The 144,179-nt window shown below is 33.7% G+C and overlaps 9 protein-coding genes and 2 long non-coding RNA genes across 16 annotated transcripts in view; 5 read left to right on the top strand and 6 right to left on the bottom strand.

The window, feature by feature from the left end:
• The window catches only part of LOC105325704 (protein Wnt-16), a 17,602-nt gene extending 14,280 nt beyond the window's left edge, over positions 1–3,322 (top strand). The window contains exon 4 of the mRNA XM_011425375.4: positions 1,753–3,322. Within this exon, the coding sequence (XP_011423677.1) occupies positions 1,753–2,217 (465 nt within the window). The 3' untranslated portion in view covers positions 2,218–3,322. The remainder of the gene's footprint in view (positions 1–1,752) is intronic.
• A 1,284-nt stretch (positions 3,323–4,606) lies between these two features.
• Positions 4,607–8,728, bottom strand: LOC105325705 (uncharacterized). Its single transcript, XM_034449107.2, has 3 exons — positions 8,362–8,728; positions 6,707–6,916; positions 4,607–5,519 (listed from the first exon to the last, which is right to left on the bottom strand). The coding sequence occupies exons 1-3, from the start codon at positions 8,708–8,710 to the stop codon at positions 4,876–4,878; spliced, it is 1,203 nt and encodes a 400-aa protein (XP_034304998.2). The 5' UTR covers positions 8,711–8,728; the 3' UTR covers positions 4,607–4,875.
• Positions 8,729–21,464: 12,736 nt separating this feature from the next.
• LOC136274566 (tripartite motif-containing protein 2-like) lies at positions 21,465–24,101 on the bottom strand. The gene is made up of 2 exons (XM_066081672.1): positions 24,015–24,101; positions 21,465–23,804 (listed from the first exon to the last, which is right to left on the bottom strand). The coding sequence occupies exon 2, from the start codon at positions 23,788–23,790 to the stop codon at positions 22,129–22,131; it is 1,662 nt and encodes a 553-aa protein (XP_065937744.1). The 5' UTR covers positions 23,791–23,804; positions 24,015–24,101; the 3' UTR covers positions 21,465–22,128.
• Positions 24,102–31,098: 6,997 nt separating this feature from the next.
• On the top strand, positions 31,099–38,336 carry LOC105339156 (uncharacterized). Its single transcript, XR_010712987.1, has 8 exons — positions 31,099–31,645; positions 32,019–32,115; positions 33,491–33,671; positions 34,269–34,354; positions 34,530–35,323; positions 35,552–35,691; positions 35,880–36,055; positions 36,532–38,336. It is a non-coding gene; the product is annotated as an uncharacterized lncRNA (long non-coding RNA).
• A 7,803-nt stretch (positions 38,337–46,139) lies between these two features.
• Positions 46,140–48,962, bottom strand: LOC109619818 (E3 ubiquitin-protein ligase TRIM71-like). Its single transcript, XM_066081667.1, has 2 exons — positions 48,533–48,962; positions 46,140–48,241 (listed from the first exon to the last, which is right to left on the bottom strand). The coding sequence occupies exon 2, from the start codon at positions 48,185–48,187 to the stop codon at positions 46,520–46,522; it is 1,668 nt and encodes a 555-aa protein (XP_065937739.1). The 5' UTR covers positions 48,188–48,241; positions 48,533–48,962; the 3' UTR covers positions 46,140–46,519.
• A 14,184-nt stretch (positions 48,963–63,146) lies between these two features.
• LOC105325707 (nuclear receptor ROR-beta) lies at positions 63,147–72,255 on the top strand. Its single transcript, XM_066081671.1, has 7 exons — positions 63,147–63,245; positions 65,522–65,720; positions 67,089–67,233; positions 67,907–68,532; positions 69,394–69,622; positions 69,731–69,955; positions 70,381–72,255. The coding sequence occupies exons 2-7, from the start codon at positions 65,535–65,537 to the stop codon at positions 70,626–70,628; spliced, it is 1,659 nt and encodes a 552-aa protein (XP_065937743.1). The 5' UTR covers positions 63,147–63,245; positions 65,522–65,534; the 3' UTR covers positions 70,629–72,255.
• Positions 72,256–76,539: 4,284 nt separating this feature from the next.
• Positions 76,540–107,826, top strand: LOC105325708 (bifunctional arginine demethylase and lysyl-hydroxylase JMJD6). 6 transcript variants are annotated; one of them, XM_066081668.1, is made up of 12 exons: positions 76,540–76,865; positions 78,526–78,656; positions 79,223–79,439; positions 88,462–89,103; positions 90,050–90,128; positions 90,329–90,470; positions 91,013–91,125; positions 91,585–91,687; positions 92,012–92,107; positions 92,457–92,602; positions 92,871–93,011; positions 107,764–107,826. In XM_066081668.1, the coding sequence occupies exons 3-12, from the start codon at positions 79,285–79,287 to the stop codon at positions 107,809–107,811; spliced, it is 1,665 nt and encodes a 554-aa protein (XP_065937740.1). In that variant the 5' UTR covers positions 76,540–76,865; positions 78,526–78,656; positions 79,223–79,284; the 3' UTR covers positions 107,812–107,826. The 6 variants fall into 6 exon arrangements, with proteins under 6 accessions (XP_065937740.1, XP_011423683.3, XP_011423684.3 ...); XM_011425381.4 differs by lacking the exon at positions 107,764–107,826 and adding an exon at positions 93,175–93,866 and having other exon boundaries at positions 76,547–76,865; XM_011425382.4 differs by lacking the exons at positions 76,540–76,865; positions 78,526–78,656; positions 79,223–79,439; positions 107,764–107,826 and adding exons at positions 84,283–84,720; positions 93,175–93,866.
• On the bottom strand, positions 96,034–98,273 carry LOC136274565 (uncharacterized). Its single transcript, XM_066081666.1, has 2 exons — positions 98,198–98,273; positions 96,034–97,964 (listed from the first exon to the last, which is right to left on the bottom strand). The coding sequence occupies exon 2, from the start codon at positions 97,955–97,957 to the stop codon at positions 96,917–96,919; it is 1,041 nt and encodes a 346-aa protein (XP_065937738.1). The 5' UTR covers positions 97,958–97,964; positions 98,198–98,273; the 3' UTR covers positions 96,034–96,916.
• Positions 103,383–106,080, bottom strand: LOC117682590 (tripartite motif-containing protein 2). Its single transcript, XM_066081665.1, has 2 exons — positions 106,002–106,080; positions 103,383–105,752 (listed from the first exon to the last, which is right to left on the bottom strand). Exon 2 carries the CDS (start codon positions 105,743–105,745, stop codon positions 104,081–104,083), a length of 1,665 nt encoding a protein of 554 aa, XP_065937737.1. The 5' UTR covers positions 105,746–105,752; positions 106,002–106,080; the 3' UTR covers positions 103,383–104,080.
• A 6,926-nt stretch (positions 107,827–114,752) lies between the features above and the next one.
• On the bottom strand, positions 114,753–117,220 carry LOC109617698 (tripartite motif-containing protein 2-like). Its single transcript, XM_066081664.1, has 2 exons — positions 117,198–117,220; positions 114,753–116,755 (listed from the first exon to the last, which is right to left on the bottom strand). The coding sequence occupies exon 2, from the start codon at positions 116,746–116,748 to the stop codon at positions 115,096–115,098; it is 1,653 nt and encodes a 550-aa protein (XP_065937736.1). The 5' UTR covers positions 116,749–116,755; positions 117,198–117,220; the 3' UTR covers positions 114,753–115,095.
• Positions 117,221–118,128: 908 nt separating this feature from the next.
• On the top strand, positions 118,129–119,211 carry LOC136275142 (uncharacterized). Its single transcript, XR_010713668.1, has 3 exons — positions 118,129–118,248; positions 118,655–118,797; positions 119,076–119,211. It is a non-coding gene; the product is annotated as an uncharacterized lncRNA (long non-coding RNA).
• The last annotated feature ends 24,968 nt before the right edge of the window (positions 119,212–144,179 follow it).

Genomic DNA, 144,179 nt, shown 5'->3' with positions numbered 1-144,179 from the left:
AATCTCTGACCATCAATGTAACCAATAGACTTTCGGACCAAAGGTTAGACTGATAATGGCGTTATTTATTGCGTCTTGAATAGCGTCCTTTTTTCACATTTAAAATGTTTTATGCTGATTAACATATTGTTAGGTCTTGTTTACCACGTGGTAATTCCCCGATTTTGTCACACACTAGAAAAATATTACAACTATGTCATTCAATAAATAGTAAATTTTTATATGTTCGTGATAAAAAAATCTTGCAGACTATATATTTTTTTAACTGTCAAACGAAATTAAAATGCTATCGATCTTATATTTCTGTTTGAGCAACTAGTTCTGTAATATCTTTTTGAATAAATTTTGTCGATATTAAGGTAATCATATTCAAAATGATGTTGCCCTTAAACATTAGCTGTGTCATGCTGTGTATCTCTCAACTCTACTTTTCTTGAATAAAGGACATTTAGATATCTATATAATGATTGAATAAATAAATTAAAATGTTATCAGTTAAGTACAATATCAGCCACAATAACACAGTCATGCTGGGCACATTTTTATACGGCTCCGCTGGAATACCGTTTGTTACTATTGAAAACATGAAAGGAAAAATATTTGTATCCAAAAGAATCATAAACAGTTATAAAATGTCTATGTATTCACCGTGATGATTTTTAAATATGTTAAATCTTATAAAGCCATAGAAATTGGGGACTTCGGGGGGAAAATATTTAAGTTCGAATATACACTTTTTTCTTATTCAAGAGTTCTGTATAAGATAATCATACACATGCAAGAACATATTTAAACCTAACAAAAATTTGGTTTTTTTTCTTTCGAAAATGATACACATGTAGTGTGTGGTAAAAAAAAAATCATGATTAATAATCATTTATAAAATATAAAGTCGATCTTCTTGGTAATTTGTCGAGAGTCCAGCTTCCATAATGAATGAGTCCAACAAAGATTAAATGTGTTTGATCCTTTATTCAGCATACTCCTATCTCAGATATTACAACCATTAAAGTGTAAAGTACCCTTATTGAGTCTGCCCAGTGCTCGACTTTCTTCATGACCAATTGACATATTGGCGCTACATTCAAATAACTTTCACTCTATCATAATAGAAATTTCTAGACGGGACAACCATTCCTTTCAAGTCGCTTTAATAAGTTATAAAAATATATTGGTGCCGAAAAGGAATAAAGATTTGGACATTGTTTGTACGTTCCAGTTTATGGTCTGCAATACGGCGGGGCAAGCACGTGATCAAATGAAAATATCTCCATAAAAAAAACGTTTTTAATTATTGAACAAAACGAGATTGTTGTAAGCTAGCGTCTGTTGTGTGTACTCCAAAGGGTTGCCGGCCGGAGGAAACTTTGTTGTCTGGCTCGACACAAGATATTGTAGAATTTTATGATCCATGGGGAGTATGCAACACGCACATATTGCAGACAACGCACAATTATTGTTGTTTGCTGATCCAGACAAATAGGAAATTTTCCTTTGCAACTGGTGTCGATATGTCGGGCCAATATTGCGGAACCTCAACTATACTCCTTTGAAAAGAATACATAAAAAAAAAATCATAGATAATCGTCATATGAGCAAATAATAATAAAAAAGTTATTTGCGTGCATGCTCACTCGTCCATTTTATGTTTACTTATTCAATTCAATATTATATGATTTGTTGTGCATTGGCATGTATTGTTCATGCATTTCAGTCCATTGTATTAAGTACAATTCTTTTTCTTTTTTATAGATTGTTGCAGAGCTTATGAAATTCAGATGTCGTTGTCATGGTGTTTCTGGATCATGCGCAGTACAGACTTGTTGGAAATCACTTTCCGACTTTCGGACTATCGGAGAGACGCTGAAGCAAAAATATGAAGCCCCTATCCGAATAGCCAGGAGGTCGCTACGAACATTGAAAAGAGCCGAGAAAACAAAGCGACGCGTGCCTATTTCTTATACGGAACTGGTTTACGTTCATAGATCCCCAAATTACTGTAGAGCAAATAGAAAGAGGGGAATTCTGGGAACAAAGGGACGCGAATGTAACAAGACGTCATCCGGGTCAGACAGCTGTGACCTTTTGTGCTGTGGGCGTGGCTATAATACTCAAGTAGTGCGATTAGTGGAACGATGTGAATGCAAATTCATTTGGTGTTGTTATGTAAAATGTAAAACATGTGAAACGCTTTTGGATAAGCACACATGCAAATGAACTCAAGATGATTTCATTTCTTTAATATTTTGTGATCAAAGCAATATTCCACTAGAAATGACTTGTTTTCATTTTTCCGGATTACTTCCGAATTTACTCAATGCTGTTTAGTTTGTCAATTTGTCCTATCATAGTGGATTCGGGCAATTTTCATGAATCAAGGAGTTCCACAAGAACGAAAATGTTAACTCTCAAAGCTAACATGAAGTGTTGACATTTGAAAGAGTAATAAGGAATCATATGATGTTTTTCATATTTTCATATTATTCGGTCGACCTTGAAAGACTTATGTATACGTACGTAACTATACTACATGTACTGTGAAACCAAACAATATGAGCGACAGTTTCAAACAATTTTATACTAGGAAGCCTCAGGATGGAATTGCCATGTCGAAGAATAGATGATTATGATGTCCATGCATGTATTTATTATTTTTTGACCCAATTCGTTTTTTTTTAAACTGTGACATCCATGTAAAGTATGTAATTAAAAATCAGTGCTATATATAATATAATTATTGTACATATTCCTGTCCAAAACTTCACTTGTATCATAACTTTCATTGTACATCATCAGAAATTTTCTGTATTTTGTATTTTTACATTACCGGTACATGCTCTTTTCTTGTTACTATTTTTTACATGTAACGAAATGAGTAAAGTACATAAAATCTGCTTGTATTTAATTAACAAACATAGTTGTTACAATGGTATTTTATTTGTACTTCAGTAAAGGGTACTAATGATAACGCAACGAAACAAGGTACATTGCGTAACAAAAACTACAGTCATCGATCTTGCAACAAATAAAAAAGTTATGGGTTCGAATCTAAAAGAACGAAATCAAGATATATGGACGACATAGCAATATGCGAACCCTTTAAAGGAGCACTATGCTGCACATAATTATCAATAGTATAAGATTTAGATAATAAGTCAAACTGACAAGTGAAGAAGTCGGTGAAGAGATGAACTTCTGGCACATTTGCAATGTATGCACATCTGCATTTGCTGCCTCCAACGAAAACGACCTTGAAAACTGATTTCAGTTTGTCGGTATTTCACGTCGTATATATATACGATATAATAAGTGGTACGAACTAGTTCAACTACAAAAAAAGCAGTTGGCATTAATGCACTTCCGTTTAATTAACATATTAACAACCAATTTCAAGACCCCTTTTTCAATGTAGAGTTAAGAGTAAGCAAGAATGTGACTGAATAAATCAAGACTTTCATATAACTAATCAAATGCAAGTCTAGTTAAATCCACATTATCAGTGTTATTCTGAACTTTGAAAGACATCGATGCATCGTATACTTGTGGATGTGTACTGGTCTTCTATACATATTATTTATAAAAGTATGCAATACCGTGGTTTAAAACCGTATTGACCTCTCCCTTCTCAAAAAAATATAGGGGAGCAAAATTTAATATGTTTTTAATATTTTATATCAAAATAGGAATTGCACAGTGTAATCACGGGTTCTTGAGAACAGGACCTACAAATTATCCTTTTATGATATATTTCTAATATAATATAAATTAGAATAATCTAATTCATACCCCGAGTCCGAAACATTTTACGCATTGTACGTTGTATTAATATATAATTACACAACCTGTCAAAACTTTGGGTTTGGGGTGGGGTCAGTCCTGTCCTCAAGAGTTTGTGGGTGTGGTTTCTTATTTTGTAAAAAGTAATACTTCTACATATCCAAGTGTGTGCGTCTGGCATATCTAAAATGTCTTATAATTGAAGGAGTCAGATCCTCACATAGTGCGGTGAATCTCCCTTTATCTCCAAGATATTATACTTACAAATAAACAAGTAAATTGTTGAAAGATCTATAGCTTTTTTTTTTTTTTTAATTCCAATAAGTTGCTTGTACATTTAATGTACATGTGTATAATGTAATTGTGGCCTGGAAAAAGAGTGACAACCTACGCAGCGCTGCTGAGAAGTAACCAATCAATGGGTGAACTAAGCGCGATAACTTCTCCCTACACAAACCAGTCAGCAAATATCTATGTCTGGGTTATATCGACAAATTCATCGACATGATTAAATTGGCATATCGAGAAATTTTTCTCAAGTGCTCGATACATTTCAGTAAACTCCCTTTAGACTAAAGGCTTTAGTGTCTATGTAATAATTAAGATACAAAAGTTTAGAAATATAAAGATGTTCGTTTTCTGTTTGATTGGGGGAAAAATCTACAAAACGTTTTACACAAAAATGGATATAGTTTTTTTACGGAGTGCCTCGTTTTCCTATAAAAACAATTTACACTGAACTACATCAGGTGGGTTGAAAATCTCCACATAATACATTGTAGCTTATTTGCTTCCTAAAAATCCCTGAAGTTTAAGAAATATAATTTAATAGTAAAAACAACACTATTTTTGTTTCTGTAATCTTTTATACCAGATTTGTTGTCACGCAAGTAAAATTTTTATCTACATATATTACATGTAACAAGTACAACATTTTATTCGTCAGAAAATCTGCTGATATTGGGTGCTCAGTAGATTTTAATTCAGGCTTGGGATGCTGCAGCAACAACTGCAAAGGAGGCAGGTTCAATATCTATTCATTGGTCCATGAATTCCAATACCCCCCCCCCCAAAAAAAAAAAATCTGGATTTTTTTCCCTAATTAGCTAATCCACAGTATCTTTTATCTGAACAATCAGACTGAGACACTCTTGCCAAACATAAGTAAAGGCCACTTGTAGCATCACATAGATCCTTACTACGAACCACATTAGATGGACGCTGAAGTAGTTTCTGTTCATTAAGTCCAGAATAGCCAACATTTCCTAATGATAGTTTTTCCTCATAAATTTGGATTTTTTCTTTGGCATGGACTAAAAAATTGCTCTTGTGCTGTTGGTATTCCTCACATAAACCGCTACAAAAGTACTTGTAGTTCACTGTTAGCCAACACACAAGAATAGCTTGCAAAGAAAATTCCAATGAAGAGTCATTTTTGAACAGAGGAACACTTGAGCTCTCCAGCAAAACATCATGCTCAGCATCATACAACATAACTATCAGTTCCATACCTCTAATACCGATGCACGGTGTTAGAAAATTGTTCCTTTCTGGATGTCTTTTCTTTTGTAGAAAAGAGAACACTATTGATTGTGCAATGGTTTGGTGGTTCCTTTGGAGACAATTTTCAACAGCAGAATTTCCATCAGAACCATTCTCTGAATCTTCATCAAGAGATTCCACAACTGGTAAATCACTGTTGACGATAACGTCTAAGTTCCCATGCCACACCTCCACATTTCCTTGAAAAATAAAGAAATTCAACAGTTTTTTGCATGTGCTTACATGATTTATTCCAAACTACATTTCTTACAACTACTGTTACAATACTGATATGGTCCATGGGCCTTAACAGTCACTGAAAGTACATGTAATGGTAAAATGAATGTCATATTAAATTTTAGAGAAAACTTAATTGCTTTTCAATAGGAATGACTTGAATTATACAGCGAACAGTACGCGCATCATTTACGCGCATGTAGCATTTCGTTATGTTACCCATTGCCAAGTATGTTGCTAATGCTGAGGGTAATAGAATGGATTATCAACTGCGTCTAAACCAATCAGATTTCGGTATTTAACATGAAAGTATAATACTGAATGGTATATAGACAAAAGTTTACCGCTTCCATCTTTTAATACCTATGAATGAAAATTAATCAATATGGATTTGACATAGTATCACATACAGGACAGTTCAGAGTCAGGCATGACCCTCGGGACAATCCTAATCTATTTTGTTAAATTCTCATGATACAAAGAACAAGAAAAACATATGGTTTGTAGGGTAGGGCTACATGTAAGAGAGCTGACTGGCCATGGCCATTCTTAGAATTTCTCTTCTTTAAAAGACAAGTTCTGTACAAAGATATAAGAAAATACTCCACAAACTTTAAGAGCTAAAATTTGTGGAATTTTTCATTACTAAATAGCAACTTAGAGCTAAGCAAATCAGATCAAAAGTTTTATCACAAATCCAGCATGAAAGTATACACTACGACCATTGCATTGAGTGATGACACTTTATAATTGGTGTGTACTTTTGCAGTCCAGATACAGAGTTAAATGACACAGCTAGCAGTTTGTGCATGAATTATGAATAACACATAAGCATGTAAGAGTTGGCTGGTACTTAAACAGCCAATGAAAATGCTTGCTTCATAAACTGCAACTCGTGATCCCTAGTCTTCACTCAACGCATCAGTCCATCAGTCGCAGCGTGTACACACATGCTAGATTTGCGTTCAGGTGTAGATCTGATGGATAATTTGATGACCACCCAGTTTCCAAGATTGTTTTTGTTAGGTTATAAATATTAAAACCTGGCACAGGATCCCCGAACTTTATTCAGTATGTTCAGAGGACTTTCCAGTATTAAGTGTGTCTGAACATATATTTTTTAAAAAACCCTGCCAAATATTTTCCTTACCTATACTTGTGTCTCCATATTCTCCAGTCATCTTGCATGGCTGTTCACCACAAAAACAGTTCTCTTGTTTTCTTCCACCAAAATTCTTGTCAATCACGAAGCAAGAAGAAGTTCCAAGTTTGCCAAGTAAATGATTGGCCACGATCACTGTTCGTTCAGTTTCTGACAAGGACTCAAAGCCCTGTGTATCAGGGAGGTTGATACTCCTATCTGCAATTGTATATCAAAGGACTACTTTTAAAGATCTTTTCAGTTTTCATTTAACATCAACAGCAATACAAAAAAATTTTAAAGCACATACTACATTCAGCATGGTGTCAGAAAAAGTTTTAAAACAAACTTTTCCTCCCCCCCCCCCACCCCCAATTAAAATATTATCTAGAACACTGTAGATTTCTAATTTTAAAAACATGAGGAATTAATATCCACGTAAAATCGCAAAATGCATATCTCACGGATTTTAAAATCTACCTTAAAGTTTTATTTTTTGGAACGATTTTACTTTTAAAATGAAACTATATGATACAAATCTGGCGTTCATCATGTTCATGATTTTACATTCTCGGGATTTTGATGTTGAATGGTTAAATCGTTGGATTAAGTACTCATGTTAAACAAGGAATCTACAGTATATATATGAAATGAAAGTATATATATGAGAGAGCATTTACCAGACCCCCCCCCCCCCATGAAAAGTTTTTTTTAAAGATTTGCGCATGATATTTGAGTTTGGTGCACAGAGACCATGTGATAGGACGTGCCATTGTCATATCAGTACATTTTTCTAAAATCCCTATCCCTGCTTGAGAGGCCTACAATGTAGGGTGAAAGGGGGAGGGGTGTTCAATACACATGTATCAATTAAACATCTATATAATAGCATCCATAGGGTTTTGCTACAAGCTGTGCATGCTATCCCCTATTTTACTGTATATACGAATTTTTTTGGCACATACTGCTCAGGTGGCAGGGGATAGTATCGTACTAAAGACCCGGTCAAATTTCTTAAAAATTAGTGATAGGTGCTGTTTGATGAGATATTTTATGAATAAAAATGAATGAAGTAATTATCAGATACTTTTCCTGTATAGCAGAGTGCTTGCTGAGAAAAATGATGTGCAATATGTAGGTGTCACTATGATGCTTAGGATAGACATAGATGCAAATGCGAAACTAATACATGCTGTGAGATGCTAAGGAAATTCCACTGGTAAGCAGTAGGGTTTAGGAGAAGGTCTGTATCTCAGAACGAAGGTGAAATCCCAGATCAATTGGTGAAATTTCATCAGGGCATACAATTATCTACCAAATGCTTTGTAATTTATCTCCCTCGCTCGGGACTGGGAGGGGCTGTAGGGGTGCGGATGAGGCCCAAATTTTGAAAAATCAAGCAAAAATCTTGCAGGGCCCCCAGTGTGTTTTTAGTGCATCTGCACTGCAATATGTAGATTACATGCTCTGGGTGGGTCTATTATTTAAGCTAGGGGTATATGAAGTGTAATTAACCAGCCCTCATGAAACTGTCCCCCCTTATTTATTTACATTGACCTCAAGTATATGTCTACCCCCTCGGTACATGTTAGGCACTCAAAAAAACTGTCCCCTGCCACCTCAGATTGTATCAAAATCCTGTTATAGCATTTACGCATACTTACTACCATTTAGGAAATCTAGTAGCTTCTGAAATACAAACAACCATTGCCTGTCATTCGGTAACGACTTGTTTTCAATGTAATTTCTTAAGACTTCGACACCGTCCAGGAATATGTCCCCGAACATATAACACTCATCGTACGGCTCCGTGTCACAAAATGCCTTTGAGAACGTCGTGCCCTTCGATGTAGCGGCATTACAGACATTAATTTTCAGAGGAGCAAGTAGAACGGGTGATTTTGTGTCCATGTCATAGCACAATGTCAAAATTGCATGCACCAGCTTTCCCTCGTCATATTTTCTTTCGTCTAAAAACTTATCGGTCCTTCTTTTCTTTTCGTTCGACGCCATGTTGTTTGTTTACAATATACAGAGTGTTTCCGGTAAAATTGCATTTTTCCGGAAAGAAGCGAGGAAGTTATGGGGGTGGGGGTATTCAACGATCTTTCATCCTGTGAAATTCAGAAAGAAAAGAATACCAAGAAAAAAAAAACCAAACGCTGCTGCAGTGTTGTATTGTACATAAAATTTCACTGCTTGTCACGATATCAGCTGTACTATGATTCAGTTCCGAATATGTTTTAATTTTTTTATGGGGGAAATTGTTTTTTTTTGGCATTGGCATTTTTTTTAAATTGAAAACGCATAACGTTCAGCAGTCTTGTTTTGATTCCAGAATATAAGTTTTTATTTTGAAAAAAAAATCGATATGTAAAAATTCACTTGCCACCCTACTTTGCTCTCTCTCTCTCTCTCTCTCTCTCTCTCTCTCTCTCTCTCTCTCTCTCTCCAAATTCAACGAATTTTATTCGCCAGTTCACGAAACGAAATTATGATATTTTCTAACAAATAACATGTCACTTGGTTTTCACAATAAGTACATGTAGCTAAGAATAACCTCTACACGTTTGAAATCTCAACCTCTCTAATAAATATCAATCGTCCAAACCAATATTTTACTTCTGATTTGGCCCTTTCTCATCACACGTTTCAATACAAATTATTTCTTAAGATATCTTTATCGGCGCACTGTTCGGGTAGAGAAAACTTAATTTGAGAAAAAATATTGAAGAATTCCTAAGATAATGATTTTTTTTTTAAATTGTAAAAAGTATCCTGTTTTAAATATAACTATATAGATTCAACATTAGCTATAATGTAAAACAACACCTCGCATTTCAAAATGATTTTAGTTTATAATTATACATGTATATGCATATGTTCATACATGACAGGATAGCTAAAAAGACAATTCTTACATTGTACTTGTCATATGAATATAACGAATCAAAATCAACAAATGTAAATTGCATGAAATCTTAAAAATACTGTTACATTAAGTATCATCCTGAGATGAGCATCACTTTGACATTCATATTACAATAAATTAACTTTAATGGCGTCAGCAATAGTTTAATATCACAATGAAAGTTTCCAAGATGGTAAGGAAGAGATATAATGACCGATTTGTCCGTTTTTGTTGTTGTTGTTTTTTTTTTGGTGGTGGTGGTGCTAACTTGCCACGTGCAATGGTGTAGCCCCGAAACAGCAACAAAAACAAACAACGCAGAAAACTATCATGGTCATAAACACACCGGTCCCAATGCCAGCAATCATGCCGCCGCTCCTGTAATTAACGAAGAACATTATATAGATCACATTTTGTTGATTAAGACACATTTTGAATTTAAAAAGATATATATACATGTATTACGCGTAAAGTTGGCCATGCAAAAGAAGGCTTTATGGAAAGCAAAGATTAAAAGAATAGTCAAGCTTACAATGTAGATACAAGTGTTTTTCTCATGAAAATGATTATATTGGCACATTTAACATTATCGCTAGGCAATATTAGGGTTTTCGATCCACCTTGCTGACCGAATATTAGTTGATTACACTATCCAAGTTGGATTAATTAATTTACTACAGAACTTACAGCGTTGAATCCGGGGCTGGTGTTGTAGTGGTATATAATTTTTCCTGTAGGTTTAAGAGTGCTGGTACATGCATGATAATTGTTAACAAAATATGATTTAAAAAACATTAATAATGAGAATTAGTTATGCTTTTAGAAAATATAACAAATCATAATGTTCAAGATTTATACACTGGAGACAAGACATTCAACAGTTTAAAACTTTACAGGTTCATCCATATTCAAATATGCGTTTGTGTGACGATAAAACAGTTTTATATATGAAGGGGCAAATATGAGTTTTAAAATATCCAACAGTGTACCCATTTATTTAACAATTCATTAAGTTCAATAGAAAATGAATAAAGAATATAGAAAAAAAATAAATGAAATAAATTCTCGGACAGGAAGTAAAAGTGAAACTCTTTTTCGAAGAATCATTCCATACATCACACCAATATGGCATCGTATAATTTACACCCCATTTTGTTTCAGGTATGTGATTTTAAGTTCATTGGCAGTAAAAAAAAAATCTGCCAACCAACGGCTTTTAACAGAGCTTACAACCAAACTCATTCAAAAGAAATTTTCAACTTCTAATAAATAAATATACCTACACACTTAAAAACCCATGCTGGGTGGGGTTTTTTTCTCCAGAATTTGGACATTGCTTGATACAATTGGTCAATTTATGAATATACATGATTTTAGGCTTTACTATGACTAATAACCATTCATCTGGTACATTTCTCTGGTTTTATCAGGAAAGTATTTATATGTCCCTGGTTTTATCGATTTTCGTTGAATACCAAATTTCGAGGACCTTGTTGTCGAGTTGTTCAACAAATCAAATGTTCATTGAAATTCAAGTTAAAGAAAACCACATTGTATTTAACGAATCATTGGGTACTGATTTCAGAAGACTGAGCGGTCAACAAATTAACCATTAGATCTGCTTTTAAATTTTATATTGTATATCCGAAATCTGAGTATATAGATATAACTACTTATCTTAAGAGGGTAGATATATCCTTCTTAAGTACCATTCGAACTGTAATTTTTCCTGAATCAGCGACAATTGATGCCAACATTAACTAAAAGTTAACATGAAGCAAAAATTAAATTATGCTTATGCTTATACATAATTTATGTGTTCGTTAATTACTTTATTACATAATCGTATTTAAGTTAAACTTCATAATTTGAAATTTTTTAAAACTGATTCTTATATAAAAGAAGACATTTGATTTTTAATTTACTGATATGGAAAGCATGAGTTCGACCTATTGAATCGTTTCCAATTGTTACCTCTTTCCGAATTCTCGTTATGCCATTGGGTAGTTACTAATCATACACATTGAATTTTTTTTTTAAAAAGAGGGATCGGGTGTTAGATTTGAATAAGGTGTGTTTCCTCGATATTGACGTATAAACTTAAGATGATTTGCACTTATTTAGTGGTTACATTGTATCAGTACACACTGCAAGACATCCATGGTGGACGTACATGAGAGTACTCTGTTTATAATTTTAAAATATATGCATTTGAGTGCCAATTTGCGAGATGTAGGGGATCGATTGTTTGCTTCAATGAAACTTGCTTATTAGATTTTTATTCATATGACCATTCCTGATTATTTTATATACAAAGATGAACAGAAAGTAATATGCCAGATGTGCCTAACGGTGGAGGTATTATTTAAAACGTTTCTTCGAAAAAGATTCGATCTACTTCCTGATTGTATATTGCCTTTAATATTTGCATTTCAAATTTCATTTCAATCCAATCCTACTTAATGGTTATGGTTCATCAATTCTCATCAAAGGCATTTCTGTAGGTTTTTACATAGTACCTAACTGCAAACGTGTTGATGCATGCACTTAGGCATTTAAATATCCTTTTAAAGTATAGCATCTTTTATAGCAATTCCTTCTTCGAAATAAAAAAAATTTACTTGTATTCAACGAACTTTAATTTGTAAACCCAATTGAACTTTATTTGTATCTTCTTTTTGAAAAATTTGATTGATTCAAATATTAAATTTGTTCAAATTTATCTAAAATGATATATTTTTGTAAAGATTTTTATTTATTAATTTTTTGATGTTGGTCATTCAGATTACACTGTATTTAAACTAATTTTAAAATGTTTTCCCCGTCACTGTAATACTAATTAAAAGCTATGAAAACGTCGGAAAATCATAGTTTTGTGTATCATAAATCATTCATAAAAGAAGATGAGAGGCAAAATCAGCTATCTCAGATTTCGAAAGAACGAAAGATGATGACCAATCTTTCCATTACAAACATCCTAAATATATATATTTTTGTTTATGTCAATATCTCTGGGTATATAGAAAGAACACGTCAAAGAAAAATATTAGTTATCAATTCTAAATGCATTTCGATGAAAACTATGTGTATTTATCAAGAAAATCAACAAAAAATATTGGGACCGGTAACTAAGGACATACTAAAGGATACAAATTCAGCCACCGGAAAATGCACCCACGGACTTTCACTGCATCACTGCTTATTTCCGACAATTCTCTATAAGTTCTCGGAAATTCTTCTTCCTCCTTTGTGATGATTTTCAGGTATACGAAAACAATTTAACAGGTTTCTTATTTGACGTAACAAAAAGACAGTGATTGCTTTACTCAAAATGGATTTTAAAGTTTAAAACATTTATATTTTTCTATTTAGGTATATTAGTATGTAGATTTTAATATTACTTTTTGTTTCATTTTTATACGCCACATACGCACAAATACATATTAAAAAATGCAAAAGGCGACTTTTTAAAAATTGTTTTGAAATTGGATAAAGACTTAATAACATTTTCTTTCCAAATGATGAGTAAAGATGTAAGTTTTAAATTAAGGTGCTAACGCTCTTGGTCCGTGGGAAACGGACAACATCAAAATAATTAAATAAACACTGAACACGAAGTTGCATTTTTATATTTTATTCATATCTTATATATGTCAAACTATATGTTAAAGTAAATTATTATTTCAAAAATCGTCTAAATAGTACAGCTTTATGGATTATGTTATTACTGTTTCTATATACTAGTACTTATGTTATGTTGACAAAACCATGAACTGAACGTTGTTAAACTTTATGTATAAACAAAAATTTGGAGCTCTGTATCTTGCTTATAAATAGACGACATACACTCAAATACGAGTTAAATATTCGAGATGCCTAACTGGAGCATTTAAAACGTAGAAAACGAAAAAAAAATTTAATTTGGTTAAAAATCGTGACCATGCTCCATTATTTAGGTTAAACAACAACACTTAAGTGTTCCAGCTACAAGTCTTGCGATTTTGTGCATGGTGAAAGTCATATATCTTTGATAATCATTTTGATCTAATTTCTTAAAATTGGAATGTGCAGAATAGAATTTTTTCGCGTTACGAAGTATAGCGAAAAATAATTGTCCTGACGACATGTAAACAATTACGAAAGTGTGGGGTTACTAAGTTTACCTTGTTATGGAGTATTTAGCCAATGAAATTTCAGTATTGAGTGTACGTGTTCGAATTGATTCATGGGTTGTCAGTAAGGTTCACTTTCTAGCGCACGCCGTCCCGAGCAAGTCGTGTTTTTTGTTTTGTTTTTTTTAACTATATATATATATATATATATATATATATATATATATATATATATACATAGGTGTATTTTATATTTCCTATTTCTATAAATTATTCAAAGAGTGAGGTTCCGCCACTCGCATGTTTGCTGACTCCGCATTTGGCCGCGGATACACAGGTTTCCATAGTATTTTCAAAACATCTGGTTGTTTTTTATCTATGGTTTTTCCTGGGCGGCGGAGGAGGCTTAAATCATGTTATACCAAAGTGTTATGGATGCGCATATTGTAATTTTTTGTTACTCAATATTAATGCCTTGTCCAATGGCTTCTTTATGTGTTTGAAAAATAAACCTGGCGTCAGCCTGCTCGGTGCGCTGCAATGCAATTAAAGGGTGTTTTTTATTATGTGTAGATATGAAATGAAGTGTGGACATACTAGTTTTACTCCAGTTCCAGAAAAAAAGATGTAAGTTTAATATCAAGTCATGATGATAAATGATAAAACTAAACGTTTTGACTATGAATAGATTCTTTAAAAATGTAACATGTTTTGTTTCATCATAATTTTATATACTTACATACATTACCTTCAATTATCGAACGAAGTTCCATTGAATATAAGAGAGAGGGGAAACTAGTCTAAAGATATTATTCTTGTCTAATTAATATTCTACATTGAAATCTAAAAAAAAGACTAAGATAGTCTTTTAAATTTTTATAGATATTTGTAGAGTGTAGACGAAATTTTTATTTATTAATATGTATAACTGATGTGGGTTTTAAAACTGTAAATAATTTTATAAGATTTCCAATGATTGTTCATGACTGTAACAATATGACAAAATTAATGTGGTTTGTACGTTTGAAAGCAATAATAAATGTTTAAAGTACCACTTTTTTAGCTCACCTGAGCCAAAGGCTCAAGTGAGCTTTTCTGATCACAATTTTTCCGTTGTCTGTCGTTGTCGTCGTCGTCGTTGTAAACTTTTCACATTTTCATCTTCTTCTCAAGAACCATTGGGTAGATTTCAACCTTTGGCACAAAGCACCACTAGGTGAAGGGGATTCAAGTTTGTTCAAATGAAGGACCATGCCCTCTTTAAAGGGGATATAATTGAGAATTATTGAAAATTTGTTGGTATTTTTCAAAAATCTTTTTCTCAAAAACTGTTCGGCCTGAAAAGCTAAAACATGTGTGATGGCATCCTCAGGTAGTGTAGATTTAAGTTTGTTCAAATCATGGTCCCCGGGGGTAGGGTGGGACCACAAGAGGGTTTTCAAGTTTTACATAGGAATATATAGAGAAAATCTTTACACATCTTCTTCTCAAAAACTATCGGACCAGAAAAGCTCAAATTAAAATGGAAGCATCCTCAGATAGTGTAGATTCATGTTTGTTCAAATCATGGTCCCCGGGGGTAGAGTGGGGCCACAATAGGGGGATCAAGTTTTACATAAGAATATTAGGCCAGAAAAGCTCAAATTAAAATGGAAGCATCCTCAGGTAGTGTAGATTCAAGTTTGTTCAAATAATGGTCCACGGGGGTAGGGTGGGCCACAATAGGGGGATCCAGTTTTACATAGGAATATACAGATGAAATCTTTAAAAATCTTCTTCCCAAAAACTATTTTGCCAGGAAAGCTCAAATATAAGTGGAAGCACCCTCAGATAGTGTAGATTCAAGTTTGTTCAAATCATGGTCCCTTGGGGTAGGGTGGGGCCACAATTGGGGGATCAAGTTTTATACAGGAATATATCGAGAAAATCTTTAAAAATTTTCTTTTAAAAGACTATTAGGCCAGAAAAACTTCAACTTGTGTACAGGCATCCTCGGGTAGTGTAAATTCAAGTTTGCAAAATCACAGTCCCTAGTGGTTGGGTGGGGCCGTGATGGCGGTTTGAATTTTTACATAGGAATATATAGAGAAAATCTTTAAAAATATTCTGGGAAAGTTTTTAGTTCAAAACTCAGTACTTAGTGTGCTTTCACAGGTTATGCAGATTTAAGTTTAATGAAACCATGATTCCCTAGAGAAAAGTGGGGACATGAAATAAGGGGAGGGGGGTATATAGGAATAGAGAAATATCTTCTTACAGGTACAACAACAAAAAGGGCTTGGTATTTACCAAAAAAAAAAAGAAAAAAGAGGTGGATAAAAATTGGCAGGTTTTCAATTTTTTAGCAAGATCTACTGTACTTAGTTGTCAAGATATTTTGATACTCTAATGCTAATTTGATTAGAATTAAGGCAATTGTTGCTCAGGTGAGCGATGTGGCCCCTGGGCCTCTTGTGAATCATATTTAATATCCGGGGCTTTTCAATTTAATTTTAGTTACAGAAGCGGAGAAGGTTTCGAAGGTATTGCTGGTGGTATAGTAAGCTTTATATTAAAATTTTCACGAAATGGAGCAGCAACTTTTACTTACTTGTCTTGCTTTGGGAATGTTGTGTGATGTTATGGTTATAAATGTGATCCTTTTGTTATACCTGACTTAAGCATAATTTTGCAAATGACAAATGTATATGTCCATTTGTGTCAGTCAGTACTGTTAACCAACATTTTTTCCCGATGACATTTTATCGCGATTTACTAAACACAAACTGGTTCGCGACGACTAATTTTCGCGAGTAAACCTTATAAAGATATGTGTTGTTAATAACAACCATACGTCAAGGGCTGGTTCGCGGCGGGAAATATTCGCGACGACGATGCTCTCGCGAACATTGCAAACAATTATCGCTTGCGAATAAATGTTGGTTTACAGTAGTTGAAAAAAAAATAGGTACAACCTACTTTTGTTTTAAAATTTCTGTAATACATTTTATAATACTACATGTAATGTGATTTTGATCTAAATTCTAACATTTTGTCACATGCAATGGTGTTTGCAAACATGCAAAATATTTTTGAAATGATTAAACAAGTTCAAATTTACTGCAGACATATATATAAAAGCAAGTATGTTTAAATTAATTTATACACATCAATGGTTTTCTATTTGTTGTTTAATGTTTAATTAAAATTGATATACCATAAAAACTTAAAAGCTGGATTTTTCTTCTTCAAAATTATGGTATATTACAGTAAAAATTGAAATTATGCTAAGAATCTTATTCTACATTGATTTTAGAATATGTTTTGTTTACTACACATTTCAATCAAAATCGTACGTATCAATAAATGTCCGATAGGCATGACTTTATTCTGTCCACATATCTTTTAGCATTGTTTACTATCAGCGATATTAATTACTTTCATAAATATAACAAGAATAAAAAAAGATTTTAGTATTTTTTATTGATTTTTTGTTTGTTTTTGACGTGTAACACCTGGTATAAGATTTTATCAACATATCGAGTATGATCATATTGAGAAATAACATTTAATAAAATTCTTATTACCAATCTATACAAAGTCCGTGATTCTTTAACATTATTATCATTAATTATTCTTCATTAGATAAACTACAATTTGAAAATGTCCTCCATGATGATTGTATCACAGAGGATCCAGCGACAAAGACTAAAATGCTCTAGATGGTAAAAAAAAACAACACTTTATTTAAACTTTAGGTCGGTAGAGTGAATTCTGGAAATCCGAAAACTGCTCACAAATAATCGATGCAGGAATTCTTGGATGACAACAATGCTAAACAAAATGATATAAGTAAGAATTGTGGACAATAGTAATGTTCACTAAAAACATGAGTGACATATGACATGTGGTAAAACTTCAATTTGACTGAGTCAATTTTACAAAGTAAGAATTTATCTACAACAATTAAGCAATTTCGCCTATAGTAAATAATGTTTTTGAATTTTTTTTAATACAATGTGTTATGGATATAGCAATTTGATAACAAATAAAGGATTGCAAGTTTAAAGTTTCACACAAAACGTCTTCAATAATAGTTCATTGAAATTTGATAGTTGTCTTAATTTTTAGATAAGCAAACTCAATTGTCAACGGAAGGGAAACATGAACACTGCAAATTCGTCATAGATTTTAAAATTCTGAAAAAACCCCTGACAAACTAAGGATAAAGTTAGCTAAATCTATAAGTCCAAATGCTAATACAGAGTTCATCGGTATATCTATTTGGAATATTTTATTTTCTTTATGCTCCCTCTTTTCAACTCACATACAAACAGATTGTCCTCGTTATCAACACATACACCCCATGGATCTGCCAGATCACAGTTATCTATGTAACATAGGAATTGGCCATCTTCATTTAGAATGTGGATACAATGATTGTCACCGCCTGCAGTTAGTATTCGACTCTGGCTGTCTGTTGTGATACCGTAGGGTTCAAATGGGTTATTTTTGGTGAATGAAATATAACCCGTATATCGAAACCGGAGTTTTCCCTCCTGATTAACTACCACAACTGCACCAGCAAGGCAATCAGCAACACATATGTCGTAGTTTCTGTTTTCAGTTATGTATTTAATTTCATTATTACCTGCGTACAGAGGTTTACCTTTATCATAAAATTGAATTGATTGTTTCTCCGTATATCCTGAGTAACGGACACCTTTAGATTGAGAATGGTTTGCACTGAACATGGTCACAAGAAGATCACCAGTAGATGTGACACACAACGCATTTGGGGTCCAACTATTTAATCTGATCAACTCTTCTGTTTGCCTATTCTTTATTCGATTCACTGTTCGTGTTTCCCCATCAGTGTATAAAAGATTTCTTTTACTGTCTACAGCTATATCATTTGGATTTTCCTGATTTTGTTCTAATTCTTTCAAGTAAAACGTTTGTTGTTATATCGAAGCATTTGATATCCCCTCCCTCACCACTTGTCCAAAGTGTTTCGTCATCTTCATTGGAAACACAGTAGAGTAAATCATACCAAGTCTGCATTTGGGTAACAATTACTGGCTCATCCAAAAGTTCATTGACTGAGTACATGTAGTTCGATTTAATCGTAAACCGAAAATGCTCTGTCTTAGAAGTAGTTAATGGTGTAAACCTCCCAAAAACCTTGAACAGTTTTTCAGGTTCAATTGCTTGAAGAATGAATGTTGGCAGCAATACCTGAACATTGTGTGGAATCTTTCTGAAATCATTAATCTTAGAATCATATTCAGTGGTCAAATATATCAATATCCTTTAATGACTGCATGTTCGTCTGTATCAGGGACTGTATCTATTTGATTTCATGATCTTTTAAGATCTCACGGTGTTTCACTTTATTATCAATGATTATAGTTTTCATTCCAGTGATAACCATATCGATTGTTATGTGCCATTTCTCTCCTTGTGTGGAAATATCTGTTATGAGTTTCTCATATCCTCCATCCAAGTCAATCTGATTTTCCAGGCGAGAACTATTTCTTCATATGTCGGAGAAAGTATATTTTCATATTCCTCCATATCCTTATCGATATTTATTTTTTGTTTCTTATAAACGTCAACAAGTTCTGAAATGTCAGGTTCTTTTTGTTGTTTGGATCTAACACAGCTAGGAGGAACAAACAAAGATATTGCAATCTTTGCACTTGAAATCACAGGTTTTCTGTTGATGTATTGCACATTTCGGAAAAATCAAGGTTGATTTTCGTTTTTGAAAGGGAACTATTGCATATTTCTGATATCCATCTGAGATGTGTTCACCAATACATAGCTTACAGAGGTTGACATGACAAAAGTCACATTAGCTATGTACTATGGCGGTCTCACAAAGGTAACATCGATGCACATCCTGGGCAGTGTTGCGGGCATCCATTTAAGTAAAGTTTATGCTATAAAAAAGGAAAGGTACTGTACCTTTTTTATTTCACACACATTAACTTTGCACATTTAAATGCGCAAACAATTTTTTATTGTGTTTTAAAGTAATACTCGTCCTTCAATTAACATTGGAATGGATGTTTAAACTTTTCAAATCCAAATATTTCACATTTATTATAGGATTTCGCCCCTGAAAATGAAAGTACTTTAGTTTATAATTTATACATTTTCATTTGTAGAATGTACATGTTAAGGTTATTTGAACGGGATATGAACACACTAACTTTTATAAGTGAGGAGTAAATTTTTGTTCATTGCTTGTGAATTAACATCTAACATGGCGGATGTCACGGTAGCCAAGTAAACATTTGTCAGGAGTTAGCTCTCTTAACAGAATATTAAATGTTCTTTCAAAAGAGAAACCTCCTACAAAACAAGTTGAGGAATAATTCACGTCTGATTTTAATTGAGTCTCCGATCGATATTACCATTACCAATAAACACAATTATTATACGTTATAATGATAGAAAACAAATCACAGTGCGTGGATATATAACATTTTTTTTAAAAATGATTAAGGGAAAATCGCATACATTGCAATTGGTTCCCGACAATGTACATTTAGCATGTTCTGGTTTTATTCATTTTAAAAGACTTGGTATTTGGTGTATGAATGTTTCACTGTTTGGTTTCAATAATACAGACAACCGGTTTGGTTACCGAAAACATGTTTGTTACTTGCTACCTCCCCCTTTTCAACCACAGAGTCTGACGTGTTTATAATGGCAAGATTGTTTGTGTCACGCCATGACTCATAACACACACAAACCTTTTATTTAAAAAAGACAAAATGGCGAATGGTTGTGAAAAACACTGTCGTACATTCGTACAATCATGCACATTGAAGTGTTTATTATCCTTTTTTCATTGAAAGGGAATAAATTGAGTTTCGTCCTGATTGTAAATGATAACACCTCTATCTATATGATATTCATTGCACTGCTGTAATTATGGCCCGACCTCAATGGTATATCTTATGATCATAATTCCAAGAACTAATTATATCATTTCGGCAAATATATAAAGAAATAGTTATTTTTAAAAGTTACATATTCACACTCAATCTTTTTACATTTGTACAACCATAATATGATTGTACAAATCTAACAAGATTGAGTGTAAATTGGCTATTGCCAATGAAATCTCTAGACACTTTCTGTCAAAAGAAAAAGGAATTGATTTGCTGAAAAATATTAAAAGAAGTCAAAGCATCAATTGTGTGGCGCGTGCTGGTGCATAAAGTGATGTATTCTTTTAAAAACATTGCTATATTATTCCCACGCCACATAGCACTGGTTAGGACAAAGCTATAACAAGCGTATAGCACAAGATGACAAACACACTAAAGTGCAATTGCATGTTTCCCAGAACTCCTACTCATGATTCTAAGCATGTGTACTTCTTGCAACTAAAACCAACGTACAGTAAAACAACCCAACTTAAAAGTAGAGCAGACATCAACCTAACTCTGGGTTTACTTTCGGGGTTTTGGTGGGGTTTATTTTGGGTCTGGTTTTTTAATTTGCGTCCACCCGGGGATTACTTTGGGTTCATTTGGGTCATCTGTACCCACTGAAGGTAAAACAGACTCGTATTTAATATATCTTACCATCTTACTGCCTCAAGTTATCCCAGAGTTTAACAAAGAGCTTGGGGTTTAACTTAATGTTAGGTTGGGTCTACTCAGTACCATACTGCTATAATCACATTTAAAGAATTGCAAGATCAATAAAGAAAGAGACAAGTTTTAGATTTTATTTTCATGTCAATTGATGCCATCTTGCGATATTGTAACACACAAACACAGTGATACGCTCACAAACCATTTTCATCGACCTACTAAATTAAAGGTTACGATCTATTGCTTGACTGAAATTGATTTACATTCATTATATAGTGTTTTGTTTTCAGACATTTTTACAATTTTTTCAACAAACAGTTATGCAAATCACTTTAAATAATAACAAAAAACCAGTTCTCGCATTAAGCATCTGTAAGATATCGGTTTGTACAGTGTGAAAAATCAGTGTAAGATGTTTTGCCTTACACTATGTCTTACAACGCCGCTGTTCAACGTAAACAAACATCGTTTTCTGTAAGGATATCATATATATTGGAATAAGCCCATCGATAAAGTTTTAAACTTGCTTAACTGGTACATGTGACAATATAGCATACTAAGTCTTTTAATGTAAAAGTTGTAGTTTACTCTCTTCTTGACTTGCACTATACATAGCACGCAAAAGGATAATCCAAGCGTAAATCATATATCACAACAGTAAGTAGTCAGACTCGTCGTTCTCTAATGTAAATAATGCGATAAAAAATCAATAATTAAATACTCATGTGGGATATTGAACACCCAGTTCTGTAAAGCTTCGACCTAGACCGCACATTTAAACCTCTTGTTGGAAAATGATATTGATATTGATATCTATTTTAAATATTTGATTTTCTTCACATTTCCTCGCACACTCTCGCACACAAACAGATTGTCATCATTGTCCACACGTAAACCCCATGGAAAGTTAAGATCACAGTTATCTATGTAGCAAAGAAACTGTCCATTCTGATCTAAGACGATGATACAATGGTTGTCACCATCTGCTGCCAGGACACGACTCTGACTGTCTGTCGTGATGCCCCATGGAATAAAAGATTCGTACTTAGTAGTGGAGGGGTGACCAGTGTGTCTCCATCTTAGTTCCCCGTCCTGATTTACCACCACTACAGCACCGCCTCCACAATCAGCAACACAAATGTCATGGTTTCTGTTCTCAGTAATGTATTTCATATAAACATTTCCTGAGTACAAAGGTTTACCCTCATCATCAAATTGAATTGTTTGTTTTTCGGTAGATCCCGAGTATCGGACAACTTTGGACTGAGTATAATCGTCACTATACATCGTAACCAGGAGATCACCGGTAAACGTTACACACAGCTGACAGGGCATCCATCCCTGTAATCTGATCAACTCTTCGGTCTGTTCGTTTTTTACTTCATATATTGTCTTTGTTGACCAATCACAGTACAGTATATTCCCTTCAATGTCTGCCGTTATATCATTAGGCCAATTTCCTGATTTTGTCTTGAGTGTATGGAGGAGTAACCCTGTAGTATTGAAACATCTTATGTCATCTGTCTCTCCACTTGTCCATATATTTTCTTGATTCACAAAAGTTACATTAAATAGTTCATTAAACTTGGTGTGGATTGTTGTAACAATCTCCGACTTATCCAGTAGTTTTTTGACTGAAGTGTTGGATTGCTTTTGTGACAAGACATTTTCTTCAGTAGCAGTAGATAATGGGGTGATCTGTCCAAGGAAACTATACAGCCTCTCACGGTCTATTGGATTTGGAGTGAATGAAGGCAGTGATATCTCAACCTTGGGAGGAAGTTTGTTAAAATCTCTGATCTTAGAACTGTATTCAATGATCATTGACACCTCATTTGATTCCTCTACTTCTTTTAAAGATTGCATGGTCTGATGAATAAGGGATTGTGCCTGTTTGATTTCATCTAAATGCTGTTGTAAAATGTCTCCATGTTTAACTTTTATATCGTCTATTTCAGTTTTCATCTTGGTGATAACGATGTTAATTTCTTTATGCCATTCTTCTTCCAGCTTTGATATTTCATTTGTAATTGTTTGGTATCCTTTATCCAAATTTGCAATCTGATTTTCTAAATCTTTAGCCATTTCTTCATATGTCGGAGAAATTAAGTTGTCCAACTCCTCTGCGTCCATTTTAATATTTTCTTTCTTTTCTTTGTAAATATCATCAAGTTCCCAAATATCATGTCCTTTGTGTACTTTAGATCCTACACAGGACGTGCAAATAAAAATGTTGCAATTATTGCACTGCAAATCGCAATTTTTGGATGGATGTGTTCCACATTTTGGATAAATCAAGGTTGATTTTCGATCTTGAAAGGGGACTATTTTATGTTTTTCATATCCATTAGATATATGTTCACCTATGCACTGCTTGCAGAGGTTGACATGACAAAAATCGCAGTAGCTATGTACTTTGGCGGTCTCACAAAGGTCACAGCGGTGTACATCCTGGGCACTGCTACGAAGATCCATTGTGAAATTCTTTCCTGAAAAAAAAAAAAAAACATTTTTCAAACATTTTTGCTGATAGGAGATATATGACCGGCGATTACGCATGAGAATAGGATTTTAAAAAAGTTTTATTTATGGGGCATTTCAAATATGAAAGGAGATAAAATTTTACATTTTTAAAAGTAAAAATGTTTAATGACTAACACTTAGATACACAATTGAAATAAATTATGCAACAGACAAACCTTATTTTGGGAAGAATGACATGTTCCACTTCTTGCCTCTACGTGTTAAATGTAGAGATCAAAATGGCGGATATTAATCGAATCAATGGTATGTGCAAGAGTAATGTTTCTTTACATCATGTATTGCCATTATGTTGTAGAAATACTGACAATGGTCTTTTCAAAACTGAAACCAATTAAATGAGGTATAGTATGATTCAAATATACTACATCTTTTGTTTTTACATACACGTTTATTCAAGAGTAAAGTAAGTAAATCCGTAAGTAAAAATAAGTGATGTAACTTGTTAGATATTAAACTTTGAAAGAAAGTGAAATGACTTTACTAATAAAGGTTACATGCATTTTGCAATGCTAAACTATAATATTTCAAAAAAAAAAATAATTCCAGGTTGTAAATGAAAATGATTTGGGTTATGCATTGACCCTTAAGGCCTCTTTGGATTGTGCATACACTAATCATTTAAAGTTGGTGAAAAGAAAAGTTGGTAAAGAAGACTGTGATACAGGTACTGTGTTTTGGTCATCAAAAGAAGGCTCTTTTTGCAGAAAGACAACATTCTCTATTTAGATATGAACAATAACTTAATTTATCGAAGATTATTTTAGTAGTAATACAGTAAGATTATTCAAAATGCAATGCAATTACTTGAGATAAAAAATGAACAATGACAAGTTACGCTCATAAAAAATAATGAACAATGACAAGTTACGCTCTTTGAAATTTTGCAACTGTGCTTCAGATTTAGGAACAAGTCAATGCAAATATGAGAGAGCTTTACGTAACGTTGTTGATTTTTAACTATTTTGTGAACAATGTACCGAGTCTTTTGAAATCCTTTCTAATTTTTAAAACAAAAATTACCAAAAAGAAAAAAACAATGACACATAATGTCCATTATGATCAAAGAAAATAATCAGCATTCTTTCATTTCTAGAAGAAAAGATTATATTGTAAATCTAAATGAAAACGCGCGTTTAGAAGCGATCAACTGCGTTAGGTTGATTTAAAAACAATGTCAACAATTGAGAGTTTGATAGTCTTTAACGATCACTCGGTTATAGATCCATACATTTATAGAGAGATAATTGCTTTACCTTTTTCTAAATTTTATTGGCTTAAATACTGAGTATTTTTATTTGACTCGTAGGACTACTTGTATTATAAATTAAAAGTTTTTTCCAATTGCAATATTGACTATTTCTTTAAGATGCGCGAGATTCAACTGTGTCTATGGCGTTGTGATTGTCAACACGTAAACCTAACTTCTAGATAGAATCGGTATATATCATTTTTCTCTCCCAAGAAGTATTTTATTCACCTCCAATTTTTTCTATGCATATACTCCAAAAAATATTTCATTGATTGAAAGCACATAGTAACTAATAGTAACACCTGGTATTTCTCTTTTTATACATCTTTTAATTATGGTTCATTATTTTTTTTTTTTCAAATTAATGCAAACGGTTGTACCAAAATTTATGCTCAGTGAGCAATATATCAATTTTGAAACAATATCAAGCATTGTAAAATTTGAGCAAACTTTGCTGAAATAGAAATTCAGAAAATTGTTTAATTATAACCGTAACCGTACTTTGGATTTAAAAAAATATGATTTTGATAATCGGATACATTATTTAGGTAGAAAATGGCAGTTCAAAGTAGATGCTGTTAATCTGAGCTAATGATTTAAATAATGTTATTTTATCAGTGGACATTAAATGGGTAGCATAAATAATAGAAGAGAATGTGTTTTTAGTCATAATATTGTATCCTTGTACAAAATACAAAGATAAGTTCATTTGTATTAGTAACAGGGTACAGGATTTAATGTTGGAGGGGCATCAGTTGTAGGCGGGGGGGGGGGGGGGGGGGGGGGGCTTGGGGTCGTCTGGAGTCTTACAGTGGGTCCCTGGTGGGGGATTTAGGATTCCTGGATTTATAAGATGTTGTAAGGTAAAGTCTTTACTGTTAACTTTACTTTTGTGATATCTCGTATCGTGATTATACGTAAAAGTGATAAAATTAAAATTTGTTAAAGGTGTATGGATTTAAGACCTCATCAAAAGCATCTGCTTTACAGGCATATAAAACATTATCTGTTTTCTCGTGAATGTCTTTAAATTAATTAATTAAAAAATCAAGTTTAATGATACTATGTAAATAAAGCTTAGAAAATAATAACTATGACAGCTTGTATTATAGTTAACCTGAAAGTGTCGTTAAAACACTAGATAGTATATATATAACCACTCACTGAAAAGTGGTTGATTGGTCGTACTTGAGCCATCATAGAGCATGACGAAAACAAGATATGTATAGTTACACGTTGAAAACATTTCACCATAAACTACACCGCTGAAAAGCAGTCTAATGTAGAGGAATCCAATAAGTTTCAAAAAGGTTGATGATAAAGATTTTCAAATACTGTTTAATTGACAGATTGAGTATGATTTAATTTTTTGACAATTAAGGGTGCGCCCCTCCCCCGCTTTAATCCGGCATTAGTAAACAATGATTTCAATACAAAGACAGCAAAGTAAAGATATGAAGTATTAAAAATGGCTAACGTCACGATTAATATAAATGGTCAAATTTTCGGGACAATCTGTTCTAAGGACACAAAAAGAATGCTTGAAGTGGGTAAAAACTAAAGAAGACCCTATAGAATAAAGCATTTGCAAATTCATAAACAGTTTTGTATTAAAACACTAATCCAGTTGTCGATTTTTTTTACTTAATTTATTATATAGACCTCCAACATTTTAACTGACTGTTGGTTATTAAATGTTGCAGATAAATTTGTTTTTGTGCGCCATAAATTGGAACTAATTAATATATAAGAAACTGCAGTTCCCAGTTCGTCCATCCATTTTTTTCAGACCGGGATCTACAGACCTGCAGCTGCCACTGAAAGAAAGGGATATCTTTTATTTTAACATGTTGAAATTCCTTTTTCACTATGGATACTCTGTGCCAGGTTTTGTCATTTTACGGGTGCTTCCAGAGAAGTCAACAATATGAAAAGTTGATTACGAACGGACAGACAGACAGACAAAAATTGCATTTATACAGTAACATTTCTTTTGCAATTAGTTAAAAATTGAACAATAATTTGGCTGGAGTATTATATTTATTTTAGCCGGATGCAGTGATGAAACTTTTAGTTGATCAGTAACTCCAATCTTCATTACTGGTTATTTAAGATATCGTATTTGCATGGGATATTACAATCTTGGTTAAAATTGTTAACAATCATTGAACCATTTGAATATCACCACCCAAGCATGCACGGTGCCTACTTTATGTAATAAATACTGAAAGATTTGCATTTGATGACTGTTTTTTGGTTTTTGTTTTTTCTGTTTTTGCAAAAAAGCTGCTTATACTTTTTAGTGTTTAATTCCTATTTTAGCCTGAATCTTAGTCTTCTTTTTCATCTTTCGCAATGACCTGTATTTCAGGACGCAGTTCGCAAGTCCTGGACCTTAATTTGTTATAAATAATTTGGGGCCTAAAATTGTTATAGCTATCTACTTGTGGTACACCACTGACAGTGTAAATATATTTATCCATAATTTATAATTTTCAAAATAGACCATTACTTCATATAGCATTATTCCACGCATATTCATGAAATAATTAACCTCTGTCTGCTCGAAATTGAACCACCTGAGCCCTTCATCTTTGTACAGTAAAACATCACATAACAAATAGGTATGTTACACTCTGCCACTTTTGTGACTTTATTGTTTAACCAAATTTGGTTTGAAATAATCAGGAAAATAACAATAGATGATTATATAATAATTAATAAGTTTATAGAATTTATCATAAAACTATGAATATTTCATTCTTTATGCCATAAAATTTTACAACTAAAATAATCCATAACTCCCATTACTGATGTAATCAATGATGTGATTGATTGAATAATTTATGCAAAACATAATCCTTGTGGTCTAAAAGCGCCATGCTTAATAAAGAAAAAGAAAAGAAAATACACAACGATTTTTTCTTTTTCTTATATACATGTTCATGAAAAAGGAAGGTGGAGGGATGGAAGTGGTTTACAGATCGCTTTGAAAACTTTCAATGCTTAGCTATCGGCGTTCTGAAAGAAAGTGAGAACCCAAGCTATTAAAATGACGCTCCCAAGATTTTACCGCGGATTAAATTCATTGGTTACATCCAGCGACGTTGATTTTGTGTCCATATATGAAGATGATGTATAACTTTGACAATACCGCAGGAAAGATAATTCTCGCCAACTTAACAGAAATTATTAATATGCATAAAATATTTTAAGAAATCTTAAAAACTATATGATGAAGATTTTCTACTTTTAAACTCAAAGCTTTATTACAAGTTGTTTTTTTTTTTCAAAAGATTTGTTAAACTTACAATAAATTTTTCTATGTTTAATTTTTTATTTTCGCGAGGACCTGAATTGAGATGCTTTTTACGTTGCTTGGTAAATTATGCTTCAATTTTGCACTCATGCTGTTTGATGTATCGAGGGTTCAATCGTTCAGCTGAATCACAGTGCAGTTTATCGTTGCAAATCAGGGCAAGTGCAAAATCGTACAATGCGTTCAGGGTCAGGGCCAAATGAGACAATAGGTCAGCAGATCCGCACCTGGTTCCATTATTTCTTCCGTTTGTAACTTAATTATAAATGCCTCACAAAACGTTAGTCAATGAAATAGTTGTATCTACATTTATTTAATAATTATCTTGTATTTACCATATTTTTGCATCGACATAGCATTGTCTTTTTGACATACTGTAGATTCTTAATTAAACGCAAGGAATTATTTTCCGCGTAAAATCGCAAGAAGCAATCCCTGCGAATTTTAAAGCATCGCTTTTATTTTTCAGACAGTTTTGAAATATACAGTTTTATAACAAAAGTAGGTGATCGCGATTTTATATTCTCATGATTTGATGCAAAACAGCGGAATCTCGGATTTAAGCACTCGCGTTAAATAAGGAATTTAGAGTATTTGATTTTTTTTACAAACCCAGCTGCATACTCACAGAAAAACAAATTGTCTATATTGTCAACACATAAACCCCAAGGCAAGTTCAGATCACAGTTATAAATGTGGCGAAGAAACTGTCCATTCTTATCCAGAATGTGGATAAAATTGCTATAGCTATCTGCTGTCAGGATACGACTTTGACTGTCTGTTGTGATACCATGTGGTTCAAATGAATCGCCCATGATAGAAGAAGTACAACCTGTATATCGAAATCTCACTTTCCCGTATTGATCTACTACAACTATTGCAGCAGCCTCGCAGTCAGCCACACAGATATCATTGTTTTTATTCTTAGTGATATATTTAATGTTATCATTTCCTGAGAACAGAGGTTACCCTTCATTATCAAACTGAAATGTTTGTTTCTCAGTAGATCCCGAGTAACGTACAACTTTTGATTGAGAGTCATCATCACTGAACATGGTAACCAGGAGATCACTAGTAGAGGTGATACACAACTGACCAGGCGTCCATTCCTTTAATCTGATCAGCACTTTACTCTGTCCATTCTTCACCTTATTCACTGTTCTTGCTTTACTGGTAGAGAAGATTAAATTTCCATAACTGTTTACAACTATATCATCAGGCCATTCCCCAGATTTTGTCCTTATTGTTTGGATAAGGAGGCCTCTGTCATTCAAGCATTTGATTTCATCTGTCTCTCCGCTTGTCCATATTTTCTCATCAGTAACATAGGCAACATTACTCAAGTAATAAAGGGAAGTCTGTATTTTGAGAACAAGCTCGGGTTCATCCAGGAGCTTCCTTACCAAAGTGTTTGATTGTTTGTTTGAAGTCAAGACATTTTGTTTGAATGCGGTAGATATGGAGCTAATCTGTCCAAACAAACTATACAGCTTTTGTTGGTCTACTGGTTCTGGAATGAATGTTGGCAGTGACACCATAACCTTGAGTGGAAGCTTGCTGAACTCATTGTTTTTAGATTTGTATTCAATGGTCATGGATACTTCATTTGATTCCTCGATTTCTTTTAAAGTTTGAGCTGTTTGATCAATGAGGGATTGTATCTGTTTGATTTCATCCAAATGCTTCTGTAAAATGTCTTTGTGTTTTATTTTTATTTCGTATAATTCGGTTTTCATATTCGTCATAATGACGTTAATTTCTTTGTGCCATTCCTCTCCATGTTTGAACATTTCTGCTGTTAGTTTTTCATATCCCTTATCCAAATTGGCAATCTGTATTTCTAAATCATGAACCATTTCTTCATATGTCGGAGAAATTAAGTTAACTCATTCCCGTCCTTTAGAATATTTTCTTTCTTTTCTTTGTAGATATCATCAAGTTCCCAAATATCATGTCCTTTGTGTTGTTTAGATCCCACACAGGAAGTGCAAATATAAATGTTGCAATCCTTACAATGCAAATCGCAACTTTTTTGTGAATGTGTTGGACATTTCGGATAAATCAAGGTTGATCTTCGTTCTTCAAACGGGACTATTGCATGGTTTAGATATCCATCTGAGACGTGTTCTCCTATGCAGAGCTTGCACAGGTTGACATGAAAGAAATCGCAGTAACTGTGTAAAATAGCATTCTCACAAATATCACACCGATGTATATCCTGGGCAGTGCTTCGATGATCCATTGTAAAATTAAATTTCTATAAAACAACAGCCCATACATGTAATACAGTATTATGACAGATAGGTTTAAAAAATATTTCAACCTTAGATAATATCATGAACAACAAGAGACCCGTAGGCCACATCGCTCACCTGGGCAAGAATAGCCAGAATAAAGTCACCTTTATGGAGTCTAGTACAAATGTATGGGCATTGTAGAAGAATAGACCCTGTATTAAAAAAGTCCTCATCTGTACCTGCATGTAAAATTATACCCCCTCCCCTACAGGGGATACCTTTTACACAGTTTACAGCATTCCTGGTCCTTGGTTTTCGAGAAAACGGGTTTAAGGGTGTATTCTTTTGAATATTCGCGCGCGTAAATGGGGTTAATCAACGGGAGGTAACTCTTGAGAGTGTCGTAAATTATACAATTAGCAAATGTTTCGTATGTCAATAAGAATGTAAAAACATCATCATCTTGATAAAAGATAAACAATTAACAACTAACCAAGGCTTTGTTTTATCTTATCAACTTCAATCAAGAGACTCTGGAATTTTGCGACATATCAATGTAAACAGCAGACGTCATTCGGCAGATATGTCACTTCATCCTCTTCTGATTTCATGGGTAAAAAATTGAATAGGGGATTTAAAACAAAAGAACAGACATCAAGATTGGTTAAAATTTCGGCAAGTTTGGCAGCCCGGCAGAATTGCATCAAGGAAGACAAAGAAAGGGAGGGGGGATTGAGTTTTGCCGTTGTAGCAAATGATCACACATACAATAGATCAACAAACAGCGAACGTGATACAGACGTCCCGATTGAAGAGGCTACACAACGATTTAGTGATACACACAATTGGAGAGAAGGGCGAAGAATAGTAGAGCTAGATATATTAGCTCAGGGCTTATCGGGTTGTAAAAAATGTGGAGTCCCACTTCAACTTTCCCATGCAATTGACATCAAGACATGTGGCCTTTCTGCACTTCTGAAAGTAAGTATGTTTACGATTGTTTATAATGTGAGGTCTTAATGAAGCAACAATTTGAAAAATACAGTTGTGCCACAATTCACAAACTTTGAACAAATTCCAAGTGGACGGAATTGATTGGCATTTATAATCAGAGACATACATGTAAATAACATGTTATTTATGTCTCTAGCATAATGTAGAATTTCCTCATGAAAAGTATAATGAAATTTTCTTTAAAAACATAATGTAGAGATTTATCGCAAGTTTATCAGTGTTTATCACAAAACTAATTCATAAGATCTACATGTACTTTATATTTGCATATCAATTATAGTTCTGATTAGTAGAAATTATAGTTGAGTTGCTTATATACCAATTAAACCCTTTTCTTTAGGTTCCCTGTTACAATACAAATTGTAATTACATCAATTGTGTACCCACTGGGAAGAGGCATAATGGCATATGGGATGCAAATTCAAAGCTTGCAACAGGTAAACAGTGATAATAATATAGACATAACAGTTACACATTTGATTTTGATTTTAAAACACATGCATGCATCTGTATTGAAATATCAGAAAGCGGTATAGCTCACTTATAGTCTGTCCCAAGTTATTGCTTCCAGCGTTTTTTGATGATTTTTAATGAAAATACACATATCTGTGAAATCAATAAAAGGGAAAATATCCAAAATATCTTCATTGACGCATTATCTTTTTTCAATCATAAAAGTTCACAGGAACGAAATTAAATTTCTTACGGAGATTTATATTGGGAAATGTTTACATCTTTTCACCATTTGGAACTCACTTGGAATACCTCGCACAATTTTTCAACGTTACCATCTGGGCTTAATCATGAGTATTGTAATGTAAAACCCATGTCGACTTTTGTATTTTGGGTTGTGTTTTGAAACCTGAAGCGTTAGAGAGGGCATTTCAAAATAGATAATCTGGACATTTTCCATATTAGTGGATGAACGTAGTTTGAGCTCAAAGGTATTAATGATTATCGAAATATCAAGCGAAAAGTAAAAGTGTTGGAAGCAAAAACTCGGAACAGAGTATACAACACAATTTTGTGTACAATACATATAGATTAAATACATGGCATATTTTATATTGCGTCCTATATTAGCCCGAGAACCATCATAGTGTAGGCGAAAAAATGAGAAAAATGCTCTATACTTATTTGAGAATTACATAATATTTTATGTGAGCAACTGTGACTGATCAATCAATCTGTTTATTTTATATGAACACAACATGGAGGAATTCTTCTCAGGAATTTCACATATATTTATAAAATACATGGTTACTGTCTGGAAATATAAGCTATATTTGGGCGAGGGTAAGAAAACGTGAGGGCGAGGGTTGTGGAGTCCTAAGCCTTGTCCTCTTTGACCTGAGCCCAAATATCGCTTATATTTCAAGATATTTATCATGTATTTTGTTTACCATGCAACATAATATCACATTTTGCACCCTAAATGAGCTTTATTTGACAAAATTTGTTACATATCTGCAGTTGAAACCATGATGCCATGGTGTAGAGGCAAGAAATATGATTTCATAATTAGTGCATTTGAACGTCGGTTGAATGCACGAGGCTATATTGAGGCATTGACTGAATATAGCTTTAGTTTATTAGGTTACTTTTATTAGGTCAATGCAAGGGGTTGTTGCAAGATAAATTGAATTCAGTTGTTACTAATTAAGTGTATTAACTCTCAATAATCTGAAAATGGAAGAAAGTTTCAAATGTATCTTGCATGAAATACATAAGAATAAGAAAGCTGCTGTCTTTGTAATTTAAAGTATTTGTTGTTTGAAAATGAAACCTTCTATTTTATAATTTCTAATTAAGCAATGGTTCACAGTGGAATTGGTGGAAGGCAAGTTAATAGCTTCTTGTCTGCCCTTAATATCCCACCAGTCAGCAATACCCTCCTTTCCAAAAGAGAGAAGGAGATGGGAAGTGCAATGGAATGTGTTGCCCAAGCCAGTGTTATGGAAAATTTATCAGAAGAAGTGAAATTGTCTAAAATGTAATTTTGCATTTCTGCTACATGTGCATTTATTTATAATACCATTTAAATTTAAAACATTTATATCTGAAAATACTTTTCAGCATAACCTCATAAAAATATGCTTGTTTTAACTACCGGTATTTTAAAAAGTTAAATATGTCTCTAATAACTCATTAGGCCACACCAATATAACTTCTTTTTCGTCTGACATCCGGTGAAAGGTACAAGCGGGCGAGCGATTAAATAATAAATGAAATTATTATTTCTTGTAGCCAAAATTTTTAGGCGGTACATGAATAAATTTGTGCTGATGGTTATATTTTTTCTACTTGTTTCTAATTTATAAATTAAAACTATTTAAAATGTGAAAAATAGAGCAGAAATAGAAAAGAAAACAACACAGAGTTTCCTTGATGTGATTTATTAATAAAAAATTATTTAGATAGTTTTATTTAAATACGAGCATGCAGGGACAAACAAGAAATTATATTAGTGTGGCCTTAATGAGTGAAAAATTATGAAATCTACAAGTTTTATTTGGTACATAGATGTTACTTTCATACCCTTATATAAAATTTTCAATTGAAAAAATTATATTTTTGTAATATTTTTTAGAGATGAAAATACTGATGGGCTAACTGTAAGTGTTGATGGTGCATGGCAGAAGAGGGGAAGTGGCAGATCATTTGACAGTCTTTCAGGTGCTTATAACTGAATTTAAAACTATATACATATAAACTTGATTCAAAGTTCAAACTCAAACAATGCCAATTAAACTTTGCTAGTATATAACTGACGTAAATTAAAATCATGTCCTCTGACTACTATTTTATACATTTTACCCAGTAGATTTCATTTAAAAATTTGACTTTGTAGGTCACTGCTCAATGATTGGGGCCAAAACAGGAAAAGTTGTTGGATATAATGTGCGCAGCAAGTTCTGCAAGACCTGTGATAATTCGGCAAAGAAAGGAAAAACACCAAATAAGCATGACTGTCGGATGAACTGGAGTGGAAGTGCTAAGGCCATGGAGCAGGATATGGTGGTTGAGATGATGAAAACATGTAAAGAAAAAGGAGCCGTGGTAGAGACAATCATTGCAGATGATGATACAACAACAATTGCCAGAATAAAACAAAATGTTAATCCATCCATAAAGAAAAAGTCTGATAAAAACCACGTAAAGAAAAATATTGGCAATGCCTTGTACTCCTTGCGAAACAAGCACAAGAAGTTGCAAAATCCAAAGGTTTTCAAGTATTTGCAGAAGTGTTTGGACTACATGCTGGCTCAGAACCAAGGAAATTCAGATGGTATAGAGAATGGGTTAGAAGCAATCAGTAGACATCCTTTTGGGGACCACTCATTTTGCCAGTCTTCATGGTGCCATCATATAGATAACCCCAGCAGAAAATACTCTTCATTTCCTTATGGAAAACCTCTTCGAGATATTCCCCTCCAGACAGCTCTTGGAGATCTGATGCATAGCTACAAATCCCAGAGTCAAAAGCTTTCTTCAATGGGTAGCACTCAAGCCAATGAGAGCTTCAACAAAACAGTTGCATCAAAAGCTCCTAAAACACAGTTTTACAGTGGATCAGCCAGCTTGAACAGGAGGATTGCATCTGCTGTTGCACAAAAGAATGATGGACAAAGTTACCTACTGAAGGTAGAGGGATTTTTGATTTTACATAAGAAATATATTTTAATATGAACCAACAATTTAAAACAAGATGCCTGGCTATCTTTCTATATCAGTATGTTCTTTGTATTTGAATAAATTACATTTCATATTGAATGCTATCATAATTACCAGTATTTGCAGTTATTGAAGATTGAAGAAAAAAAACATAAGCCACTAGCTAGGACCATAATTAAGGTTATTTTGGCATTTTAGGTGTACAGAGAACTTGGACTCTCTCCTGGGTGCCATACACGAAGACTTGCCTTACTGCGTGACATGCAGGCCAGGAAGAGAAAGGCGATATGTTCAACATGGAAATATAAACTGAGGAGAATTCAGCTCAAGAACAGGAGGTAAATATTGATCACTTCTATACCAAAGAACTACTGAACAAAATGAGAACATTTTCAGATTGGTTGGTGTTTGTAGATATTTTATAAACATAATTAATTATTTTTGTAAATCTGTAATAGAAATACACTTTCCTACTTAAAAGGAAATCAAAACTGGAAAGTTCTTCAGTTTTATCATTTATATTTAGAGTCAAGTCAAATGCAGTGAAAGAACTGAGAGAGGGAGACAGCTATGGCAGTTCTGTTGAGCTCATGATTCATCAGGACATAAACGAGATTCCTTCCCCGAGAGTTCCACCAAAGGATGTTGGGATAAAGTCAGCTTCAATACCTGTATACTTTGATTTAGAAACCACTGGATTAGGTAAATGATATAAAAATGTTGACTTAAGGTTGAGGGCAACATTGATAATGTTAGTCACCAATGAACGAAGTATCACAGACTAGTGTTTATTTATGTCACAGTCAATGAATCTACAAATCAGAAGTGATTTATTGTTACTGTGAGAATATCCTCTCATTATTATTCTAGCTGGTCTCTCGCATATTTTAAGAAAATCATTAACTGATCAATATTTTTTTGACAAGCTAACATTTAAATTATTGATATTTGTGTAACATGTAGAGCTATATGTATCATGAAAACATATTTGAATGTTACAGCACTAATGCATGTATAGGGCACAATAAATCTTATTATTATGTATAATTATTTCAGTGTTAATGATTAATCTGTTACACAATGACAGGAACATTCAACCATTTAAAAATGTATGTTCTACATTTCTAGCCCTTAGTGGAAATCTATGGGTAATAACTTTTCTTACTTATGTTTATCAGGTCGTAATTCCCACATTACCCAGATGGCTGCTGTATGCGGAGAAAATCAGTGGCAGTGTTTTGTCAAGCCAAAAGTTCCCATTTCTACCTCAGCATCTGATGTGACAGGCATAACGATGAGAGGCAGTCAGATGTTCCACAGAGGCAAACCTGTCCATTCCAGCAATCTGTCCTCTGCTTTAGAGTCCTTTGTTGAATTTATTTCTAGACAAGGAAAATGTGCCATCCTTTCTGGACATAACATCAAGTCTTATGACTGCCATGTTTTGTTTAACGCCTTAGAAGCAGTTGGGAAGATGGATACTTTTAAAGATCATGTTGCTGGATTTGTCGATACCAAGCTTTTGTTTAGGTCACAATTCCCAGGGTTGCCATCTTATTCCCAACAGGCTCTAGTTTCATCGTTCCTTCACTGTGACTACGCCGCTCATGACGCATTACAAGACGTCGTGTTCCTTCAAAGACTTGTACGGTTAGTTAATTTTGATGAACATAATAGACTGAAGGCGTCTTTCTCTCTGCCATGTGCAACTTTTTCACATGAGAGCTTAAGAGTAACAGCCCACAACCTACCATCTCTTCAAGGACTTGTCAATGAAAAAATAATTACTAAGTGCATGGGTAGAAAAATTGCCGCCAGTGACTTGAACTATGCAGCTCTAAAGCTTGCATTTAGTAGGGGAAAGGAAGAGGGCATACGACAGGTTTTATCAGAAGAATGTGGAAGCAGACCAAGAGTGACTAAGTCATCAAAAGTCATACACTCCATAGCTGAACAGTTTAGAAGTACATTTCTAAGTGAAAGTTAATTAAGCTCATATTATGACAGAAGTGTATATACTGCCTTTGATTTTCATTTTCCCTGAACTAGATATTAGCTCTAGTATGTACTGTATGATGTAACTCTCCCCAGCTCTCCAAAAAATCATGTAGATATATCAATATCAACTTTTATCACCATTGTTTCTCTCTATGTTCTCTCTACAAGGATGGAATAGTTTCATCATTCAGAGAATTTTTATACGACAAATGTTAATTTTTCAACTGATCAGATTTAGTAAATTGTTGCACATGTAACCTATTTATTTCAACAGATAAGGCAGCATTGTAATACCACCATGCATTGATGCAAGTTCATTTACCATAATACCATATAACTCACAATTTAGTAAAATATATTATGAATGTATGTACCGGGTATATAAACTATCAGTATTTGCTTTCACGTAGATCTTTCAAACTACCAAAAAAGTTGAATTTAGAAAGTATGTGCTATGTATACTGGTATATTGTGTGCCATTGTTGCATTTATTGTGTGCTTCTGAGAGTTTTTTTTTTATATATTTCTTTTCTTCCAATCATTTGAAATGCATATACTGGTCAAAACTTATCGATCAGACATCAGTTCTGAAGATGCATGTTTTGTCGACATATCATTGTTTGTATTCCTTGATAATCACTGTCAAATTATAATTAATGCATCCAAATTCTTTGTTTTTAAACAAATATCAAATGCATTTTTAATTTTATATTGAATGATTACATTATTATAAAATACTTTAATAAACTAGAACATTTCATGAACTAGAAAAACCCTATGCCATTCCATGTTATTCAAGGTCGCATCCAGAAGATTGTCTATAAGTACTAAATACACCTCTTTGTCTTATTTTTTTAAATTTAATTGGTTGTATGTCTACTGTTTGTTCATTAAAACCTTTTCTTTACATAATTACAATTGCTGTTAAAGATAATTACACCAATTTAAAATTTTTGGTGAATAAAACTTCATGTTTTTCTCCAAATATGGCTTATTTTGTTTCCATAAAATGCTTCAACTGAAATAGGGGGTGGGGATATAACCAACAATATTTTTTTCTTATATGCACACTAACCCCTACTTTTTATGCCTTCATTTGGATCAATAATATGTAGAGAAAGTGTACTAATATTTTCATAAAAAGTTAAATTGTAGAAATCCGTCTATCTTTGGTTTATTTATCATATTTGCAACGAAAATGATGCTCCAATTTTACTTGAGCAACATACATTTTTGGGCATAACTCATCAAAAAAATTATTTCATAGTCTAAATTGTGCATAAAAATGAACTCTTGAGATGTTTTTAAGTAAACAAAACTTAAAGAGGTTGAAATCTCCCTTTATTTTCTTAATTTTAAGGAATTTCTGGTCAAATTGCACTTTCTATGAGAATTTCCATGCACCATTTTTGGCCCATGTTCTGGGGGTCGGATCTCTCTTAAATGAAAACGAACATACACTTTTCTTGTTTTCAATTTATTCCTTAGGAATAGTACTTTTAAAAAATCACAAGCATCTAAAAAGTTTGATGTAGGTTTTTTTTCGTGAATGAGCAGAATACACCCTTAAAAGATATTTTTCTATATATTTTGCCTATGTAATATTTCGACGCCCACTGTGACCAAACCCTACCCCCTGGGATCATGATTTAAACAAACTTGAATCTACACTTCCTTCGGATGTTTCCACATACGTTTCAGCTTTTCTAGCTCAATAATGACGAACACGATTGGAGAAACTTGAATCTAAATTACCTGGGGATGATTCCACGCATGTTACAGCTTTTCTAGCCAAATGTTTTTGAAAAGAAGTTTTTAACTTTTTTTTCTATTAATATTTAATACCTAATATATTATATCTTATTATATGTAAAAATTCGACCCCCCCCCCCCCGACTGTGACCCTTACCCCATGAATCCACAATACCTGAGGATATTTTCACATAAATGTTAACATTCCTGGCCTATTGGTTTAAAAGACAAAGATTTTTACTTATCTACCTATGTAAAAAATCAATCCCCGGTGTGACCAATATCTACCCCTAGCGATCATATTTTGAACAAACTTGAATCAAAAGAATCTGGGAATGCTTCTACACATGATTCAGCTTTTCTAGCCTAATGGTTTTTAGCAGAAGACTTTTAAAGATCTTTCTCTATTTACTAATAGGAAAAAATTCGACCCTAACTGTGGCCCCACCATACCCCCGGGATCAGAATTTGAACAATGATAAATCTTCACTACCTGATTATACTTTCACTCAAGTTACAACATTCCTGGTCTATTTGGTTTTGAAAAAGATTGTTCATTATCTATTCCTATATAAAAAAAGTCTTCCCCCGACTGTGGCTTCACCCTACCCCCCCCCCCCCCCCCTACGCGAACATGATTTCAACAAACTTGAATCTACACTACCTGGGGATGTTTCCAAATAAGTTTCAACTTTTCTAGCTTAGTGATTTTTAGAAAAAGATTTTTGTAAGATACCAACAAATTTTTAATAATTCCTGATTGGAGGGTGTAGCCCCTTCTTTTTACAAACTTGAATGTCCCTTACCTGATGGTGTTTTGTACGATGTTTGATTGAAATGTCCCAGTGGTTTACAGACAAAGGGACGGGCGGACAGACAGACGAACACCGGACAAAAAGTGATCAATTCAGGTGAACTAATCAATATAAACAACTGTTATCAAAAACATTCCCCTTGTTATTGGGTTTTCCTACACAAAAAATGAAAGTAATAAATGACTGATAACCGATTTCATATATAATGTATCGTCATGAGTTGAAACTTGTATATATTACAGTAATTACGAATAAATATACAATGTACAAACTAGCTCTCATAAAAGAAGAATTAAATGTGCAACTATTTGTAAACCTTTTAGATCTTCACTCTAAAATGGCGGACCTCGTCAGATAAGGAGGCACATGTATGTAATAAAGTTGATTCAGTTTTGTATATACTGTTGTTTATAATTGTGTTCCTCTTTAATTTTGTTATGAATGGGTTACCGTATGTGAGTGACGAGTGTCGGGTGAGTGTGCTATTTTAGATCGAGTATTTAAAATGGCCGGTTTGGGTGTAGTGGTTAGTAGAGGGTCCGGTAACGACATCAGCCGGGTGCCACGTTTTGCAGCTCCTGATTTAAGATATGGCGAATATCTCCAGTTAGTATTATACTGAGGAGAAACGGGTAGCCATTGAACTCTGGATTCTGTTAGGCGGGCACATGTTTCTTAGCCGTGCGTAAGGGTGTTTGGTACAATTTCCTGAAATACAGACTGGTGTACTAGACGGGAATTCTCCTATGGAAGGTCATGTGGACAACTGACGAATGTCGGGGACGCATTCTGTGCTGAGTGGGGTGTGGTTTTCTGTCCGGGCAGACTGGAAGAGAGAGACCTGCGAGTCCGGGGCTTTCAGTTAGGATAGCGAATAGAGGGACAGGAAATTTGACGAGGGCAGGAACGTCTTGGGTGCATGGTGACCTTGAAGTGACTGAGTTCATTTTCAGAAAGAAGTTTTAAGTGTTTAAAAGCGACTGTTAGTACAGGCTAATTTTCATATACATGATTTTGAGCTGGTATTGAAGTAATTGTAATATCACGGTATTTTGAATTATTGAACTTTAACATTTCTTGAGTAAATTTTTCAACAAGAGTTTTATTGGTTGAAATAGCTTCTAAACAACATTTTGTAGTTTACTTCCATTTTATATCTGATACAGTGTGATTTATTTTGAATTCAGTTGATAGTATCAGATATTTGTTCATCTGTTTAATTGAATTATTATTCTTTTTTTTTTGTTATGTTCGAATGAGAGTGGCGTGAAAGGGGGGGGGGGTGAGAATAATGATTTGTTTTGTTTATTATTTTTTTTTTTAAATTAAACTTGTTTATTTTCTTTACAAAATCTTATTTTTCATTCAGCCGACAAAATCCAAATAAACTCATTACACACATGTAAGAGTTATTTACCTTTATATTGTGGATCAATAAGTGTTACATACTTATGCAATGGTATCGCAAAAAATAAGCGAACAGAAAAGGCTTACAATGTGCTTAATAAAACTTTTATAAATCTCTGATCCTTTGGCTTTTTGATATTCTTGACTACACGTTACTACTTATACAGAAAAACCGTTTAGTACGAACACGGGTATAGCGAAATTTCGGATAAAGCTAAGCCTTTTTAGCCCCCGGTAAAATTCTTTTAATGGGGCTAGGAGTGGCTGCCATTTTAGACAATATTGATCTCCTTTACAAGAATAGCCCCATATAAAAATAATAGAAAATGATCAAATTTCATATTAAAATATATGACATTTTTCTTTATCAAATTGTAGTTGATAGCTTCAGAAATCGCATATAAAATTTTCAAATAAATCTGATGGTTTTATATTATTAATATTATATTTTGACCCCCAGTCTCCTTAAGGGGATGTGCAGCCATATTGTACATTTGAGAATAAAAATGTATACTTTTTTTTACACTGGCTTGTTTATGTCCATAATCGACCAACACTGTTGGCAAAAGATAAAAAAGCGATAAATATGAGGTATTACGTGTTATTTTGTATGCAAATTACGCATACAAGTGCAGAACATTGACTTTTTTTAATCACTATGAACTGCGCATGAAGCTACAGACTTAAACTCAAGATCTAAAATCTTAAAAAAAATATCAAAGGAGCTCGTTTGTAACCATTCTACAACCTTCTGTTCAGGAAAAGGTCTTATCTTGCTTATTCAAGTTGTACATTTGCCTCAAAAGAGGGTACCCTATTCTTAAAATGGGTCTCAAAAACCATCAACTCGCTCTAGATATTTTTGCCTTGTGTCATTGGGAGTAAATTTTATATTTTCATTGAAAATTTTACACATAGTTTATATTTAAGATATGTTTTGGACCCCAATCCTACTTCTAAAAAGAATTTAATTTAGTTTATACATATAGAACTAAAAAAAACACCATTTGAACTGTTAAAGATACGTCGATCACATTCAAGACAGATTGTTTTGAATTCATATTTTATTTCTATAAAAAATATAACGTTGTAGGGAGGACACAAATGAATGCTTTTCTTATTTTTTAGATTTAATTTTGAAACCTTCAAAATAAGTCTGCAGTGCACAGTTCTACAGCTGCTCTAAGTGATTATAACGTGGGAATGTTAATCCTTCCCACAGCAATGTTTAGAAAGCCACTTGTCTGCACTTCTTAAATATGACGTCGTAATAAACTTTGACGTCACGATCTGCATTCCATTCTATAGTTCTCAGGAAATGTATCGTAACGTTTAAAGTGAATTATATTGATTGTTTCCTTTACATAGATGTTGCCGTTATTGCTAGACTATAAAATTCATTCATACATGTATATATAATAACCAGTATCAAATACTCGACAGATTCATAGCTTTGCTTGAAGTAAAAGACTATTTATTAAGGTACCCATTCCTCAATGTTCTTGTAACAAGAATTTCTTGAGAAGTTTATTATTAAAATCTCTAGACAAAACATACTTTAAAAAAAAACCCAAGATATGAGGGGTCAGTGTTCATCCCTCTGAGTAATGACCAATTAAATGCGACCTTTTTGCACCTAAAATGCAATTTCAGCCTGATTAGGATTTGTTGTCAGTATTTTTGATTCAGCAAATTTATTTCTTCAAATATTGATTTTGATTATGCACAATGGTCACACTGAATATAGGAATTAGGAAAAATATTCGTACGAAGCTGCATGAATTTTTGTGACCTTTTTGCACTTAAAAGTTTCGATTTGATTTGAAATAAAAGCATTTTGAATATCAAGGATTTTATAAATTAAGCCAGTTTGCCTAGATATGTATTCAGTATCATTTTAACATAATAAAACATGTCAGTGATGTCAAATTTTCGCAAATTTATATGGCTTCAAAGGTAAAATTCTCGCAAAATTTCGCTTAAAAATTCAGACATTTACTATATATGTGCATGATTTTATGCTTAATATTAATCACTCTCTCAAGATTTTATTTTGTACATGTCACACAGAACCTATAGAATATGTTACAAACCTATCAAATGTTGAAAATGTGAATAATGAATAAAGTATAATAAATAGAAAAGTTTATTGAAAATTTATAAAATTGCGTTAAAGTATACTAAGTATGACATAACAAAGGATTTTTCTTTAAAATATTTATGAGTTCATGTCAGTTATCACCTGCGCCGATACGATCTAATTAGATAATTAGTAACGTTAGGCTTGGCACGTCACATGACAATGAAGTACACATGACGTCACAAAAAGCATCAAATCTAATGTTTAACATTGTTGTCAATATATGTTATAAAGATTTTCAGAAATACTCCCAGTCGATTTCGTTGATTCAAACAATATCGTTTTAGCCGTTGAACTTCTTAACATCTTAACTTAAGCACTACGAAAAGCATTGTTCTGTTCTTTTATGCCTAATTTGCATACAAAACAACATGTAGAACCCCATATCACCTTTTTTTTTATATCATTACACAGAAGTTTTTGGCTAGTTTTGGGTAGAATCAAAGCTGTTCAAGAAATGCTCTCATCTCTTTAATTTACAATCCGATTAGTTATTCAACCATGTTTATTCATTTTAAGCTGTTATTAGCAAGAAAACATGCATATAGCGATTTCGATATACGGATCTTACAAATTACGGATATAACAAAGTAAATTCATTGGTCCCGGGGACTTCGCGGAATGCTATAACCGAGTTTTACCAAACTGAGTATTCATACAATTGCATAAGATATTAAGTTCAAATAAATTAGTTGAGCCACACCTTCATCGACATATAAACTATCTAATCACATACTGGTATAACCCTTTATTATCAATCATAAAAGGTTCCGAGGCTTTGTAATCAGACAACATTATTTCAATGTGAATTATAAATAAGCAATGCAAATAATTTGCCAACATTTTCAGCGCTGCTTTCTCTATCTGTTAACTTTGAATTAATCAACATATATGGGATTCCTTTTTCAAAGTAATTAAAGCTGACATGAACTCATAAAAGCGTTTGGTCGCCCGAGAAAGTTACGGTCGGTTGCTTTCCGATCGAGGCATTCAGGTTACACGGACTTCTAAATGCATGAACTACATATTGTAGTAAAATCTTTGTAGTAAAGAATAAAGGAAACAGCAATCAATAAAATACAAAATATATTTATTCTTTGAAAGAATTTCCAAGGTATCCGTACTATTTTGCACAGATAGTGATGCCTTACTTCACATGCACATCGAACACGTGTGTCGTTCATACAGAGTGCATAACGTCTGCATGTTTTTGAAGTCACCGGCGGCACTACATACAACACAGTAGATAAATGATAGCAAATCCAAGAAAGTAACAACGTGACATCGTTTCCATCGATTTCTACAAAAAAAATCCATGCGATCATTGACAATGCTCGATCTGCTACAGTGTGTGATTGCGCATGTGCAATGTTATAACATACACAGGAAAACGGTCTACAATTATCGTGGATTTTTGAAGCATCTGTGTCTTGATTTCAGTTTGTCTTGTTTCGTCGTTCATTGGATATTTCTTGCCAGTGCAGTGGTTGTTATATTATTTTTTGTTCAAAACGCGTTTCTACACGTCTTTTCGTCCAGGGTAACGTGCTCGGGTGAATGAAATACCTGAATGCAGTGAAGCATGAATAGTGCTTTCGGTCTTATATAGGGGGTGTGTAGCGATGAGCAGAACAATAGAAATCGACAACTAATATGGCGGTAGTCGGAGATAAAAGGGAAATAATGCGTATTTATGAATTCATGTCAGCTTTAAGCACCAATTCTAGCATTCCGATGATGAATTATATATGAGATACATTATGATGAAAATACAGAAGAACAACTATGGTGTATTTTTATTTCGTCTGATAAACTTGCGAAAAAAAAGCCCCTAATTGAAGTTAGACGACACCGTTGAATATTCAACGATGTTAAATAATAATTATTCCTAATGTTCTGTTTTCAGTCATATGATATTTAATTCGCAACCTTTTTACAGTAGTAACGACAAGAAGCAATTTCCATTTGAGGTGATAAACTTTTATTTTTAATATATCGTCACAGGAACAATGTTTACAGAATACAAAAATTAAAAATTAATTTTACTGCATAGCCTTTATTTCTTTTTTTTAATTAGGATCGGATACATACTATTTGCGTCACACGAGTGAATAGTCAAACAAAACAACTACACAACCTTCGTTTCACATTGTTTACAGAATATTTGCAAACGAAGTCTTATAAAAAGCTAACGAATTAAAACAAATGTTCTGTTGGGCAACGCTATTTGTTGGCTGTTTTTCGTCAAATTAAATAGAATACGTTATATGTAATTCAGTATTATTTTCAGCATATGCATGAAAACACGATGTTTACCAAAAATTATAATACCCCACTACCAAACACAAAAGCAACTTTATGTCAACTGACGAGCCCTACCGAGCGTATAAAGATAGAACATTTGTGCTTTTTTACTTTTTAGCCTGCATTATTTATCTATTTTTGATATATCAATTTTCTAAGCAGTATAATTTTATAGATACAACTAGAATAAGCAAACACTTTTTTAGCTTAGATCTGAGCGCAACCTACTAAAACGTAGGGTCATCAATCTAAGTTAACTTATAGATTCATTCAATATCATAATAAGCTGCTTCAAGAACATTATATCAATGCGGTTTTTTTTTCAAATCAAAGGCGTTGACTTCTTGCAAGTAAACGCATTTTTAAAAAATTTCAAATTGCGTAATGTTTAGAGTTTGTTAACAAGTGTCAGATCACACAGCTAAATAATGGTGCAGTTCATCAATGCAAACAGAGGCTATTGTAAATATGTTGTTCATAGATAATGAAGTCACAGCGCATGGCCTATAGGCCTAGAACTCAATCAGATTTAAACTCGACGCCAATATGTCATTCAGCTTAACCATTCGGTGTGTGTTCAAACTGTACAGTGTAAGAGAGAACTTTGCGGGCTCCAGTCTGTGGTTGAGACTATGGGTACAGGTGATCCAAATTTATATGTTTCTATTGTTTCTAATATTCATTCTTATTGCGTTAATCAACCTTTTTATTATATGCTATATCTACCCTATGCTTGCAATTTCACAACTTTTATTTGAGATATTTGATTTTCTTTAGATTTCCACTTTCGTATTCACACACGAACAGATTGTCACTGTTGTCCACTGACAAACCCCAAGGATCGTTAAGATCACAGTTATCAATGTAACGGAGAAACTCTCCATCCTGATCTAGAATGTGGATACAGTGGTTTTCACCATCTGCAGTCAAGATTCGACTTTGACTGTCTGTTGTGATGCCACAAGGGTAAAAGTTTTTGTTCTTGCTAGTTGGGGAATGACCAGTGTATGTCCATCTGAGTTCCCCGTCCTGATTAACCACCACTACTGCACCAGCCCCATAGTCAGCTACACAGATGTCATGGTTTCTGTTCTCACTTATGTATTTGTTGATGCTATTACCTGAGTACAGAGGTTTACCTTCCTCATCAAATTGAATGGTTTGTTTCTCTGTAGACCCCGAGTAACGGACAACCTTGGATTGAGATATATCATCTCTATACATGGTAACTAGGACATCACCAGTAGAGGTGACACACAGCTGACAAGGCGTCCATCCCTGTAATCTGATCAACTCTTCTGTTTGCCAATTCTTCGATGCATAAACTGACTTTGTTCTCCAATCAGAAAATAAAAGGTCCCCATTACCGCCTACAGCTATGTCAGTTGGAAATTCGCCTGATTTTGTCCAGACTGTATAGAGAAGTAACCCTTTAATGTTAAAGCATTTTATTTCTCCTGTTTCTCCACTTATCCATATTTTTTCATCATCCACATAGGAAACATTGCTCAACATAGACTGCAAAATCTGTATTTTGACGTCCAACTTCGGTTCATCCAGTAGCTTTGTAACGGATGTGTTTGGTGGCATTTTTGGCAGCAAAACATTTTGTTCTATTGCAGTAGATAGTAATGGTGTGATCTTCCCAAATAAACTATACAGCTTCTCTCTGTCTATTGGTTTTGGAATGAATGTTGGCAGCGATACCTTAACCTCAGTTGGAGACTTGCTAAAATCTCTGTTTTCAGAGTTGTATTCCATTACAATTGACACTTCATTTGATTCCTCAATTTCTTGCGTAGCCTTTAAATCCTGTAGTATTAGAGACTGTATCTGTTTGATTTCATTCAAGTGTTTGTGTAAAACGTCTTTGTGTTTCATTTTTATCTCTCTGATTTTTGTTTTCATTGTGGTGATAACGACGTCAATTTCTTTATGCCATTCCTTTCCTTGTTTGGAAATTTCTACTGTAAGTTTCTCATATCCTTCATCCAGATTGACAATTTGATTTTCCAAATCATGAGCCATTTCTTCATATGTCGGAGAAATTATGTTTTGTAACTCCTCCGCGTCCTTTTTAATATTGTCTTTTTTTGTTTTGTAAATATCTTCAAGTTCCCAAAAATAATGTCCTTTATGCTGTTTAGATCCCACACAGGATGTGCAAACAAAAATGCTACAATCATTGCACTGTAATTCGCAACTCTTGTGTGGATGCAATTCACATTTAGGATAGATTAAGGTTGTTTTCCGTAGCTGGAAAGAGACTATCTTATGTTTTTCATAATCATCTGAGATGTGCTCAGCAATACAGGAATTGCAGAGGTTGACATGACAAACGTCACAGTAGCTGTGTACTATGGCGGTCTCACAAAGGTCGCATCGGTTCACATTATGGGGACTATCATGGGGGTCCATGATGATATGGGTTTCAAATGACAGAAATTTTCCTCATTAAGCACTGTATTATGCCTGTAAAATTCAAATACAAATTTATAGACTGATTTATTGATATATTTAAAAAAAAAATTAACCTTCGATAAATTATTTATTATTTATTAAAATCGTACTAGAACACAGTTGTTATCAGAATATCTCTCTACTTCCTGGTATATTTTCTCACAAAAAGGAATGTAAATCAAGGTTGATAATCAATTATTCAACAAGTAATTATAATGAATAAAGTGAAAAAAGTATATTATGTGTTAACTACAGTGCTGCAACAAGCATTAAGGTAAAAAATCGAATACAAAATAGACAAACCTTGTTAAAGAGGAGGTGTCTTTTCACTTTTGTAAATGGCGGATATCAGACGGCCTATCATCTTATCAGCTTATCTACTCTGGCATGTCTGGATAAACCAGGTATTCAAAGCATATGCATTATGTCATTGTTGCAAGATCCACAACTCTTGTTAACTGTCATCGTTACAAGATCCATAACTCTTGTTTAATACATCTATATGACTAGGCATGCACAGTTGCTACTTCCTTTTCCTTTTACAGAGTAATGTCTTTACATGCTAAAATGTATGCTTGCAAATGACTTAATTTTGACAAAGATAAATATATTACATGTCGATATTGCAATTCATCAAATAAGCTATATATCCCATGGTTTTTCTTCTAAATATCCAATTAATTTGATTAATATTTATTTATAATTTATCGTTAAAGTAATAGTATAATTGAATATAAGAATTAATAATTAATCTTACAGCATAGCCCTCATTTATATTTTGTCTAATAATGAACGGAAAAAGAATATTTCAACAAAACAGCTACTCAACTTTTGGTTCACATTGTCTACAAAACGTTTTAAGGTTATAAGCTTAGGTATTAAAACATATTTTCTGGTGGGAAATGCTACTCCATTACCTTTATATCATATTGAATAAAACAATTTATTTTGCATACAAAATGTTTATAAAAAATTAACTGATCCCCATCTCTTAACCACCTTGAAGTCAATTAATGAGCCCTGCAAGCTTGTAAAAATGGCAAAGTTGTGTTGGTTTATTTTTTCCCCACACACTATTCACAGGGGCATCGTATCCGCTCTACACTCTATGACATATATATAATAATACACAAGGGAAGAATCGAAAGTAGGACACGATTTGTAAACAATGTCAAAAAACAACTTACTTCACAAAAGTTACGCAAATCCTCGCACACAATGTTGCAAATGTTGTCATAAAACACGTTCACACTCAAATATTCCTAATAAACTCGGTAAAAAGCGTTTTTATCCCTAAAACCGCTGTCTGCTGCAGAAACCCAATCTCGTCGCCCAAGAAAAGATAACTCTGTACTTTCTCTCTCTATATGTTCAGTAATGATAGTAGAAATTTCGGCAGTAAACTGTAAAATGTCTGGGGAAATTTTCGTCATATATGTTACTACCGTAAGCATAATAAGTCAACATTCGTTCCGATATATTTGGCATGTACTTTAATTAGCGTAATTTAATATGCAATTGTTTAAAAACAAATTAATATATTTCCTATCATTTAATCTTTTGTAGAAACGTAAATATACTAGGCTAGTAATTTGATATTGACAATTAAAAGAATGCTGAAATTCTTAGGCAACAACAATTAATTTTGAAGGTTTAATGGGAATAATTGCAAAGACAAAAACTAATTATGAGTATTTTAATTATTGAATATACTTGGAACCTAGATTTTGTGAAAGACCAAACACTTTTAAATTTTGTGAATTATTGTCTACTTTAAAACTTAAAAAACTTAAAAAACTGTGTTTATTTATAAATGAAATTTTTGAATCAGTCTGTCCTCCTTGAACATTTGTAATTGTTTCTCATATTTTTTTTTCTCTAATTTGTACTGTACATGTACCTCTGACTCTATACCTACACTTGTAAATATTTATATATATATATGTACCTCATGTACCGTCATGTTGACGGTTTGAGTGAAATAAATTGAATTAGATTAAAAATATAATATAATTTTTTTTTCATGTGAACACCAACGTAGTTTTCCATTAACATTTTAGAGAAGAAAAAAATATTTAAATATTCCCCAGACATTTGCATATTAAATTACACTAATTAAAGTACATGCAAAATATATCGGAACGAATGTTAACTTATTATGTTTACGGTAGTAACATATACGACGAAAATTTCCCCAGACATGTTACAGTTTACCGCCGAAATTTCTATTATCATTACTGAACATATAGAGAAAGTACAGAGTTATCTTTTCTTGGGCGAAGAGATTGGGTTTCTGCAGCAGACAGCGGTTTTAATGGGATAAAAACGCTTTTTACCGAGTTTATTAGGAATATTTGAGTGTGAACGTGTTTTATGACAACATTTGCAACATTGTGTGCGAGGATTTGCGTAACTTTTGTGAAGTAAGTTGTTTTTTGACATTGTTTACAAATCGTGTCCTACTTTCGATTCTTCCCTTGTGTATTATTATATATATGTCATAGAGTGTAGAGCGGATACGATGCCACTGTGTATCAATGTTATATGAAAAAAAAAATATCAAAAGCAGTGACTTTTTGCAAATATAACATACCTTATTTTTTCAAAAGGATTAATATTTCAAAGTTCTTTAAAAAGTGTCCGATCATTTAATTAAACTAGATGATAACCTGCGCAAGCGCAGAAATTAACACTTAACAAATGAAAGGCATAATGTTGAATCTTTTTTTCTGTGTATATCATGTCCGAATTGCTCCTTTGTTTTCTTAACCTATTCTTAAAAGTTGATATAAAACAACTGCACAGCCGGATATTTAGAAAAGGGATGAAAAATTCAAACTGAATTGGATGATATATACATGAACAATAATTCTTTTTTGTTGCAACCGAGTGAAAAATGATTACAACAAGTTGCTGTCCTTTAAAAAAGGACTGCAATACGTGGACCGTTTGCATGTGTTTCCAACGAAAACATGACAGCCTTAAAATTATCACAGATTCCACCGACTCTAGCCCCCTGCTATTAACCACTAAATTTGTACGTTGTATTATGTACACTATATATGTATAGTTGACATTTAATCTCAGAATTTAAAGGGTTCATACTTCTAAAATAATTATGATCTATATTAATGAAGATTGCATGTATAGTATCAGGCATTCGGCGAATTATACTATTTGCGCACACATAACGATTCGCACTACTTTGTTAACTATGCAGTGACAGCTTTGTGTAAATCATTTTCATATTTTGATTCATTTTTCTTGAGATTTAAACTTTTATACAGTGACATAATTATTCAATCATCTATTATATACAGTCACATGATTATTCAATCATACTTAAATGCTTGAATAATTTTCATCGGGAAGTACTCTAGCCACGCCTTCTATAAAAGTAAAGTTCAGCCACATGTGTATTCGGAAAACTACAAAACATTTCAAATTATGCTATTTGATGCATGTTGTAGTTTCGGCATAACATTACCTTATTTCATAATACTGACAGTTTATATCACATGCCGATCATTTCTTTTGAAGGAATACTTTGTTTCTGTAATGTTCACAGACAGCTTTACAATTACAGCGCCTTTGAACTTATGGTATAGAATCCCGATCCCGATTCAGATAAACCTGTGCTAGCCTGGTTCCCTGAGCTACCCATTACGCACAGGAACCAGGCTAGCTCATGCGCAGACTGAATTTTCCCCATAGCATCCGGTTTAACCTCGCTTATATATTTTCTGCGTGGACCTCAGGGTCCACGCAATGATTTTTTTTTTTAAAAACCAGTGAGTGGGTATTAAGGACGTCCTTTGTCTAAATTTTGTTCTATACGTCAAATGTTACTAACATTTTTATCCCTGGTCCAAATGTGAAGGTCGGATAAAAGACTGCTTTTAAATAAAAAAAATTGGGGAGGATGGTCCCCCCTTCCCCAATTTAACTTATCCGTTTGATAACACAATCTGTTCCTTGTTTACAAATTAATGTAAAAAGTTACCACCATTCTGTCGTGGAATTAAAATGTATGAAATTTGAAAAAAAAAATTTCGCTAGTGTATGCATATTACTTTGCATTTTTACACCAAAGTTGTCATATCCAAAAATCCCACCATTGTGTAAATTAGTCAAACCGAGTTCATGGGCACCCCGTTCTGGAAAATAATTTTTTCGATCAAAATTATAATCTCATCAAATTTTTCCTTTTTATTTATTAACTTTTTTGTAAAAACCAAAGATGTCCAATCCAAGGTATGAATATCTGCCCGCGATGCATGATGAACCGTCCTACTCTTTCGCCATGACGTTAATTAGTCAAACCGCGTTCTTGGTTACCCCGTTCTGAAAAGTTCTATTTCATTCTTACGCTAGATGTCGCGCTTCGCAAGCTTCTATCTATCAAAAATAAAATTGCTCACTCAAGAAACGAATTGCCTTACTTCATTTATTCAACATTTGTCAAAACTTCTATGTGTCATCCAGGTAAGTTCTTAATAAAGACATTCGCTGTTTACGTAATTATTCAACAATATTTCATTGCAAACTACTCCTGACTTGGATCCGCCTATGCGTGTCCACCACCTTACTCACATTTTTACTATTTCGAACTAGTTTATCGAAAATGAAAGTAGGTTTTTGATTAATTGAACATTAGTTACTAGTACCTTAGAAGTGAAATTCAACTATAGCTTACGAACATCATTTAACAAGTGTTAAAATGTCAAAGATGTAAGTAAATACGCTGGTGCGGGCATTTTTTAGCTTATTGGCAAAAAGTCTTAATTCATAAGTATAGATAATGGGGTGGTTTATCATATTAAACACCAAGACCACTGCAAATATGTTGTAACACATCGCATGACCTCTAAAATCTGATCGATCAGATTTCCAGGTGATGTCATTAATATGACATTTAGCTTACTGTGGAATCATTAGATTTCGTGGTGGCTCAATTTTCGTGGAATTCGTGGGTGCCTCTTATCAACGAATTTACATCCTCCATGAATTAATAAATTGAAGTAATAAAGTCATGAAAAACTTCCTTTTGTAGATATAAGAGAATACACGAAATTACGTCCCCACGAGCCTATAAAATTCTAGCAATCCACGAAAATTGACCCCCACGAAAATTAATGATTCCACAGTAACCGTACGTTACGAGTTCAAACAGCAGCGTGTATGAAAAAGTTTTGGAAACTCTAGCTTTAACTTGAGACAATATGTACAATTGATTCTCATTTCTATATATTTCTGTCATTTCTTGTATTTATTCTTACATGCAGCATTAATTTTTTATCATGCAAACCATATATATGCGTGCATTTTCACGATATCTAGAGCTATTTTAAATAAATGATTTTCTTTAGATTTCCACTTGAATATTCACACACAAACAAATTGTCATGATTATCAACACATAAACCCCACGGATCTTTCAGATCACAGTTATCAATGTAACGGAGAAACTGTCCATTCTTATCCAGAATGTGGATACAATGGTTTTCCCCATCTGCAGTCAGGATACGACCCTGACTGTCTGCTGTAATGCCACAAGGTGCAAATTGTTTGTATTTAGTAGGTGAAGGATGACCAGTGTATGTCCATCTGAGTTTCCCGTCCTGATTAACCACCACTACTGCACCAGTCCCACAGTCAGCTACACAGATGTCATGGTTTCTGTTCTCTGTAATGTATTTAATTATGCTATTCCCTGAGTACAGAGGTTTACCTTCATCATCAAACTGAATGGTTTGTTTCTCTGTCGATCCCGAGTAACGGGTAACCTTGGATGTAGCTTCATCATCACTGTACATGGTGACCAGGAGATCACCAGAATAGCTGACACACAGATTAAGAGGATTCCATCCCTGTAATTTGATCAACTCTTTTGTTTGCCAATACTTCAATATATAGATAGACTTTGTACTCCAATCAGAAAATAAAAGGTCCCCGTTACCGTCTACAGCTATATCATTTGGAAATTTACCCGATTTTGTCCAGACTGTATAGAGAAGTAAACCGTTAATGTTGAAGCATTTGATTTCCCCTGTTTCTCCGCTTGTCCATACTTTTTTCTCATCTAAATATGCTACATTGCTCAACATAGAATGCAATGTCTGTATTTTGACATCCAGCTTTGGTTGGTCGAGTAGCTTTTTTGCTAAAATGTTTGGTGGTTTCTTTAGCAGCAAAACATTTTGTTTTATTGCAGTAGATGGTGTGATCTTCCCAAATAAATGATACAGTCTCTCTCTATATATTGGTTTTGGAATGAATGTTGGCATCGATACCTTAACCTCAGTTGGAGGTTTGCCCAACTCTCTATTTTCAGAGTTATATTCAATTGCAATTGATACTTCATTTGATTCCTCAATTTCTTTTGTAGCATGTAAAGCCTGTATTATTAGAGATTGTTTCTTTTTTATCTCATTCAAGTGTTTATGCAAAATGTCTTTGTTTTTCACTTTTATCTCGCTGATTTCTGTTTTCGTCTTGCTGATAACAAGGTCGATTTCTTTATGCCATTCCTCTCCTTGCTTGGAAATTTCAGTTGCAAGATGTTCGTAGTCTTTATCCAAATTGGCGATCTGCGTTTCTATATCATTTGACATTTCCTGATATGTAAAAGAAAATAAGTTTTGTAACATCTCCGCATCCTTCTTAATACCTTCTTTCTTTGTTTTATAAACATCGTCAAGTACCCAAATTGTATGTCCCTTGTGTTGCTTAGAACCAATACATAAAGTGCAAACAAAAATGTTACAATCTTTGCACTGCAAATCACAACTCTTGTGCGGATGCACTTCACATTTAGGATAGATTAAGGTTGTTTTCCGTTGCAGGAAATGTACTATTTTATGTTTGTCATATTCATCCGAGATATGCTCACCAATACAGGGCTTGCAGAGGTTGACATGACAAAATTCACAGTAGCTGTGTACTATGGTTGTCTCACAAAGGTCACATCGGTGCATATCATGGGGATCCATTTTGATGTGAATTTCCAATGCCAAAATTTCCTTTTTAAGCACTTGTGAAAATGCTTGTTAAATGCATTAAATGGTTAAATTTTAACCATAGAAAATGTCATCCGAAATCAATCATTGGAATCGCATGTTTACACAGTTGTTATCAGAATATTTCCCTCTTTGGTAGGATATTTTCTCGCCATAGTCATAAATGTCTCTGAAAAAGAATGTAAATTAAGACTGAAAATCGATTTGACAGGTAATTGTAATGAATAGAGTGATAAAAGTTTATTTTACATTAGCTTCAGTTCTTCAGCAAACATTTTGGTAAAAAACGAATACAAACCAGATAAACATTGTTGAAGAAGAAGAATTACACGATATCAAATTTCTTTTTACGTGTTAAAATGGCGGATATCAGTCGGCTTGTTGAAAGTTTTCCCTAGATACCATTGATTGATAAGTAAATAGAAGAATTTTTTCTGTAGACCGTTGATCCATGAGATAAGGGTATCATTATGCTTTACAGCTTAATGCAATGGTGTGCAGAGAGAGAGAGAGAGAGAGAGAGAGAGAGAGAGAGAGAGAGAGAGAGAGAGAGAGAGAGAGAGAGCTGATTTAAAAGTGACTGAAACGGTAACCTGCGACTGACTACTAGTATATGTTTACAGCGTTCGTAATTAAAAATATTTATTTTTTCTAGGGTCCTTCTGATGAAAGAACAAATATAATTGTTCAATAATTCCATCATTGAGAAATCGCCTGAAATTGCCGTGTTCAACAACATCACGTTATTGCTTTGCTCTGTGTCGTATCATACTAGCTTACATGAAAAGTCGATACACACATAAATTATGTTAAATGATGTTGGGGCACGGTAGGGGTTTGCATGATGAAAAATATGTATACTTATTTTGTACATATCTACAAATTTGGGAAAAAAATAAATCATTTTTTTTTAATATAGTTAAGTTATAAGGAATAATTTTTAGCTCGTCGATACAAAGTCGGGGGGGGGGGGGGGGGGGGGGCTTATGCCATACCCTCGGCGTGGACGTCCAGACCTGGTTGAAGTTTTTGTTGAAGATCCTGTGTCTAAGTTTTTACATGTCCCATCTCCACCAAGCTTGCATGGATTATGCATCTGGACCTACTTAATATGGACCTGAAAGATTTGGATGCTGAATCTAGGCCATGTGAGTCACGTGAACAACCTCATGTGTAAATTTATCAGCGATACGTCATATGCACAACAAGTGATGACGTATCGCTGATGACGTTCTCTGCTTGTTCATTTCTCGAGCAAGGACGCCATTTTCAATGGGAGAGGAAAATCTCACATTTGCAGACCTTTCGGAAGTTATTTCGAAAGAATTTAAAGTGTTGGAAGACAAAATCGATTGCAAATTAGAGAGTTATCGCAAAGAATTATACGAGCTCACTCGGGAGCCGACTACATGTGATCTAGTTTGGATGATCGTGATCCGCCACGTGGCAGTGCCCCGATCACTGTCTGCCCACTCCCACTTTTGTATGTGCCGCTGGGATAGGCCCGGATACCCAGGGTGAGTTTCAGACATTAAAAGATACTTTGAATAGAGTAAAGCTTCCATCTGAACTTAAGCTATATGAATCACGTCAAGGGATCCAAAGCGCGGATCAAGTAGTGTAACACGTTTTGACAAAATGTGCTAGATATGCAGAAACTTCCTTAAAACTACTTTCTACAATAGAGCCAGGAACAAACATTTCCTCGGAAACACTCGAACAATTCTTTTTGATAAACCAAGCTCAGATTCAGTATCTACAGGATGAATACGCATCCATCTAAGTTAACAGCCAGTTCGACTCGACGATATCAAAACTCTTTCGAGCACTGCAAAAGAACACTTCCGGACTTAACGCCAGTTCTTTGGAGACGTTACGGTCGGCGGCTTCCTTATCAGCGGCGGCATAACCACCACCAACCAGACAGTATAGTGGATTTAGCAATCGTGGATACTATAGGGGTGGATCTCGTGGAGGTTATAGGACCGGACCGGACACGTTCGATCGTTTCTCGCGCCAACAGTTCCCTACCAAAAGAAGACCGGACGACGGTTCGTCGGACAGGGACGTTCTTGACATCCACTCTACTTTTTAATGTGAAGGGCGACCTTAAGAAAGAGTATCTCACACTGGAATAAGATTGGTACATCGGATGTTGTTAAACAGTGGATATTGGAGGGTGTGAGATTGCCTTTTCACGAAGTGCCGGATAACTTTGAACTACAAAATCATACATTGTCCAATGCATAACAATTGTTTATAAGATCTGAAATTCACAGACTCATTGAATGTGATTACATAGAGGTACATGTATGTGAGAGGAAATCTAAGTGTGTGAGTCCTTTGGGATGTGTGCTAAAACGAAATGGTAAATATAGGTTGATTACTGACTTGAGAAATTTAAACTCATTTTGCTCACCTCCTAGATATAAGAATGAGGATGTGCGAGATCTTTCATTGATCTTAAAACCTCATGACAAATTCATTTCTTTAGATATTAAAGATGGGTTTTACCATATCCCTGTCCATCATTTAGATAGAGAGTATTTAGGATTCTGTTGGTCAGGTGTTTATTACAGGTGGAAAGTACTACCTTTTGGCTTGAATTCTTCGCCTTATTTTTTTTCAAAAACAGTCAGACCAGTGTTAGAGTATCTTAGAATAATTGGTCTAAGAGTTACAGTTTACGTCGTTGTCTTGTGCATCATCAAACTACCGCGAAATGATGGCAATTTTATTGGCGATCATATCATTTTGGGCGATACTGAAAAACAAGAGCGTTCAAATACTATCGGACGACATTACGTCGATCGCATACATAAACCACAAGGGTGGGCCGTGTCCAAAACTTTCACAAATAGCCACGTCAATCTGGACAGAAGCGTTCGACAATGGAATGTCCATTCAATGCGCGCATATTGCAGGTCGCAAAAATTTTGCAGCCGACTACTGATCGCGAACACCAGACAAGCACAACTGAATGCTTCACCCCAAACTCTTTTCATACATAAACCGGATGTGGGGCCTACACACAATAGACAGATTTGCAAACTGTCTCAACACACAACTCCCGCGGTTCAACAGTCGTTACTACGAACCACTCTCGGAGGGTATTGATGCGCTCAGCCAAGACAACTGGCAGCAAGAGAACAATTACGTAAATGCCCCATTTTGTCTCATACCACGGGTGCTAGGTGTAGTAGAATCCCAGAGGGCGGTGGCCACAGTTATAGCCCCAAAGTGGCCAGCCCAACCATGGTATCAGAGATTAGTAAAACTGTCGATTGCATGACCCCTGAAATTACCCCAAAAGACAAAAATATATCGGTCCATGGGCGTAGTTCCGGAACCTTGTCGAAATACGAAATGGCAAATCTATGCCTGGAGGATATTTGGCGTTAGCGCTTAACGCGGTTGGGCTGGTTACCTAGAGCAATAGACAGGTTCGAGCCGTCTTGGGCTTGCGCTCGTACAACAACGTTCTTTTACAGTTGTATGATTATTGCCATGAAAATGATATTAATTTCCCACCAATGAAATCGGCTGGTCTTGCTAATTTTTGTTGTGTCATATCAAGTAAGTCTCACCGTCCCCAGTCAATATTGCGCACTGTATCCGCCGCCATTGGCCACCTTTACAAGGCTAAAGGCTTAGAGAACATTGTACAAGATGAGCCATTACAGCGACTTATAACAGCTCTCATCAAAAGTGGTACAGAATGTCCAATGAAAAGGTAAAAAGTTATGCCGGTGGAAAAGGACTATGTGCGGTTTTATGCATTTTTGCCCCCAAAATCAAAGTTTTTGAAAGAGCTGTAAAAATAAGGTGAAAGATAGTTAAAATCATATTGAAAATAAAGGTGTAAAATGTTATCACCACAGTGACGTCATAATGTAGAAATGACGTCACGAAGATTGCATTATTTTGATAAATTGATGTTTTGTAGCAAAATATTGGTGTTTTCCGATGGTTTTTCGACTGGGAAACATCGAGCGCAGTATAATGTGTATAACTATATATTTGCATATGCATTGTTCTTTCCCACTGTAAGTCCATACGGAGGAACTGCAATTATCTAAGAAATAAACAACGTTATTTAGTGAACATGGCGTTATGAATAGCAACTGCTCTGTTGGCATATTCTATGATGCGCGCTAGCGCATCATGGAAAATATGCCAGCAGAGCAGTTGCTATTCATAACGCCATGTTCACTAAATAATCGTTGTTTATTACTTATATTTGCATTTTACCACTCGCAAATACCCTGAATTAGCCTAGACCTTGACATTTAGCTATTACATCAAAAGTAAACATTCAGACTGTAATATATCTTTTTAATTCACATAGATTTGTTAACAGAAGCAATGATATGTTATAACAGTAATTCCTTTAAAATGTTATCAAAAACATGTTTTAATATTACATGTAAATACGTCAATTTTAATTGAGTTGGAGAAAAACACATGATGTATCGTATAGTGGTTTAAAAATCTATAACGTCATGGAAAAGTTATACAACGTTACACCTTTATGACGTCATAGTATACTGACAGAGCAATTGCGATTATTTAAGGAATGAATTCAATATTTTTTTGTTTTATACGATATAAAATGGTTTGGGACAGTTTACGCTTTATAAACCGCGAAGCGGTTTATAAAAAAGCGTAAACTGTTTCAAACCATTTTATATCGTATAAAACTAATAAATACTGAATTCATTGCTTATAATTTAATTTTTTTTACTCTTCATTGTAGATAAAAACGGTCATTTGACCTTTAAAATGACGTAAAACTGTACAAAATTCAAACATAACGTCAGGCGTATTGATACGTTTTTGACGTTATTCTTACTATGACGTAGGCAACATTCTTTATACGATATAAAATAATTTTTTAGCCAATCAGAAAGCGCGTTACAACTAGAATTAAATTATAGAGAAATAATTGCAGCTCCTCCGTATGGGCTTACAGTGGGAAAGAACAATGGAAATGCAAATATTTAAGAAATAAACAACGATTATTTAGTGAACATGGCGTTATGAATAGCAACTGCTCTGGTGACATATTTTCCATGATGCGCGCTAGCGCATCATGGAAAATATGTCAGCAGAGCAGTTGCTATGCATAACGCCATGTTCACAAAATAATCGTTGTTTATTACTTATATTTGCATTTTACCACTCGCAAATGCCCTGTATTATAGCCTAGACCTTGACAGTTAGCTATAGTCCGAAATATCTGACGTTTTTCTGGCTTTTTTAACGATTTTGATATTTACTTGCCAGGAAAACGTCAGAACCGGCGCCATTACGAAAACTGGAAATTTCGCCGCCTCCATCTGGAGGCGGCATTCTCGGCCCGATTTTAAATACATGCGAATCGTATCAAATATTTAACTCACAACTTAACAATAAGAAATTGACTTTACTACTCACTTATATCGCTCAAAATTAAATATGACTCCGTATTTTGATAATAGAAGCAAACAAATACAGTCAACCGTATTTTCGCTGTCTTTTGAGATAACGAGTCACGTGACTCAAATCGCAATCAAAACAAAGCTCGACAGTTCGATAAAAATGTGTTGAACAGACGGTTTGTAGAGTAAACAAACCCATTAAAGCGATATGAGTGAGTAGTTAAGTCTTTTTCTTATTGTTAAGTTGTGAGTTAAATATTTGATACGATTCGCAAGTATTTAAAATCGGGCTGAGAATGCCGCCTCCAGTTGGAGGCGGCGAAATTTCCAGTTTTCGTAATGGCGCCGGTTCTGACGTTTTCCTGGCAAGTAAATATCAAAATCGTTAAAAAAGCCAGAAAAACGTCAGATATTTCGGACTATACTCTGTCCCAAGATATTTTGGATTCACGTTTGCCTTAATTGTTTGATATTTATAAATACCTCAGGATTCAAATGATGTTCATTCAAAAGTATGAAAAATTTCCAAGCTTTCTCAGTCAAAACGCCCCTGTTAGCTTATCAGGTTTCAATACAATGCTAAAAAATGTGATGTCTACGGAGATTTTGCATTGCAGCAAGCCCGGATGATAACGTTGAAATATTGCGCGATGTATTCCGAGTGTATTCCGAATGGAGAAAAGATGTAAACATTCCCCATTATAAATCTCCGTAAGGAATCCATTTTCCCTCCTGTGAATTTTTCCGAGTGAAAGATGATAATGTGTAAATGAAATTATCTTGGAAAATATCCCTTTCAACTATTTCAAATGCACTTCTTTCACAGGTAAGTTTATTTTTATTAAAAATCGTCGAAATGTGCAGCATAAATATCTTGGGACAGACTATAGTTAGCTATTGCATCAAAAATAAACATTCAGAATGTAATGTATTTTAATTCACATAGATTTGTTAACAGAATCAATGACATGTTATAACAGTAAATCTTTTAAAATGTTATTATAAGACAGGTTTTAATACTAAATACATCAATTTTATGGAGTTGGAGAAAAACACATGATGTATCGTATAGTGGTTTAAATCTATAACGTCATGGAAAAGTATATGACGTCAGACCTTTATGACATCATAGTATACAGATGGAGCAATTGCGATTATAGAAAATTGTTTGCAAATTTGCGGGAAATAGGTCATTTGCGTGACGTCATAGATAAACAGCGAATGAGCAATGATGACTAAAATCAAGATTAAAGTTATAGGCATCCACTATACAATGATTTGTGAAGATTTGATTTTTATACGATTCTATTTAAAAATTGGTTGAAATCGGGGGCAGATATTTGACCATACCGCACAGAGTCCTTTTAATGAACTTTTTACTACGTGGCCGGAAAACGATACGCTTAGTGTGAAAGACCTTCGGATATAATGCCACAAACAATATACTTTTCGACGATATCTCGGGTCATACCCTCAAACAAAATTTTACCATGAAAAACATTGTATTTGAAAAAGATTGTATGAAAGTGACAAAAGCAAGTCTGTTAAAAATTAATTGACCCTGTGCAAACGCTGTATGATAACATAGAAAGGACACGGGGACACGGGTCAGGAAGGCCCTGTGTTCATTTCGTTAAAATCCCCTTACAATGCAATTGAATCCTCAACGGTATCTATAAAGTGTAGGATACTTGAATAGGTTATAGTCATGGCAGGGCTATCTACTAAAGAGTTCACGGCAAATTCTTTCCGGGCAACAACTGCTATTGCACAAAATATGAATCCTGAGAGGTTGGTAGATGGAAGAACCAAGAGGTGTTTTTGAACACTACGTGCACAGTCAAACACCTATAGTGAATATACTGAATCTGTTCTTTGTGCGAAATAGATTTGCTTTCAAATTTTCATTCATTTTTTCCCCTCAGTAATTAGGCAACAATTGTAATTATGTTTTATTTTTTCAAATAAACTTGTATCGTAATGAAACGATCCTCTATATAGACAATGGCATCCCGGTGTGCACAGACGACTGGCGAGAAAGGTACAAAATTAGAGAATAAGCCTATGAATTTAGGCCCTAATATGTTAGGTATTATCTTTTGTTGTTTACATATGCATATCAAACTTTAGGTCCTCGACAAAATAAAACACTTATTCGGTTTGTAACTGACTGTTTACAGAAATTTGCAGTAACAAACCTTATAAGTAATAATGTGGTTGTTCGATGTTCACTGTGACGTACGTTGACTTTCCATAAATAAATTTTACATGCTAGAGCAAGATTTCTGATGATCACTTTTTTTTTTATCATGCATTAAGATGCGCTCAGAAGAAAATTCGATAGAATAGTTCTACATGTATTATACAATTCTAAGGAATGTTTTGTAATCATATGTAAAATGACAATAATTGACCTTTTAAAACCTACCCGGGAATTTAATCTCGACGGGTATTAGTTTTATTTTTCGTTTTATCTAGGCCTAATGTATTTCCTGTTTTTTGATACACTAAATCGAAACTCGTAAACTTAAAGACTAGCTGCGATTTACCAATTGTCGGAGACAACGATTGTAACTGGTAAGCTCGTGTCATATATTTCATCACTATCACATAAAGAGCATTGGTTTACTTGCATGCTTGCCCAATGTATGTCATACTCTTTTTTTCATTTTCCCTATCTTCAGTATTGAACATTGCTTTGCTGCTGTTTGTCGGTCGGTCTGTCCACCAACAGTTTCTGTTCATTTTCTTCGCAGAGGATGCACATATTGAAATGAAATTTGGTATACATGCATATCAGAATAATGCCTAGGTCAAGTTCTATTATTTTGGGTGCGATCGAGCCATTTTCGACAGAGTAATGCACCTTGGGCATAGAAAAATTCCAATTATTTGCAGTTGCTATTCATTTTCTTTGCAGAGGTTTAACTTTTGCAGTTTAGGTTCATCTTCTTCGCAGATGTGTCCAAGGGAGGGGGGGGGGGGGCATTAGTGTTTTACAAACATCTCTTAATTGTTTGACATACATCAGTATACTGTACCCCACAGGAAGCTATTTGATCTGTACATTGAAACATTTTTTTGACAACTCATTTGTAAAATTTAATACTTCTAACATAACACAAAGATATTTTTCAAGAGCTTTACTACATGTGTAAATCTATTGCAATATGCAAGCCGAAAAATCATCGAACTGGGGGTTTTTAAATATGATGCAAAAAAGCTAGAACAATTCTAAAATCAGTCTAAGTCTCTTAACAATTGCACCATATTGCTTAATTTTTAACGAAAAAATCTTTGAAAAATTGCTTTTCAATGAAATATGTAGTGAAACGAAAAATATTGACATTATTACTTTTGGCACCGGAATCAGTCCGAATGTAACATGTTTTACATTGTGACAATTGGGGCAAGCGCAGCAGAAACCGTTTCTACCTCCACAGGAGTAGACAATTTTATCAATGCAAACACCTTACCAGTGAGATTTTTTTTACCTGGATCATGTTGACCAGTTGACTGTTAACGCTTGACTTCACTTTTCCTCTTAATTAATGTCCATTATTTAAGCAGGGCCCTTTGACATGTGTTTGAGATGGTTACCGTCTAAACTTTGTCTAGTTTAGATCATGCACAGGGGCATCTTATCAGCTCTGCTCTCTATGACACACACACACATATATATATACTACTATGTCATAGATAGCAGAGTGGATAAGATGCCCCATGGATCATGCTATTTGCACTCTATTATGGCTGATTTTCCAATGCACAAACTCTTTTATGTATTCATACCTTGATAGAAAATAAATCATTCAAGTAAAGCCCTTGAAACCATTCAAATTATATCTTCTAAATATTAATTTCATTATTGGATTGTGTTGAAAATGTAAATATTTTATACTGTCATTTAGTACACATGACCCTGAAATACCCCAAGAACTGTTTCCTTTACAACATGTAGGTTTGGAACGCAGCTCTAGTAGCTAAAACTTACATCAATTAATATATGCAGGGTTTTGCATCACAATACTTATAATAATGATTTTATTCAATCATTATAAGGGCCCCAGAGATATATGAAAAAGTTTTCATCATAGAAAAAGATAAAGATAATGATATAATTACATGTAATCATTAAATGCATCAATAAATTAAAATCAAATCATGCATGCATACAATTTGAAAAAAAGGTAATTATGCTTACAGTATGATTTCAAGCAATAAGAGGGGAATATAGTTCTAATTTGACATAAAATATCAGCATTTTATATACAAATATACATGTAAAATATTTTTGATACAAATCCAAACAATATTTTTATGCCTATCTTAAGTATATTATTTTTTTTTTCAATAGATATCTAATTTTTCTGTAGTGATGAGTTTATATGTATAGTACCTCAATTTTGTTCTCAAGTTGACAAGTTCAGGCTTCTTTTTAAAACTTATTATTAAATACATGTACATGTAAATGCTTATTATTTTGTGTTGCATATGTACAATTATGGAAAGTCGGCATTGAAATCCTGCCCATACTAAACTTAGTAAAAAAATTAGGTATCAGGTCTTTCTAAATATTTCAAAATCTGTAAATGACAAATAAGAAACCTGCACACCCAACAATTTAATTTAAACCCAAGGAAAACTGGATAAAATATCAGATTCACAAAGAAGGACAACAAAGTATATGAGCTTTACTATGTCCACATGTTTATAAATAGATAAAATCTACGTAGGTGCTTGTATTTTCCCAGTGAGATAACCTGATGTTGATAAGACTGGTGTGAGTTTTCTATGTCAGCTAGCCTGACACGCAATATTGTATTTACAATTCTTCACGTCAATTGCTTCAGGACTACTTTCAACATGTCCAAGGACCCTCGACCTGTGGTCCACAAGAACCAGGTCAAACGCAAGGTCAGCAAGAGGCTGGGTCAGAAGCGGGACAAGTACCTGCCGGAGAGTCTCCCCCTCCTCCTGCCCCCCTGCAAGATCTGTGGGAAGAAGGCCTCGGGGATACATTATGGGGTCAACACTTGTGAGGCCTGCAAGGTGAGAATTTAGAGATAGTCAGTTTTGTATGTCAGATTAGGACATTACTGTTTTACATGTACTTGTACATTTTTTTTTATAAGACTACCTGGGTCTTTAAACTGAACAAGTCTTTCTGAGTTCTATTTGCATCTGCTCACAGTCTAAATGTTGTGCAGTGGATTCACACGTACATTATCTTTGGTATTATTACGTTGTTCACATCTTTCACAGTTTGATTAAGATTTAGAGGGATATTATTTTCATATATAATTATCATAATGATGTACGTGTATGTAAACAAGATAGTCATATTTTATTTACCCCACCCAGGTATATGTAACATTTTAAATGGAGGACCGAGGATAAATGCTCCTTTTTTCATATGCATGTAATCTGTTCAACAAGTTAATATGACTGAATTTGTTTCAAGCATGAACTATTATAGCAGTTAGAACTGTAGTACTGTAATGGATTTGTTGTGACTGCTTGTATTTACAAAAATGAACTTCAAGGTGAAGTCTACAAAACACATTTGCGCTCCAATTTTTAAAGATTCACCAGAATGCCATTCTTGATTATCTAGGCAATTGATTAAATATTAGGGTTCTCTGATCTTAAATATCCCAGTCTGATAGCAATTTTATCCAGTACTGTGGAATCATTAATTTTCGTGGGGGCCAATTTTCGTGGATTGCTAAAATTTTACAGGTTCATGGGGACGTAATTTCGTGTATTCTCTTAAACCTACAGAGGAAATATGACTTTATTACCCTAATTTATTAATTCGTGGATGAAAGGTACCCACGAATTCCACGAAAGTTTAGCCACCATGAAATCTAATGATTCCACAATATAATACCAGTTTTTAAATGCAGAAAAGTTCATGTGTGTTTGTACATGTGTATTTATTTTGCTAGGTGTCTTTTAGACAACTGTGCACAGAGACACATTCTAATAGAATTTGATTAATTAACATATAAAAAAAATGAATGTGTATGATAATTAACATGTACAATTTGCAATCTCTAGATTCAAAATATAAAAGTATAGCATGACAGTCCATTAAAACATGTAAAACATTTTCAAAGCAATCTCCAAAATGTTATATAATTATATACATGTATATAATATATCATCTCCCTGTGTGGATTCTAGATTGGGGCGTGAAATAATGCATCTAATTCATACAGAAATGATGGATGTTTTATACAAGCTTAAGTGCATACTGGTATTTTAATTACAAATGTCATTACATGTAGTTGTTGTTATGTGCAGTTGTGAATAGCCTTACACTCAACAAGTATGAGACCTACAACATTTTATCATCTTAAATATATAATTAATTCAGGTACTTGCATTAACTATTAACTAAAAAAAAACCCCTAGGGCTTCTTCAGAAGATATCTGAAGAGGAAGGAGCCATATGTTTGTGACAAGGGCTGGAACTGTGACCTTGACATCAGATCTAAGGGTCCACACTGCTCCGCATGTCGCATGAAAAAATGCCTCACCCTGGGGATGTCTAAAGAAGGTTAGTCTTTAGCAGACTTCCAGATATCTGTTAGACTTTAGCATGTTTAGAATATCATTCAGGGTTGTCTCCAAAAATTGAAGTAGAAGGAAGAAATAAACAATTAGAAGGGGCTCTGGGGGTCTAGCTTATACATGTTGCTAGATTGTGGTTGAAATGCAATAATAGCCGGGTAAGTAAGGCATTATAGGCAGAGGAATTCCTCGCCCCCCGGATCTTAGAGACAACCCTGATCATTGCATGGCAATTTAAAAATTTCCAGATATATATGATTTGTCAGGCTTGAGGATGAAGATTGAAGATTTAGATTGATTAAGACATTATGATACTAGATATGTTGGATATCACGTAGTAAGTTGCTAGATGTCAAGTACAGATCAGACCAGTAGTAGAATATTTTATATGTACACATGATGTATGATAACATTTGTTTTTATAGTTATATATATTTTTAAATTTATCATTTGTATATAACTGGATGACTATGTTTCATAATTATGAATTACTATACATACAGACAAGTCTTTTTCTACCTTTGGAGAAAATATGTTCACTAATGTATACAATATTAAATGTTAAAAACTGGTTTAAGTATGCATACATGATCACTCTGATTATAAATTTTTTTTGATATAATAATGCATTATACATGTGTATGTTTGAATTGTTATAGGAGTTCGACAAGGCCGCTACACATTGACAGAGAGAACAAACCGGATCTTGGAATTCAAACGGCTCGAAAAATCCAGAACTAATGAATGGACTTGTCAGGATAAAAAATCCAATCCAGATGAATCATTCCAAACTGACAGTAGACATTATGATAACTCTGAGAAATTCTCAACAGAGCTGGAAGATTCAGAATGCAATCCAGATAAATCCATTAAAACTGAGGGAAGAACTGGATATGATCCATATGAATCCATACATGATAGTGAACACAATTTGAATGACTATAGTGAAGATACATGTTCATCTAGCAGAATGGACATGCTTTATAGTGAGCGCCTCCAGAATTCCTTGGACCACAGTTGTTCTGGTAAGCAGGCCATGCTGCTTGAACTATCCAGTTTAGCAGCCCACTCGGGGGACTATCCAACTGAATACACTTCCAGCAGTGCCGAGGGTTCGCCTCAGGGGAAACAGACACCCAGAAATACCGGCACCCCCATGGACTCCGAGTTGCCTGCAGATGTTCAGGAAGTTGTCGAGGCATTGATGAAGGCTTACAAACATCTTCAGCATATAACACAGAGTCTCAGTGATGAGGAGATAAGGAACAGACTAGATATAGGGTTTGTGAGTAATTACTGAAAATTTGGATATAGAGTGCAACCCAATCTAACAGAGAGTAAATCCCAACTAAACCCTGGGTTTCCTTTCGGGGTTTGCTATGGGTTTACAAGAGTCGACCTAAAGTAAATCCAGAGTGGACACAGAGAGTAAACGGATCAAAAGTATACCCCTAAGAGCAAATGCTTCATGTGTATTTGGAATATACTAGGGGCAGGAATTACTGCGGCATTAAGATGATAAGATATAAGATGGGTTACTTCAGTGCGTAAAGTGGACCCTATAAGCAAACCCCGTGTAAACTCAAAGTAAAAGTTGAGTGGACCCAAATTTTAAAAAAGCAGACTCGGAGTAAACCATGATGGTAAACTTTGGGTTTAGATGGGGTCTGCTCTGGTATTAGGTTGAGTCTGATCGGTACTGTAGACGTCTGTATTTAATTTAGCAATCATTTGATTTAATGTTTTCTGGTAAAAATGATCAATAGGAAATTTAGGATTAGATTTAGATCCTGAAATTTCTTAATGTATGTGTACATATAATCTTTGTAACTTATACCTGTTCATGAAAGCATGAGTTTGTAGGGATTATATGTCATGTCAAAACATTAATCTTAATACTAATCTATATGGTCTTCTGTTTATGAAAGGAATATTGATTGTTAATATTGAATGATAAAGATAATAAATGAGATATATATAAACTGCATTTCTAATACTATAGCCAACTACGGAACTCAATCTTGTTTCAAATCATTTCATCTAAGATACTAGTTGTGTCTCAAGTCATTTCATCTAAGTTACTAATTGTGTCTCAAGTCATTTTATCTAAGTTGCAAACCAAAAACAAAGTTGTGTATCAATGTAGGCAAGACATCAAGATAAAGTGAACCTTTTTGGGAATCTTGACCCGATTCCTACCAAAGAATACAACGAGATTTTTGAGAAGACAAACTTGGACGTGGATAGTCGAACCCAGAACTCAAGCAGAAGAAGAGAAGAGTTTGGATTAGCCATGGCAGACTATGTTGCTTTCAGTAACGAGATTCCAGGGTTTAACGAGCTTTCTGCAAGAGACAAAGCTACATTAGTAAAAGGTTAGAAATATAATGATCATTATACATGTAATGTAGCTGAGAAAGAGCAAAACATTCTTTGATTTAACAAACAGAAGTAATTTAGATGTATTCTGTATTAATTTTCAGTGTCTCGACTAGACTTTTTCCTTAGCCTTGAGTACCGAGCTAAGGATCCCGAGACTGAGATGATGATCTCATACTCGGGTCGAGCTGCACATCTCTCTGACGCCTGCGCATACCTCCCTCAGGATATGTTGAGATCTTGGTGGAAACTGACTTACGATCTGAGAGGACTACAGATGACAACGGAGGAGCACGCCACACTACTGGCGCTGTGTCTGATGTCAACAGGTTAATGTCAACTGGATATATTTACCATAATGATGTTGATAAAAAGTGATGATAATTTGATAAAGATAAATTATTAGTATACTTATAGGTTCCCGTTGGTTCCTTAAGAAATTGAACACTTTGAGTCTTGGCACAGACTTTTTAAAAAAAGTATTGGACAGGTGCATTTCTTGATCATGTTTCTCAACTGACCAAGTGCTTAATGGATCACAGTTATATAATTTTATTAATAGAAGTGTAGAATGTAAAATGTGCCCTGAAAACAAGAAACAAAATGTTGAGTTTCATGGTTACCTAAAAGAGACAATGCTTTAAAAAAGTGTGTAATTTATCAAAAATATTGAAGTTTCCCAAAGGTAAAAGATTTAGAATACAGCTAAATTTAAGGAAGCATTAAATCGGTAACCATACTTTGTTTTTTGCAGACCGTTGTAAACTTGAGTCCCCAGAATCTGTACAGAAAATAGAAGCTACACTTGTCAAAACCATGATGTCCCTACTCCAGAGGCGGTACGGGGAGAGGGCGGGGCTACAGTTCTCCTCCTACATCAGCTTGCTGACCAAGCTAAGGGGAATTAGTGAGGAGTACCATGCTGTGTATCGCAAAATCTGTGAGGACAAGGTCCTCATTGCGAGGGCACCAGAACTACTGTCTATGCTCTTTGATGACTGAATGAAGAGTGAACATCTTTTTGAGGTTACCAGAACTTGAGTGATCCTCATTGTTACTAGAACGTGTATTAGTAAGGAGTGAAACCTTGATGTTAGGGCACCAGGCCCGACCACCACCAAAATTTTCAAATCACTCATCTCAATCCTCAACTCAAATCCTTAAAAGTGCTTAAACTTGAGGTAAAAACTCAGACTTGAGGCCGAGTATTGACTTGAGGAAAGTTGGTGATGGCAGGGCCAGAGCTTCTTTCACTGAGGAGTGAACCTCATTGTGAGGGCACAACAACTTCTATTATCACAAAGGAATAAAATCATTGTTGAAAATGGGTATTTTATCTGTACTAACTGTTAATGAATACATAGTATTCACTTCCTCAAAAAACATGAAAAAGCCATTGTTTTGTAATCCCCACATCTGAGTAAATAAGCTGTCTTTTTGTGGATAAAAGTTTGCAATGATGCCTTTGATAATGAAAAAAAAATATTTTTATTATAATTAGGTGAGCCACACTGGTGTGTGTTTTGCAATTTTACAAATTATATGATTGTTTGACTGCCAAAGATTAGCCTTCTGTGATAAATTTTAAGGATCATTAAAACATTGTTATAACTGTAGACTTATTTTTGATTGCCCTGATGAAGGTGCCATATTGAACCTCTGATTCCGTCACTTTATATAAAATCAGAAATGGATGTCCATGTACATGCATTTATGTTTTGCAGAAGCAATGCATATTTTTCTTGTTTTTGTGATATTAATGAAGTATTTGACTCTGCACTTTTGCCTTAATTTGCTTCTTGTCACTACCAAATAAAGAATAGTTTGCATGCAATTGAAATGGAAACACTTTAGACTGTTTACAGATTTAAGAAGATTATACAATATGTATGTTTTTAGAGAAATCCATTTTTTCTTTCTTTATGATGTCATTATGAAGTTTACATGAAAACTAAAAATCCATGTGCCATATTTTTATTATAAATCCATAGCTTGGCCTATGGAAAAATAACTTGATATATTTATATAAATGAAATAGCAGCTGTTAGCTATACTTATGTTGCATTAATTTTGTTGTTTGTTGTGTGTTCATGCACTCAAATGTTTGCTCATTCTTACAATTTATTAGAGTAAATTCTTTATTCCAATAGAAGTGTTTTTTTTAGAAATTAAGTTTCTCTCCATGTGTATTAAAACATGGTATAATATACAATGATGTATATCTGTTTGGTATCAATGATTATATTAGTTGTAAAAAATGCTAGTTATGTGAATATTATGAATACAATATTTACTATATATTTTATTTCTAAAACCGGTAGGTTGGGTGATTTCATTGTATCTGTTAATTTCCAACGCGAAAAGCAATCAGTTAATATTGTTTGGGTGAAAAACATTATATTTTGCCTATTTTAACCCCCAATGCTCTCTCTCTCTCTCTCTCTCTCTCTCTCTCTCTCTCTCTCTGCAAGGGTCTAGACTAAATGTTTATTCTCATTCTTCAGATTTTTCAAGACTATGTTAGATTTTGATATTACATGCATTAATTCTGGAGATACCATTAATCATTATTTTCATTCCATCTGAGTTAATGACTTTGAACTTATTTAAGGTCTCTGGTTCTATATTTTTTACATCAAAAAAATGCACATTACTTGTAATTAACAGATTAGATTTATTACTTGCTTTATTACGATAGAGTTGCATACAAATTATAGCGTAATTATGATAGGCTGTTTTATCATGGTTGATACATAAGAAACTTTTCATTGTTTTATTACTAAAATAAAAAGAACATGTGTTTATTCTCTCACAGATAGAAGCAGCTATCTTATTATTCCTGGTGAACCTTATTCCTAAACAATTATAGCTCTCAGGTCTATCGATGTCAAATATTAATATATACCAACTTGAGGGTGTATAGTACATGTATAAATATACGTGAACATTTTTCCTTTAAAAAAACCCACACATTTTTTTATATTTCATCTTTTGTATTGTGATTTTAATATCACTTAAACGTGATAATGTAATTATCATATTTTGGCTGTGATGCATGTAAATATTTGTCTATAACAATCATAATTATGTAAGAAAAGAATTACTGTATGATTTTGATATAGAAAATTTTATTTATACAAAATTAAAAGTTCAGTGTTTGCATTGTTTTGCTTGCATCCCTCTGAAGATTTGTCAGGGATCGAGATATAGTCCATCTTTCCAGTAAAGAATTAATTTGCTTTGTGTCCAAATAGAAGTCTTGACTGACTGGTGTCCAGAGTTTATCAGCTGTGCATGCCTTTTGTTTCAGAGTTTCAACATGCTACACACTGTATAATCATCTTTATATATTCTTCCCTGGCTTTTTATCAATTAAGTTGATAAAATTATAAGTATTCAACTTGATATATTTACATTTTCCAGTGTCTTTGCCTGTGATAACACTACGTATCGATTTTGTACTATATAACCCATAATACAAATGACGCCAAATCGAGGCGCCAGCGGGGTTTGCTTATTTATATTTAAATATATAATCGTATGATGGCTTAAAATCATATAAATATAAGTAATAAGGAATCATTTTTTGAATATTATGAGATGATAATTTCGGTCGGGGTGTGATCAAATCTATCACAAAGCCCTTCGGGCTTTATTGGATTTGATCACACCCCGACCGAAATTATCATAATACTCAAAAAATGATTCCTTATTCCTTATATAAGTCTGATGACCTAGAAAATGACCTTCAATTTCTATAGATCAGTTAAAGGTCAAGGTCATGTTGTTCTCATTTGTCAAGATATTCCAGTTTTTTTTAATTTTCTAAATGTGATCCAGTAGATAGTTTTAATTGGAGTTTGTTTCTGGATCCCTAGTATGATTTATTTTAGATTTTTGTATAACTTGCACTTAAATCATGCTTAAAAGATCAAGTTCATATTCATTGCTACACAGTGTTTGAAATGGTTTCATGATTACACATTCAGCAATTAGACATATATTAGATAACTTCTGTGAATTAATTTTCTGTTACCAGTATATATTGTTATTTTTTTAATATGAATTGTAAAAGTAATGATTGCCACAATTTTTTATTTTGTTATGTTGTAGAAATCAACGAATCAGTTGTTTATTTGATGTATGTTGTAACAGTTAGTGGTATTTTTAGTAGCTGCTACTGTAGAATCATTAGATTTCGTGGTGGCTCAATTTTCGTGGAATTCGTGGGTACCTCTCATCCACGAAATAAAATCACCCACGAATTAATACATTAGTGTAATAAAGACATATTTCCTTTGTAGATTTAAGAGAATACACGAAATTACTTCCCCACGAACCTGTAAAACTTAAGCAATCCACGAAAATTGCCCCCCTCGAAAATTAATGATTCCACAGTATTTATTTTATCAAAAAAAAAGAGTTAATGTTCTTTGTTGTTTTGAAAGAGTATGTTTTATGGTACACCTTCATTATTTTGGTAAACAGTACTGTTTTCCACAATAAACAATGGAATTAACTGTAAAATATGGGTACTTAAAATTTATTTTCTTCTATCATCTTTCTGTGGTTTAATAATTAATATCATTAAGTGCAAATTAACTTAAAGTGTCAGCCATTATATAAATGATCTATTACACATGTAAGTCATAATTTGAAACAGGTTGAGGGTTTTACAGTTTTTACCTTTGTAAGAAAATTTCAAATGCATTTGGTGGTCAAAATTGAAATTAAAAAAAAAATTGATTAAAATAAAAAAATTAATTTTTTTTAAAATCAATAATCTTTTTGGGAATATGGTGTACACGGGTCTTATTTATCTCCATTGACATTAACAGGACAGTGTTGCTTACTTACCTCCTAAAATGGAAATTTTTTCAGGCCTTAAAATGTCATGGTAAAACCCTACACCTAACGCAATATACATGTACATGTATGTACTTTAAAAATTTGTAAGTTGTCTTGTAAAACTATAAAGAAACATGTACCGGTATACAGAACTCACAGCGAAGAGACCATGCAATCTTGCAAATTTGTTGGGGCATTATTGATGCATTGGACATGACTTCAATGTCAATGTCATGACTTCAATCAGCCACTATCCATAAATTGTCAACTCTAATGTGTTTGACAGGTATTAAGTCATTGTTAAGGCCCACACTTATATTAGCTTACTGGTAACAATTTACATCCCTCTCTTTCTTTGTTTTATAGTTAGGCCTAATTTAAAATATTCTGCATGCATAAAATTAATATACATATACATGTACTGTAAATTTTTAATTAAACGCGAGGAATTATTTTCTGGGTAAAATCGCGTGAGGCAATCCTCGCGGATTTTAAAATCTCGCTTTTATTTTTCAGACTGAGTTTCAAACTATAGGAAGTAATAACAAAAAATTGTTAATCGCGATTTTATGTTATCGCGATTTGATACAAAACCGTGGAATCCAAGAAATAAGTACTTGCGTGTAAAATAAGAAATTTACAGTATATTACATGTACATTACTGTATTTTAAATTACACAGAATATTGTTCATGATAAGAAGCTGATTTTCTGTTTAATGTGTTATTTTACATCAATTCTGCTCCATAATCCTCACTTGTTGTCCAATGATGTCCAATTATGTTACATAGTTTAATACTGATCTGCGCATTGGATTCCTGTTGTTTATTATCAATATGAACATACTGACCATCATGATCTTCACTGTCAGATTAATTCAATGCTTTTTTCTGACATTGTATTCGTGTAATAATAATTTCCTTCTGAGATAAATGGACTTGAGAAATATGAAATTTTACACTATAACATCTAATGTATATAAGGATAAAAATACTTTTAGGAGAGTAGATTGGGGGTTTCTCAGATTTCCAGCTTAATTAATATCATTAACTGTTTCAGAGTATACATAACTTTTTTTAATGCATGGGTGTCTTGTAGTTTAAATATACTACTACTACATACATTATGTATAAATACCAGTTCATAAATACTTAGGATAATTAATTTCTTATTTTGCGCGAATAGTTACTTTCGAAATTCTTTTGTTTTGCATCAAATCACAAGAATATAAAATCGTGAATGCTGGGCTAAAATTGTCAGTTTCATGTAATTTTTATATGTCAGAAAAATTAAAGCAAAATTTTTTAAAATCTTGGAGGGTGTACCGCTTCTCACAATAAAGATAAATATTTGTTCTTCTCATTTCAGTAGAAATCTACTGAAACAGTATTTAAGTGCTTTTATACCGAGTTATACAGAAGTAACAGGATTTTCGAAAAGGGATAAAATTTTATTCATATTTACTCGTAAATGTTATGGTTTAAGATTTTATCAGTTTTAATACCTAGTGAACTTCCATTAGAGTTTATGTGTCAAAATGAAAGTCGGAAAGTGTACCCTGAACAAGCCTTCCAAATGTTTAAAAAAAAATAATTATGAAAGCTTTAAAGCATTTTTCTCTTCAAAAAATTAAACTCAATACTTGCTAGCTGACAAATTAAGATTTATCCATACTTTTCTAGATGAGCCTTAAAGTTGCATGAAAACAAATTGTCCTTAAAAAAAACCTGAAAATGTTCAAAGAGGACGAAGCTGCATTCAAATATAATTTGTTTGAATTTGATGGACTATTAACCTGAAGGAGCTGAAAGGTATTTTGACGCAATTTAATTGTAATTTTATTACGGAAATGAAAGATCTTAAGTAAATCAAGGAACCTAGAGAGAGACTATTGATTTTTCATCGCTGAAAAAAAGTTTGAACACGATACTGTGGTAGCTCCGACCGTTCTTTATGGTAAGGTAATATCTTCAATGATGTTTACACAGACTTGAATAATGTTTGTTTGTTTAGTGATAATTCTTTTTTTTTTCTTTAAAAGCAGCAAGTGAACCATTCAAGTTTAGTAAGTTATACCTTTAGAATTGTGCAATTTAAATGTTTAATTAAACAAAAAAGTTGAGACGATTTAGGTGTGAATGTTTTAGTGTGTAAAAATACCTGCACCTAATGTAATTATATTGTTCACTTCTATTGTTTGCTGTGCTTTAAGCCTGTCAGGAGAGATTTTTATGTGCAGTTTGATGAACAGACATTCAGAGCTGGCTACATAGATTAGCTGTGTTCACCTGATGTTAAAGTGGAGAATTCTACTCATGGCAAATTTCACTCTTCAGAACTTGTGTGGATCAAAATTCACCACTGCATGGCTTTTACTGGATCTATTCTAAAGGTAACTTGATTATGTCCATAAAATTCTCATCAATGTTTATTTGTCTGCCTAGCTTATGTAAGGGCTGGCTCACATATGCTGTAATCCCAAAATTATAAATCTATTTTTCATTACCAGTAGTTTTCTATAAAATGCTTGACAAAATTAATTTATCATTTTTACCTGGTTAGTAAATATTGTTATTAAACTTTGTCATTATGACAAGCATAAATGGAACAGCCTTAATAGACAGCTTTATGTCATTCTGTTGACAGCTAGACGCTAACAAGTGTATGAATTTAAATTAAATAATTTAAAGCTTTTTATTGCATTCATGTGCAATCTCTTTAAAGAAAGCTTGGTTGTAAACACTTCAGAAGTTTTCATTTGGTGATATATGGTACTTATTGGCAGCTGAGGTGTTTAAAAGACAAAACTCTTGTCAGTTTCATATCAGTTTCTTATTTTAGCAGTTGAATATTAAGGTTGTCAATTGTCAGTTATATATTATGATACTTATTGGCAGCTGAGGTGTTTAATAGACAAAAATCTTGTTAGTTTCATATTTTAGCAGTTGAATATTAAGGTTGTCAATTGTCAGTTATATATTATGATACTTATCGGCAGCTGAGGTGTTTAAAAGACAAAAATCTTGTCAGTTTCATATTTTAGCAGTTGAATATCAAGGTTATCATTGGCAGATGAGGTGTTTGAAAGACAAAACTCTTGTCAGTTTCATGTCAGTTTCATATTGTGGCAGTTGAATATTAAGGTTGTCAATTGTCAGTGATATGATACTTATATGCAGTTGATGGGGGTTGTAACAGTTGATCATCAAACCTCATTTTGTCAGTTATATTCTACTTTGATATTTGATATGAGGGAGGAATTGAACACACATATCTCTGAAGCCTCAATGATACTTGTTAATATGTGAGGTGTAGACACATTTATGTCATTTGTCAGTTAAAATTATTAAAATTAACGATACTTGGGACAAAAACTCCTTTACACAGTCATGTTTTACTTAATATGATACTTGCTACAGTAACTAACACATTGCTTGGTACAAAAATTTTCAGAATGTCTATTATTATAATAGGTAGGCTTATTATATAATGGTAAGGGGTAAAGACACAAACATTATGTCAGTTATAAGATTCCTGATGCTCATGCAGATACACACATAACTCATGGCTATTACTATCACTGTCGAGTGTCACTCACTAACTCCAAAAACAGCTAGAGTATGGTGAACATGTACGTTATAGTAATCGTAAGGTATTGTAACGTAGCTCAAGTATTACAACTTAATACAAAGTTATGCCATCTATTAGTCATCTCAGGCCTGCATCTGAAACTATTAATAATTTTATCTGCATGTAAGAAGATATTTGTGGAGATATGATAATAAAAACTGTTGTACTTTGCAGTTTATACATGTATGTTATCATAATTGTTGGGATAGTTGAATTATAATGGGTAAGGGTGACATGTAATAATATTTGTACAGGTGCAAAAATTAAAAAAATACGCAATTCAAACTCTACATGTATGTACATGATAGGTTTAAGAGATACAGTGTACGAATACCTGTGTCTACAAATAAAGTTTCCTAAAAAGGAAGTTCAATACTCAATCTTATCTGTCTTTTGATAAATCCATGCTGTGAACATTTCAGGTCAGACACAGAATTAAAAAAGGCTGCAGTCTTACAATATGGGCTTGTAGAAATTGGAAAACCAAGAAAACGGTCGAATACAACATACCCGGGATAACCTGCTATTGGCTAAATCATAATGGATGTTCCAAGTAATGTATTATTTTTATTGGCAGCATTTTTCATTATTTGATAAACTTAGAGGCCCCTGAAGTTAAAAAGATTTTTTTTTATAAAAAAATATCCCCATACAAAGTTATTAGTTTAGTCAAAGTATTTATCTTATTATTAAACAAATATTTTTAACTTTAGGCGCCTGTGGATATATAAACTTATCAAAGAGGAGCCAAATTACTTTTAATTTAGAGAGTGGAGAATATTCCAATAAATTTCTTTTTTTTAGGGGTGATAGAATTAGTATGAATTCATCAGCATTGTTCTAAAAAGCTCAGAGTAAATAATCTCAAAATATCTTTGTCATGCTTGATAATATGTAAAGACAGTAGCACCTTGATAAACAAAGAAAGGCTCATGTAATCCTGCGTAAACTCGTAGAATTATCAGAATCAATACACTGAGTGGATGTGACATTTGATGGCGATAAATGCAGACTATTTCTTCTATCAATTTGTCTGCATTATTTACCATCCCCTGCAATCAACACAAGGCCAATTATGACGCTTTGTAATCAACAAGACTGTTTTCTCCTCTTTTACAGGCCTTTAACGTGCCTGTAATCTAAGTAATCAGCATTGTTGGAGGGGGATTATTGTTGCCAAGATGCCATTCGCCCCAACTCTGAAACTCCGGTCCACTGGGTCTAGGCTGTCTGCCCGTGGCAGAAACGGTTCTACTCCGGGAACCGGACATCAGCAGATATTTCCGTCTGGAGCAAGGAGATCCAGCGACACCGGCCTGCTTTACAACGGTGAAGAGTAAGTCAATCTTCATTCCCTCTTCTTCACATCTTTCTCTCATTCCTTAATCCTTTAATCTATCTTTAATACTTCTATACTAACCATTTGTTGTCTGTCTTACTCCCACTCCTAGAGACTTTAGCTTCCATTGCTCATTTTTAAATACGCATTCTCTCTCTCTCTCTCTCTCTCTCTCTCTCTCTCTCTCTCTCTCTCTCTGAAAAATCTCTACCAGGAAACTCTCTACATATACCAGTCTTTGCAGCTTCTTTTCTTTTTATTTAATTGGCTATCTCCCTAACATAATTTTCCTTCTCTTTTTTTTTTCTTTTTTTTTTTGCTTTTTTATTAATTCCTTAGTAATTGTAAGCTATTGTTAAATCATTTTTTTGTTAAAAAAGATCTTGTGAATTTTGTGGATTGCCCAGGGTTTAATATACCTTTAACAATCAAGTTGACAAATAAATATATGCAGATATAATTGCATTTTCAAAGAGATCTTATCCAAGAAATTAGCTTGAATACAGTCATAAAATTTGAATGCTTCACAAAAATTTTAATTTGCCCTTACAACTTATGATTCAAAAGAATGATTTTGGAATCATTAAACACATTTCTATGAAATGATTATATTCTAAATTTCAAAGGAGTTTTCAGAATCGCTCTGGAATCCTTTTTTCTTTTTTTAATTTTTGTGTAATATTGCTTTTTGATAACATTTGTTAAACCTTTTCCATCCCAGTTTGTATCTAAATCTTAATAAATTTTAAAAGTGAAATAATTTCAGTCAATTTCTACTTTCCTTTTTGTAATTTTTTTCTCATGGCAATTAGTGCATGTATGTGAACTCAAATATTGATGGACAATTTTTTTAAATTATTTTCTGAAATATCCTTTTAAAATATTTGTGAAGTGTGAAACAAGGGAAACAACTCCTTATTCATTAACAATATTCTATTCTATGATAGTTTATTTTTTTTACTTTTGAATCATATAATAAGTGAGTCAAAACAGCTCTAATGAGACAAAGAATTGTGAGAATAACTAAAACATGATTGTGATGAAGATTCTCGGTTGCTGAAGATTTACAGCATTCTGCACTAATTAATTTGCTCTAGGAAAGACAGCAGGTGGCTTAATTAACAAAATGATGTTACAGAGCATCAAAGCTATATATTCCCTATAAGCTATGTCCTATGTAATTACTGAAAATTTTATCTTAAACATGCTGCTAAAATGTGTCTGAGAGAGAGAGAGAGAGAGAGAGAGAGAGAGAGAGAATTGATGTTTATGAGGCAAAAATAAGGAGAGAGAGAAAGTGAGATGATAATGCTGGTTTTAATGCTTTTGTGTGTTTATAAGACTAAAAAAATAATATATTGTTAGATTATATAAAAATTTGTACGAATGAGGAAATCTGTGAGAGAGAGAGAGAGAGAGAGAGAGAGAGAGAGAGAGAGAGAGAGAGAGAGAGAGAGAGAGAATTATGGTGATAATTGTGATACAGAGAGACAGACAAACATACTCTGATGAAATGAGAGAAACATGTGCTCGAGCCAAGTTATTTATGCCACATTCTTTAATTAAGTTATTATAGTTGATTATTAAAAAAAATAAACTTTTGCAGTCTTCAACCTGCAGATTTAGTTTGCCTTCAAATTGATTATTATGTGAAGTATGCATGCATGATTACTTCAATGAGTGCTAGGGTGTGTTTCTGATGAAAAAAATTGTAAATTCTTGTACACATTAAGAAAACAGAAGGCTTTATGAACTTAGACACCAAGTGCATACAGAAGGGTGATTATGAAAACCCATCTGATTATCATGATAAAGTTGTTACGAGAGTTCTCACTTCATTAATTCACCTCTGTTTTCATGGTTAACTTGTTTTTCTGCAAGATATATTAGATCCTTCATACATGCATATGATATATCATCCTTTCGATTTTTAGAGACGCAGTTTACTGTTAATTTTTAGAGTATCATAAATTTCTTGAATTTAGCAAAGTGCCAAAAAAAGTGTGAAACATGTGACGCATCTAAATTAGATAATTGAAGTACTTTTAGCAGATTACATGCAAAACTAATGCAGAATGAATGCTGAAGCTCTCTGAATGATTAGTGCATACTCCCCCTTTCCTAAAACTATAATTAAGTTTCTTTCACCTGCATGCCAGTTTTAAAGGCTGTCAGATTTTTGAAAAGTTCATTTTTGTACAACGGAACAGGCTGGGTAATTTTGTCCGGCCGTGATCAATGGAAACCTAACGCTTCTACAAAGCGAAACTTTGCACCTCTTCCCCTTCTAGTTTGACAAGTGGCCTTTTATGGACACCATAATGGGAAAATGGAGGGTTTTGCTTCTCAATCCAATTTATCGGCATATTTTGATGGATCATGCCTGGCTTAACATTGTCTGTAGAATCCACTTAGGCCCCATCAAAACAGAGTGATCCTTTTAAAGAAAAAAGATCATCGCTGTAAATAATCCGAGAAAAATACCAATTTTAACGTTTTAGAAAAAAGGTATGTAACTATTTATAATGTATCAAGTCCCAAGATCTTTTCTCAGATTTCTTGTTTAACTTTGGTGAAAGAAATACTGGTATACTAGGTTGAGATGAAATAGCAATAAATATATATACATTGCTGAAAATAAATTAAGTATAAATTGAGTTACGTACAGTAATTAGAAATGAAGTTCTTAACATACACTTGTAATTCTTATTTTACAAATTACTTATTGATGTATAATTATGATACATAATGTAGTACTGTGAAATCGAAAAATTTATTAGATATTATCAATACCCAACTGACTATTTATATCTAATTATTAATAGTATATAAAAATGTCATTTTTTGTTTAAATGAGATTTATTTTCAAAAGATTAAAAGATCCAGGAACTGACATTCATTGGTACTGCTAATGAAGGACTCCTTTAATTCAGTGCCCTGGCCCAGTCAGAATAGAGATTGATCAGTATAAGAAGTCAATCACCCAATGATGCAAATTGATGAAAGCAGTTGGGGAAATAAATGCTAACTCATTAATCTTACACATTTCAAATATTTTTATATTCTACTAATCACTAACTTAAAAAATCAAGACATGAATTAAGTTCTGGTAATTTAAAGTGCCAAAATTAGCATCCCATCAAATTAACCTACTATACTGCATTATAAAAATAACATCTTGACAGCTCAAACTCAATTAGATCAAGAGAACAGTTGACCTCTGAATTTTTAGAGGTCGCCAGATATTATAAAGATTTAGCTATCAATACCTGATCAAAATATCAATGGTATGTGCAACATTTATCAAAGTATGACATTTGATCCCGGAAAATAAGACTGCAGTGTCTTAATAAATTGCTCTTAATGCAATCATGAATCAATCAATTTAACCGAGTAAACGTTAGTGCACCCAGTCCCCTTATGTTATAATTATGTGTTTGAATTAGCATGCATGCAATGCCCATTAATAATAAATTTTATCATAAAGGCAAATCTTCAAGCTCATTAAAATTTTTTATGAATATACAAAGAACATCTTGGGAGTTCTATAATTTATTTTCCAAGGGGGGGGGGGGGAGGTTCAAGGGTTATCTACTATGTTTGCCTTGGGAGGGGGGAGGGGGTCCAAGGCTTACTTTTGGCTTTAGTACAATGTAAATTTTAAAAATTTTCAGGAGGGTTCAAGACCTCCCCTCCCTTGTCCCCCTTTAGATCTACACATGTCTTTTTGGGTTATTTTGCATTTTTAAGACAGTCTTTTCAAGTTTTGATTCAACTACTTTATTTAAACCTGAAAAAAGAAAGATTTGAAAGTTGTTATCTAATTTACATAGTTTCAATTCTACCTTACATGGGAACTTCATTTTCTAGCCAATGTTTAACCAAACAGCTTTAATTTTGTGTTTAGAATCTCATAAAGCCATTAAAAGAACATGAAATTACAGCAACCACTTCAAATGGCTTGGTCTTTATAAACCACTTTTTATTTCCTCGTTAAGCAATAAAACGTTTTTCTTCGATGTTGAAGAAGTCACATCGGAATTTTTTATCCTGATAAGTCTCAAAAAGTTAAAGCATGCATGACCCCTGTCTATTGTGAAATATGTGGTTAAAATGAAATAAAGTCTGCGCTGAAAATTTATCTCAACAATAAAAGGAGGGCTTATTTAAATTCATCCTTAACAGACTATTTATTGTCATACAAATTTGAAATCTATTTGATCGGGATCTTAATCTGTATTCTGGCTATAACGAAAAGTAAACTGCCAAAGAAAAGTTCTTATCTGATCGTTTGACCTTGAAAAAAGTAGTGAAACTGTAATATCTTTTTGCCCGAAGTTTTGCATTTATTTTTTCCAGAATTTTAATAACCAAGGAGAGAACATGGAAGCAAAATTGTGAAATTTTATTTTCCTTCTTATTAGAGTGACTTCATTGTTATTATGCTTGAAATAGCATTGTTGAAACATATAATTGAATATAAAAAATGAGTTTGCCTTTATGTGTACACCCATTTAGAGAAAAGGATATCTTAAACTTGATGATTTATAGATAAAATTGTTGAAATCTAACTCCCCTTGAAAAATGCACGACTGCATCAGTGTAAATGAAGCAGACATTTAAAATTCGACAATTTGTAAAGGAAACAAGCAGAATTTAGCATAGGATTATACAGTTTGGGGTATTTTTGAGGCAAAAGAATCCCTAGTCAACCATTTTTGTCTGCCGACGGACTTTTAAAATTGCATGTTTAAGAGCCATCAATGAAAACTGTGGTCGTTGTGTGTTTATTACAGAAATAATCCTGGTTTTGTTTTTTCGTTTTTTTTTTTTTGGAGAAAATTGAAAAATGTTTAAAACAGGTTTATAAGTTACTTAAGAAGATTGAATGGGTCTTTGAAATTCCCCCATATATGACGAGGTGTTATTGTTTATGGATAAAGTTTCCATTTTTACGGAATTGATTGATGCCATTTGTTTGATAATTTCACAGAGATTGATCACATACATGGAATTCATTGAGGGGTCGTTATAAAGGCCAATGTTTGAGACCTTCCTTTGTTCACCTGAGTAAATGATAGCTCACAGGTGAAAAAATGGCTGGATAACTTTGTTTTACCGATATTTATTAATTACGTACTATCTGCCATGCGGATCGACCAATGGCCAACTTAATGTGATTCTATCATTTGGATTACTGTTATATAGCTGTATTAATGCGGACGTTCGATCAAGCTGACCGTAAAGCAAATGGGACTTTAAAATTTGAACCTCCAAGGTATGTATAAGGAAAGAGAAATCAATTCTGTTTATAATCTCTTGACCATTATTTTCATTGGCACTTACAATACAAATTGGGCCATAATAAGGATTAGCCTGGCTCTCTTCTCTGTATAGTACCTGAGTGTACTTCAATGCATTGCCAAAAAAAACCCCAAAAAACTTTGCATTATAAAATAAAAAGTCTGCAAGTTTTGAATGACTAAACATATTTTGTTTCCCTGTGTTTAAAGCAAGGCAAAATCGCGGAGGGGAAAAAAATCAATGATTTGATCCCCACATTCACAGATAAGACAATTTTTTTTTAAGTGTCCAAGTGTTTACAACTTTATAAAGGCAGGGATTTGGATGAATGTGTACATTGCCATTCTATATTTAACTATAACAGGTAAGGTGTCTCTTGGATATATTATCTCCTCTGCTCTCGACAGCGTTCGGTGTTCCCGAGATGATTTGACAATTACAGATTCGTATCTGCTTTTAATTAATTGCCCCAATCACGGGCTCTGAAATTTTAATTCAGCCTAATTTCAACAGAGTATTGAATGTGGAGACATTGGGTAAGTTTGGGTGTTGTAGTCTCTTGTTTAGCTTGATCAATGAAATAATGCTCCTCACGTTAAGTTGGAAAGAAATGTAATTCAGGTTAGATTTGTTGATGCCCTTAAATTGAAAACTTAAAAATTAAGTGCAAATGTATTATCTGTCAATGTTAAATTCAATTAAACATGTCACGTCTCCTGGCTTGCCTTTAAGATTGAGCTCTCCTTTGTTTTTTTACCCCTCTCTCTCTCTCTCTCTCTCTCTCTCTCTCTCTCTCCAAATAAATATATTTTTCCCATTCCTTCATTTGTCTCAATCTGACAGTTCCCATTAGCTTCATAATCTGTCCCTACCCCCTAATTTTTCCCCTTGTCTTACCCTTTACCGACTCTATCCTTCTACATACATACTCTCTCTCTTTCTCTCTCTCTTCTAAAATAAGCCAGATGTTACACTTTAATTAATGATGTCAGTCCATTTAGTTAAACCAGTCCTATTTCTTTATCCAAAATCTTTAGAATATCATGTCCAAACTACCTTGGTTATAAGTAAACAGTTCAGCCATGTTATCAACCATCAGCTAGTGGGTTCATCTTCTGTCAAAACCCCGACCTTTAAAGCCTAATAAGGTTCCGTTAGTGGTCATGGTAAAGTCATCAGGCTCCCACTAAGTGTCATTTACGACAAAGCCAGCCGTAGATATTCAAACAAACAGCGGTGTTATTGGGAGACTGGGCACACTAACATGAGCAGTTTTAATTCACTGACATCTAAAGAAATTCACAGTTTACCATTAATCCATCACCGCCTTTGAAGTCCCTGTCATGTATTTTGAAGGAGATGACTCTGGGCTTTAATTCTAAAGGTGTTTACTAGGATCTTTGACACAGTTCTGATTTGGAAATCCTATTTATTTTATCTTCGAGATGGTAGGATATTTCTAGATTGATAACAACTATTTTTATTTTTAAAAATGAAATATTATTAAGTATAGTAGAATAATTAATGGAGATTAAGGGAGAATTTGACATGTGATGGACTCAATTTCAAGCTTCCAAATACATGTATTTTGAAGTTCACTAACGTTATGTTGTCAAATTAAATACTATTAGGTATTAGTAAATCTTTACAAAGCCATTACACTGACACTAATTCATTTCAGGAATTCATATCTCTCTCTCTCTCTCTCTCTCTCTCTCTCTCTCTCTCTCTCTCTCTCTCTCTCTGACTCTCTCTGCAATGCTTGTAATAGATGACTCAGCACAGCAATACATGATATATGTCTGTATGAAATAATCCTATTTCTGAGAACTGCATTTGTGTGAATAAGAAATAAAATACCTGTTAATTGGCTTATTCTGTTGACAGATAAATACAGATCTATTTTTCTAATGGGTAATTATAAAGTTTTACAACTATACAGTGTCCATGGTAATGATAATATATAACACTGATAGAGATGCATATACTGCAGTAATTGCATGATCCCTGTACAAGCCGACATATGTTACATGACCTAGTACATGTAATATATATTATTTTAAGTCAACAGCTTTTAGGAAAGGTCACGGATTGGTAGCTGGATGTGATATTCTGGTCAGTATAATATGTTTGAAATACAATCAGAAAATTACCTGTAGTAATTAAGGAAATATTTTATTGATAATTTTGCTGGTCTGCATTATTTGAATCAACCATAATTTGATTTCACTAGACACTGTTCAACCCTTAGGTGAGTTAGGTCACTAGCTGAGTTCTTGTCCCATATTGTCCATAGCCTTTAAGACTAATCCGCTGAAATCTTGGTTTGACAGCCACTGTGCAAGCAGCTAAAAATAATCTCTCTCAAATTTACCCCAAACTGATTGTATCATTTAAAATTTTCACTTATCTGTACAATATCCATAAAATTCACTGAACTGTACATGTTATAGCTAATTTTTTTCCCATGAAGTATTTTAAAATTCATTAAAAAATTTAATTTACAAATATAATTTCTGAACAAGAAGGTACATGTATATCATATTATACATGTATTAGTACATATGGACACACTGACATGACTGTAATCCATGGAAGACAGCAAAATAACGCTCTAAAAATAGACCACTAGCTCTAGTAGAAAATATTGAGATGATAATGAGAGTGGACATTTAATTTGTCATCACACTATATATGTCAGCAGCAATCTTCTTGACACAGATTAAGACCTCTCATTGCGGGGCTATTACTGCTGGACAAATACTATCTCCTGTGTCTATGTGTGTGTCCAGGAATTTGTGAACATCACTGTGCATAATGATTTTAAGAGCAATTGTCATTAATACCGGTGTATAATCCTACCTCCAATACAGGAGAATTATGCAATAATTGGTTGTACAATGTATTTATAAATAGAATCATTTACAAGAAAAATAAAATACTGGGTAATATTTCATTTTATGATATCTACACACAGAAAATGAAGGTAACTTAAGCTATAGATTAAAGGATTATTGTAAAAAACAAAGATTTGAAACAGATGAATTAAAGCATACTCTTTATTATCCCCATGCTCTCCCCCTAAAATGAATGGTATAAGATGTTAGGAACATATCCTGATCTTGGCTCTAGAGCATACGACACATAACACTCGGGACATACACAATGTACTAGATGTGAGAAATTTTGTGACCAGGTAAAGAAAATTTGGGGGGCTTTCAGTGAAAAAGAAAATCAATTAAGGTTCCCTAAGCCTTGTATTGTTGTGAGAAAGACAGATGTGTTAGTTTGCAAGTGTATGATAGATTTGAATGTATTCAAGGGGATTAAGCCAGACAAGACAGAAGGGAATTTATGTAAGCTTATATTTGTGCTGGCTGGGTTTTTCTCTTGGATTTCATCTTGGACCTGAAAATTGCTGGACATTTTTATTATATGTATCTGAAAAGAGTATTTAATTTAGCTAGAGTACATGCATTACTTGTACTAATGACGAAGTCGTACTTCAGTGTTGTATATTCTGTTTGTCATTTGATACAGTAACTAATGTATAAACATTTGCATATGATACTCTGCCTGGCAATGCATGCATGGCTGTTTAAATACATGTATAGTGGATACATATAATTCTTCTGTCTTTGATGTTAATTTGTGTTGCCTACATTAATCGCTACTACATTGTTGATGGTTATTTTAATCTACTTTATTTTTTAAGAACTTCTTTGACGATGGGATCAAAAAAGAAACAGACAAGTCGATCCAATGGGACGGTGTCACAGAATGGGACCAAAATGTCCAATGGAGTGTCTGGTGAGAGGAAGAGAAGGAAGAATGAAGATTCCACAATGGTTACAAAAACTGTGCAAATGAGTGCTTTCATCGTAATAATCATCGCTTTTGTTATCATGTATAGGACAGACTTTTCTTCAGTAAGTTCCTCAGGGCAAAACTCTAGTCCGTCCCTGGATTCTTCCCAGGATTCCAAAGCATCCCAGAATTCCATACAGACAGATTCCACAAACTGGAGACCAGCCAGTAAAGAGGCACGGAAACTGTATGGGTCGACAAAATGCACGGTAGATAGGAGAGATGCTAGTGATTTGACTGTGAAAGAGTTTGAGAAAGAATATAGATTTAAAAAACCTGTGATTGTGAGGTTTCCCAATGGAGCCAAAGACTGGACCAATCCCAAGAAATGGTCCTTGTCCAGCCTGAAGCAGGAGTATGGACAGTGGTACGTCTTATCCGGGAATTCCCTGGAAATTGTCCGCAAGGGAGGAAACGGGGATGTGCAATCATCGTTCACTGAATTCGTGGATTCATTGATGCAGGATAAAGATGAAATCGGGGAACCATTGTAAGTAACTATATATATAGCTATAACTATAATTATAGAATTTCATGCAGTATTTTATATACTGTACATCAAAAATTATTTACATATTACCAGTTTGTAATTATTTTCCTTTCAAAACTACAATATAAAAGCTAGGACCTACTTTAAGAACATATGATTAAAGGATTTAATATTGAATTCATGTGATGAGAAAAATAATTTTGAAAAATTTCACAATTGCCCTTCATGTACATGCATGCACTGTTCACTACAGTATGAATGCTTTATGTTCATAATGTATGAAAATCTAAACCAATTTTCATGTTTATGTATCATGTATCATATTTATATAATTTCAACATATTGCTAATTCATTTGTTGCAATGCTACTGTCGTGTACTCGGTTTATTTTTATCCTCTTCACAATGCCACAGGAGCCAAGCCCGTTTTAACATTAATTTCAATGTAACCATAATGGTTACTTTGAAATTAATGTCAAAACGGGCTTGGCCCCTGTGCACAATGCCAGGAGTCATGAGAATGCTCACCTTATATCTGGGAGTTGACTCAGTACCCCTTACAAAGTGAAGACAAACTCAAATGGACTCGTACTCCTCGCTTCTGGGTTAATGGATGTTCAGACAATGAATTTGTGAAATGATATTAAGATGGAAATAATCTTATTATTTATTTCTAACTAAAGAAAGTATGTATCAAACTAGAGGTACCTGGGGTCCAATTCCATACTACACATAGTAATTGTAGAATTTTTCTTTTAAATAAATGTAATGTTGTGAAGAGTCAGGTATATGGCATTCCTGCTAGCTCTGGCTAGAATGCTGGATTTGTATGACAGAGGATCCAGGTTCAAACCCAGCAGAGGCAATTTGTTACAATTTCATCGAGAATATTTTTGACTATGTTTTTTATGATACAGCATGTTTCATCATTTTCCTTCACATTTCAGTTACATATTTGACAGGATGTTCTACAATGATTCTAGTCTTCCCAGGACTCTTAAACCACCAAAGTACTTCGAAATCAAGGTAATTGGAAATCAACCTCACTGGATGAATCAATAATATAATATTGTTGCATTTCTCTAAATGTAGTGTTTCAATATCTACGAGTTGAATAGCACTGACACTCTAAACAATGTACGTGTATCTGCATTCATGTGAACCAAGTGTATATATGAAATGGGCACTAGAACACTGTGTTAAGTTGTAAAGAATTTGTGTTGTAGGATGGAATTGATGACAGTATTTTTTTCCTGGGAGCTTCCAGTAGTGGGGTGTCCTTCCATAAACACGCCGATGCCTGGAATGGGGTCATTTATGGACAGAAACGATGGTTCCTCTATCCCACAACTCATACACCTCCTGGAGGTACATATACATTGTAGAATAAGGGGGACAACTCCTGTATATTCAATGTTAAAACATTATTTGATGGGTTATTCATATATGTGTATACTTGAATATAATTTGCTTCATTTGCACATATATCTTGATTTTTTGTACTTCCCATCATACAATGTACATACATTTTCAAATCCATACATGTAGATAAGAAACATTTTTTCACATCAACTGAGAATTTGATGTTCAGACCCACCGAACAGAAAACATAATGCACTCTTAAGTATTTGATGTTTGAGAAATTCTTCATACAGGAATTTAGCTTTTATTGCATGTACCAGTAAATGTTTAATTTGTCCAAGGAAAAATAACCTAGCAAAACAATGTAATAGATTTTTCGTCAACATGTTCGTAGACATCTATATAAAGAATTATTTGTTTCCATTTTGATAGACTTTTAAATTTTCTTTCTCCTGATTATATGATTGTACATGTATATGAGACTGCATTTTTCCAGATTTTCTTAAATGGATTGAGCTGAATTTAATTCTTTGTCGTTGAATTAACAGGTGTATATCCAGGATTTACACAGATGGAATGGTACAGTAAGGTTTACCCGTCCCTGACAGAGGACCACGCCCCCATGGAGTGTGTACAGGAGGCCGGAGAAATTCTGTATTTGGTAAACACAGGATATAGTCTTTTTAAGCTTTCTACTGTAAACCAACTTTTATTCGGATGGGAGAAATTTTTGTGAAATTAGCGAGAGCCTCTGCGTCGCAAAGATTTCTCGCCATGAACCAGTCCTTATCGTATGATTGTAATAACAACACGGGTCTGGATGAGGCTTGGGCGCGAACATTAGTCGTCGCGAACCAGTTAATCGAAAGAAAATCACAAAGTAAGGTTGTCGTGAAATAAAGTTGGTTTACAGTTATTACCGGTATAATTTTGCAATTACAGGTACTTTTTAAATTCACCAATGTGTAAATATTTATTTAACCCACTGAAAAGATCGAACTTTGCAGTGTTCAAATATTTCCAAAAACTATATATATATGTAATAATTTATTATCTCTAATAGAAAGAAATTTAGTCTTTAGAAATTAAAAATATTTGATGTGAGTTTCATACTTTTCAGCCAGAAGGAACCTACCATGGTACAATTAACCTAGGAGACACGGTTGCCATAGGAATACAGAAGAAGCTGGCTGCCACAGAAACAGAGAAGCTTTTCTACAAAGGTAACATTAGGTCACACAGACAGCGTATGATTATGAATATTATTTTCTTACATACTTTTAATTTAAAAAGGCTCACAAGTATTAAAGTAATCAATTTTAAAATTAAGATTATTGATTTGGGATCAATATTTTGAAATGCTTAACATTTATGGTGATCCTGCCATTACACTGTACAGAGAACAGAGTTTTGTTCTAATCATGTCAAAAAAAAGAAATTTATCAGCTTTTTTGCAGCTTTTGAAAAAGCTGCAGCAACACTCCGGCTTATGTAGTTAAGCAGAGTATACAGAAAGGTCTCAGAATCTATATTTTGTTGTTTTTCAGAGCTCAACCTAGAGAGAGCAGCCCCTGGTGCCAACAGAGACAAACTCCTTCAGGAGAGGATCAAGATCTTTAAGAAACTGCACAAGCTTTTACCAGGTATAAATTATACACTGATTTTTAACAATATGCTTAAGTGTGTATCACCAGGTAACAAAACAATTTGTTCATTAGCTGTTACTGATAAAAATTGAAGACCTTTATTCTCCTGTGCACTCCAATCTTTGCCAAAAGTTCTCTCCTTTTTTTTGCTTGTCAGTGATGTGATTCGCCCTTCTGTTACATAAAGATAATTCAATATACATCCCTGCATTCATTTGTTTAATTTTACTTCTGATTTTCCCAAATGTTTTTTGATTTTTTTCTAAAAAAAAAATTCCCATCATTTTACCTTTCATATTTATCAGCCCTTATGTTTAAATACATGTGTATTACATGCAATTAACAGATAATACAGAAGTTATGATGAAGCTGGGACAAGCTTTAGCAGATTCTGGACAGATTCAAGATGGCATGAAATTCACTCAGCTAGCTATTGATAAAGATCCACATTTTCTGATAGCTCACCTGAACAAAGCCAAGATGCATATCCAGGTAGGTTAATAAGATAGTAAATGCACAGACATACAGTAGAAAGTTTTTATTTTGGTAAATTGAAATTATGCATTTCCCACTGCAAATACATATGAAAAAAAAACTTTCACTCTGAATTTTTATTTAACAATTTATCTTATCAATTTTAAAAAAAAATGTATAATTTTTTTTTTAATAAATGTATCTTTGATAAGGACTGGACATAAGGTTAAAAAATTCATGAAATACAAAAATGAAATAGTTGTGATCAAATAATGTACTCTTTTAGATAAATGAAAAACAAAAGGCTGAGGAAATTCTGAAGTTCACCCTTAAGATGAACCCCAAGTTGTGGGACATACATGCCACCTATGGAGACTTTTTAATGAATAATCAAAGATTCAAGGAGGCAGTGCATATGTATAAAAAGGTACACCTTAATCTAGCTGAAATCCCAGCTGAAAACTATTTAAAGCCCCTTGAAAATACCAATAAACTGTTATTTTAATTCCAATGTGTTTTTTTAATCAGAGAAATTAAATGTATTTGTCAATGAGCTTATTGACAGTACAAATATATATATATTTTTTCAGGGAACAGAAGTGAAGCCAGATTTGCTGCCATTTTGGGCAAATTTGAGAAATGCCCAGCAACAGAGCGGGGATATTCAAGGAGCAAGGGAGACAAATCTGGTGATAGAGAGACTGCATAAAGAACAACAAAGCAGGCAATAAGACTATTAATCCTCAAGTTATTTGAGCATATCATGATTTGATTTACTCCAGATTGTTGGAATTGTTTTGTTGTTGATCATTTTAATTTAAATCAGGGAAAGGTATTTCATTGTTACATAACATTAATTGCAAATTTAAAGTAGAAAATACATGAACCTTAGTTCTTGAATCTGTCTCATGTTCCATGCATGTTTGTTTTTGTTTTTTGAAAGTTTAATGGTGTAAAGAATTTCTGGTGTCATACATGTATGAGTGTGAATTTTTTAAATCATTCCATTTGGTATTTAAATATATGGATTTGAGTATTGTATTTTTATTAAGATTGTTTCAATTCATATATTTGATGTACAGAAGAGGAAATGGATACTTAGTCTAGTATATTTTTGGGAGATCACTGAGTGAAACCTCTGCCTTTATACAACATCAAATGTGCTTAAAGAAAGGGCCTATCCCCACCACAAGTACTGTTCTGTATAGACCCTTGGGTCATTTTTCTTTTTTTCATAAATTATTTTTCATAGTTGGGTAAAATTTTCTTAAAATGTTTACTTTAGAAAATTTCTCGGACAGAGGTACACTGTATATATGAGAGTAGATCTGAAATATGTCATAAAAGGATGAGTTAAGAAAAAATCAGTGAATACTCGGTATCTATTCTTGGGGGTGGGGGTTGGTTGCGTGGTTCTGTCTTCAAGCACATGTGGAGTACCGGTACATCGATTCTATTTGAAACATACATGTCTTCATTCACATTGCAAAATATTATTTAGCATAATAATATTGATTTGAATTGTCTTTTTCTAAAATTGTTTATTTTTGTATGTTCCAATTTCTTTTTTTTAAACAAAATCTATTTGCATTATAGAAAGTAGGCCTATATATGTATTTTAATATAAAATCAAATTAATTATTAAATCTATTGTTTAATAAATTATAAAGTTACCTCAGTTTATAAGATACTGTTAAGTCCGATTGACATGGGTTCCATGTATTTTTCACTCTTATCTTTCTATCAAGGGTATAGTCCCATCTTTTTTTTCTATTTTATATCTGCTATAATAACATAGCACGAACATTCCATTTTCAATGTCAATGTTATCTCTCTTTTTACTTGATTTGGAGATCTCACAATGTCAAACTATCTGTGATATTTCATCTCTTTCATTTCGGCCTACAGCTGAGATGGAAGAAAACCTAATAAAAAAAATTCAGGCTTTTATGAATCTTGTTTTAATAAATCTTGTGTGTGCGTTCCATTTTTGTAAATATTATTTAAAATTGTCGATATTAGAAATACACTCTACTGAAATGTTTATAAAAATCTCTTTGAATTGTTAGCAGTATTTCATGATACTGCATGAAAAACTCGATTTTTACACGCTCCCCTTTCCTTTATTCTGTATTGACCAAAGGACTCACGTGGTTCAAAGGAACATAATACAAACAATAAACGGGAAAATGGCGGAGGATTCTACATAATATACATCGGATGGGCTGACAATTATAATATAGAATATATATATGTAAATTTACATAAAGCGGATAACATTGCAACAAGTTTACCTATGTCTTTCAAATTTTTATTGCAGTCAATTACAAGTAGTTCCTTTATGTGTACCTGTTTTAATTATAATCAAATGTATACAGATACATTGTACACTGCACACGTTTATTTAAAAAGAAAGGGCGCAAAAAGCTTAAAGTTGTGAATGCCGCATGAAAATCAAAATTGAGCATCTTAAATCGACAACATTTTAAAATTCGTTCAGCTTCATGTTGATAATCGGGGTCTTAAAATTATTTCCATACAGCTTCGAGTTGATAGTCGGGAGAAGATCCCAGAGTTAATTTCCTCTCAAATGGTGGAGGAGGGTCCAGGGCGAAGTCTTGGTTTGGGTCAAGGTAAAGGTCTTGAAAAAGGAACCTCTAAAGGAATGGTAACATTTTTTATCATTTCCTATTTGTTGAACTAATCCTAGGAATTGCAAAACTGTCAATAAATAATATTTATTCCAGGACATTGTGTGTATCATTTTTATGGTAATTGATAGTAATATATTTGTATGCAGAAAAAACCAATAAATCACACGTATAATTTTCAGTATAAACACATCAAATAACTGCTGCGAACAAAAGTGTCTATACTCGCTCCCAGATTGGTATAGCGGACAACATTTAGAGTCGCATAAAATCATATGTTCAGTGTTTGCTCAACTCCATTACTTTGAAAAATCTAGAACGACTTTTCCTTCATTTATTTTTTTTGTGGGGGGAGGGGGGGTTGTTAACGGTCACATAAGAAGTATATGGCATTTATGCATATGATTACAATCGTTTTATTAACGTCAACGGCTACAAAACTTGTCAGTTTTTGTGTGCAGTTAAATTTTTAAAACAATGATATTTTCAATAATTAAAATAGGATGTTATCATCCATATGTAACTATGTAAACACACCTTATCCAGATGAAAATTTGTTGAACGCGTCTGTTTTATTACCAATTATGTATTTATTGAGAAACTAAACAAAACTTGATTTACAATTTACGCATTTTAAAAATATAAAGTAATAATGCATTACATGTTTTTTTTTCTATATAATATATATATTTTTAAAGTATGCAGTGATGAGTACCAAAGTGATGCATAAAGGCAACCTTATACAATACCATGCATCTTTTAAACATTTCAAAACTCATGGAAAAATGTGAAGCTTTTATTATTTAAATTAATGTTCAGTGTTACTTTTAAGAAATAGAACTGACGACAAAGTCATAAAACTTTTTAGTCCCATGGAATAAATATTAATAAGAAAAAATAATTCGTGGCAGACTACTACAGTATTTCAAATAATTTAAATTCTTGTAAATCTATACTGTTTATAAGCCAAACCATTTGATAACCTGTAAATAATGAACATTTACAGTTGATCGTAAGTCGTAAGTTCTAATGTAAAGCGCATCCCTGTTATTCGGTTTCTATTTCAAATGTTTTATTTTCTTTATATTGCCATTGTAATTATATTCGCACACAAACAGATTGTCATCCTTGTCCACACATAAACCAAAAGGATTGTTCAGATCACAGTTATCAAAGTAACGGAGAAACTGTCCATTCTGATCCAGAATGTGGATACAATGGTTGTCACCGTCTGCTGTCAGGATACGAGTCTGACTGTCTGTTGTGACACCATAGGGTTTGAATGGTTTGTTCTTGCTAACTGAGGGATGACCGGTGTATCTCCATCTGAGTTTCCCGTCCTGATTAACCACCACTACTGCACCAGCCTCACAGTCAGCTACACAGATGTCATGGTTTCTGTTCTCTGTAATGTATTTAATTATGCCATTCCCAGAGTACAAAGGTTTACCTTCATCATCGAATTGAATGGTTTGTTTCTCCGTAGATCCCGAGTAACGGACAACTTTGGATTGAGATGTATCATCTCTGTACATGGAAACCAGGAGATCACCGGTAGAGGTGACACACAGCTGACAGAAACTCCATCCCTGAAATGTGATCAGCTCCTCTATCTGCCCATCTATTACTGTATACACTGTCTTCTCGCCTGTAAACAGTATAGTTCCTTTACTGTCTACAGCTATATCAATGACAATTGTCCTGATTTAGTTTTGATTGTCTGGAGGATTGACCCGTTTAAGCTGAAGCAATTGATATTATCAGTCCAATTACCCGCCCATATCTTGCCGTCTTCAAGACAGGTAACACTGCATGGAAATCTATATTTTCCAGTCTGTATTGAGACAACAAGCTCCGGTTCATCTAGTAATTCTCTGACTGCAGTATTGTGTTGGTTTAGTGACAAGGTACTTTCTTTAGTGTCAATAGATAATGGTTTTAAATGGCCAAATGAACTATACAGCCTCTCGTGATCTATTTGTTTAGGAATGAATGTTGGCAGTGATACCTGTACCATTTGAGGAAGCTTGCTGAAATCTCTGACCCCGGATCTGTATTCAATGGTTCGGAATACCTCAGTGGATTCTTGAATATCCCTCAAAGTCTGTAATGTTTGTTTTATTAGAGACTCCGTCTTCCTGATTTCATCCAACTGTTTCTGTAAAACATCTCTGTGTTTCATTTTTACCTCATTGATTTCAGTTTTCATTCTGCTGATGATGGTATTGATTTCTCTGTGCCATTCCTCTCCTTGTTTGGATATTTCTGTTGTTATTTTCTCATATCCTCCATCTAAGTTTGATAGCTGCGTTTCCAAGTCAAGGGCTATTTCTTCATAAGAAGGAGAAATACAATTTACTAACTCCTTTGCATCATTTTTAATAGTTTCTTTCTTTGTCTTATAAATTTCTGAAAGTTCCTCAAACCTATGTCCCCCATGCTGTTCTGATGCAATGCAGGATGAACAAACTAAATTATTTTCACAATTTTTGCATTTGAATTTGCAATGTTTGAAAGGGTGTGTCTCACATTTAGGATAAATCAAGGTTGATTTTCGTTGCTGGAAGGGAACTATTTTGTGTTTGTCATATCCATCCAAGATGTGCTCACCTATACAGAGCTTGCAGAGGTTGACATGACAAAAGTCGCAGTAGCTTTGCACAATGGCGGTCTCACATAGGTCACATCGGTGTACGTCCTGGGCACTAGAACGAGGATCCATAGTTGTTCTACGAATAAATATTAAAAACCTCAATTTAGATCGCCCTTCGATCTTAACCAAGAGCAAACAAAAAAATCAAACTTTCTTCTAAACTTTATGCATTATTAAACATAACTTGTTATACAGTATATGAATAAAGTGAAAGTAATTTTTTTAATGATAAAAATATATCTTTAACTGAATTTATAAATTTTAGGTTTATGAAAGTAGACAAAAGTTTGAAATATAAACTCATCATACCGAATTAATGGAAAATATATTTATCCACCCAGTACTATTTATCACTCCAACATGGCTGCGTGTGCTTGTTACCATGTTTTTTTTTTAAATAATTAGAGTTATTCCCCGTGCTTATATACTGTGTGGATGTTTTCAGAATTTAAGAGGGCCGGATGGTCGTGGCCATTTTGTCGTTGTATTAATATCCTTTAGACAAAGAGTTCTGTAAATAGGAAAATGATTAAATTTTTAAGCTAAAAAATATGAATTTTGCCTTCACTGCATGATAGTTAATAGCCCAACATATCACATTTAAAACCTAAGAGCAGACCTGATGAAGAATTTGTTGACTATTTAGTCTCCTTAAGCATCAATTTGTTTCAACATTACTTTTAAAAAAGAAATGTGTATAAAACATGCTTTAAAGTAACCGTACACTACCTTTTATGAATCATGAATGTTTTGCTCTAAAATTTTTATCTAGCTACGCAACTAAAATTTCTTGCAAAAATCTACGAGGTGGGGAAATGTCCCCACGTTTTCAGCATTTTAGTGACCGGTGACCACAACTATTCTGATTCCTTCACTGAAGTGTTATATAAACGAGCATATTCAGATCACACACCATGCACTGAACAAAAGTTCAAAGTGTTCATTTCATAACGTTTTGACTCTAGATTTTTTAAAATAAAAAAAAAAGAAACGTAGACCTGATTATTAACTATTATACATATTTCTTTTAGATATAATCTATGTGACTCATTTGACAATTAATGCATATATCCCTCAACAACACATCCTATGAATAAAAAAAATCAGAAAATAAGTAAGAAAAACTAACATCTCTGGCCATGGAATACATTCGTTTGTCTTGCCATTGGGATGACTAATTTCTATATGCCTCTCTAGTGATTTTGGACGATGTAACGATTTTGGCATGTTGCAAAACGAGATTTGGTCCTTCCCTGTATATCACAATCGGTTCGGTTGAATTTCACCAAGATCATTTGAATTCTTTGGAATAACCGATGGAAAGGACGCACTACTTATATAATAAAACAAAGAAAAACTATTTTATGAACGTTTTATACAGATTACCAAATACTAGAATTTAGAACAATGTCGAAGAAGCGATTAACTTTTTATTTTATTTATTTATTTTCATTTCATTTTATTTATTAAAACTGGTTGGATAAAAATAAAGATGTTAAGGACTTAGACCAGTTCAATGCATGTCGTAATTGGAAAAAATGACCTAATATCAAGCAGCAAATAAATCGCATGAATTCGTAGTTCTGAAATTATTTTTTTTTCTGATTTTGCTATAAAAATAAAGTTGTGATATCAAGTATTTATCAGAGTTACATCATTTACATGTTACTTTAGTGATGTGTTTAATACAATCGCTTGATTTTTTTCTTCAAAATATCGAAGATCAAAGTGAGTTCAATTCTTGCCGATTATAGGCTGAATCTTATGGTGGCATAGTTCTGCCACCACTTGTCAGATATCCATGTCGACTTGTCAGATCTGCATGTCGACTTGTCACTTATTCACGTGTTGGAAAAAGTCAACTCTAAAACGTTTCCACGCCAAATTTGTGCCATCCAGTTGACATACATTTTCTGACAAGTCGACATAAGGATCTGACAAGTCGACATAATCATCTGACAAGTCGACATCATTATTTGACAAGTCGACATAATTATATGACAAGTCGAAATTATTATTTGACAAGTCGACATAATATCTGACAAGTCAACATCATTATCTGACAAGTCAACATATAATATGAATGATAATTTTCTTCATTTTATTTTTTCTGTCAAATAATTATGTTAACTTGTCAGATCATTATGTCGACTTGTCAGATAATTATGTTAACTTATCAGATCTTTATATCGGCTTGTCAGATAATTATGATGACAAGTTAATGACAGTTAGTGGCAATAACACGCTTTGACAACAAATTATTGAGTTTCTACGCAATACGATAATTTTCTGGCAAGACAACAAAAAGAACTGACAAGTTGACATAAATATCTGACAAGTCGACATAATCATCTGACAGGTCAATATAATTATCTGACAAGTGGTGGCAGATCTATGCCACCATAGAATCTTACCCAACACATACTACATGTTACTGAGTGTACACGTATCTCGAAAAAAAAAATCGGAGACAATCTAAGTTGTAATATTGGTAGTACAATTTTCAACTCAGTATAATTGAACAATGATGTTGCAATACGATGCTTAAAATCAAATATACATGTGTACAGAGCTGATTTGATGAATTGAGAAATGATTACTCACAGCCCGTCATCATCTGTCATTGATTATTCACACATGAATATAATATCATCCAGTATTATATACTCTCTTAGATAAATGAAAAATAGAAGGCTAAGGAAATTCTGAAGTTCACCCTTAAGATGACCCCAAATTGTTGGACATACATGCTATATATGGATACTTTTTAATGAACAATCAAAGATTTAAAGAAGCGGTGAATATGTATAAAAAGGTTCATCTTAATCTAGCTGAAATCCCCGTTGAAAATAAAAAACAACTGTTCAAATAACTGTATCTATAGCTATTTGTCAATGAGCATATTTTTATAACCAAAGACGATAAGAAAATATTTGGTGTTTCAAGGAAGAGAAGTGAAGCCAGATTTGCTGCCGTTTGGGGCAAATTTGAGAAATGCTCAGTAACAGAGCGGAGATATTCAAGGAGCAAAGGAAACAAATCTAATGATAAAGAGACTGCATCGAGAACAACAGAGCAGGCAATAAGACTATTAAAAGTCCTCAAGTTATTTAAGCATATTATGATTTGATTCACTCCAGATTGTTGGGATTGGTTTGTTGTTGTTGATTGTTTTAATTCAAATTAAGGAAAGGTATTTCATTATTACAAAACATAAATTACAATTTTAAAGTAGAAAATACATGACCCTTAGTTGTCGAATCTGTCTCATGTTCCATGTATGTTTTTGAAAGTTGAATGATGTAAAGCATTTCTGATGTTATGTGAGAGTAAAGTTTGAAATCATTCTCTGGTATTTAAATATATGGATATGAATATCGTATTTGTATTAAGCTTGTTTCAATTCATATATTCAATAAACAGAAGAGAAAATTGATACAAGTATATTTGTGCGAGATCACTGAGTAAATCATCTGCCTTCATACAACATCAAATGTGCTTGAAGAAAGGACCGATTCCCTCCACAAGCACTAATCTGTATTGACCCTTGGTTCATTCTTTAATAACTTTTCATAGATGGTAATGTTTACTTTAGATAATTTTTCGGACTGACGTACACTGTATAAATGAGAGTAGATCTGATATATGTCATTAAAGGATGATTTAAGAAAAAAAGCAGTAAATACTCAGTATCTATTCTTGGGGGTGGGGGTTGGTTGCATGGTTCTGTCCTCATACATTGATTTTATTTGAAACATATATGTCTACATTCCCATTATATAAATAGTGCCTGTTTGGGAGGGTAACAGTTGAAATTGACACCCCGAGAAAACCATTGTCAACCGACGCGAAGCGAGGGGTGTCAATTTTAACTGTTATCCTCCCAAACAGGCACTATTTATTTTGTTATACTGAATGTCTTTTTTAAAAATTTTAAGAAAATTTTACTGCTTTTATATAGGAATAACGTGAATTCTACAGCGAACCGTACGCGCATAATTTTCGCGCATGTAACATTTTTTAATGTTACCCGTTGCCAAGTGCGTTGCTAACGCTGAGGGTAATAGTAAATATTATTAACTGCGTCTTAACCAATCAGATTTCAGTATTTAACATGAAAGTATAACAATGTAAAATATTATTCAGCATAATATTTTTGATATGAATTGTTTTTTTTAAACTGTTTATTTTTGTATGTTCCAATTTCTTTTTTTAAACAAAATCTATTTGCAGTATACATGTAGAATGTAGGCCTATGCATGTATTTTAATATATAATACAATTAATTATTAAATCTATTGTTTAAAAAATTATATAGTTGCCTCAGTTTATAAGATACTGTTAAGTTTGATTGACATGGGCTGCATGTATTTTTCACTCTTATCTTTCTATCAAGGGTATAGTTCCATCTTTTTTTCTATTTTTCTGCTGTATTGGCATAGCCATAGTCGGAAACCCACGGTCGGTCTCGCCTCTCTTACCTAAGACCAACCGTGGGTTTCTGACGATGTAGCATAGCATGTGCATTCCATTTTCAATGTTAATTTTAGTTTATCTCTCTTTGTATTTGTTTTGGAGATCTCTTAATGTCAAACTATCTGTGATACTTCATCACTTTCATTTCGGTCTACACTACAGCTGAGACTTAAAAAAACCTAATAAAATAATTCAAGCTTTTATGAATCTTGTTTTTGTAAATCTTGTGTGTGCGTTCAATGTTTGTAAATATTTTTTAAAATTGTCGATATTAGAATTACACTCTACTGAAATGTTTATAAAAATCTCTTTGAATTATTTGCAGTATCTAATGATACTGCATGAAAACCTACATTTGTATGCAGAAAAAATCCAATAAATCACACGTTTAATTTTCAGTATATGCACATCAAATAACTGCTGCGAACAAAAGTGTGTATACTCGCTCCCAGATTGGTATAACGGACAACATTTAGAGTCGCATAAAATTATATGTTCAGTGTTTGATCAACTCCATTACTTTGAGAATTCTAGAACGACTTTTCCTTTATTTGTTATACATGTATTTATTTATTTATTTTTTTTTGGGGGGGGGGGGGGTTAACGGTCATATTAGAAGTATTTGGCATTTATGCATATGATTACCATCGTTTTATTAACGTCAACGGCTACAAAACTTGTCAGTTTTTGTGTGCAGTTAAATTTTTAAAACAATGATATTTTCAATAATTAAAATAGGATGTTATCATCCATATGTAACTATGTAAACAGGCCTTATCCAAATGAAAATTTGTTAAACGCGTCTATTCCATGTACCAATTATTAATTTATTGAGAAACTAAACAAAGCTTGATTTACAATTTACGCATTTAAAAATATAAAGTCATAATGTATTTCACGTTCTTTTCTATATAATATATATATTTTTAAAGTATGCAGTGTGCAGAGTACCAAAGTGATGCATAAAGGCAACATTATAAAATTACATGTATTTTTAAAACATTTCACAACGCATGAAAAATGTTAAACTTTTATTATTTACATCAATGTTCCGTGTTACTTTTAACAAATAGAACTGACGACAAAGCCATAAAACTTTTTAGTCCCATGAAATGAATATTAATAAGAAAAAATAATTTGTGGCAAACTACTATAGTATTCAAAAATAATTTCAATTCTTGTAAATCTTATTGGTAATAAGTCAAACCATTTATAACCTGTAAATAATGAACATTTACATTTGATCGTAAGTCTTAAAGCTGAACACCGCTCGTAAATAGGCACCGTCACACAGATACCTGGTATATAAACCCCTCGATTTCGTTACACCCGATTGCACACCTGAACCTCGTGGCCGACATGTAGTATTCCTTTCGTGGTCTTTAGATTTTATGCATTTTTTTCTTATCTTATGTTCATTTTCTGTTCGTAAATAATGCATTGACCAATTTATTTGATGTTAGTATTCTCCTGGCTTCAAAAAGGTCCGTAAAATTTGATAATTTCATCGAGACCGAGTAACACGGCGAGGCAAAATGTACGTCCACACAGGTGAGACCTCTACAGCGAAGTACTTTGAACTGTTTAGAGGTCTGTCCCTTATATAAGGGTTGTAGGGACAGCAGTGATTAAAGAGAAATATGGCGGACAGTGCCTATTTACGAGAGGTGTTCAGCTTTAAGTTCTTTTGTTAAGCGCATCCCTGTTACTCGGTTTCTATTTCAAATATTTCATTTTCTTTATATTGCCTTCGTAATTATTTTCGCACACAAACAAATTGTCATCATTATCCACACATAAACCATAAGGATTGTTTAGATGACAGTTATCAATGTAACGGAGAAACTGTCCATTCTGATCCAGAATGTGGATACAATGGTTGTCACCGTCTGCTATCAGGATACGACTCTGACTGTCTGTTGTGACACCATAGGGTTTCAATGGTTCGTTCTTGCTAACTGAGGGATGACCGGTGTATCTCCATCTCAGTTTCCCGTCCTGATTAACCACCACTACTGCACCAGCCTCACAGTCAGCTACACATATGTCATGGTTTCTGTTCTCTGTAATGTATTTAATTATGCCATTCCCAGAGTACAAAGGTTTACCTTCATCATCGAATTGAATGGTTTGTTTCTCCGTAGATCCCGAGTAACGGACAACTTTGGATTGAGATGTATCATCAGTGTACATGGAAACCAGGAGATCACCAGTAGAGGTGAGGCACAGATGACAGGAACGCCATCCCTGTAATGTGAACAGCTGCTCTATCTGCCCATTTATTACTTTATACACTGTCGTCCCGACAGTAAACAGTAGATTTCCTTTACTGTCTACAGCTATATCATATGACAGTTGTTCTGATTTAGTTTTGATTGTCTGAAGGAGTGATCCGTTTAAGCTGAAGCAATTGATATTATCAGTCCAATTAACCGCCCATATCTTGTTGTCATCAAGGCAGGTAACACGGCGTAGATTTTTATAGTGTCCAGTCTTTATTGAGATAACAAGCTCCGGTTCATCCAGTAATTCTCTGACTGCAGTATTGTGTTGGTTTAGTGACAAGGTACTTTCTTTAGTGTCAATAGATAATGGTGTAAAATGGCCAAATGAACTATACAGCCTCTCATGATCTATTTGTTTAGGAATGAATGTTGGCAGTGATACCTGTGCCATGTGAGGAAGCTTGCTGAAATCTCTGATGTCAGTTTTATATTCAATCGTTCGTAATACCTCGGTGGATTCTTGAATATCCATCAAAGCCTGTAATGTTTGTTTTATTAGAGACTCCGTCTTCCTGATTTCATCCAACTGTTTCTGTAAAACATCTCTGTGTTTCATTTTTACCTCAATGGTTTCAGTTTTCATTCTGCTGATGATGGTATTGATTTCTCTGTGCCATTCCTCTCCTTGTTTGGATATCTCTGTTGTTATTTTCTCATATCCTCCATCTAAGTTGGCTAGCTGGTTTTCCAAATCAAGGGCTATTTCTTCATATGAAGGAGAAATACAATTTACTAACTCTTTTGCATCATTTTCAATAGTTTCTTTCTTTGTCTTATAAATTTCTAAAAGTTCCTCAAACCTATGTCCCCCATGCTGTTCTGATGCCATGCAGGATGAACAAACTAAAATATTTTCACAATTTTTGCATTTGAATTTGCAATGTTTGAATGGGTGTGTTTCACATTTAGGATAAATCAAGGTTGATTTTCGTTGCTGGAAGGGAACTATTTTGTGTTTGTCATATCCATCCAAGATGTGCTCACCTATACAGAGCTTGCAGAGGTTAATATGACAAAAGTCGCAGTAGCTTTGCATAGTAGCGGTCTCACAAAGGTCACATCGGTGTACGTCCTGGGCACTAGAACGAGGATCCATAGTTGTTCTACAAATAGGTATTTAAAACTTCAATTTTAATCGTCCCTCGATCTCAACCAAGCGCCAAAAAAAAATCTAACCGAATTTTAAACTTTTTGAACCGTAATATGAAACATAACTTGTTATACAGTATATGAATAAAATGAAAGTAGTTTTTTTTTTTATAAACTTTGAAATTATATCTTTAACTGAATATATAATGGGGTTTATCAAAGTAGATTCGAAGTTGGAAATATAAATTCATCATAAATTGTACCGTATTTATGAAAACGTTGTTTATCCACCCATTACAACTCTTCAGTCCAACATGGCTGCGTAGGCTCGTTATCTGTTAGATGATTTCAAATAATTAGAGTTATTCCCCGTGCTTTATTTACTATGTAGATATTTTCAAATTTTAAAAGAACTGGTTGGTCGTGGCTATTTTTAAGCTGTATTTTTTTCCTTTAAACAAATGCCTCTGTTTATATACAAAAAGGCAAGTTTTAAAGCCAAAATATTTGAATTACTTCCTTACTGGATCATTGTTTATGACCCGAAATATCATATTTAAAGTTTAGAGCAGATTTGATGATGAATTTGTTAACCACACAACTAGACTGTTACCTTTGAATAAGAAATTTACATAAAACAAGCTTCAAGTTAATCATACACGACCTTTTTTGAATCATGAATGTTTTGCCCTATTGTTGTGGTTTAATTAGCTACGCCACTGAAAAAACTTGCAAAAATCTACGATGTGGGGAAAACGCTTTATTCATTTTAGTGACATGTAAACACAACTATTTTGATTCCTTTACTGAACGGTTATATAAACGATGCATATTCAGATCACAACACTCTGCACTGAAGTGAAGCAATTTATAGTTTAGATAGTACTAGTTTACCTAAACTGAATTGTCTACATAACCTGAGTGTGTATTAATTACAGGTGTTAACTAACTTCTGCAAATGCATCTTGGCTTTGTTAAGGTAAAAACATCACAAAATATGGACCTTTATCAATAGCTTATTGAGAGAATTTCACGCCATATTGAATCTGTCCATAATCAGCAAAAGCTTGTCCCAGCTTCATTATGAATTCAGTATTATCTGTAAATACATGCAATATATGAACATAACGGATGATAAATATGCAGAGTAAAATGCAGTTAAAGAAACTTGTAGGATTTTTTTTTGGGGGGGGGGATTAAAACAATTTTTGGGAAAATGAAAAGTAAATCAAATAAAACTAAAGGTTGTTATATTGAATTACTCAATTAACTTTTTTCTCAATTAAGCTTTGCTAATTATTAATCAACGAAAATTCTTCGAAAAAATTCCGGAAATCAAATGAATTTTTTGGATTTTACAATATCGGGCATGCGTATTACAGTCACGCTAAATCACGGGAGGCTCTTTATTTTATGTTTCCACATTAATGCATTTGCATGGATAAACTAAGAAACAAATGCTTGTAAATTTTCATTGGAAATTTGTTTTCTGAAAAGAAAATACGGTAGATAACTCTAACACAGTGCATTTAGTTTTAAATGTTGATTTGATAGTTTTATGGTAAAACCTTATGAATAAAAAAAATAATAACTTAACAGAGTTAATAATCATATTTGAAAATTAGAAGTTTACTTATTTTTTTAATTACCGGTAAATCAGTTTTGAACTACATATAATGTAAGATTTATAAGGAAAATCAACATGAGGAAAAATGAAATTCATATAAATGAAATGACAAATAAATGAAATTTATAATGAAATAAAATAATCTTTTAGATAAATGAAAAACAGAAGGCTAAGAAAATCCTGAAGTTCGTCTTCAAGATGAACCCCAAACTCTGGGACATACATGCCACATATGGAGACGTTTTTTATGAACAATACATCTTCATTCAGCTGAAATCTCGGTTGAAAATAAACTGTGAAATTCCAATGTGTTTTTCAATCGGATGAATTTAATCCGTTTGTCAATGAGCATATTTTCATATCAAAAGACAGTACAAATATGATATTTTTTTTTTCAGGGAACAGAAGTAAAGACAGATTTGCTGTCATTCCTGATAAATGCTTAGCAACAAAGTGGGGATATTCAAGGAGTAAAGAAGACAAATCTTGTGATTGAGAGACTGCATCAAGAACAACAAAGCAGGCAATAAGACTATACAACCTCAAGTTATTTAAGCATATCATGATTTAATTCACTTTAGATTCTTGTTGTTGATTGTTCTAATTTAAATCAGGAAAGGTATATGTATTACATTGTAGTTTTAGAGTAGAAAATAGCTCTTGAATCTGTCGTGTTCCATGCATGTTTGTTTTTGTTTTTGAAAGTTGATTGATGTAAAGATTTTCTGGTTTCATATTAAAGTAAAGTTTTAAATCATGCCATTGGTATTTAAATGTAATGATATGAATATTGTATTTTTATCAAGATTGTTTCAGTTCATAAATTGGATGTACAGAAAAGAGAATGGATACAGGTATATGTATACAAGATCACTGAGTCATCTGCAAGATGCATGATCATCTGCCTTCATACAACATCAAATGTGCTTGACGGAAGAACCTATCCCCACCACAAGTACCGTTCTGTATAGACTCTCGGGTCATTTTTCATTAATTATCTTTCATATATGGGTAAAATGTTTTATAAAATGTTTACTTTAGATAATTTTTCGGACTGAGGTACACTGTATAAAGAGAGTAGATCTGAAATATGTCATAAAAGGATGAGTTAAGAAAAAAGCAGTAAATACTCGGTATCTATTCTTGGAGGTGGGGGTTGGTTGCATGGTTCTGTCCTCAAGCACATGTTGAGTACATTGATTTTATTTGGAACATACATATCTGCATTCCCATTGCAAAATATAGGGTTAAGTCCCATCCTTTTTCTATTTTCCTGCGATATTAGCATAGCATGTACATTCCATTTTCAATGTCAAGTTTAGAGTTTTCTCTCTTTGTATTTGTTTTGGAGATCTCACAATATCAAACTATCTGTGATACTTCATCTCTCTCATTTAGGCCTACAGCTGAGATGAAAGAAAATCTAATTTAAAAAATCAAGTTTTTATGAATCTTTGTTTTTTGTTAATCTTGTGCGTGTGTTCAATATGTGTAAATTTCATTAATAATTGTCGGTATTAGAATTGCATTCCATTGAAATGTTTAAGAATTCTCTTTGCATTGTTCTGCAAAAGTTAATGAAACTGCATGATATTCTCAATTTTACCCATCGCCTCTTTCCTCTATCCGTTATTGACCAAAGGACTAATGTGGCTCAAAAGTAAAGAATACAAACAATAAACAGGAAAATGGCAGAGGAAATTACATGATATTTTAATCAGATGGGCTGACAATATTTAATATAGAATATATATCTAAACATAAGAGATATAACACTCCAGCAACTCTACCGATGTCTTTTCTCTTTTTGTTGAAGTTAATTACAGCAATCAGCGTCAATCTTCTTTATGTGTAACTGTTTTAATTATAATCAAAATAGTAATGTATATAGATACACTAAACACGTTTATTAAAAAAAGAAAGGACTCATAAACGCTTTATCAATTACATGTTCATTGCACGAAAAATTTGCCTGAAATCTGAGCATTGACCGTTAATCTTAAATCGACGACAATTTTATCAATTTCATACAGTTTCATGTTGATAATCGGGATCTTTGAATTAGTTTCAATACAGCTTCGAGTTGATACTCAGAAGAAGATCCAAGATTTACATCAATGTCCTGTGCCGAGTTTTACAAACAAACTTACGACCAAGTCATTAAAAATCTTAGTCCCATGGAATGTGTATTAATAGGAAAAATTAATTCATGGCAATCTATTTCAATACTTGTAAATTTTACTGATAATAAATCAGACCATTTCGTGACTTGTGAATAATGAACATTTATAAATTTGGTCGTAAGTCGATCGAAGCTTCTTCTGTAAAGCGTAGCCCTGGTATTTGGTTTCTATTTCAAATATTTTCTTTTTCTTTATATTGCCATTGTAATTATTTTCGCACGCAAACAGATTGTCATTGTCCACACATAAACCAAAAGGATTGTTAAGATCACAGTTATCAAAGTAACGCAGAAGCTGTCCATTCTGATCCAGAATGTGGATACAATGGTTGTATCCGTCTGCTGTCAGGATACGACTTTGATTGTCTGTTGTGACACCAAAGGGTTTGAATGGTTCGTTTTTGCTAACTAAGGGATGATGGGTGTATCTCCACCTGAGTTTTACGTCCTGATTAACTACCACTACTGCACAAGCCCAACAGTCAGCTACACAGATGTCATGGTTTCTGTTCTCTGTCCAATTACCCGCCCATATCTTGTCGTCTTCAAGACAGGTAACACTGCATGGAAATTCATATTTTCCAGTCTTTATTGAGACAACAAGCTCCGGTTCATCTATTAATTCTCTGACTGCAGTATTTTGTTGGTTTAGTGACAAGGTACTTTCTTTAGTGTCAAAAGATAATGGTGTAAAATGGCCAAATGAACTATACAGCCTCTCGTGATCTATTTGTTTAGGAATGAATGTTAGCAGTGATACCTGTACCATTTGCGGAAGCTTGCTGAAATCTCTGATGTCAGATCTGTATTCAATGGTTCGGAATACCTCGGTGAATTCTTGAATATCCCTCAAAGTCTGTAAAGTTTGTTTTATTAGAGACTCCTCCGTCTTCCTGATTTCATCCAACTGTTTTTGTAAAACATCTCTGTGTTTCATTTTTACCTCATTGATTTCAGTTTTCATTCTGCTGATGATGGTATTGATTTCTCTGTGCCATTTCTCTCCTTGTTTGGATATTTCTGTTGTTATTTTCTCATATCCTCCATTTAACTTGGCAAGCTGGTTTTCCAAGTCAAGAGCGATTTCTTCATATGAAGGAGAAATACAATTTACTAACTCCTTTGCATCATTTTCAATAGTTTCTTTCTTTTTCTTATAAATTTCTGAAAGTTCTTGAAACCTATGTCCAACATGTTTTTCTGATGCCATACATGATGAACACATTAAAATGTTTTCACAATTTTTGCATTTTTGAATGGGTGTGTTTCACAATTTGGATAAACCAAGGTTGATCTCCGTTGCTGGAAGGGAACTATTTTGTGTTTGTCATATCCATCCAAGATGTGCTCACCTATGCAGAGCTTGCAAATGTTGACATGACAAAAGTCACAGTAGCTGTGTACTATGGCGGTCTCGCAAAGGTCACAGCGGGTCACATCCTGGGTACTTGAGCAAGAATCCATACTTGATCTACAAATAAATATTAGACACTTCATTTTTGATCTTTATCTCAATCAAGATACCAAAAATGATTATTTTTTCAGGGGGGGGGGGTGTTTTTTTCACTAGAAAATAAATGATGAAAGTGAAAGTAGTTATTACATGTAACAATTAACTTTGAAATTATATCTTTAACGGAATCTTAAATTTGAGGTTTATCAATTAAATTCGAAGTTGGAAATATAAATTCATCATACATTGTACCGTCCTAATGCAAACGATGTTTATCCACCCACTACTATTCTTCACTCCAACATGGCTGCGTGTAGTTGTACTCTCACATATATTTTCAAATAATTAGTTATTCCCCGTGCTTTATACACTGTGTAGATGTGGGGAAAAGAGTACCAATTCATTTCCCATAGTGCCCAATATTAACCTAAACACACCCGGCTAGTTTGCAATTTTACATACAGACATATCCTTGGGTAGAAAGAATAATCTTCCCGTGTCCGTAGGACATCTGTCATTTTAACGATAGACCATTCTATTTAATCCTCGGGCACATTTGAATGTTCATTTCAAGCACTAACAAAAAAATCTCTAGAAATATATTGGGTCAAAAATGACACCTACCCCCTATTTCAATCCCCTCTCATTTCTTTACTTTCTGCAGTACTTCTTCAATCCATCATTGAATTTAAACAGCGGTAAATTTACTTTGAAATGATCATTATTTCAGCAAATAATATTTTTATAATAGCTTATCACCTTAGCGATACCTTTTTCTGTGCGGCTCAATCTTGTATTAACACTTCTCTAATGGTAACATCCGCTGCCTTGGTACTCTCATTCCTATAGAAGGTTGGATGGTCGTGGCCATGTTTAGACTATATTTACCTCCTTCAGACAAAGAGCGTTGCATACAGTAAACCGATTTTGTTTTAAAATTTAAAGCTAAAATATTTGAGTTTTGTCTTTACTGTATAATAGTTTATGGCCCAGCGCAAAATATCATAATATTTAACAGTTTAAAACAGATCTGATGATGAATTTGTTGACCACACATCCTCCTTAACATTTTAAAATTTGTTTCACCATTACTTTAAAAAAACCCAACAACAAATGTACGGTTGAAGGAAAATATTCGCCCCCGGTTTATTTTCGCCCCTTTCACCCTCGTTGTCAGATAGTGAAATTTAAGACTGGGCGAATTTCTATGTCTCAAACTATCTTTACAACTTTGTCGAGGCGAATTCAAGACGGGACGAAACTGTTTGCAAGTGAAAAGGGGCGAAAACAATACGTATCAGTACATGTATATAAAACGTGCTTCAAAGTAACCGAAAATACACGACCTTTCATGATTCATGAATGTTTATAGTTTTGGTCTAGCCACTTACTGAAATCTACGAGGTAGGGGAAACGTCCCCACGTTTATTACAGTTTAATGACCAATGACCACAACAATTTTGATTCCTTTACTGAACGGTTATATAAACGATGAATATCCAGATCAGAACACCATGCACTGAACCAAAGTTCTAAGTGTTCCTTCTATAACTGTTTAACAATGCATGTATGAAATAAAAACGATACCTAACGATGATTCCTTAATTAATGCATGTTTCTTTTGGATATTGAATGAAAATCGGCTATGTGACTCATTTGACATTAATGCACATATACCTTTACATGACACATCCTAGAAAAAAAAATCAGAAAATTAGTAAGAAAAATTTACATCTCCAGCCATTGGATATATTCGTTTGTCCTGCCATTGGGATGACTAATTTCTATATGTCTCTCTATTGGTTTTAATGATGTAACGCTATTGACATGTTGCAAAACGAGATTTGGTCTTTCCCTGTATATCACTTTGGTTCGGTTGAAAATTCACCCATATCGTTTGGATTCTTTGAACCAATGGAAAAGACGCACTACTTATATATTAAAGCCGAGAAAATCTGTTTACGAACTATTTATACAGATTACTTAATGTTTCATACAATGTCGAAGAAGCTATAAACGTTTTATATATTTTTTATTAAAACTGATTGGTTCAAAATATAAATGTTGAAAACTTAAAACCAGTCCAATGCTTGTCGTAAATGGAAAAAAATCCCTTCATGATAAATCATATGAAGTAGTAGTTTTGAAATTATTTTTTTCTGATTTTGCAATATAAAATGTCAAAGTTGTGATAGCAGGTATTTTTCAAATTTACATCATTAACATGTAACTATACTGATGTTATGAATACAATCGCTTAATTTTTCTTCTTCAAAATATCGAAGATCAAAGTGAGTTTATTTCTTGCCGATTATAGGCTGAATCTTACCCAACACATACTATATGTAACTGGGTGTACATGTATCTCGAGAAGAAATCGGAGACAAGCTAAGTTGTACTATTGGTAGTACAATTTTTAACTCAGTATAATTGAACAATGATGTTGCAATACGATGCTTAAAATCAAATATACAGTCATGTATACAGAGCTGATTTGATGAATTGACAATGATTACTCACAGCCCGTCATGATGCGTCATTGATTATACACACATGAATATATCAATTTCATGTAACAGTTTCATTTTTATTTTAACTCATTACATTTGATTGATTTGACAATTTGTATGTTTTTATATTGATCTTGAGTATATGTCAAACTTCTTACATGCTAACATTCCTGTATCCTTACATGAAATGAAACTATCAATGTATGTCTACCATAACATACATGAAATTGTAAGTTTACACTATGATCACTATTAGCTACATCAAAGGCAATAATATAAGTCTATTAGAATGTATAAAGAAATATTCTGAAATAAAATAAGACAAAAAACAAAATTAGTAGCCCATGGTTAACTTCTGAAGAATGTACGTATTGACACAGATCAACAGAATAACAACATCAGTTGCAGATCTGAGGAATGAGACAAAACGATCATAGGATTGGTCTTGAATCTTTACGAATTCAAGAAGGATGATGTCCTAAAAGCATACCAATAAACAAACACGCATAGAATAGAGTCATTAACAGACAATGGACAGCATACAGTATGTAATTGTTTTGATCCAATATTCTATTCTCTCTTAGATAAATAGATAATAGAAGGCTAAGGAAATTCTTAACTTAACCCTTAAAATGAACCCCAAACTGTGGGACATGCATGCCACATATGGATACTTTTAAATGGCCAATCAAAGATTTAAGGAATCGGTGCATGTGCGTAAAAAGGTTCATCTTAATCTAGCTAAAATCCCAGTTGAAAATAAACTAAATATTAATATTCTATTTAGCATAATATTATTGATTAGAATGGTTCTGTTCTTATTTTGCTTATTGTTAATATGTTTCACTTTCTTTTCAAAATTAAATCTATTTGCATTATCTACTTTATAAATACCCCGGAATTTATGATATACTGGTTCATGTAAAATAATTTTTACAATTTTTCCTGATTTATATCTAGATAATGAAGGGGCTTCATTTTATTGAGATATGGATAGGAGGGTGCACTTGACATAAAGTGCATGCGATTTTTCACACTCACGTTTCTCTAAAGGTATAGTCCCATTTCTTTAATATTTTCCTGCTATATTAGCATAGCACGTACATTCCATTTTCAATGTCAAATTTTGAGTTATTTCTCTTTGTAATTGCTTTGGAGATCTCACAATGTCAAACTATCTGTGATATTTCATCTTTTTCATTTAGGCCTACAGCTGAGATGAAAGAAAAACTAATAAAAAAGTCAAGCTTTTATGAACCTTGTTTTTGTTAATCTTGTGTGTTTGTGTTCAATATGTGTTGGTCTATATTATTTATAATTGTTGATATTAGATATGCATTTTATTGAAATGTTTAAAAGATCTCTTTGAATTGTTTTGCAGTATTCAATGAAACTGCTTGATATGCTCAATTATTGACCAAAGGACTCATGTGGCTTAAAGGTACATAATACAAACAATTAACAGAAAAATGGCAGAGAAATCTACATGAGTCAAACCATTTGATAACCTGTGAATAATGAATATTTATACATTTGGTCGTAAGTTGCAAGTTCTTTTGTAAACTGCAGCCTTCTTATTTGGTGTCTATTTCAAATATTTTATTTTCTTTATATTGCCTTTGCTATTAAATTCGCACACAAACAAAGTGTCATCATTGTCCACACATAAACCCCAAGGATACTCCAGATCACAGTTATCAATGTAACGGAGAAACTGTCCATTCTGGTCCAGAATGTGGATACAATGGTTGTCAGTGCCTGCTGTCAGTACACGACTCTGACTGTCTGTTGTGATACCAGGGGGTTTAAATGGTTTGTTTTTGGTAACTGAGGGATGGCCAGTGTATCTCCATTTCAGCTTCCCGTCCTGGTTAACCACCACCACTGCACCAGCGCCATAATCAGCGACACATATATCACGGTTTTTGTTCTCAGTGATGTATTTGATATAACCATTCTCTGAGTACAGAGGTTTACCTTCACCATCAAATTGAATTATTTGTTTCTCTCTAGATCTCGAGTAACGGACAACTTTGGATTGAGTGTAATCATCATTGTGCATGGTAACCAGGAGATCATCAGTAGATGTGACACACATCTGACATGGCACCCATCCGGGAAATGTGATCAATTCTTCTGTATGTCCATTTTTGACTTGATACACTTTCTTTGACTCGTCTGCAAACAATAGATTCCCACTACTGTCTACAGCTATATCACGTGTCCGTTTTCCTGATTTAGTTTTGATTTTTTGGAGGATTGTGCCGTTAATGGTAAAGCAATGGATATTATCAGTCCCATCACCCACCCATATCATGTCGTCTTCAAGACAGGTAACACTGCGTAGATATTGATGTTGTCCAGTCGTTATTGTGCGAACAAGTTCCGGTTCATCCAGTAATTCTCTGACTGAAGTATTTTGTAAGTTTAGGGACGAGGTATTCTCTTTAGTATCAGTAGAAAAAGATGTAAAATGGCGAAAGAAACTATACAGCTTCTCATGATCTAGTGTTGGCAATGATACCTGTACCATATGAGGACGCTTGCTGAAATCTTTGACCTTGGAAATGTATTCAATGGTTCGGAATACCTCAGTGGATTCTTGAATATCTCTCAAAGCCTGTAATGTTTGTTTTATGGGAGACTGTGTCTGTCTGATTTCATCCAAATGTTTTTGTAAAACATCTCTGTGTTTCTTTTTTATCTCATTGATTTCAGTTTTCATCCTATTGATGATGACGTCGATTTCTCTGTGCCACTGCTCTCCTTGTTTGGATATTTCTGTTGTTATTTTCTCATATCCTCCATCTACGTTGGAGAGCTGGTTATCCATGTTAAGAGCAATTTCTTCATATGAGGGAAAAAAACAATTTTCTAACTCCTTTGCATCATTTTTAATAGTTTCTTTCTTTGTCTTATAAATATCTAAAAGTTCCTCAAACCTATGCCCCCCATTTTGTTCTGATGCCATGCAGGTCGAACATACTAAAATGTTTTCACAATTTTTGCATTTGAATTTGCAATGTTTGAATGGGTGTGTTTCACATTTTGGATTAATGAAGGTTGATCTCCGTTGCTGGAAAGGAACAATTTTATGTTGGTCATATCCATCTGTGATATGTTCACCTATACAGGGCTTGCAAAGGTTGACATGACAAAAGTCACAGTAGCTGTGTACAATGGCGGTCTCGCAAAGGTCACAGCGGTGCACGTCCTGTGCACTAGAGCGAGGCTCCATATTTTGTCTACAAAAAGATATTAAAGACTGCATTATTGTGTGGTTTCATGTAGCTAGCAGAGTATACATGTAGATAAATGTCCTCATTTATTTATAACAGCCAACAGCCTACGTTTTCATTTATTTTTTTCCAATCAAGAGACAGAAATAATCAAACCGACCCGTATATTTTCTTTCTTTGAGTAGAATAATAATGTTGCTAAGAAAATATCTGTAAGTCTTCAAAGTTTGAATTTAAACTTTACATATATTTACGTATTATGAAAACACGATGTGTAGGCTAGTTAATACAGTACATGTTTAAAGTGAAAGTAGCTATTTTTTTTAATTTAAAACTTTAAAAATTAATATATTTCCCTATGATGAATTCCATCAATTTGAGGTTAAGCAAGTAGAACAAGTTAGAAAATGTCAATTCATACTACCGCATTAGTGGAGGAAATACCCACCCACCCACTACTATTCTTGACTCCAAAATTGTCACGTGACATGTGGTTTAAATAAATTAAAGTTAATTCCCGTGCTCTATGTTTTGTATAGATATATTTCAGGAGTTTGAGCATTTGTTTGTTAAACTATCATCTTTAGTGTTCATAAAACTTTAAAGTTTTCAATGTAGCTATACAGAATTAGTGTACATGTCTTCAAAAAATGTTGATTCTTAGGATTGATGTTACTAGTAAGTGAATAGCTGAATTTAAACAAAAATATGAAAAATGAAATAAATTTTGGATGTTAAAGTAGTCGAAATCCGGACAATTTGACGCTTATGGTTTTGTCTATACCACGCCTCTGGATTCACTTCCAAAAAATTACGAGCTCAAGGAAACGCACCTTCCCCATTTACATTGTACATGTAGTTATATGTGACCGCAACTATTCTGATGCCTTTTTTAAAAAGTTGCTGAAGCCATGCCTATTCAGATCACCAGTACATATACCAGACCATACATTCTACATTTTTAAAACGTGTCTGTATTAATCTGGTTGTATTTATTAATCTTTGATAAAATATATGATTGTTTAGTAAGAATCGATCCCACTGTCAAATGAGCAATATATTGTGTACATACATAATTATTCCGAGGATTCACAATGCAATTTATAAATGCTTCAGTTAAACAAAGATAGGAATATAAATTTTATTAATTTTCCCAAGAAGTATATTTAATCAGTCTAGTAGAAAGAAGCCCAAATTGTTTTAGTAGAAAGCAAAAACAAACTGCATCTTCTTTATTCATTTCCATTTAAGTGAAAATTTAAGATCTAAATCTAGTTATTGATTCCCATCACTGTAAATGAAAAAAAGATATGCTTCAGGAATTAATATTTTCAATAATATGCATGACAAAGTACATGGTGTATACATAAAAGTCTTATAATCTAAATTTTGTTGTTTTTCGGAGCTCAATCTAGAGAGAGCAGCCCCTGGTGTCAACAGAGACAAACTCTTTCAAGAGAGGATCAAGATCTTTAAGAAACTGCACAAGCCTTTACCAGGTATTAAAATATACACTGATTTTTATGAAACTGCTTAAGCTTTTAACTACATGAAAAAATAGTGTGTTTTTTAGAAATATGCTTAAGTGTGTATCACCCGGTAACAAAACAATTTGTTCATTAGCTGTGACTGATAAACATTTGAATTTCTAATCTTTGCACGGGCACTCCTATCTTTGCCAAAACTTCTCTCCATATTTTGCTTGCCAAAAAGATGATTCTCCCTTCTATTACATAAAGATAATTCCATATAACATCCCTTCATTCATTTTTTCCATTTTACTTCTGATTTCCCCAAATGTTTTTTTATTTTTTCTAAAAAACATTCCATCACTTTTTATATTAATTGCATATACCCTTGCATATTTATTAGCCCATATGTTCATATTTTACATGCAATTTACAGATAACACAGAAGTTATGATGAAGCTGGGACAAGCTTTAGCAGATTCTGGACAGATTCAAGATGGCATGAAATTCACTCAGCTAGCTATTGATAAAGATCCACATTTTCTGATAGCTCTAAACAAAGCCAAGATGCATATCCAGGTAGGTTAATTAGATAATTAATGCACAGATATAAAGTATTTAGGTAAATTGAAACAACGCATTTCCCACTGCAAATACATATGGAAAAAAACTTTCATTCTGAATTTTGATTTAACAATTTATGTCATCAATTTCAAAAAAATGAAAAAAAAAATAAAATGAAATATTTTTTCGACTAAATGTAATGTATCTTTGATAAGGACTGGACATAAGGTTAAATGAATACATGTAGTACAAATATGAAATAGTTAATATGATCAAATAATGTACTCTTTTAGATAAATGAAAAACAAAAGGCTGAGGAAATTCTGAAGTTCACCCTTAAGATGAACCCCAAATTGGGGGACATACATGCCAGCTATGGAGACTTTTTAATGAACAATCAAAGATTTAAAGAGGCAGTGAAAATGTATAAAAAGGTTCACATTAATCCAGCTGAAACCCCACTTCAAAACTATTCAGAGCCCTTTGAAAATACCAATAAACAGTTATTTTAATTCCAATGTATTTTTTAATCAGAGAAATTTAATGTATTTGTCAATGAGCATATTGACAGTACAAAAATATATTTATATATTTTCAGGGAACAGATGTGAAGCCAGATTTGCTGCCATTTTGGGCAAATTTGAGAAATGCTCAGCAACAGAGCGGGGATATTCAAGGAGCAAGGGTGACAAATCTGGTGATAGACAGACTGCAAAAAGAACAACAAAGCAGGCAATAAGACTATAAAACGTCAAGTTATTTGAGCATATCATGATTTGATTTACTCCAGATTGTTGGAATTGTTTTGTTGTTGATCATTTTAATTTAAATCAGGGAAAGGTATTTCATTGTTACATAACATTAATTGCAAATTCAAAGTAGAAAATACATGAACCTTAGTTCTTGAATATGTCTCATGTTCCATGCATGTTTGTTTTTGTTTTTTGAAAGTTTAATGATGTAAAGAATTTCTGGTGTCATAAATGTATGAGTGTGATGTATTAAATCATTCCATTTGGTATTTAAACATATGGATATGAATATTGTATTTGTATTAAGATTGTTTCAATTCATATATTTGATGTACAGAAGAGAGAATGGATACTAGTATACATGTGCAAGATCACTAAGTAAATCATCTGCCTTCATGCAACATCAAATGTGCTCGAAGAAAGGACCTATTCCCACCACAAGTACTGTTCTGTATAGACCCTTGGGTCATTTTTTTTCATTCATTAGTTTTCATAGATGGGTCATTTTTTTTAATAACTAAAATGTTGACTTTAGATAATTTTTTTTGAATGAGGTACACTGTATAAATGGGAGTAGATCTGAACTATGTCATAAAAGGATGAGTTAAGAAAAAAAGGCAGTAAATACTCGATATCTATTCTTGGGGTGGGGGTTGCTTGCATGGTTCTGTCCTCAAGCACATGTTGAGTACATCGATTCTATTTGAAACATATTTGTCTGCATTCACATTGCAAAATATTATTAAGCATAATATTATTGATTTGAATTGTCTTTTTCTAAAAAAAAAATATTTTTGTATGTTCCAATTTCTTTTTTTAAACAACCTATTTGCATTATAGAATGTAGGCCTATATATGTATTTTAATATAAAATTGAATTAATTATTAAATCTATTGTTTAATAAATTATAAAGTTACCTCAGTTTATAAGATACTGTTAAGTCCGATTGACATGGGTTCCATGTATTTTTCACTCTTATCTTTCTATCAAGGGTAAAGTAAAATTTTTTTTTCTATTTATCTGCGAAAAACGCCTATTAAATATCTCCAAGTAAACAATAATTCGAGTTTTTGATGTGCACCTATGATAACATAGAAATTACAAATGTACTTGCAAAATTTTTAATGAATTCATGGTTTATGTAAAATGTATGACGTCACAGGAGGGTGGACTGACTTTAAAAAGCAATATCTATAAAGAAATTCATTCCTAACTACGATTGAAAAAAATATTTTAATAGTAGATAAATTTCAATAGTGGCTGTAAAGTGATTCTTATAATGAAATACATCCGCGACGACTCTTGAAATAATTAGTTCAAAAGTGAATGTATTTCAATAGTGATTGCAAAGTAATTCTTCTAATGAAAAACATCCACGACCACAATTGAAATTATTTAATTCAATAGCGGTTTTATTTCAGTAGTGGTTGCAAAGTAATTCAGCTAATGAAATAAATTCCCAACCACTACTGAAATAATTTATTTCGATAGTGGTTTTATTTCAATAGTGGTTGCAACAAAGATCACTTGAGCTAGTGAATCAAGGCAGAGGAATTGTACATGTATTACAAGTAATTGCTTTCCAAAAAGCTTGCCTGACTAAAAAAAGTATTCAATGGAAGCATGCATGTATCAATAGGGTTATCTTATATGAAACGAATTTTGATTTTCGCTCCAGATCATACATTCATAAACGGAAAGAAAATCCTAATCAGTTGGGGTGGGGGATATCGTTTTTTAGTGTACATTGCAACTTCAATTCAATTATAATTCCTTTTTCAGATTCATTTTAACATGCCCCGACAAAAGTGAAGAGAACTGGGAAGGCAAATCCATGACCTTTCCAGTTTGTTATATGTAATATTAAGCCCCTTTCCCCCGATGTTTTGTGCTTGTGGGTGTACACATGGTGTGCTCTGGAGTATTCTTATTATCCCTATATGGACTCGTCCACTAAAAGACGCGCAAACACTATGAATGAGACATTATGGCGCAAAGTCTTCTTTACTATTCACACAATGGCTATCTCGGTTTGAACGAACTCATCAAGGCATAGATGTTCGGGGAGGGGTTTAAATGAATCTTTTAACATTTATATTTTGTAACAACTACATATATTCAATTTAGATCGAATGTTTTAGAAGAAATCTATCGAATTAACATACACACTTGACAATAATTGTTTAATGTACCTTGAGTAAATAATGTACATGTAGTACATGTATTACCTGGTATGGACCTGGTACTCTCTGTAAGGTTAACGGAAATATAAAAGCTGAGAAATACATTGACCTGTAGTTATCCGTCATTATCCCGACAATTTCTACACATTCCAGTATGAAAATGCAATCCCCGTGCTTCCAGTCCGTATGGTAGAGAGATATAGAAACTAACACAACATCCATGGGATATTATTCATCCATATACAGACATAACCCCAATAGACACCTAGCATCGGCCTGCCTCCCCCCACCCCCCACCTCCCAACAGTTTCTCGCAGAAAACGTTTTTCTTAAAATTAAATTACATATCTGTAACAAAATAAATTAACATTGATCCCCCCACTTGTATGAAATTAAAGTGAAAGGCAGAAAATTCACAGTGAAATTTAAAAAATTGAAGTTACATGTACAGTTCGTTGATTGTACCGTATTATTCATAAAACTTAATCCACAAGATTTAAAGGGCATAACAATTCCAACGGCATTTTTGCATTAAATGGATTTAAAGAGCACCGAATAGTGAATGAAATGTCCCTAATTTTGCCAAACGTCTAAAAATAAGAACCGAAAGAACATTGTATTCTTTAATTAAATCACGATGACAGTCATTTCAGTTATTATTATTTGATCATTATTTGATCTGTCATTATATCATCGGTAACCCCGAGTCACGAAGAAATAAGTCGAATAATATCCCCCAAACGTCTTTAAATAAACTCAAACAACTGAAAGTAAAAAGAACTCTGTCGTAAAAGCATGGTTTTTCCGAACTATAGTTTTTGTTTCGTTTTATCTAGCTATAATGAATATATCACAAACCACATTCATTTATGAAAGTGACTTATGAAGAATGGGTAGCACAAATTCTAAAGGAAAAACTCAGGCTGTGGAAAAGGATGATAAAGGATTAGTTTTAAAGAGCAGCTCTCAATTCAAGGAAACGAAAACATCTGTGAAAAAGAAAAGTGGCAGTTCAAACAGTATATCGCAGAAAAAAAACATTCATTCTGTCATATTACCAACATTGCCTCATTCTGGCAGCTCGGATTTTAAAGCCGTTGATAAAAATGTGGCAAATAATCAAGGACCATATCTAGATGATGGAGATTATTCCAAACAAAAAAAGAAACTAAAGAAAAAAAAGAACAATGGCAGTTCAGACAGTGTATTGCAGGAAAAAAACATTCATTCTGTCATATTACCAACATTGCCTCATTCTGGCAACTCGGATTTTAAAGCCGTTGATAAAAATGTGACAAATAATCAAGGACCATATCTAGATGATGGAGATTATTCCAAACAAAAAAAGAAAATAAAGAAAAAAAAGAACAGTGGCAGTTCAAACAGTGTATTGCAGGAAAAAAATATTCATTCTGTCATATTACCAACATTGCCTCTTGGCAGCTGTGATTTTAAAGATGACGGAGTTAATTCCAAACACAAAACCAAATCTACGAAAAAGGAAAGTGGTGTTTCAAACAGTGTATTGCAGAAAAAAAACGAACATTCTGACATATTACCAGCATTGCTTCATTCTGGCAGCTCGGATTTTAAAACCGGTGATAAATTTGTGACAAATGAGCCAGTACTATTTTCCAATGACGGAGTTTATTTCAAAAACGAAAACAAATCTACGAAAAAGGAAAGTGGCGTTTCAGACAATGTATTGCAGGGAAAAAACAAACATTCTGACACTTTACCAACATTGTCTCAGTCTGGCAGCTTGGATTGTATAGCCGTTGATGAAAATGGTACAAATAATCCAGGATCATTTCTAAATGACGGAGGTTATCATAAACCCAAAAACATATTTACGAAAAAGGAAAGTTGCGGTTCAAAGAGTATATTGCAGGAAAAAAGCAAACATCCTTACATATTTCCAGAATCGTCTCATTTTGGCAGCTCGGATTATAATTCTGATCATGGAAAAAATGAGACAAATTATCCAGAATTAGAAGACAAACCTTCGGACATATCATCAGCATTGTCTTATTCTGGAAGCTTGGATGTTAGTTTCGATGACGAAAATGAGAAAAAAAATGAAACATTTAACGAGCAAGTTAAATGTGACTTCTCAAAATATTCGTCGGATGCTAAAGAAAATTCAGTTTTAAAAACCGTTCGCTGCCTTAGCGACAGCCCAGATTTTAAACGCCCAGCTCAAATTGAGAAAAGAAAAGCCGGGAGTATCAAATATGTTACAGATATTGAAGATGACCACGAAAATTTGAAAACACTATTTTCTCATGCGAAAGAAGATATATGGTATAATGTATGGGACATTTTACAAAAAAAGCCCTACATGATAAATTGTTGTCCAGAGAACCGCCGATACACCCTGTTGCATCAAGCAGCATTTTTTAATAACGAAGAAGCCGTCCGTAATCTTTTAAGTTTTCCTACAATTGATTCAAACGGCAAAACAAAAAGAAATTCATATGGTTTTAACACAGACAATGGGCTTACAGCTTTAGCATTAGCAGACTATAATCAGCTTTTTTTAAGAGTTAAATCACAATTAAGCAGTTTTGTCTGCGAAATCAACAAACAAGAGGTTGATACATACCATTTATCTGACGAAGAGCCTGCTATTATCCGTTTAACTTTAGCAGCGTACAAAGATACATTTCACCCAGCAACGATTGAACCACATAAACCACTTTATGATGTTTTAAAAGAGGTCTTTAAATTAATGAATACCACTGAAAAGTGGGAAACAGCTGTATACCAGATATGCAAATCCGTTATGTACACTAAGGATGGCAGCAAAATTATTAATTTAATCAAATCTTGCAAATCTCGGGATATTTTTTTCAAAGCTGTTATCAATCTTTACACACGAGAAGATTTTGATTTGTATGCTGGTGTCAACATGGCTCTCAGACGCCAGAGATCAGATGATTTCAAACCAACTTCTGAAGATCTGGCCTTTGGTCCATACATATTGGTTTTACAAACACTTCTATGGTTTTGGGATGAACTAAAATATGAATCCAGTACCACGTACCGAAAAATGATACTGTCCGAAAATGACTTGGACAAATACCAAAAAGATATCAGCTTCACGTGGCTTTCCTTTGTGTCAAGTTCAGTGAAAATCGAGATGGCAATATCTTTTCCGTCACGCTACCCAGAAAAACAGAAAAACACAAACACCCAGTCAGTTTTATTCATTTTTGACAATACAAATGCAGGTCAATGTCAACCAAAAAACGTCCAAAGATTTGCACATGTTGTAGAAGAAGAGGAAAGGGTGTACGCTGCCGGTTCGAGATTCTGTGTAACATCAAGAAAAGACTTTTATTATGGGGACACTGAAATTTGCCTTCAAGTGATTTCTAATTGATTTAACTCTCGTTTTATCTGGAGTTTTATAGCTATTGTTAGACCATTATTAATAACCGCATTGCCTATGGATTTTCCGGGGTTTTTTTTCGATTACGACAAAGAACACACGGCTAGCATTTCCATGTTTGCTTTGCTCCTATTTTGTGTTTTACCTTTAGACTTTTGGGTTTAGACACTGATTGTTATCATCGAATTTCATTTTTAGTCAAGATTAATTGTTGTTTTAATCAAACAATCACACTCTTTAAACAGCTATTTATAGTGAATTTGACCCTGAAAAGATTTTAGGTTATTATCACAACGCTCATTGTTGATATCCATGCTTTTCTGAGACGACAGACATAACATCATATTTGTTTCATTATAACCGTAGGCACCTGGGACACAAAAAAGGGTGCTCAAATTTATTTATTAATATTTGATAAATTTATTTATGTAAACACAATAGAATACAAGAGTGTGTATGAACTTACTCATGTTTTAACTGACGATATAGAATGTAGATTATTGACAGTTTTTTTTTTCAACTTTTTCTAAAAAAGAAAGAAAGGGAAATCTTTAAAACCGAAAATTTTTAATGAAGTCTATCGTACACGATTACGACAAAGAGCACACGGTTGGTGTGACCGGTAAACAGTGGATGCTCACTTCACTATGTCACCTATAATATCTACTTTTTGTAGAGATCCGTGTTTCCTCTGCTCCTGTTTTGTGTTTTACCTTAGGACTTTTGGGTTTGGACACTGTTATCACCAAATTTCCTTTTTAAGTAAAAAAGAATAATGTTTATATCAAACAATCAAACGGTTTAAACAGCTTTTTTAAGTGAATTTGATCCTGAAATAGTTTTACGATCATTATCATGCTCCTTGTTTGATGTGCACGTTTTTTGATAGTATGAACATGATATCATTTGTGTTTAATTTTAAGCCGCGGCCTTGGGACATAAAAGTTAGACGACCTCACTTAAGATCGATAAGTCTTCCTTATACAAAAGGAGTTCTAGTGTTTACAGATAGCGGAAAAGTGAGGATGGGAAAAAAGCTGAGCTCGTCTAAATTTTATGGAATTTTACTAATCATTATTTGATTCATTTATTAAATAAATGTAAATCTAAAAGAACACAAAATTGTTGTTCAACTACTTCTGTTTTAACTGACGACATAGTATATAAATTATTGACACTTTGTCTCAATTTTTAATCGAAAAGAAATCAAGTACTTCAGAAGAGTTCTCTACAAACTTTCACTTAATATTCCTTCTAGTCTCAATAACATCCTCTATTTATAAATCTTAAAGATGTTACAAAGACAAAAGTAGATTAAACTTGGTAATGAATACCATTTTATCTGTGTAGAAACCATAAACTATGCGATTTTAATTAACATAAATACCCAATAATGCTCACGGTCTCCGATGTGTATTTTACATTCATTCGCTTGACTATAAGGTGGTGGGAATTCCCAAAATTTAGATTTCTGTTATCTTTTTTTTTTTTTTTTTTTTTTTTTTACAGAATTGTTGTTTTATTTTTTTAATTTATTTTTTCACTATTATTTTTATTTTATTATATTTATATTTATATTATTTATATAATATAAATATATGGCTCAATAGATTATTCTGAATTCTCAGAGAATGATAATTATAAGACGAGGCGCTTTTTTTTTGGTTTGGTTTTTGTTATTTTGTTTTGTTTTTGTTTTGTTTTTTTTTAATTTCTTCCCAAATTCATCATTGGTTGTTCGTTTTCTGTCTGTGAATAAAACCTTGTCACTTCGAAATCTCAAAAACGACTTGAACATCCAACCTTGGTCTGGAGGGGGGGGGGGGGTGAAAATCCCATGGCTCTAGATGTTTTTGAAATATCTTGTTTAGTTCGTCGTTAACTCCGGTCGTCATTGGAAGTACTCCAAAAAATATCTTTTTTACTAATTTTATTTTTTAACATGAAATGAAAATATAAGTATGAATCTATATACAGATATAAAATAAGAGGTGTAAATCGGAAAACTATAAAAAAAAAAAAAAAAAAAAACGGCAAAAATTCCAACTTATCATACCGTATTCAAGGAGAAAAAATACTCATCCACCCACTTCTATCATGAGAGTGATTGTAAGTTTGTCACCTGACAGATCTGACAGTTGATTTCAAATAACTAGAGTAGCTTCCTTTATACCGTATACCGTATATCTATTGACCCCATGTACAGTATCTGTTACATATAGTAAGAAAATGAATTGTTTAAGTTTAAGAATAAATTTGTTTATCAATTAGATCGTTTAAAAATTGTTGACTATATAAAACAAACTCAAATTACCATTGAAAATTAAAAGGCTGTTCAAGCAAAATTCAGGCAGGGCTTTGCACATAAATTTTGAGAAACATATATACATTCAGTGGGAACAGCGTCGGTCTCATAGAAGCAATTGCACAAAATTACCCATTTTTAACATTGAAAATGAAGTTTTTCCATGCATAACGTGTTATTATTATTGTTAAAAAACAGTGAATGACAGAGTTCATGTCACAAATATTGACTTTAATTTAATACATGCTTATATCATTAAAATAGAAAATGCTTTATGTCGAAAGAAATATTGATCACTCATCAAAAACCAACATTTTTCATAGTTTTAAGTGCAAAAAGGTCACTTTGACAAAAATATTGAAAACTGAGTTTAAGTCTGCTAAAACTATTCACAACTGAAGAAAATTAGCTGAACATTTCACTATTTGGATGGTCTAATATACATTCAAATTTTTTGAAGGTTTTCAGTATTTCATGAAGTACATAAATTTGAGAATAAGGACTCAAAATGTGTTAATCACTGATTAAGGAATAATAATTAATGCAGTGTAAAATTGAATGTATTTTTCAAATTCAATGTATTTGTGTGTTTTCAATAAGTATTAACTAAAATTTTCTTCTTAAACTGGTAATAAACTTGGTGGGATTATAATATTGAAGCGGTATTAGCTTAAATAATGACGTTTTTTTTCAAATTGTGCGAAAAGGTCAAATCCAATTTATCATTGGTACTACTGAATTTGAGGGGATTTTGTTGGTTTTTTTTAAACAAAACAATTATAAAAATTCCATAGTGTACAAATACACATAAATATATCAAATCATTTCTCATTAGTAGTAACAATTGAATTCGTTATTATCTCTATATTAGTGCCATTAGCAACTTGTTCAATCCAAAATTTCAAAATGAATGCATACAACTGTTTCGGAATGAGAACTAAAAAATGTGACCTTTACTTTCAGTTGGGTAGCTTTTGGAAATTCTAGGCAGATGTTAAACTTTTGAGTAAAAATTTACATAAACAGACTGGTATACAACACTTATTTAGTCAGACTAAATCCATTATAATGAATCTATAATCTCTCTCTCTCTCTCTCTCTCTCTCTCTCTCTCTCTCTCTCTCTCTCTCTCTCTTATGTGGTCAATCCGACAAACTTCAAAGCATCTTATTTTAGTCTCGTTCGCATCCTAATAGTAATTTCCAGAAGAATATTCCATTTGCACTTCTCTAAAAAAAATAGAGAAACACATAATAAAACAAATTCATGTACCTTCAAGTGTTAAGATCTTAAATTTGATAATAAATATTGTGGAACACATACAGAGATTCCATTTCATATTCAGATTATCATTAGCAAAACTAATATCATACTGTTGTGTGAAATTGTTTATTTACATTTCTTGTCACATGTCAGATATGTACTCTGACCGATTGCCAAGTCAATAGCTGCTGTGTTAAATAATATTGCTATGCTAACAAAAAACCCCACCCCATATTTTCTGCTGTGTATGTTATAAAAACTCGTCATTTCATAACATTTTTTTATTCAATTCTTAACAAAGCAATATTTTTCAAGACGAAAATTAAAGAGATGAAGATTGAAGACTAAATTGACCTATCAAAGAAAAAAAGAGTACTCTAAATCTCAACACAATCCTATCTAAAAAATTTGTAGGATATTTTCCCAATATTAACCACATGAAACACTCTATGATTATTGTTGTACTTTCTTTTTACAAAGATTTATTCATGGTATGTGAATGCAATTAATACAAATTAAATGTGCAAGTAAACATCTGATATTAAATAATTTAAATGTAAGAATGCTCTCGCTCTCTCTCTCTCTCTCTCTCTCTCTCTCTCTCTCTCTCTCTCTCTCTCTCTCTCAATCCATATTTTTTACCTGACCCATCTGGAAGTACCCATTTGTCAAGAAATAAAATTCCTCTGTCGTCATCAGGTGAACACCTCTTGCTTTTTTCTTTGAGGAGTGGATGTGTACATCAATGTACCCATAGCTGCATAATTTGTTGGCTGATTTGTTGAAATTCGTCTGGTAACAGTAATTCATCTCAGTTTCAATAAAAGGTTCGGGATGCTTACTGTTATTGGCGACCTGATTTAACTTCCAATGGTATCTGAGAACGAGACAACATCACCAAAACACCGAAAAACAATCAACCCTGGCAGCATGCTGTGCACAGACGTTAGCAGCGGATCTTTGTTTACACTGGTTTTGAAAATATACCCGCCCTGAATTTTTTTAAAAAATATATTTCAGCGTAAAAAAAAATTACGTCTATCATTAACAATTAAGCTGATTTTATATGAATTATTTATAGTTGAAAATTTATTGCTTTTTTGTTCTTAACTTTTGAAGCCTCCAAATATTCATTTGACAAGGGAGCTAACTGAAATTATCAAACATTACCAAAATATACTTGTCTACAATTTTTCAACGCAGGCTTTTACCACTCATTTTATTTTATCAATAAAAAGTCAAAATATTCTTCTCATTGATAAAAAACACAAACCCTCACCAATAACAATGTAATCGATTTTAAAGCTCACAGTTTGGTACATGGTTTCAATGATTTATATAAGAGAATAAAATATATATCTTCCCGTCCGAATAACCACTTTAATTATTTTTTCAAGCAAATCATCATTATTGTGGGTTAAAAGAGAATACAAAGAAACTATTTCAGAGGGAAAACAAAGCATTTGTGAAAGTCGATGTGCGACGTTTTCTTATATATTCGCCTGATGTTTGCTTGGACAGCCTCTTAATAACTTCCTTTCATGATTTTGCTGAAAGGGTCGTAATTTCTGCACAATATCAATTGCATGTTTCACGTTTAAAATCATAGAATCCCGTTATTTTTCTTTACAATATAGTGAAGATAACAAAATGTAGACCAACCCATATCGTCATAATTGTGTGCTCTATATGTTCTTCACTTATTGAAAGGTAGAAGACATTCATCATTTCTCTCTTTCTTATTTTCCTTGTCCAAAGTATACTACGATTAAGAAAGAGTTTTTCGATAATGTAATAAATTTCATAAGTATCATGACATTCTAATTTTACTTGAAAGGGGGGGGGGGGGCTCAGTGTTGAATATGTTATTGCATTTGTTGTTATATATGACGGAGGAGGTCGAATTTAGTTTTCATAACATGTGCCCAATCCAGTTACACTTGAAGGGGGGGGGGGGTGATACAATTAGGTGATACAACAATAACTATACTAATATAAACGCACGCTAGGTGACTATTTGGTCATCTATGATCGAGGGGGAGATGATGCAGACTCGACAGATCGACCAAAGGAGGAAGACAATAGTGAAATGAGGTAGAGAACACGAATTTATGCTGAGTTTAGTATACACCCAGTATTTCTAGGCTTGAAATTGTGTTTATTGCTCATCTAAAACAAACCAAATTGAAGCTAAGACAATTGTAAATGTCATTTGATGATGTGCAATGTGACGCATGTCTATTTTATTGATAGCCACTCAGCCATGGTTCTTTGAAATAAACAAATCTGACTGAAATTTTGACTTTTAAGTCTGAAATTGATTTATGATCCTAAGGCCTGGACGATTCTAAATTTTAAAAATTAAGAACTAGAATGTAACCATTTATTAGTTTTTTTAATCCAGGTATTAGATCAAAAAGTTTTTTACTGTTTGTGACATTCAAATACCCAGAAACTTGAGTTATTCGCTATATCTATAATTTTACAACAACGATTTACATATATTTGCATATTATTATATATCTACATGTAAATGAATTGAAGAAGAAACGTGCTTATAAACACAGTACATGTATATTCTTTTTTTTATTATATGGAACACTTTCATTTCATGTTACATTTCGCAATAAAAAAATCAAAACTTCCTTTGTGGTGATGACATTGAAAATGTACACATTCCACGCTATCAAAAGATTATCTTTGTTTTGTTATATATGATGTTTGTAATAGTATTTTATATAACCAAGTGCATGTATCTTTTTTTAAATTCCAGTAGGCATAGGGAAATGTCCTATTTGATTTATTTCAATCACCGTCATGCTCGTTGGCATCTATTTCAAATATCTTATCTGTTTATAATTTGTAATATTCGCACACATTTAAATTACCTACATTGTCTATACATAAACAAAAAGGGTTCTTCAGATCACATTCAACAATGTATCAGAGAAACTGTCCATCCTGATCAAAAATGTGGATACAGTTGCTGTCAAAGTCTGCAGTCAAGATACGACTCTGGCTGTCAGTTGTGATACCACGTGGTTTGAATGGTTTAACCTTGGGAACTAAGGGATGACCAGTGTATCTCCATCTGAGTTTCCCGTCCTGATTAACCACCACTACTGCACCGGCCTCCACAACAGATACACAGATGTCATAGTTTCTGTTCTCAGTTATGAAAAGAGAGTCACCATTCCAATTGTACTGAGGTTTACCACCATCATCAAACTGATTTGTTTGTTTCTCTGTTGATACCATGTAGCGGACGACTTTAGATTGAGTGTAATCATCGTTGTACATGGTAACCAGGAGACCACTATTAGATGTGACACATAGCTGACATGGCATCCATCCATGTAATCTGATTAACTCTCTCGTCTCTCCATTGTTTACTTTATTCACTGTCTTTGATTTCCTGTCTGTGTACATCAGTTCCCTATTGCCATATACATTTATATGGCTGGGCCATTCTCCTAATTTAATTCTGATTGTTCGGAGGCATGCCCCATTACTGCTGAAGCATCTAATTTCATCGTTCAAACCACTTGCCCATATCCTGTCTTCATTAAGACAGGTAACACTCCATAGGCTAATATACCCAGTCTGTATTGTGGCAACAAGCTGCGGTTCATCTAGTAGATCTGATAAGTTCGTAATATTTGGGGTAATATTTCCAAAGCAACTGTATAGCTTCACATGGTCTATTGGCTTTCGTATGAATTTTGGCAGTGAGACCTGCATTTTGAGTGGACGCTCACTGTACATTCTGATCTTAGCACTGTATTTAATAATTTGAGATACCTCAGTGGACTCCTGTATGTCCCTTAGGTATGTAATGTTTGTTTTAGGACAGCGTGTACTGTGGTTTCATTGATATTCAAGGGTATCAATTTTCGTGGATAAAATAAAAATCACAGTTTCAAGGATACTTTAATTCGTGGCCAATGACCCTATCTATACAAAATGTTAATAGAAATTGCACTTCAATGAACGCTTAATTTCGGGGATCAACTTAATAACGAAATCCACGAAAATTGGTATTCATCGAATGTTGATGAAACCACAGTATCTGTCCGATTTCATCATGGTGTTTCTGTAAATTTTCTCTGTGTTTCATTTTTATCTCACTGATTTCGCTTCTTCGAGAAATTGTTGGGAGGTTGGGGTGGGGGGGGGGGGTCGGTGCAGGCAGGCCGATGCTAAGTGCCTATTGGGGTTATGTCTGTGTATGGATGAATCCCATGGATGTTTTTTAGTTCCTATATCTCTCTACGATACGGGCTTGATGCACAGGGGCAACCTGGAATGTGTAGAAATTGTCGGGGAAATGACGAATAACTACGGGTCAATGTATTTCTCAGCATTTATGCTTCCGTTTACCTTATTGAGAGTACCAGGTCCATACCAGGTAATACATGTACAACTCAAGATCATGATTGAAACTTTAGGCTTGCATTTTGCAAACATGCACTCCGGTCTATACGCTTCATGGAAATATCGCCAATCGTAAGCGGGTAAAATTGGTGTTGAATTACATCATTAACAAAGAAACGTCAGTTTGGAATAAATTTACAGAGCTGGAATATTTACTGGAGGAACTACAGACCCTGAAACGTACTACTACACCAAAAAAGCGTGCGACTTTCGTGCGAGAAACGTTTCGTGTAAACCGTTTAGCGTTTCGTGTAAACCGTTTAGCGTTTCGTGTGAATCGTGAAGCGTTTCGTGTAAACCGTTTAGCGTTTCGGGCAAAGCGTGTAAATCGTTTCGGGCAAAGCGTGCGAGAACCGTGTGAAACGTTTATCAGATTTCATTCGGAACTCTCTGACAGTTTAATTGTTTCAAAAAAGCGCTCGTGTTAAACATTACTTTAAACTGTTTGTGATTGGCAAAACTCCTATGAGATATTCTCGTGAAAAAAATCTATAAGAAATGATATACTTATCTTTTTACAAAATTGAATTAATTTTTACAAACAAAAGAAAAGTACGCGTATTGAAAGAAGACTAGTTACTGAGACTATTCGGCTGTGTACAACCAGTACACATAACCTCGGGCATCGGGTAAGACCGGCACCTGGCTGAACCTGTCAATCAAACTCTGTGTATTCGTTTTCATTGGATGGTCACTCGTCTCTTTTTTTGTCAATAGCCAATAGAAATTTAATGACTTCAAGGTAGACGGAATCAGTATTTGATGATGCACACAATTTTAATGATAAATTATTTAACATTAATTTGTACAAAATTAAATGTAAACATAGAAAAGAAATATTCTGTTCTTTTCTATGAAATGCAGGAAGTAATTTCTTCTGAATCCCGATTAAAAATATTTCTACAAGTTATTATTTTAATTATTTAAACACTGATAACGGAAAACAACAAGTAATCAACACACTGAAATTTTCCTAAAATGTACACATGCAATTAATTATTATGGGAATCTATATGCACTGTACTAAATTCAAATAGATTATGATAGATATATTGTACGTCGTTATGCAGGGCGCCGGTTATGTATACGAATATTGAGACAAAAATTTAAATCATTTTTTATTTTTTGTTCTATCCGAAATAGTAATGACAACTTTCTTTGTTTAATCGATTGATTTTTTTTCTGTAATATTATGTATGGAACATTTATTTACGCGAATGATTCGGCATAAAAAAATTATTCGGTTGTTTTAAACCATTTTTTTAACTTTACTATTACATGTAGTATTTTTACATCGTATTTTCTGAAACTAAAAAAATATTAATGTGAGAAGAACAAAAAATCCCGCCGAATGCTTAAAAACCGATTTCAGTTTGTAATCATACGGATTTTATTTTTGGTATTAAATACTATGTTACAGTAACTGTTTTCTCTGGAATTTTTATTATTTACGGCACTGATAAGAATCATGGATATTTCTTTTGAGCAATAAATATATTTATAGAAGTAATATTTTCGGCTAATTCTGTGAATAAATAGTTTTTTGCTTTAAATATAAGTACCAAATTAATTTAATTAATCAATTCAACACTTATGTACATATATGTTTCTAATATCGGTATTTCTATTATTTCGTGTTTTCTTAAAATTAATTCTTACTAACAGAGTCAGGGTAAAAATCCGAGAGGAACCGAATCGATCAGGAAAAAAGCGTGTCCAAAGCGTGTGAAAAGCGAGCAAATCGTTTCGTGCGAGAATCGTTTCGTGTAAACCGTTCAGCGTTTCGTGTAAATCGTTTAGCGTTTCGGGCAAAGCGTGCAGCGTTTCGTGTAAACCGTTCAGCGTTTCGTGTGAACCGTTTAGCGAGCGTGTAGCGAGCGTGCAGCGAGCGTGTGGTGTAGTAGTACGTTTCAGGGTCTGTAAATCGCAAGGCGGGATGACTTGTTTTACTAGCTGTACAATTGTCAAGTGTGTATGTTAATTTGATAGATTTCTTCTAAAACATTAGATCTAAATTAAATATATGTAGTTGTTACAAAATATAAATGTCAAAGGATTCATTTCACCCCCTCCCTGAACATCTATGCCTTGATGAGTTCGTTCAAACCGAGATATCCGTTGTGTGAATAGTAAAGAAGACTTGCCGCCATAATGTCTTATTCATAGTGTTTGCGCGTCTATTAGTGGACAAGTCAATATAGAGATGAAAAGAATACTCCAGAGCACACCGTGTGTACACACCACAAGCACGTAACATCGGGGGATAGGGCTTAATTTTACATATAACAAACTGGAAAGGACATGGCTTTGCCTTCCCCATTCTCTTCACTTTTGTCGGGGCATGTTAAAAATGAATCTGTAAAAGGATTTATAAAACCACGGAAGCCCATTTAGTACCTATCAAAAATATTTTTGAATTTGATATAACGAATTCTTGAATTTGTTAAAACCAATTTAAATCGTTATAACGAATGGTTGAATCGTTAAAACGAATTTAATCTGTTATAACAAATTCGCTGAATTCGTTATTTCAAATTTTGAATCTGTTTTAACAAATTAAAGAAATAACGCATTCTTGAATTCGTTATTTCAAAGTTTTAATTCGTAATTTTGGGGTTTTTTTTAAAATCGGTTATAACATATTTTCATCAAATTTGTGGAAACAAAGGACTATGTGCGGTATGGTCAAATATCTGCCCCCGATTTTAACCAATTTTTAAATAGTATCGTATAAAAATAAAATCTTCACAAATTATTGTATAGAGGATGCCTATAACTATAATAATGATTTTAGTCATCATAGCTCTTTCGCTGTGTATCTATGACGTCACCTAAATGGCCCAATTCCCGCAAATTTGCAAACAAATGAAAATATTCTCATTTTTGCTCTATATTTTGCATTCGGAAGTATAGAGCGCAGGTCTGCTCAAGTGCGATTTTAACATATGTTTTTCTTCAGATAGTTATACACATTATACTAAAAAATGGTACTTGAGCAAGCCTGCGCTCGATGTTTCCCAGTCGAAAAACCATCGGAAAACACCCATATTTTGCTACAAAACATCAATTTTTCAAAATAATGCAATATTCGTGACGTCATTTCTACATTATGACGTCACTGTGGTGATAACCTTTTACACCTTTATTTCCAATATGATTTTAACTATCTTTCACCTTATTTTAAAGCTCTTTCTAAAACTTTGATTTTGGGGGGCAAAAATTGCATAAAACCGCACTTAGTCCTTTCATGTTTTGGGGAACAAATTAAACGGGGCGGACTTCATTTGTTCCATATCGGCGTACGACGAAAAGTGCCGATCAATTGATCGGCGTTAAAAGGCGAAATGGTAAATGAAGTGAACTGGCGTAAAAACAAAAGTGGAGGGACATAATGCCACAGCTTTTGCTGTAACCATGGTAACAGATGTAACAAATCCAAAAGACACCTCACTTTATCTGCTTTGCTAGAATTCCTACATTGATAGAAACACAATATTTAAGAACTGCTATATATTTTCACAAAAAATACCATGCAGGATATACAGATTTGTTTCGACGGGTTTCTGCGCAAAATTTCAAAAATTTGTTTAATTAATGCTATCAATCAATGAGCATGCTGATTTATTAACATATATCTGCATTTTTCATCTCATTTTATCACCAAACCGTGAGATTACGCCATACTTTAAAAACAATACCGGTTTGGAATAGAATTAATTTAAGAATAGGGAATTAGTCTTTGAGTATTACTAGTCTCAGGTGATTTTGGCCGGGACGTGTTCAAATCAAAAAAAGCTCGAAGAGTTTTATGACAGATTTGACCACGCTCTGACCGAAATAATCAACTCATAATATTCAAAGAATGATTCCTTATTACTTTGATACTTATATTCATGTTGTTTCCAATTTCTAGACATAAAACAGCATTCTAAAACCACTGTTTTTTAATGCATAACACATGCTATGTATTAAAATACGAAGCACAGCCAACACTGTTTTTCGGTTATGCTGTAGGACACCCCTATTTTTTGTCGATTGTTTTTTATGATATTATTAGGCAGGGTTATCAAAGTAAAGGATATTTAAAAATATAAATATAATATTTTATATGACGTCGCCAGGCATTATAACCAGGATGTGCGTATGCGTGAACCAACTTTCCATCAGAACAATGTATAGAATAGGTTATTTTTTTATAATCATAACCAGGCAATATAACCAGGATGTGTGCATGCGTGTACCAACTTTTCGGTAAACGTTTGGGAGAAAATTCGAAAGCTGTTTGGAGGAACTTTGATCTGATATTTGCGCAATTCAAAAAAGTATAGGAAAATTCGATTTTTACATTATACATGTTCATTCAAAGTGATAGGAATGTTGTGTACATTAGATTTACACCAAAATGTTGAATAAATATTAATATTTGAGAGAACAATAAAGAACAATGTTACGGGAAAACAACAGGCACTTAGCATTGGAGTGGGGGAGGGGGTGGAGTGGAGCAGGGGGCGGGGGGACGAGACTACCCCCTTCAGCACACGTTTTCTCGCAGCAAACATTTTTCTTAAATTTACATATAAAAGGTGAATTAACAAATGTTTTTGGGACCAGGTAAAAACTGAAAAAAAGAGAGGAAATAAACTATAAAATTAAAGTTAAAGGTTCACCAAACCCCCTACCCCCACGGATCGGGAGTTTTAAATGTTTTAATAGCATAGTGTACATATCACCAGGGTCAGTGTTCGTATCACCAGGGTCGGTATACCGATAACCTTGGTCAATATTACGATTATAAGGATGTCTGTATCTATTACTAGGGTCAGTGTACGTATCACCAGTGTCTGTGTGCCCATCACCTGGGTCTACTTACAAATAACCTGGGTCAGTGTACGTATCATCAGGGTCAGTGTACGTATCACCAGGGTCAGTGTTCGTATCACTAGGATCTGTATATCCATAACCTGGGTCATTATTACGATTATCAGGAAGTCTATATTTATTACCAGGGTCAGTGAACGTATCACCAGGGTCTGTGTGCGAATCATTAAGTCAGTAGACCCATCACCAGGGTCTTAATGCATATCACCAAGGTGAGTATATATATCACCAGGGTCTTGGTGCCCATTACCAGGGTCTCAAAACTTATATTGTTATAGGTATTGAGACCCAGGTGATGGATATACTGACTCTGGTTACGCGTATATATGTACAGACACTTGTAATTGGGTACACTAACCTTGGTTATAGGTAAACTGACCCTGACGATGGGTATACTGATTCTGGATATGGGTATACAGACGCTAGTGATGTGCACTCTGACCCTTATAATAAATACTAGTATACAGACCCTGGTGATAGGCTTTTAGACCCTGGAGATGGTTAAGTGGATTTCTGGCTTTGGATAAACAGACCCTGGTGACGAGCACAAAGACACATTGACCCTCGGGATAAATATTGAGACCCGGGGGACCTGGTGATGGGTATATTGAATCTGGTTATGCGTTTACAGACGGTGACCTGGTGCTGGGTATACTGAATCTGGTTATGCGTTTACATACCGTGGTGATACGTACACCGACTCTGGTAATGCGTACTTTGACCCTGGTGATAGGCACACAGACCTTGGTGAGGGGTTATGGATAGAGCTACATGGGGTCGGTGTTCTGACCACCCCTACCCCAATAACCCTTGAAAAGAAAAGGAAAACAAAATGAATTATCCCTTTCCTCCTAACCTTGGATTTTCGAAATATTGAATCTAAGCGTAAGTGTTTATAGAAAAAATACAGTAATATTGGTTTATATATAAATCCAATTCTTTCTTACTGGTATATGTAAGAATACCGTGATATTTTATTCAGGAAGGTGGCATCGTAAAAAAGTGAAAAAGGGGGGGGGGGGCTGGGGGGGGGGCTGGGGGGGGGGTCGCCAAAGAATTCTTGACATGCAAAAAAAAAAAAGTTTTTCAATAGTTCGAAAATTGAACACCGTGGGGGTAGCTATAGAAATGTTAAGTTTACCTCAAACTTAAATTTCACTGTTTACTTCCTCCCAGTCACTTTCAATTGTTTACATGCTCCGAAAATGCTAGAAAAGGTGGGGAGTGCAATTCCATGGGGACAGGCCACTCCCTTTGATACAGCCTCATTATCAAGTGGATGCACTTATCAGTCCTGCGGCACAAACAATCCCTCACATCAATGTACAGTCGAACAATAACCAAACTGAAAAAAAGAAATCAAAAGTCAACTTCAATTCGAATGCGCAGACTTTACCATAAGCCAGCCTCATACTCAAAACACTGAACGTGTCATGCCAAACAGACCTGATCAAGTTCAAGACTTTACTAAGTTTCTTCTAAAGAAAGACCTGCTAATATCTCGTCTCACTCGATTCGATGATCAACCACAGACATTCATATTCTGGAAAGCACAGTTCGAAGAAATAATGAAGGAACTCGAGGCGACAAATGCTGAGGAACTCGACCTTCTTACAAAATGGTTAGGACCAACGTCATCAAAGTACGCTGCGAACATTAGATCGTCAAACGTTTCAAATCCAGCCGAAGCCTAAAGAAAAATTTGGGAGCGTCTTAATGAACTATATGGCAGTCCTGAACTATTCGAGTCCATGTTGATGTCTAAACTATCAGTTTCCCAAAACTCACTAACAGAGACAATATGAAAATATATGACTTGCCAGACTTAATCTCAGAAATCGAATCCCTTATGGCAAATCCAAAGTACATAACTTTATTGAGCCATTCCAATGCTTCATCTGGTTTAGCGCCAATACTTGGTAAGCTTCCACATAACATACCAGAAAAGTGGACTTTCTATGCATACAAGTACCAAAAGCAACACAACACTGTCTTACCACCCTTCTCTAGCTTTGTGGAGTTCATGCAAGACATCAGCAAAAAGAAAAATGATCCGAGGTTCATGTACAACACTGAAACTACATATTCAAGCACAACAAAGGAGAAATCTGGTCTGAGATCCAATCTGGGGAAAATGGATAGCAACAAAGAAAACTGAAGTCCACCTCCGTGTGTCCTCTCCAAAAGGCCAATCATAGTCTTAATGATTGTCGTGGATTCAAAGACAAATCATATGAGGAGTGGAAACGATTTCTGTGGGAAAACAAACTTTTTTGCAATTCTGATCAACACAAGTCCCGGGAATGCACAAAACTTATTCACTGCAATCAGTGCGGTAGCAGTTCGCAATTCATATTGTAACACCCGTGAGCCGTCATGGTGGGGAGAAGACTAGCGAAAATTCTGCAACATCCGCATGTACCCAGATATGTAAAGATGAATTCTAATGGAAGTCATATGCTTAAGTGATTTTGGTAAACTTACACCAAGCCAGAAATCCAAGCAAGTCGCTGAAAGCATACGCAATCATAGACGACCAAAGCAATAGATCCTTGGTGAAGTCTGAGGTCTTTGATCGTCTCAGTATGGGTAGTGTAATGACAGACTACCAGTTAACTTCCTGTGCAGGAGTCACTGACATGCTTGGCAGACAAGCTCGAGACCTTATCGTTTCATCGCTGGATGGATCAACATCTTTCAATATACCCAATGTCATAGAATGTAACCAGATCCCCGATATCCGAAATGAGATACCTACACCGGATGTAGTGAGATCATACATTCAGCTTCAAGGTATCTCGGACAACATACCTGAAGTTGACGAAAACATTCCGATTCTCCTGTTGATTGGTCGTAATACTCCAGAAGCAAATCACGTAGAAGAGCAACGCACTGGTGCAAGGAACTCACCATTCGGACAGAAACTCAGATCGTCCGCGAATCCTGTCTGAACAAAGTACACCATCATAACTCTGTCGTGGTAAACAAAACTTACCATTTACCATATGGGAGGTAGTCAATATTCCAACCATGTCAGAAGTTCAGAATAAAGATATCAGTTTCTTGCCTCAGGATCTGGATACATCTATATTCATGAAACATAAGGATGACGACACAATCGGTCTCTCAATTAATGACAAAGATTTCATCAGGACCATGAATGGAGACGTTCATCTCACTGCGGAAGGAAATTGGGAAGCTTTGCTATTTAGAGAAAATCGACAACGACTTCCAAACAACAGATCGTATGCACTGAAGCGAGTGCACAATCTTGATAATAGTCTTCGAAAGGATCAAACGAAACGAGAACATTTTATGACATTCATGAAAAAGATATTCGACTGCAACCATGCAGAAATTGCACCACCACTCATGCAAGAAGAAGAATGTTGGTACTTACCAATATTTTGGGTGTACCATCCTATAGAGCTGTGTTTGACTCATCTGCCAAATATCAGAGTATTTCCTTGAATGACGTTCTTCTGTCTAGTTCGGACCTGAACAACAACCTATAAGGTGTACTTTTGCGCTTTCGAAAAGAACCAATAGCTGTTACAGCTGATATAGAATCTATGTTTCACTGCTACAGATACTGAAAAAGTGCAACTCGAGCAGTCTACGCAGGTAAGCTAATACCAAACATTAGTGACGGAATGGATAACAATATAGCAATTCACCTTCACGAGACTGCATTTTTGATTTGAATTTTTAATTGCAGATCGGAACCATTGAGTGGCTTTTACTATTGTTTCAGCTTCCACTTTGTTTCTTTTAGATGAACAATACACAGATGTTCAAGCCTTGAAATACTGGGTGTATACTCAGCTCAGCATAAATTCTTGTTCTCAATCTCATATTAATATTGTTTCCCTCCTTTGGTCGATCTGTCGACTCTGTATCGTTTATTCCTCGATCATAGATGACCCCACAGTCACCCAGCGTGTGTTTATTAGTATATTTATTGGTGTATCACCCAGCTTCTGATATATCGTAGAAGTTCATGACCAACCCCGTGTTCGTTTTGGCTAACTCCCTTAGATCCATCTTATGCTATTGTTTCTGCAGCTCTGTAGTGACACGCCCATACTTCAGGAAGTTAATTGCGGGCTATCGTTTTCTGTTTCTCAGTGTGGAATGTTTTTATTTATCCCAATGGACAACTAGATTTCTTTGCCCCTAATGTGACGAAATGTGATCACAAGATGTGATCTCATTTCACAAAGCGTTCGTCTTTGATTTGAATATATACATTGTAAAAAAAAATGTTGTGTAAATGGATTGGGCACACGATATGAAAACAAAATTCGACCTTTACCTTCATATATACATGTAACAACAAATTCAATAGCATATTCAAAACTGAGCGACCCCCTTCCCCATTCCCAAGTAAAATTGCAATATCAAGAGACTTATAAAATTTGAGAAATTACATTATCGAAAAACTCTTTCCTAATCTTGGTATATTTCGGACAAAGAAATAGAAATGATGAATGTCTTCTACCTTCAATAAGTGAAGAACATAGACATAGAATATAGATAAGAGCACACAATTATGACGATATGGGTTGGTCTACATTTTGTTATCTTAACGTACTATATTGTTAAGAAAAATAATGAGACGATTTGAAAATCAATCAGATATCACGATATATAAATTAAATTGAATGATAAGTGAAATATGAAATCCATTTTGTGCAGAAATCATTACCGTTTCAGCAAAATCATGAAAGGAAGTTATTAATTATTAATCGTAATTTGAGTTTGTTTTACTGAAATATTAAAAAAAAAAATTTAATCTAATTGATAAACAAATTTATTCTTAAACTTAAACAATACATTTTCTTACTACATGTAACAGATACTGTACATATCAAAAGATATACGGTATACGGTACAAGGGAAGCTACTCTAGTTATTTGAAATCAACCGTCAGATCTGTCAGGTGACAAACTTACAATCACTCTCATGATAGAAGTGGGTGGATAAGTATTTTTTCTTCATTAATACGGTATGATAAATTTGAATTTCTAAAGTTTTATCTTCTTTCCAAAACCTTTTATTAATGGATTATGTTAAAGATATGAATTCTAGAATTTTCTTTTAAAAAATTAACTACTTTCTATGGTGTTCCGATGGGGTCACTTCGACCTTTGCACTTTCGCCTTTAGGTCGAAGATGCGAGAGTGCAAAGTTGCGAAGGCGAAAGTGCGAGAGTGCAACGGCGAAGGAGCGAAAGTGCGAAGATGTGACGGCGAAGCGGGAAGATGCGATGGCGAAAGTGCGAAGGTGCGAAGGCGAAGGAGCGATACTACTCTCGCTCCTTCGCCCTCGCAACTTCGCACTCAGGCCTTTGCAACTTCGCACTTTCGCCTTCGCTTTTTTTGATAGCATTCAGAAAGTCTCGGTCGATTACATAGAATTTGATGCAGGCACCGTACTCGCCAAGGTTTTCCAATTAATCCATGATATTATTGGTACGCATGCTCTAGGCCATTGTGCTAACTATGAATGTTTATAAATATTTTAATGTGTATATGTGACATATATGTTTACCAGTGCTGGCTATGACTAATCATTATATACTCCACATAAAAAGTAATGTCCGCCATATTGTACACATATGCACTTCCAGACTCTTGTCACTTACCATCTGTCTGTTTACCGTGGATCAAACACAGTAACATTCTAATTTCATCATGCAACACTCCTTGCTCATGTATGGATCTGGAGGAAATTCAATATTAATAACTTCACACATGCAGTAAAGGGGGATATAGGGTCCGGATCCCATCCCCCCTGAAAATTTAATTTCATTAATTATATATAATATAATCTCAAAAATATGTCTCAGAACCCCACCCCCACCCCGACAAATATAATTATCCATCGACGACTCCCCCCCCCCCCCCCCCCCCCCCTTAGAAAAAGTTATGGATCTGGGCAGGCTGTTGAAAATTAATTCTAAAATGTTCATCGTCTGCCACAGATGTTCTTTTATACAGCTAAAATTGTCTATAAGCGATAGAGAGCTCCACAATTATAAAAAGGCGAAGGCGAAAGCGCGAAGATGCGAAGGCGAGAGTGCGAAGTTGCGATGGCGAAGGAACGATAGTAGTATCTCTTCTTCGCCTTCGCAACTTCTCACTTTCGCCATCGCATCTTCTCGCTTCGCCGTCGCATCTTTGCA

The sequence above is a fragment of the Magallana gigas genome, chromosome 4 (genome assembly GCF_963853765.1).
Source record: "Magallana gigas chromosome 4, xbMagGiga1.1, whole genome shotgun sequence".
NCBI lineage: Eukaryota > Metazoa > Mollusca > Bivalvia > Ostreida > Ostreidae > Magallana > Magallana gigas.
This window is presented reverse-complemented; position numbering and strand designations above follow the sequence as displayed.

What these genes read in the sequence shown, in the direction of transcription:
- LOC109619818 (XM_066081667.1), bottom strand. Translation starts at nt 48,187, where the DNA reads ATGGACCCCCATGATAGTCCCCATAATGTGAACCGATGCGACCTTTGT.
- LOC136274566 (XM_066081672.1), bottom strand. Translation starts at nt 23,790, where the DNA reads ATGGATCTTCGTAGCAGTGCCCAGGATGTACACCGCTGTGACCTTTGT.
- LOC136274565 (XM_066081666.1), bottom strand. Translation starts at nt 97,957, where the DNA reads ATGGATCCTCGTTCTAGTGCCCAGGACGTACACCGATGTGACCTATGT.
- LOC105325708 (XM_011425381.4), top strand. Translation starts at nt 79,285, where the DNA reads ATGCCATTCGCCCCAACTCTGAAACTCCGGTCCACTGGGTCTAGGCTG. An exon ending in GATGAAATCGGGGAACCATT is followed by an intron (nt 89,104 to 90,049) that starts GTAAGTAACTAT and finishes TTCACATTTCAG; the next exon opens with TTACATATTTGACAGGATGT. An exon ending in CAGTGCATATGTATAAAAAG is followed by an intron (nt 93,012 to 93,174) that starts GTACACCTTAAT and finishes ATATTTTTTCAG; the next exon opens with GGAACAGAAGTGAAGCCAGA.
- LOC109617698 (XM_066081664.1), bottom strand. Translation starts at nt 116,748, where the DNA reads ATGGAGCCTCGCTCTAGTGCACAGGACGTGCACCGCTGTGACCTTTGC.
- LOC117682590 (XM_066081665.1), bottom strand. Translation starts at nt 105,745, where the DNA reads ATGGATCCTCGTTCTAGTGCCCAGGACGTACACCGATGTGACCTTTGT.
- LOC105325705 (XM_034449107.2), bottom strand. Translation starts at nt 8,710, where the DNA reads ATGGCGTCGAACGAAAAGAAAAGAAGGACCGATAAGTTTTTAGACGAA. An exon ending in ACTAGATTTCCTAAATGGTA is followed by an intron (nt 6,917 to 8,361) that starts GTAAGTATGCGT and finishes ATACAATTGCAG; the next exon opens with ATAGGAGTATCAACCTCCCT. An exon ending in ATATGGAGACACAAGTATAG is followed by an intron (nt 5,520 to 6,706) that starts GTAAGGAAAATA and finishes TTATTTTTCAAG; the next exon opens with GAAATGTGGAGGTGTGGCAT.
- LOC105325707 (XM_066081671.1), top strand. Translation starts at nt 65,535, where the DNA reads ATGTCCAAGGACCCTCGACCTGTGGTCCACAAGAACCAGGTCAAACGC. An exon ending in ACAGACTAGATATAGGGTTT is followed by an intron (nt 68,533 to 69,393) that starts GTGAGTAATTAC and finishes GTATCAATGTAG; the next exon opens with GCAAGACATCAAGATAAAGT. An exon ending in GCTGTGTCTGATGTCAACAG is followed by an intron (nt 69,956 to 70,380) that starts GTTAATGTCAAC and finishes TGTTTTTTGCAG; the next exon opens with ACCGTTGTAAACTTGAGTCC.